This window comes from Crotalus tigris, unplaced genomic scaffold (assembly GCF_016545835.1).
Source record: "Crotalus tigris isolate CLP2741 ecotype Arizona unplaced genomic scaffold, ASM1654583v1 scf7180000024453.458620722:586385, whole genome shotgun sequence".
Taxonomy (NCBI): Eukaryota; Metazoa; Chordata; class Lepidosauria; order Squamata; family Viperidae; genus Crotalus; species Crotalus tigris.
The window spans coordinates 456,162-586,462 of NW_024100622.1; the positions used below are offsets into that span (position 1 = coordinate 456,162).

Below are 130,301 nucleotides of genomic sequence, written 5' to 3' on the forward strand. Positions count from 1 at the left end.
CGTGTGCAGCAAAAATCCCCCTCAGTACCTGAATAGTCTTTGCAGTGGTGGTGGATGAGACAGGCACAACCTCAAGCCATTTTGAATGGCTGTCAACAAGGACCAAGAAGAACTGGCCCTGAAAGGGCCCAGCGTAGTCAATGTGCACCCTAGACCATGGGGACTGTGTTTCCTCCCATCTATGCACAGGAGCTTGGGGCATCTCTGGGCGAGATCGTTGGCACAGGTGGCATGCGTGTACCTTAGCCTCAATATCTTTATCTAAAGCAGGCCACCACAAGTGGCTGCGTGCAAGAGCCTTCATACGAACAATGCCAGGATGACCCTCGTGGAGGGATTCTAAGACCCTAGTCCTCATTGAGGTGGGAATGACAACTCTGTTTCCCCAAAGCAACAACCCTGAGAAAGGGACAGTTCGTTCCTTTTGGACCAGAAACTCTGAAACTCAGGACTAGGGCAGTGCTCAGGCCAACCCGGACAGGACCCAGGAGCGGACACTGAAAGTGTGTGATCTGTACCTGTTTTCAGCGGTAACATCCCTGGCACTAAGAGGGAGCTCGTGCAAGGCTTGGATTGATAGAATGTTGACAGCTGGCGCGGGGTCAGCTTCTACTACTGGCAGAGGCAACCTACTGAGGCCATCATCATGGCCCATTTCTTTCCCAGGCTTGTGGAGTAATGAAAAATCATATGCAGACAAGAAAATAGACCACCTAAGCATTCTAGGGGAAATGATGTGGGGAGTCTGCTTACGTGTGGTAAACAGTCCCAGCAGAGGCTTATGGTCAGTGAAGACCGTGAAATGCCTGCCATATAGAAAATCGTGGAATTTTTTAATTCCAGCAACAACAGCCAGAGCCTCCCTGTCTATCTGAGCGTAGTTGCGCTCGGCAGAAGACACTGTTCTGGAGTAGTATGCAATAGGAACCTGAGTTCCATCAGACCTGAGGTGACTCAGGACAGCTCCAACCCCGTAGGGGGATGCATCACAAGCGATGCACACAGGGAGAGACTCGTTGAAATGTGCAAGAACACTGTTAGAAGTGAGCAAGGCCTTGACTTCTTTTAAGCAAGCCTCATGCGCTTGTGACCACAGCCACACAGCCTGTTTGTCTAGTAGCCTGTGAAGAGGCTCAGCTACACTAGCTTTATGTGGAAGAAAAGAATTGTAGAAATTCAGGAGGCCTAAGAAGGCCTGAAGTTTGGCCTTAGACTTTGGCCTGGGTGCTTCTAAAATAGCAGTTAGTTTGGATTCAGCAGGATGAATCCCAGCAGCATCCATTTTGAATCCCAGAAATTCAGTAGAAGGCACCCCAATCTTGCATTTGTCTTTTCTGAGCTTAAGGCCTGATTTCCTGAATCTTAACAGGACAGCCCTAAGCCTTTCAGCTAGAATGTGTGTGGAGTCTCCTGCAATCAAGACATCGTCAACGTAGGGGCAGACCCCTGGTATACCTCGTAGTGTGTTTTCCATAACGCTTTGGAAAATCCCAGGAGCGACATTCACTCCAAACTGTAGCCTTTTTACCTTAAAGGCTCCCTGTGGGTCACAATAGTCTGAGCTATAGCAGCAGCAGCATCAACAGGCAGCTGTTGATACACTTGAGCTAGGTCAAGCTTTGCAAAAACGCGCCCCCCCCGTGAGGGAGGCCAGTATGTGCTGAACCACAGGAACAGTATAGTCATGTTTCTGCCAGCCTTATTGAGTGTGCATTTGTAATCAGCACAATGCGATGTCCACCGATTTGCCTTTAGAGTCGTGACAATGGGGGTCTCCCTGGCTGGAATCAACAGTCTAGGATTCCTTGTTGGTTAGTTGTCTTAATTCAGTGTCAATCTTACTTTTTTAAAGCAAGGGACCCTCCAGCGTCTTGGCTTTTAATCTAATGGGAGTGAAGGTGGGGTCTAGCTTTAAGGACACAGGTGTCCTTGAATGTGCCCACTGGGGCTGAAAAAATCTGCAATTCCTTGCAGACTTCCTGTAGTCGAGTGTTTGTAAGCTGTTTGAGTCGCTGTACGTGTATCCCCGGCTCACCAATCAGTCCTATGAGACTCGTTCTTTCACCCCCTACTACTAACAAGTCTAGTGGACCTTCAAAACTCTTGTATTGCACGTTAAGGGTGGCCTCCCCCTAAACACACACTCTTGAGTTCTGAAAATCAGTTAATACAATATCAGAAGGCCTTAACTTGGCCTTAGTCCCACTACTGGAACAAATCTTCCTAAATGTATGCAATGAAATGATGGAAAGGGCAGACCCTGTGTCTAGTTCCATAGATAATGGAACCCCTTGTAGCTTCACGTTGAGTGACCGCTTTTTCTTCATGGGCTTGTGTGTGCCTGTCCTACAAATGTTTCTACGCGAAGCGCAAAAACCTACCCTATTCTGGCTGGGGACTCTGGTACCCTTCAGGCGTTCTTCTTGAGGTTGTGCCTTTCGTCGGCCCAGACACACAGCCTGCAATGTGCCCTTGTTTACCGCATGCCCGGCAGGTAGCGGAGCGGAACTTGCAGTCGGTTCTCTGTGGCGACCTCCACAGCCGATGCACTTGAGCGGAGCCGAAGAGCTTCCCTTCTGGTTCTCTTCCTTCGCGGGGTGTAGACGGTCGACTTCCTCGTCCGGATCCTCCTCGGAGTTTCGTCGGACGTCTTCCTGTGCACGGACGCACCCTCTGCACTTTTCTGATCGCCGCATGTTTTTGACGGCGCCGCTGCTGCTTCTTCTGCGGTGATTCCCTTAAGCGTCTGGAAGGATAATTCTTCCTTTGCGAAAAAGTCTCTGTTGTAGCTCGCGATGCCTTAACCCGCACACGAATCGGTCCAGTCAGTCGTTCCTCGAGGTCCTTGAACTCGCAGGGCTTGGCGGCCTTCCGTAACGCGGCGATGTATTCCTTGGCTGACTCACCGGACCGTTGATCCCTTTGTTCGAAGGTGTGGCGCCATGAGATAACGGACACCTTGGGGTGGAAGTGCTCCTTCAGCAGCTTCTTCAGGTCTGCGTAGCTTACAGACTCTACTGGGACAGGTGCTGCAAGGTTTTCTGCGATTTCGAAGGCGTCTTGGCCGCAAACGCAAAGCAGGGTGGCCGCCTTCAAGCTATCTTCCCCTCACTTGGTTTGCCTTGAAGTAGTTCTCCATTCTGGATACGTAGGACTCCACCGCTCTGGATGTGGTCGAATTCCGAAAGCCTTCCAATTTTCGCCATCTTCGGATCTTCAGGAGACGGGTCTATCAGCCAGCCTACCCCTGAATGCGCACCGGATTGGCGGGCAGCTGCCGAGTCGACGCCGTTCCTCTTCCGCCGCTCAGGACTCCTTGGGTAAGCTTACACTTCTTCCTTTCCAGGTAGTGCAAGGCATCCCACCTTCGTCGCCAGTGTTGAGTCCGTGGCGGAAAACAGACACGAGAAGCAGCTGGAGTTCTCAGTTTCTTTTATTCAGCGTTCAGCTTACAGAAGATGGCTTCAGCCTCAGCCCACACGCCTCGCAGCCTCCTATATAGGCAACTCCCAGGTAAAAGGGTTACTTTTTCCCGCGCCAGCACCCGCGCATGCGCACGGCGCTGGCGACAGCCTGTCTGGTCCCGGGCAGCTTTGCACCTGCCCGGGACTGCCTGCAAACGCCCGAGCCGTTTGCAAGGCTCGGGACATAACATATAGGAAAATCAAAACAAGTTAATTACAGTACTCAAAAAATTTAATTTTAGACTACTGTAATTAAAATTGAATTAATGGGGTATAATTAATGATGAGCACCTATCCAATGTATTTGACAATTTATTCTTCTATTACTATAAAAGTTAATCAAGTGACAACTTTTGGAGAATCTCTGCTCACTGCACACAACACTTTCAGATGGTACTTGGCTCTGCAATTTCTGTCCCCTTGTAGTGGTCCCTTAAAAAACAACCAATCAAACAAAATAAACAAATACTGGACAAGTCCCTGCAGTTGTCTTGACAAGATTTTCAGAAGTGACTTGCATTGCCTTTTTCCTAGGACTGAGAGTAAGTGATTAGCCAAAGGTCACCCAGCTGGCTTTGCGCTTAAGGTGGACCTAGAACTCACAGTCTCCCAGCCAGCCTGACTAATACTTAAATTTCATTTTTACATTTTATGCTAGAGAGAGATTATTTTTTACCTATTCATTAAGTAAATCTTTATTGTTGTTCATTTTTTTTTCTGTTTATAACAAAATGAAATTAGGTTTTATTTTAAAATGTAATTAAAATGTTGGCTTTTGCAGATGATTATACAGTTTGTGGATCCTGAAAATGGCAATTATGCCCTTAAAAAACAACACTTTTGATGAAAAAAATCTTGGAATCTTACATAAAGTATGAAATAAGAGCTGGAGGCCACATCCAATCTGCATATTGCCCACCTCTCTCCTACAATCCCAAGAGCAGGGCTTTTTTTTTGTCATAGAACACACGGAACGGTGTCCCAGCACCTTTTTTCAATGGAATTTGTGGAACTAAAAAAAGTTCCCTTGAGTCAAGCTACACTCAAAATAACTGCACAGAAACATCTATGTGGTTTTCATAGGAATAGGGTGGACATGGCTTGGCATTGCCTCATTCTGGGATTTATACCAAAGAATCAAGGTAGGGCAATCTTGAGTTTCTTTCTCATAGTTTCTTATTTTGGGGGGCTAAACTCAGGAGAGTATTCCTTTTCCTATTCCTAGATTGCCCAAATAATAAGACTAGAGTGCCATTCACCATTGGCAATGCCTTAAATGCTCAAAAGATGTGTGCATTGCTTTCAACCAAAGGCAATATAGACTCATCTATTTAACTAAAATGCTGCTCAGTTCCAATCTTCCACACCTCAGTTCTATCAACAGACACATAGACTTACAATCAGCCTACAAACCCCTCAGAATCCAAATCCACTTCACAGCCAACCAGAAACAGCACTGACCCTCATTCAATCCACACAAGCCCTCCTCTCCTCACCAGCAGTTCACCTCCCAATGACCCTGACCTGATATAACTTCCCTTCACAAGACCCATCACAAGTGTCTCACTGATTACTTACATCTGATCTATCACAAGACCCTCACTTGACACATCCACACCTGAAGCCCTTATAAACAGAACACTGATATCCTCCAAACTCAGTGGTGGGATTCAGCCGGTTCGCACCACTTTGGGAGAACCGGTAGCTAATTTTTTGTTGCCCAGGCCCAGAATGGACTTCCAGAAGCGGCATCCACACCGAGAACTGGTTGTTCACATATTTGAATCCTACCACTGCCTAAACTCCACTGAAGATGCTACGTAGCCTGGTAACGAAACATTCAGAAACCAACCCACAAGCTCGGAGAATGAACCTTCACCCTCATTCGACACCCAAGCTACAGATATTCACCACTATTGCAAATCTCTCAAATAGTCAGGGGGAGAAGGTAGTATACTAGCATTGGAATGGAGAAAAGGTCACTATTTGCTTTACAGTGATCAGTTCACTTTCATGATGCCTCAGGGCAAATGATAAATGAGAGAAGTAAAGAAAACTGGCACTACACAATTGCCCCATTCATACATTGACTATGTCAGGAATAATGAACATTCAGACAACAAGCAGCCCAGTTCAGTCCTTCCAGAATTGTCTGCAAAAGGTGTTTATTATGGCCTGTTGCTTCAGGCCCCAAATGAAAGGATTAGACTGTACAATTTTAGGGTAGAAGGAAATCTGTCTGTCTGTCTACCTACCTATCTATCACTGAATATGGAACACTGGCCTGCTTTTCTGTTGAAATCATTAATATATCCTGTGTACTCTTTAGGGCTAAGATGAGACTCATAGTTCTTAGATCTCTGCAATTACTCACTTATGAAGAAAACATCTTCACAGTTAATAATTGGTTGCAATGTTTAGTGCACATTTAGTAAAACAACAGGGATGGAAAAAAACATATATTTTCACTTCATAAACTGGCTAAGAGAGCATGAGATATTTCAGTCTAAAGGAATGTTTTCCTAAGGAATGTTTTCCCAAGAAGCTGGAAGCTTTCAAAGACCATGGCTGAGTATGAAAATATTTAAAAAAAAACACAGTGTAGTTATTGCTACTCTGATTCAAGTGTGGGCGTGGGTGTTAGAGCTTCAGTAATTTCCTAAAAACTGTAGCCTCTAGAACATTATGCAATAGCAGAAGGTCAGATTTCTGATTTTGAATTGTTATAATATGCACATCTGACTTTAGAGAACATTGAATTTTTCATGCATAATTTACCCATATAGATAATTCCAATATTATTGGTTTGATTAAAGGGACAGGTAGAATTGTCTAAAGAATAAAGATGGGAAGACTTGAATTGAACACTAGTAACTCTTTTAGGATTATCCAACTGTCATTGTGCTGATATTATAATAGCTGAGAATAGGCTTTAAAGTATCTTTGTATCAGCTCAACGGTGGGTACTTTATGTTGTAAGTCTATGATGGACAAACAGCTCTTAGCTTGCTTTTCAAAAGAAAGACTCAAAACATAATTGCTAAGATGAATTTGCCAGGAATGAATCTTGATATGCAAAGATATCTTGATCATCAAGCTGTAAAAATCTTTCTATTTTAAATCTTGCTTGTGTAGTAGCACAATTTCCTTTGCTCTTTTCAGCTTGTGCATAAGTCTGATCACCACAGCAAAGTATTACAAGTGATGAAATTTAGACCCTGCACTTCTTCACATTCTTTGACCCATTTCCAGTCCTTGAATCTTACAGTCATTATATTAGCATGATATTTGCTGTCCTTGATGCAAATTTCTAGTCTTCCCTAGCTGGAAAAAAATAGTTATATGAGTCTCATTAAAGTAAGTTGGGAATCTTTTACTAAAGAAATCCCATCATTATGAACTACATACACTTTAAAGCTGCCCTTCAACAGTGTCAGACTAAGTAGAGAACAGGACTTCCCTACTTTCTTATATTCTCCTAAGAAAGGTCTACATTCAATTCCTGAAGTTCCTTGGATTAATTATTTTCAATATCTGTTATACAAACATATTTTATAAGGTTATGATGAACTTAAGATGGCCATAAGTTATTTTTGATAATAGTAGTAGGAAAAGGCAAGAGTAATTATATATATTTATAGTGAATGGTAGGTGGGGATGTAAATGATGTCTTGAAATCTAATAAGGTGGCCAAAGATAAATGCAATGTTTAATTCAAAGAATTCTATTAGTTTTATTATTAAACTTTAGTTTAAAGATTATCTAATAAAAAAAAAAGATCCATATATACAGTAATTATTTGGTATGTAGAAGACTTAAAGATGCTGACTTGCTTCAGGACAAAATTTTGCCAATATAAAGAGCAAAATGCTCTTTACACTTTTTTAAGCATGAACATCTGTTTACTAAAATAATAATCTGGTATTTGTTAAAAAATAATCTGTGACTTCTCTGTTCTCTGTCCCAGTGACAATCTGTGATATATTTCATTTATATAGCAGATATACACATTTTTCTCCTAATTCAGCATTACATAATTTGATTTAATTTCCAACATGTTAGTTAATGTGCTTTAATCAGATCTCCATTACCTCAATTGCTCCCAATTTCCAATATTCATGCTTAACATAATGTGTGCTTTGGTCTTAAACTGCCAGAATCTGCTATTCAGGATCTTTAGCTAGATAGCTGTTTTATCCTTGTTTAAGTATACAGATATGCATGCATGAACATGCTCCCACACAGACACACATATACTAACCCATATTTGCAATCCCAGAATAACCTCAAAATATATTACTGAAATGCAGCAGGACCATGGGTGATTTTCAGTAGTGTGATTTGAAGAGATTGGGAGGAGGGGCAGATAAGAGTGAAAACAGAAACGCTGAGCATCATGAACCAAATAAAAGCATGTATTTGTACCCCAAAATGTGAAAAAAAATGTTCTACCCTCCCCATCCAAGACTTGCATTCCCCTCAGCATTTAGTTACCAGAACATTTTCCCCATATGTTCAGGCAATAAATTTTCTGACTCCCATATTTATCTGTTTTTCTGACTTTCCATCCATCCATTTCAGGGGTTAACAATCTTTTCTTTGGTTTCTGTGAATGGCTGCTCATTATTTATGAATCTGAATTTATCAGCCATATACATTTTCAGTTCAGTGAGTCTGAAATTGCATATGTCAGGGATTTCCCTCCATGCTGTAGATCTTTCCATTTTACTGATTTGACAAAAGAGCTAAACTTCTTAGAAAAGTAAAAAAAAATTCAGCTTCATCTCATATTGCCATAAAAAACTAATTTAAATGGCTCTCCAGATAGTGGAAGACCCAGAGAATAAATTTTCTGTACTGTATATCCTGCTGTTTAGAGTCTCCATACAATTGTGGTAGTATATTAATGAGATATATAAAATAAAGAAACTGGTTATATACATATAAAATTATAAACCACAATAATGGAATGGGGGAGGGGGAGAGGGAGGAATGTCAATCATGACATTTACATGATTGATTCTGATAGGAAAAATGCAACATATTATTTATACCTAATCCAAGTCCATGATTTCCTTGACCTGAAAAGGAAAAAAGTAGAGATTATCATAGTATTAGTTTTGTCTAGACAACCCAAAGCTGTGGTGTCAACATGACACCACCCCATTGGAATTTTTAAGCCCTGCATAGTGAGTCACTGAGATCTAGTCATTTCTGTCCTGAAATTTGATCACATTATAAATTGTTAATTGTTCACATTTGCCATATGCTGTTACTTAGTATGAAAGTTCACTCAGAATGATATTTATAGTTTAATCCTACCTCAAAAATCAATTCAGAAAAGCTGCCAGTTTGCTGACAGATTAAAGTAGAACAAAGAGCTGTTATTAGCACCACCACATAATGCAGGTTCAAAATCAAATGAGTTTGGAATTCATTTCAATGAGAATTTTGTTTTTAAATTTGCCTCCTGAATTCAGTTTCAAACAAATGTGGGCAACTGAACTGTCTGAATTTCTTCTTAGGAAGTGGAAATTCTCCAGAAAGGCTAGGGGTGATATGATAGCAGTCTTCCAATATTTTCAGGGCTGCCACAAAGAAGAACGGGCCAATCTGTTCTCCAAAGCACCCAAGGGCAGGGCAACAAGCAATGAATGGAAACTAATCAAGGAGAGAACTAGCCTGGAATTAAGGAGAAATTTCCTGATAGAACATTTAATCATTGGAACAACTTCCTCCAGAAGTTGTGGGTGTGCCAATGGTGGAGATATTTAAGAATATCTTAAATATTGGACCACCATTTGTTGGAAATGGTATAGAGCAGTGAGGGCAAATCTTTTAGAGACCGAGTGCCCAAAAACTGGCCCCACCCCCAGTCCACCCCCTGATCTGCCCCTACCCTGTCCCCTACCCTACCTGCCCACAGGGCCACTCACCGCCTCCAGGGCCTGCCGCAGATCGCCCAGGCAGCCCAGCAGTGCCATGATGGCCACACCCTCTGCCCACACCCCGCAGCATCAACTGTGCGGGATGGAGTGTGAGGGCAAAGTCTTGTCTACACTGCCTGGCTGCCATGTCCTTGGCTGCACTGCTCTGTGTAGGCCACGCTTGGGGGGCGACTCTCCTCCAGGGGGGCTGCTGGTGAGGAAGGGGTCACGGGGCGAGGCAAGGCTGGGGCAACAGCATGTGTCCCCACAGAGAGGGCTCCGAGTGCCACCTCCGGCATGCGTGCCATAGGTTCGCCACCACTGGTATAGAGTTTCCTGTTTGAGCAGGACTTAGACTAGAAGATCTCCAAGATCCCTTCCAACTGTTATTCTGTTATTCCAAGGGCAGGACTTTCCCTTAGAAGGAAAAGTAGTGCTACTACTTCCCTCCGGATTCTTTCCTGGATATCTCACTGAAGCCAGGAACAGTAAGACTGAGGGATACAAGACTCTTCAGTTAAAGACAGGGCATTCACACAAATCCTTTGGCTACTTCATAACTCAATAAGGATAGAAACTTGATACTCCAGTTATGAAAAATTCTCATAAATTATTTTTCATCAAATTTAATGAACATGCTGATTCTACAGCAGAGTTCCTAATACAGGCTTCAAGCAAAGTTTTGTCTAGTTTGAAGAGAATCTGAAGTATAGTAGTTCACTGAGTCTGAACACAACACCATTGTAATGGTGAGTTGTTAGTTATTAATCTCCAGTTCAGTAAATCTTTTAAAAACCCTTAGGGTAAATCAAAAACCACAAACAGACAAGAATATTTTGGCTAGTATTAGGAATCAGCAAGTGTAATTAATAGAAAGCCAGGATTTTATCCACTGACAATTACAATTACATAAAATTACATAAAAGAGGCTGAGATGTTGTTGGCAAATCAAATACATTAAAGGTACTGGAAGCTTTTTAGAAGGTAAAACTAATCTTATCACATCCCCACATAAATCCAGCCTGGGTGACTTTATAGTCAGGACATGCTAAAAGGGCCAGTGGCACATACTGTAGGTAGGAAAATTTAGGGGGGGAAATGCTTTTCCTGTTTCCTTTGCCCTCCCTCCCACCCCTGTGTTAGGTATGCTACTTGCAACACTGAAGCAAAAAAATAAATAAAAGGAGGGAGGGGTAAAATAAAAAAGATATTGCTCTAATCCCTTATTATCAGAGGGGTGTCCAAAAACATGAAGGGAGAACTTTTAAGCTAGAGGACAATATTGGGGATTAGTAGAGCCTGTCTCCTCACATTTAGGCAAGCATTGCAATCTTGCTGAATACAGTTTTGGAATCAAAGGAGCTCAGATGAATTTGGTATCATCACTTATGTGGATCAGAATGTTCCTGATTCAAACTCTCTTAATACAAATGATGCATGTCGGACAAACTTAGGAAGCTACCTTACTAGCAAAATTGCAGTCCAGATATTTGCCATGTCATTCCATGGATGGATTCATACATTTTGCTACATTAAAATGTAATATGTTTGATATAGGATATGAACACAATCATTTAATTAATGGTCATTTTAAAGCCATATCCATACTATTTTAAAGAAATGAGTAAAATAGTGATAGAAATACAATATTGGGGGGGGGGAATCTTGCACAAAAACATATTAATTGTGAATAAATTATTGTGTGGTGGTCCATATTTGTTCAACCATTTTGATTCAACTAGATGGAAAGGAAATTGGTGGAAAGGGTAGGAAGATGTAAATCTGAAAACTCCTCCCAGGTGGCTTTTTTAAATCAGGTAGCAGAGCCAAGTAGGAAGGTTCTGAATGCTGGAGGGATGAAAAAAGCTATCTTCTCCAAACCACATTAACTCCAAAAGAAATTACAAAAACACCCTTTTTTATACCTTGGGCAACTGGGCAAAATTATTCCTTTGAAGGGCTGCCTGTATAAAGAAATTCATAGCTGTATTATGAAAACTGCTTTTGTGCTTTACATTTTATAGCACCTTAATATTTTACCTCATGTTTTAAAGAATCTGTGCCACATCATATAACTACAATACTATAACAATGAAGACAAGTAAGAAGCAGCTTCTCCCACTAAGTTGTCACCTGGTGATTGGATTATGTTTTCAATCCTCCCCAGCTAGCAAGCAATTTGTTGGAAAAGGCTAAAAAGTACTCAATGTATTTTATGGATCTCAGATTTGGATTAATTTGAATTTTTCAGGAAAAAGCCACAGGGAAAAAATATACTTTCTTTTTGCCAGCAGATTTTCCCATGAAGTAGAATAATGGCAAAGCACAGATAGCTACCTCATTTTTAAACTTAAAAGAATCAGATGTCTGAATCTCCTTCCTTCAATGTCCAAAGTGAAAACAGAATCCCACCATGGGAAAAAAAAACATGGAAAAAGAGACCAAAGAAATATGAGAGAGCGAAGGAGAGAAAAAACAGGACAAGACATAGCTCAAATTAATTTATCTGGCGGGTTGTAAAAATGATAAAATGCTTCCAGGTTTTCTACTAGGCAAAAAGCCCTTGTGTCTACTCAACTGTGATGCAGTTCAGTAACAGCAGACCGAGCTGGATTGGTCTGTAACTGTGGTCAGACAATTTCCCATTGTGAAATTGTATGATGCAAGCTGCTGATTCAGAGCTGCGTGTAACCACAGCCAAGAAACTTTGCTCTTTTTTTGCCTTGGTTGTCCTAGCAAGACCAAAGAGTAAATATCTTAAGAAACTAATCAGGAAAGAGGAGGAGTTTTGTTGTTACAAAGAAATAACAATCGGGGGATGCATAAAAAGGAATTCTCTTGACTCTGAACATTATTACAAAACTGATCAGATCGCCTCTAGAGAGCATTGTGACATAGATACCATTTATACATTGAAGAAGACGTGGTCACATATATGTTTAAAACAAAAGTGGCAATCCTTGGGTTATAGGATTGTCCCTGCCAATCAGAATACCTATCTGAGTATTTGAGCCAAACTCTTTTGCAGGGAATGGGTTAAGTTTAAGGCATCACATCATCTCCTTCCAAAGGGCCAATTTTTACCATTCAGGAGGAGCTGGACAATTCAGTCTTAAGACCTGCAAAACCTTTTTTTTCCTTCATGACATTGCTGATCATGCCGCAGTAATTGATGGAGTCCAATAAAATTGCCCTCTTTAAAAAAGAATGCATTGCCAGTAACAAAAATTTTGTCCAACTCTGACATGTGATACACATATGTATAAATTTCTTAAAATAAGATTCGGATTGATAAGATAAGGTCCATGTAGAGTAGCATACCAGATGAAATTAGAAAGTGATCAAACTGGAAGCTGATAAACAGGACTGAAGGACAATAGGCATTTTCTACTTTTGTTCCTGAGAGGAATTGGAATTAGAATGGGGAACCCTACAGTTAGTGCAGAAATAGATCGTCTAAAACAGTGGTTCTCAGCCTTTTTAATGCCGCGACCCCCAACCGGTCGTAAGTCGAGGACTACTCAACCGGTCGTAAGTCGAGGACTAGTCAACTGGTGCAGCACCGTTTACAGAATGGGACTTTTGGCGGGCTCAGCAGGGCAGAGACAGCCTGGAACAATTCCTATTGGCTTTTGAAAGCCAATAGAATTAGACTCTATTCAAGAGTCCCTTGGACTACAAGGCGTTCAAACCGGTCAGTCCTAGAAGAGATCAACCCCGACTGCTCTTTAGAAGGCCAGATCCTGAAGTTGAAATTCAAATACTTTGGCCACCTAATGAGAAGGAAGGACTCACTGGAGAAGGGCCTAATGCTGGGAAAGATTGAGGGCAATGGAAGAAGGGGACGACAGAGAATGAGATGGCTTGATGGAGTCACTGAAGCAGTAGGTATGAACTTAAATGGACTCCAGAAGATGGTAGAGGACAGGAAGACCTGGAGGAACGTTGTCCATGGGGTCGCGATGGGTCGGACACGACTTCGCAATTAACAACAACAACAACAACATTCTATTGGCTTTCAAAAGCCAATAGAATAAAAGGGAGTAGCACAGCTAAGGAAAAGGGGGAAAAATGGCGGACTGTGTTGTTTGGTGACCCCCGTGAAATGGTTGTTCGACCCCAAATGGGGTCCCGACCCACAGGTTGAGAACCACTGATCTAAAACCTGTGTGAATATTCCTGAATAATTCTAGACCCAGAAACCCTTTTCTGTATACTGTTTTGCTAAAAAGTGTGGTTTCTTGCTATTTTGAGGAAGGAAATAAATCATAGTAATGCTGTCAGACCTAAACTAGATTTAGCACAAGCCTTAAATAACAAACAATATTTTTTCAATATTCAGCCATACCCATTTGCATGACCCAAACTTTCTATTAGACTTAACATGGCTTCTTGGAAAAAAAATTAAGAGCAGTCCCTGGACACCAAAACATTTCTCAAGGCTACATAAACAAGAAGATGACTTTGTGCTTTCTTGAAATGATTAAGTTGGAATATTGCTATTTTGAAATAAGCAAATTCAGAAAAGAAATTTCAGGGTTTCTTTCCTTTTTATATCTATATCTCTGTGGAAAAAAATAAATCCTATGCCCTGATTTTGCCATGCAAAATCAGTTGAAGTTGAATAGATTAGAAGCACTTTCCTGGACCTTCTTCTGATACAGTTTTGCAGTTTGCCAACTGTGGTCCCAGAGGAGGCACTAGAGATGAGGTGGGTGGGGCACATGCTATCCCATATTGAGCATGTACTGTTTTTAAAGCATATCAGGGAATATTTTTATATAAAATACATTTCTAAATTGAACTTTCTCCTCCACTGGGAACTGAAATTCAGTAGATAAACAACTTCTACTGAAGTTTTCTATACATTAGGGATGATGGCATAGGAGCTCTGGCAAGTATGCACGTGTCTAGTGGTGGTGTGTTTTTATTTTATGCAGGTTTTTTTGTTTTTAATGATGTTCTCTGTGTTTATGTTGTTTACTGCCCAGAGTTTCTTGAAGAGGTGGTTGCCACATACAGGTAATCCTCCATTTACAATCACATGGTATTAAGGTGACCAACTTTTTTACAATGAAAAGGAGGACACAAATAAATTGAAGAAAAAAATATCGTAAATAAAAGAAACATTTTATTCATTGCAACAATAATACAGAATACACTATATTATAAATGCATAATAAAAACATTTGTAACAATAACATTTTATATTGTAATTATGCTTACATGCCGTGCCCCCGCCTGCAGCTGCCCTGCCAGCACTGCTGCCCCACCGTGTAGAGTGGGTCCCATGGCTCCCATAGCATGGGGGACAGCTGGCCACCACCACCCCTCACACCCCCGCCCGCAGCAGCCCCGCTGCCCCTGCCTCTTGCACCCGCAGCCATTATTGCCCTGGCAGGGCCAAAGATCAAGAGAAAGTTACCGTGGTGTTTCCGCTCCAGTCTCCTCCAGGCATCTTTGGACTAACTAGGAGATGGTGTAGTTGGGTAGCAGGGAGGGGTGCAAAGTTCCTGCCAATTCGCTGCAGACAACTTACATGTGCAAACTTTGCCGGCTGGGTGTTTTGGCGCGCTCAGCAGCAATTCCTATTGGCTTTTGAAAGCCAATAGGGGGAGTAGCACAGCTCATGCAAAAGTTGACAAAAAACCATCAAAAAAGGTGCTGGAACGCCGTTCTGAGTGTTCTATGAGGAAAAAAAAAGCCCTGCAGATTAGTCTTCAAATATCGAAAAGGAGGACATGTAGGAGGAAACTTTTTGAGCGAGGACAGAACTCACAAAAGGAGGACTGTCCTCCCTAAAGGAGGACGGTTGGTCACCTTAATGCAGTGGTTCTCAACCTTTTTAATGCCGTGACCCCCAACTGGTCGTAAGTTGAGGACTATTCAATCGGTCATAAGCTGAGGACTACTCAACTGATGCAGCACCGTTTGCAGAATGGGACTTTTGGCAGGTTCAGCAGGGCAGAGACAGCCTGGACAATTCCTATTGGCTTTTGAAAGCCAATAGAATTAGACTCTATTCAAGAGATTCTATTCTATTGGCTTTCAAAAGCCAATAGAATAAAAGGGAGTAGCACAGCTAAGGAAAAGGGGGGGAAAATGGCGGACTGCGTTGTTTGATGACCCCTGTGAAATGGTCGTTCGACCCCAAATGGGGTCCCGACCCACAGGTTGAGAACCACTGTCTTAATGGTATTGGAATTTCCATTGCTCAGCAAGACAGTTGTTAAATGAGTTGTGCCCGGTTTTGCAATCCTTTTGATCTTGGTTGTTAAATGAATCACTGCAGTTGTTTAGTCGACTACACAGACCTTAAGATGGCTTCCTCTGGGACTTTGCTCGTTGGAAGCTGCCTGGAAGGGTCACAAATGGTAATCACACCAGCCCAGGATGCTGCAACTATCATAAATACATGCCAATTGTCAATCACCTGAACTTTGATCATGGGACTATGGGAATGCTGTGATGGTCATAAGTGCAAGGGCCATTCCTAAGTCACTTTTTCAGTGCTATTTTAACTTATAACGGTTGCTAAACAAGTAGTTGCAAGCCAAAGACTACCTGCTATAGATTATATTAATAAATGTATACATTTGTAATGACAGATTAAGTGGGTTCAGATGAAGGGTGTATTTTATAACAGAACAGCTTGGCAGCTAAGAGAGAATACAGAGAACACTTCCTTTTAATAAGTGGCTGGAAATTTGTTTGTTTGTTTGTATCCCTTTATTATTTTTACAAATAACTCAAGGCAGCTGGCATATCCAGCATACTTTCCTTCTCCTATTTTACCCATACCAACAGCCCTGTGAAGTGGTTTGGACTGAGAGGGAGTGACTGGCCCAAAGTCACCCAGATGGCTTTCATGGCTAAGGCAGGACTTGAACTCAAAGTCTCCTACTTTTTAGCCTGATGCCTTAACCTCTACACACCAAACTGGTTCTTTTTAATATTTTATTAAATCTTTGTGCCAATTTATAATAAGGCATGATTTATCATTTTTGTCTGTAACTTTTTTCCCCTACAAAGAAATTGTGATGTAATTTGTTTGGAACAGTATAGAAATGATTTAAATGATTTATCATTTCTTTCTTCAGTCCTGGGATTTCGTATCTCGATAATAATCACCAGCTGATTGTTTTAAAAAAAATGATTGCCTATAAAGCACTCCTCAGTTTAATGCATTAGCTTTAAACAGACAAGGATTTAATAAACTGAATTATGTCTGAAATTTAGTAACTGAACTTTTGTTGCTATTTCCTTAAAACTCATCTGACACCAATATGACCTGCTGATTAGTAGTCAGAATATATAGTAATAATTCTTCTACATTTCCACATAGAAGCCTGACTATACATCACTAGGAAGTAACACACTTCCTAGTGAGTGAGTGAGTGAGTGAGTGTGTGTGTGTGTGTGTGTGTGTGTGTGAGAGAGAGAGAGAGAGAGAGAGAGAGAGAGAGAGAGAAAGAGAGAGAGAGAGAGACTGTATATGCTTCTATCACTCTTTTTATTGTTGTTGTTAAAACAATCTCCAGATTGAAGCACTGAATCTGTTCTCCGGTCACTCTGCTTCATGACTGGGATTTGAACATTATCTTCAGCATAGTGCCATGGATTGCTTCTTAATCCAAGTAAGTCTTGAGTGAGGCATAAATGCATTTCATAATCTTAGACTTAAATGAACCCCTTTTTAGATGGAATCTAGTACTCCATGAGACGAAATACAGAATTGCTGGCTGCAACTTCTGGCATAGCCATAGTGCTGAAACATTTTCATACCAATTTGTGACCATTATTGCCCTAACACAGGGTAGTTTCCTAATATAGGTTATGGATTTTTGAGATAATTTATTTAGATGTATTCCAATATTACTGCTGCATTGACTCACTTCCTGAAAATGAAATGAACTGGTTTTATTTGATGTGCTACATGAAGAGACACTGAGGTTTTTATTATGCATTACAAAATGAATAAGTAAAGGGCATACCTTAGTGGTGGAATACATCCATTGCAAGCAGAGGGTTCCAGATAAAATCTTGTATTTCTCTTTGTAAGACAGAAAATATATTGCCTCCAATTTAGGAGAGTCACTGCTAGCTGAATTCAAACACTCAATAAACTGCTGCTAAAATAACCAGAAGTTAACACTGTTCCATAGATTTATAAAATTATTAATTTGGAAGGAGCCATTTAAATTACTGAGTCAAATCCCCTGCTCACTGAGAAATGCAAATTAAAATATCACGGACAGCCTCTTCTTAATAAAGGGAAGCTCATCGACTCTCTGGTCAATCAATTCTACCATTGAACTGCACTTACAAGTACCCCCCAACTTACTATCATAATTGAACCTGGAATTTTGGTCATCAATCATTGCGGTCATTAAGTGAGATACCCACATGATTGACTGACTCAATGATCATAATCCCAGCTCTCCTACCGGTAGTTGTAGTTGTTAAGTGACTGTACAAGAGGTTAACCAGATGAAGCAAGAGAGCTGTTGCCAAGATTGGGGGGGGGGGAGAGTGGCAGGCATTTCCCATCCATGCACAGAAAGGAACTGTAGCACTGGGCTGGAGAAAAAAAGCTTGGATATTCATGATGAAGGATGAAATCAATTTGACAGGCAGCCCTTCCACTCCAAAGACATTGGTTGAAAATATCATTTTTTGCATCTCAAGCACAAAGTCCAGAAGCAGTTTCCAAATAGAAACAAAGTACTTATGTTTTTTTTCTTTTACCAAAGCAATCAATTTAGCCATCGCTGCTAACTCCATCAACTTTTGCAGCCATTCGTCCATTGTGGGATCAAAGTGTCCTTCCATTTTTATGCATAGAGTGATCTTGCTGCCATCAACATATATAACATCAAAGTTCCAATTTTTCAAAGAAAAGTTTCTGGTTGTATCTTTATATTCACTTTAAGAATCTTCTGTATTAGAATATGAATCCTACTCCAATATTTCTTTGCTTTATCACATGTCCACCATAAATGATAAAAGGTCACTTTTTTACATTTGCATTTCCAACATTCATTTGAAAAACCTTTGTACATACTTGATAACTTATCTGGTATTAAATACCAACAATACATCATCTTATAAAAGTTTTCTTTTAAATTGTAATTTAAATTTAAATTTTAAAACTTTCATCCATATTCTCCCATTGCTCAAGCTTTACATTATATCCAAAGTTCCTTGCCCACTGAATCATACAATGCTTTACAAATTCACTTTCCAAATTCAATTTCAATAACATTTTATAGACCTTAGCAATGATATGTTCATCACTACCATACATTTTTAATAAAGTCAAAACCATAGCTGTTTTTTGTTAATTTAAATCTTTATTTCAGTTGTAAATATATAAACCTGATATGTCCTTCTGATTCTAGCTCTTTTTCAGACTTAAGGTTAGGATCATCAAAATTAAAAGATAATATTTTACTATAAGTCCAGCAGTCCAGCATCGTCACTATTTCTTCTCTTAAAAAAGCTTTCTGGGGAACACCCAAAGAGGCATACAAAGAGTAGTGAGGACAGCCAAGATTATAGGAAGCCCACTTCCCATTATTCAGGACACTGCTTATAAGCACTATGTGCTTAGAGCTCAATGCATTGTCAGAGACCCCACACACCCACTTTACGGTCTGTTTCTGTTGCTCCCATTGGGAAGGAGGTTTCGAAGTATTTCCAGCAGGACTACCAGATTCTGTAACAGGAATCTTCAAGGAAAAACAAAAAAAGTCTAGTTGCCTTTTGAAAAAGTACTTTTGGGATGCCAATTTTATACTTTTGGTCTGATTTATGTTAAAGAAAATCATTAAAAACTATTTTAATAAGTTTAGTTAACTCCAACCTCACAATTCCATTGCCACTGCAGTAAATATTCAAGTACTTGAAAAAATGTTGATGAGATTGAGCAATATATCATTACAGATGTCATTGTAATTCTGTTTCTTGTTTCTTGCAACAGCCATCTGAAATTCTTTGGTAGGTCCCTTCCTAAGAGTTCTGGGTTTCTTGGATTTTGCTTCTCTTTTCTTCTTGGCAATTTCTGTAGTTTGCTTTGATATCTCGTTTATTTCCCTCTGTTTATTTTTGGCAGTCTTTTTTTACATTCATCCTTAAGAGCTTCTTTTATTCCACAGTTCTTCTTTGGGTATGTGCTCATGATCTTAATGCAGAAATTAGCTTTCCATGTTAGTTTGACTTAAAATTTGCACAGGAATACTTCATGACCTGTTCTACAGCCAGCCCTGGCCACTATACTTTGTACTTTTATTACTGACTCTTCCACCTCTTTCTACAAATAATTCACCTCCTTCTATAAATGATTTGATTCTTCATTTGGCAATTACTATATACACAGGCATATTTTGGTTGATTGAAGAAGGAGTTAGCATTGAAAAGATCACTGGGTTAATCGTTTGCTGTCTGCTTTTATTTTGATTTCCTGAAACACACAATTCAATTATGCTTTTCTCCTTAATATTTTCAACTTTGGCATTCCAGTCCCCAACCAAAAGCAGTACATTCTTATTGTATATATGATTGATTTAAAATTTAGCTGGACCATACAACTCACCAACCTTCTCTTCTGCATCAGTGGATGGAGCATAAACATGGCTAATTGTCATATTAAATGGTTGTTCACTAAGCCTATACACTCAATACTATTGAATTATTTGTTGCATTGTAACCAAGCATTGTTATTATATCCTTCCTAACTATGAAACATCATTCCTTCTTTATTTTTTATATCCTGGGTAAGAAACAATTGTTGTTAATTGCGAAGTCGTGTCCAACCCATCGCGACCCCATGGACAACGTTCCTCCAGGTCTTCCTGTCCTCTACCATCTTCTGGAGTCCATTTAACTTCACACCTACTGCTTCAGTGACTCCATCCAGCCATCTCATTCTCTGTCGTCCCCTTCTTCTATTGCCCTCAATCTTTCCCAGCATTAGGCTCTTCTTCAGTGAATCCTTCCTTCTCATTAGGTGGCCAAAGTACTTGAGTTTCAACTTCAGGATCTGGCCTTCTAAAGAGCAGTCGGGGTTGATCTCTTCTAGGACTGACCGGTTTGAACGCCTTGCAGTCCAAGGGACTCGCAGGAGTCTTCTCCAGCACCATAGTGCAAAGGCCTCAATTCTTTGGCGCTCAGCCTTTCTTATGGTCCAACTTTCACAGCCATACATTGCAACTGGGAAAACCGTGGCCTGGACTATACGCACTTTTGTTGGCAGGGTGATGTCTCTGCTTTTTAGTATGCTGTCTAGATTTGCCATAGCTTTCCTCCCCAGGAGCAAGCGTCTTTTAATTTCTTGGCTGCAGTCCCCTAGAACCTTCTAACTGAACATGTTCCTTTGAGCCTTTTCCAATTTATTGATGCCTAAGATGGCAATAGGCAATTAGTTCATTTCAATTTTCACTTTGTTGAGCTTTTCCCATATTCTTTTTCCATGTTCCTATTGTAATATGTGATGGGTGCATATAAATAATAATAACAATAATACAATAATAAAGTTGGAAGGGACCTTGGAGATCATCTAGTCCAACCCCCTGCTCAGCCAGGAAACCCTATACCATTTCAGACAAATGGCTGTCCAATCTCTTCTTAAAAACTCCCACAGCTTCTGGAGGCAGGTTGTTCCACTGGTTAATTGTTCTGTCAGGAAGTTTCTCCTTAGTTCTAGGTTGCTTCTCTCCTAGAACTAAGGAGAAATTTCCTGACAGTTAGAACAATTAATCAGTGGAATAACAGTGGAATATCAGTGAAACAGATTTTGATTCAATATTAGAAAATAAATAAATAAATAAATAAATAAAGGTTTGTTTAAACTTCAGCTTTTCTTTTCTTGTATGGCAACATCAGCAAGTAGACATCCTGAAAGTTTTAATCTAGTCATGTCACTAATACCTTCAGCATTCTGAAATATCTTTAGTTCTTGGTAGCATGTCGAGTATCATTTGACCAGGAAGGCCCAGGATCTGGCACTAGATCATCAATTGCTTTATATTTTCTATCTATATGGGTAAAATGCAAGAGTGGTTTGCCATTGCCTTCTCCTGCGGAATATGAAATTATAATATTTTGTCACTAAAGTGATCACTCACTTCCACATTGTCAGGTGCGAATAACCAGAACCACACATGTGAACTTCAACTAGCTACTTTATTGTTCTATGCCTGTTTCACAGAAATCTCCCCAGACTGCCAGCATTCAGTCTTTCGACTGGGACATTTACTCTCCGACAAGTATCTTCCTATATCTCTTCTGCCCAGTGTAGAAGCTTGTTTGCTTTAGCTGTGCAGCTAGGAAGACTTTCACATCTGGAGTGTTGCTGTTGGCAGTATATTCTGAGTACAATTCCAATAGTAATCTCACCACAATGATGAGGCAGATAGATAGATAGATAGATAGATAGATAGATAGATAGATAGATAGATAGATAGATAGATAGATAAGAACTTTATCCAAGTTATTAATAAAAATAACCAATACTGATTCTTGTGGCATCCTACTTGATACTTCTCTCCCATTTCATGGAAACTACTGTATGATTTTTGAGCTAGGTATACACCTATTATAAGGACTAAAGGATTATAAAAAGGAAAATTTTTTTTTTAAAACCCACCTAATTATTTGTCATGGCACATAGTCATTAATGAACTAGGTAGCTAGTCAACATGTCATGGATTATATTGACCAATTTTTCCCCGGAAGTTATAGTATGTTATGTCTACACTATTCTCACAATCTATTAAAGTTATACAGTCTAAAATTGTGGTAAAATTAATCTAACAAGATTTGTTCTGACATACTAATGCTGACTTCCAATTCCAGAGTGATATGATCAACTCTAAAATAATCCAAAATGTCAGACTATGTAGTTTGTGGTTTCCTGGATTTTCTTTTCTTAGCATTTGAAAATTCAGACATTTAGTCTCCTCCTTTCATGTGGCACCTTACCAGTTTTCTGGCATTTTTGACAGATAATACACAAGGGATTCAACCAGACCACCAGATACTATAGTTCTGTGGGACTCTAATAATTAACTGATGATAGATATTTAAATTTATTGAAAGTAAAAACACTTTCCTGACAAGTTTCTATGAGTTTCTCAGTCCTACAATTTCATCCTGCTCTTCACAATTTCTTATGGAAACACACAATTTCAGCAGTGGAGAATCTCTTATGTTTTTTTTTAACTTTCCTCAAAGCACAGCTGCTATATTGATTCTCTTATTTTCCTTTTAGTCTGAAACTAAACTATTTTTGTTATTCTTATAATCTTTGATAACCATTCTGAGTTTTTGTTTTCCTGACACTAGCCAACAGGCTGGACTAACTCTTCTTTTATGAGCCAGTACTACTTCCATTTCTGATATGATCATCTTTTTTTTTTCAGATCTTCCCCCAGGGTTTTATTTAGCCTTTCTGGCTTCCATTGCCATCTCCTAATTTTTTCACCCTCATTGGAATTACTTGCATATCTGTTTTATGTCTCTTTGTTTAAGAACTCCCATTTATTGGGAATCTAGCTAGGATCAACCTGCTGTATATTGATCTAGAACAGGGGTTGGCTCAGGCTCAGGAATTCTGGGAGTTGAAGTCCATGAGTCATAAAAGAGCCAAGGTTGCCTATCCCTGGTCTAGAAGAATCAGTGCTATGACTCAGTATGAGGTTTCTTTTTATATTCCAATTAATGGAAAGATGCAAACAAGTACACATATCATTTAGACTAATTTATGAGTTTATATGCACACCATAATGAATAATGTCTATTAAACAAAATATTGTAAACTATTATCACCTAGATCAAACATTTATTACAGATGATAAGTTCTAAAACAAATGGTCAGAAATTAATCTGAACCTTTTAGGAAGATCAATTGATTAGTCAAGTTCAAAAGTTTACTTAAAGCTTTCCTTAGCCGTTAATAGCCAATAATAAATTATGTTAAAGGCTATAACACATTAATGAGATTTACTCATGTTATAGTTGAAAGCTAAGTTTTGAGTTAGTTTGTGCTACAAATACTTGAAGATAGATTTGTTAATGTAAATGAGAAACAGGTATTACCTGGCTTACGCACAGGCTTGAAAAAATGCTTATTAACCATGCAAGATTTTTGCTGTAAGTTAACTGTTGGGCTTCATACCAGACAAACCTATAAATCTTGGCTTTCCAGATATTTAAAATCTTATTCAAGAATTAGCTTGAATAAGAGATTAAGTATTAAGTTGTTCAGAGATGACTGTGCAAGATTTACTGTATCTCTTTATTGTAGATATGAAGCCATTCACATACAATTGTCTAACTGCAGAATACAGAGTAAAACATATATTTATTCTTTCCTGTACAACTCTGTTCCAGAGTTTAAATTGAAGGCTTCTTCCTCCTGTCTTTCCAAATTAGTTGTTTTCATTCTCTTGAAAAGCTCATACAACACCTACAGTATTCTATATTGATCTATCCGTTCTCAAAACCCTAGGAATGCTGGTTCTTAGCACAACATGTTGATTCAAAGATTAGCAGCATTTCTGGGCAATTCCCTATTTTTAGCAAAAGCCAACCAAATTTTTACAATTAAGAATCCTGCAAGCTTTTGGTGCTCTTAGCTTTTATATAGGATCCCAACATTCATAATTGAAATCTCCTAGGATTTCACATAAGGAAACTCAAATCACCTCAAATTTGATAATTGTGAAAAATTTATGATGCTTTTATATGTAACAAATATATTTTAATATATAAATACTGTGTGTATATAGAGATTGTTATACATTGAAATATTCATATGAATATTGAATTTTGGTGAATTTTATGCTAGGTATGTTGTATGTTTTTTAGTTCTTTAGTCAAGACAGAAACTAACAGCTTATTTGGTTGGTAGTGAAAAAAGAAGGATATGATGGTGAAGGTATTATAGTTGTTCTTTTTAGCAGGGACGGCAGAAAGCAGAAAAGTAAATATTTCATTCACATTTTAATTCTGGAGTTTAGAGGTGGTGTGAGATAAACAGTTCAGGAATGCCTGTAATATACAAAAGAACAACCCAATCTAAGAACTTTCCTCCCTATAAAGTTAAAGTGGTTTCCATTGCCTTTGACCCCATACAATACAGTGCTGACATAAAATCTACCATATGCCTTGTCAATTCCCATATTAGTGCTATGGCCTCTGCTATGGCATTCTGAGTCACTGCTTAAGGATATCTTGATTATGCCATTTGTGCCATTCATTTAACTTCTTCTTGTTGTTGTGCCATATCCATTATCAGACATTGGCGATCATGTTGGCGATCCTGTTTTTATCAGCAGCCGCACGAAAAAGTGCTGCTGAGTTTTGTCCAAACCAATACCTTAGATTTTGAAGCCACAATGTTCTTCTTCTCCCTGGACCTCGTTTGCCTTCAGTCTTTCCCTGCAGGATTAAATGGAGTGTGCCGTATTTTTCTGGGTGTCGTATCAGATGTCCGAAATACTCTAATTTTCGTTTTTTAATTGTTTTGATGATTTCCCTTGGCTTTCCTAGGCGGCTTATCACCTCCTCATTTCTGATCTTGTCAACCCAGCTTATATGTAACAGCCACCTGTAAATCCACATTTCATTTGTTTAACACAAAGGATTAAGGTACTGGTCTGGGTTTGCTGCCGTCAAAAACAGCTATACATATATCCATAGTGTCTTGCCTTTAAATTTTAAGTCATTTCCAGAATAGTTGTGATAGTGTTGTACCATTAGAATCTCACAATACTTTAAGAGTAACAAATCTGTAATGTAAACTTTTTGTATTTTGTATAACAAATTTATAATGTAAATTTGTAATGTAAACAATGCATGCATTCTTGCATTGGCAAGCTGATTAACTTTATATGTTATATGTTCATTCAATAGTAAAGCCATGGGAGATAATACCGGGATTTTCAGTATAACGTATTTCACTTCTGCAGTGTTATATTTTGTTCTTGAGGTGCCTATTATCCTAGGTAACCCTCTTAGAGGAAAAAGTGGTTGGGAGACTAAAACATTAAAATATCAATATTTTTTTGTGTTCGTATTTCTTATCAGAGATTTGTTTCCATCTAGACTTTTGACTGAGATGGCTTGTTCATCCCTACCGGAATAGTAAAGTAAGATTTAAAATTTAAATTTATTATGACTAAAGATCAACCAGAGATGACAAAATAAAATAAACCCTTGATTTAATGGACCTTGGTTTAATGAATATCAGATCTAATATTCCAAATCTGTTCACTTTATATTTTGTATGCCCATAAAATGGCCATTATCATTTTAGTATAAAATCCCATTTGAATTTAACACCATTCCACTTTAACAAATAGTTCCTCCTTATATTATTCCCTTAAATAAAGATTTTCCAATTTATCAACTGCTGATATTGTGAAATCTGTTATTTCATGTTGCAGTGTTGCCAGTAGAGGCAGAGTTGGTATCTGTTCTGCCTCAGATTTGAGCCCAAAACCTCAGCAGATGTCAACTATTGACATATATATACAAATATTTTCAGTAGAGATACTTTTGTACTTTGTGTGTGGTGTATGGAAGGACTAGATAAATTTTGAGCAACTTTTCCAAATAACAGGTGTGCGAAATAATCATAGGAATGTTATGAAAAATACTCTATTCTATACAATTAACAAATCTTCAAGAAAACTTGCCATTTTTGACCACAAGATGGAGAGGTAGCATATTCCAGTAAATATGAATAGCCTCACTGGAAAAAACAAACATTTAATTTGAATTAGAAACAGATTGTATCTTCTCCTGTTTCTAGATAAATTCAATAAACAACTTTCTCATCACAGCCTATTATGCACATTGATATACTCTTATGACTTAATTCATATTTCCCACGTAATTACATATCATGTACAGATTATTGTTTATTTCTTTAAAATATTTCTATCCTCTATAATTCTATCCATATTTAAAAAAAAATTCCCTGCTAAAACAACTATATATACTTTTTGTAAAAAACTACTCGTGTTTATTTGTTAATCTAAACTCATTACTGGTTTATTTAACTGTCATTATACTAGATGTTAAAACAATAGTGATTCCAACATTTCAATTTTGCTTTTATAATAATTATGGGAAAAAACCAATCCCAGAATTTGCTGTTTGGTGGAACACAACCATGAACACCTTTGGGAAATTTGGCTAACATTTATGTATTATATTTATCCTATGTGGACATACCAATAATTTTGTGTGTTCTCCTATTTGCACTTCTCATCAGCCAATAAAATGATTATCTGTGTTTTAGAAAAATAATAATCCAAAGTGAATCATTTCATGATATGTAATAATATTTTAAATCTTTATCACAGTTATATAGCTGCCCACCTCACAAACAAGTGACACTAGGTGGCCTACAACAAAACTAAAACAATAAATAACTAAGACAATTATCATTATTTTTTAAAATTTAACAACTATAAGAACAGAGCTAAAACAAAGAATTATAGATGAAGGGATGTTAATAATTAATGGAGCCACATCACTAGTTTCTCATCCCCCGGGTTCCTCACGCCTACTGGAATAACCAGGTCTTGAGGGATCTTTGGAAGCTCAGAAAAGATGAAGCCATCCTCACCTCAGGGGTGAGAAGAATCCACTATGCAGGCACGTCAGAGATGGCCCATTGCTAGCACCTGTCAGGTGCAACTCCCTAGATGATTCAACCAGTAGCATGCCCACATTGTTGGTTCTGGTGGGAAGAACAGATGAAATCAGGGAAGGTGGTCCCTCAAATAACCTGGTCCTATACCATGTAGGGCTTTAAAGGCAAACACCAACACCTTGAATTGGTTACAGAAAAAACTGGCAGCAGAGGCATAACATGTGTTCTGCCAGAAACACACATAAATGCTCATGACACTGCATTTTGCACCATCTGAATTTTCAAAATATCCTATTAATACTTTCAAAGTTTATTAAAATCTACCATATTTTCTGGTGTATAAGACGACTTTCTAAAGCCTGAAAATCTTTTCAAAAGTCAGGGGTCGTCTTATACGGGTAGCTGTTCTCTGAATTTAAAACCAATCTGCCCCCTAGTGGCCAGCCCTATTTTTTTTACAGAAATAAGCACTAACAGGACAAAGCTTTCTAGCAGCAAAGGAGCTCCTATTGTGCTCATCTATAAACAGAAATTCAATATTGTACTGTATTTTCTGGCGTATAAGATGACTTTCTAAAGCCTGAAAATCTTCTCAAAAGTTGGGGGTCGTCTTATACACCCAGTCGTCTTATACGTCGGAATATACGGTATACCAAAATGTCAGAGGTAAGTTTAAGAAGAAACCAGTGAAACTGGTGGAATTCCATTAGATTATTAGCAAATACCAATATTCTTTTGATGATTCTGTACAGTATTTAAATGAAGCATTTTTAAAAATGCATTAGCATGAATGAAATACCTTTCTTCAAACTGTCAAAGTAGCACTGGCTTTTCCAAGTTTCTCCAGCTGTTTTGAATGTTTTCCCTTTTCTTGCACATTTATCTGAAGCACACCGAATACTTCTCTGGGAAGCAGGAAAGTTGAGGCTTTACCTGTACATGGACCGGAAAACGTGAGGCTACTTCATTCATGCCAATGTGTTTTTGAAACTCCTTTTAAAAACATTTTGCAAGCTCTAATATTTTTTATCAATGTTCTATCAAAGTAGCAGCTGTCGCTCCTCTTTATCGGCCTGCTATCTCGTAGCTCCACAAAACTTAATAAAATATGCATTTCTTATCAAGCAATAAGCTTCCTAGGAGATAGTAGGCATCAAAACGTCACATACTGTACATTCCATTTTTTTCTGCTCTGGAAAACCAATTATTCTGGCTGGCCTTTTCTCAATATATTTCATGTTCTATACTGTGTGACTGAGCCACTGATGTTGGTAAAGCCTCTGAAATATTAGAACTTTCCATTTATATGAAATATAACAAACACAAAACACTGGTATCAAGTCTGAATGCCTAACTCAATGCCATACTGAGAAAAGATGCTAAACTACAATTTATCACAAATCAAGTCTGCAGAGTAGTTCCACATCCATATGCAGCTACAAGTTCCAAATGTTCGTTTTTCTTGTTCAAGTCTTATGTGGAGATTCATGTTAACTTTACTTCAACAAGCCAGCTCTGCCCAGTTTGTATTAGCATTTTAAGCAAGCTATAGTCTTAGACTTAGCTATGGTCCTTCCTGGGGGAGGAACAGAGGAAAGGACACTAATTTGGATTCTAATCTTGCTACTCTAAATTCTGGTTTCTGATGGTATTAAAATAAAGCCATTATTTAATAGTACCTTGTAAGTAAAGGTATTCTTAAACAAATACACTTGTTCCCTGAGGAGAAAAAAACATATTTCCTTGGTTCAGGGATAGGTGTTTAATTTGAGCAGATACATTGCTAATGGTGGACAAGATTTCTTTAGCATTTGGAGTTTACTATTTATAATTTAAATACTGTGTTTTTTTAAAGACTGCTGCTTAATTCATTTTCAGTCAATCAACAGCAGCAGGTTAAGGACACTGTCATAAATGTATTAGATGATCAAATGCAAGGCCTTGTTACAAAGAGTTGAAGCACCAGTTGACATAGGAAAATTGCCCACAACATGCTATTTAGATATCCATTCCACAACAGAAACTCTGATATTGCTGATAGTCTGGGAACAGTTTTCCATCAGTCATTTAAGGGAAAATCAGGCATCCCATTGAAAAAAAATGTTGAAGAAAGAATGAATTTACTAGTTTCCAATCCTCTCGTTCCTTGATATGCCCATAGAAACAGATGAACACTAGGCTGGCATAAAGAATTTACTCCCATAATCGGCAATGGGAGGAAAGAAGAAAAATCTTCCTCATTTCTTGTCTTGGCCAGCAGCTCTCTTCTACTCTGTCCACAGCTGCAGTTTCTATTCCTACCTCTGGATGATCTTTATTTATGTTTTATTTAGGTCATTTATAAGCAACTTGTCATTTTATATATAGCGCATATAGCTCATGCAGCATACAGGATATAATGGTATTTTTAGGACAGGCTAAAACTAATTCCTCTTTCTACATTAATCATCAGATATTCACTTACTCCAAAATCTTACACTCAGGTCAGGACATACTAGGCAAAACTCCAAAAGTCTTCTGCTTTGCTTCCAAGATGCTATGGGACACTGTTTCAGTTCCTTGGCAACAAGCTAAAGTTTTTTTCTTCCTCTTTTTTTGAAATAACTCTGCTGCTAGTTTCAGGCAAGAACAAAAGATGTTATTATGCCCTGAGGCAGCTAAGCCTGTAACTTTGGAGCATCCTGTCTTATATCATGTCCCAAACGTCCCTTTTGCTTTCTCATCATTGTGGACCAACTAAATAGCACCCATACTGTTAAAGCACAGTGCAACCTGAAGTTCATTTAGACTGCTGTAGCATTTTGCATTGATAATGATAAACATTTTTTTATTCTTCCTCTTTCATAAAGCTCTTTGGAGCTAAACTCATCATGGTTGAGGAGCAGAGACTTCATACTGAAAATTACAGTTGTAAATAAATATTGGAACAGCACTTTTGAGACATTCTTCAAATTATGTTTTCATTGACAGCAGGAAAATGGGAGACATGCTGCATACTAATTGGCTACAATGGCAGGGGAAACAACCACAGTCTACTTAAATTAATTTCTAAAATTACTCTAAGCATTTTCCTTTCTATGCAGTTATTTCCTCTGGGATAAACAAACTGAAATATCTCAATATAACTTCTGTTATATTAAATTCATACAAAAACAGTTCATTCCATCTGTAGAAATGTTGTTGGCTTAGAATGATTTTTTTTTTGTGACAAATATATTATCCCAGCTATTTAGCAATCTGTCAATATTGTAGAAGGAGAGACACAGCCTGAGGCCAGAGTCAAGAGAGGAATCAGCCTGAAATTATTAAGTTCCCCCAAGTGGTTCAAGTCCAGCCTCCCTTGAGTTCTTTTAACTTTTACCTAGAACCAATTTAATGCTGACCATTAGTTGACTAGATTCTTGTGTATAGGCATGAGCAATAAATTAGCTTAACTGGAACTGAACTTGTGGTCCTGATTCTTTGCATCTGACATTATTTTATTAAACTGCTAGAGAAGGTTAAGGCTGAAATTCAAAAAATTAAGAGCCTGGAGAACTAAAGCCCCCATTCACCAGATTTGCATTAGATTCTAAAATTTGGAATAGATCATAGATTGGCAGATCTAGGCCTAAATTGTACAAGATAGCTTTCCATGTTCCTTCTAAATATTTAATCATACAAACATGATTGCTTCTATATGGAGGTAATATGAACTGATTGAGGTAATAGACAGTTCATTATTTATAAGGTCACAATTCATACTAAGAGCAGTGTGAATGGGACTATGACAGGGATCTTCAAACTTGGCCTTTTTATGACTTGTGGACTTCAACTGAGGAATTCTGGGAGTTGAAGACCACAAGTCATAAAAGGGCCAAGTTTGAAGACTCCTGGACTATGACATATAGACCAAATATGGGACTATGACACATAGCAAGATGTGGAAGCACAAGGTTACCTATCCTAACATATGCCTCCCTTTCACTAGTCTAACATTTCATCATCAGAACTTTAAAATTAGTAAGAATAATAGGAGATTATATAAAATAGCCTTTCATGATTCAGCTAGGATGATTTTTTTTTTAATCTATGCAGGCCATCACAAGTCTATACATCTCTCTCATTTAGTTGGCATGGTTAGTGCCAACTCTTCAGAATAATGAATTATCTATGCAGGTTTATCTCTAACTGAAGCAAATATAAAGCCATTCTGGAAGAACTGAGATGGAATAGATTTTCAGGAAAGCAGATTTAGTTGGCAACATTTGGGAGAAGTAACTTAGGAAATATTCACATTATCAAAACAGTGATCAATTTCTCCATGGAATTCCTACTAGCTATATCTATGGAAACCGTTTAGCATACAAGGTGGATCAGGTTTAAAAAATAAACTGCTGGTTGAATATATAGTAACCATCTCTGATATTGGTTTTTAAATGAACTGCTTCAGAGGTGAAGATATCACTTGCCTCCAGAAGATGTGGGTGCTCCAACACCAGAGATTTTTAGGAAGAAATTGGACTATCATTTACCTGAAATGATATAGGGTTTCCTGCCTGAACAGAGGGTTAAACTAGAGGTTCTCCAAGGTCCCTTCCCACTCTGTTATTCTGATTTGTTTGCAACTGATTTTTATGTAGTAGCTTTGCTGACTTCCATGTACATTTTTAATCCTTCACTTTTGAACCTGTACAAAAATAAAGTTCAGGCAAATGCCTTTCTCACCTGGTTCAGCCCTGGATCCTTTTCAAAGCAGGACAATTTTAAAAAGCAACTATATTGCATTATTAATTTTGTTTAGCTAAAATAATGCATTCAAAAATCAGCTTGTGAGAACAGTTAAGAACCTACTTATTGGGATTAAGATGTTTTAAAATAAAATTGTTCGAGATTTCTTACTTGATGAAGGCCTCCCTCCCTCTCCTTCCTTCCTTCCCTTCCTTCCTTCCTTCCTTCCTCCCTTCCCTTCCCTTCCCTTCCCTTCCCTCCCTCCTTTCATAAGTTGATGAGATTTGTTTCTTATTTTATAGTAACAATTTCATTAGAGAGAATAATGGCCAAAGGCAGTGAATTTCATGATAAAATGGAAATTTGAACCTGGATATTAAAAGCAAAATATTGAAACAATTTGGGGTTGTTTTATTTCGGGTATGACCTGAAATACAGTTCTTTGATGGGCAGAAGTGTTTAGTGTGAAGTATGTGCATCAGCAAGAAATAGGAAGGAAATCTGTAGTGATGTCTGACAGGAGACAGGGAGAAGCAGCTGAGCCAGAAATGCATTGGGAGACTCCTGCAATGAGGTTCACAAGCCAATCCTTTGGTGGTAGGAGTTGAGGGGAGGGAGAGGATGGAAGATTGGGAAGGAGGGCCAGTGAGATACGCCATGATGGGATATCAGTAACAGCCAAGGGGAAGCAGTGGGGGTGGGTGGAAGAAAGGTTATTGGAAATGAAGTTTCATTGGACACTTAAGAAGATGGGAGGGTGGGACATAAAAACATCTGCATTTCTATAACATGAAGGTTTGTCTCAGGTTTGAAACAAAAGTTTTGTTCATCCTGTTTGTAAGCATAGTGAAGCACTCTATAGTGAGTTAGTCATTTCAACTGAGAAAGGAAGGGAAGCTGCAACTGGAGATATGACTATACCTTCTCTTGATTCTGCTTCAAAATATTGTTGTATGTAGCTTCAAATGCCTTCTCAGACTGGCTGCACCTCTTCTAGCTATCTGCTTCTCTGGTCTTGCTATTTGCACTTTGCTAAAAAAAAAAAAAAACCCATCCATTTCCAAACATTTTCTTGAGTGCAACCAGTAAGGCTCAATTCTAAAATAATTCTAAAATAATATTAATTTCATTTCATTTATACTATAAACATAATTAAAATGACTTAATATGCTTATTTTCTGATATTCTCAGGTATTCACTTTAATTTCTGTCGCACAATAGTTACAACCATAATTCCTGCATCTGCATTCAATGAAAATATTGAAGTGGTGAATAGTTTTTGCCTTTTACAGAATCAACTTTCTACTAAAAAAGGACAAGTAATTAAAAATATAGTTCAGACCAGTGGTCCCCAATCTTTCTGGAACCAGGGAATGGTTTCCTGGAATGGGGGTGGTGGTGGTTTTGCACATACCCTAGATCCCACGCATGCACAGATGAAGCTTCACTCGCTCACCTGTCATTTGCATGGCACCTAACAGACCACAGACCAATACTGGTCCATGGCCCAGGGGTTGGGAACCCAGGGTTCAGAGTAGCACTTGGTACAGCAGCCACAAAGACCTTAGAAAAGGTATTCAAGTGCTGGGATGTGTTTAGATCAGACCTGTATAATTTGTAGAGGGGAAAGGGTCACACTGAACAATTAAAAATCATTGTGGGCTGCAAAACAATACTTGACATGTTAATTAGATCCCCCCTTCTGATTGACTTGATAGCATTTAATCTATCAGCTTCTGTCATATTCAACTTTTTATTTGATAATATCTTTGGAGATACCTGGGGCACCCAAGGCTTTTCGGTGTCACATATGATTTGAGAGCCTCAGACCTTCCACCTCTGCCTAGCAGTAGAAAAAAAATATTTCTAATGACAATCAATACATTGATAGTGCAATATTACTTTAGATAATAAGATAATAGATAGATAACAATTCGTTATTGGCAAGTTTAACTCATCTGTTAAAGCAAATGCACAAAGTCACACCTATATTTGCCATAGTTCTTATAAATAGTTATTTATCATTCTGAATATAGCTCAGCCTTCTGATCATATATCTAAGTTCTCTGATACACAGATTGAGAAATGAATATGGTGTAACAAACTCAGTGTTTGTTTCCTGTTCTCTAGAACTCATTATCAAGTATCAGTTAGACATAAGTAGCCCATAGTTTAAGAAATATTAATACAGTAGTCACAACAGTAGCACTACATTTTCCATCAAGGTGCAAAAACTGAGCTCCAGAATGAGCTTTGATATATTCTCCAGAGCAATCTGGAAAAATTGCTACTAGGTTTCAATATGAATGTAATGAAAATAAATGAACAATAGAATAATCAGTTTATCTTAAATAAGTTGACTTATATTTAAATTATGCTCAATGAAATGTAGTATTTATCCTGGCCTTAGACATATTGTCTAATCTTGCCCATTCTAAGAAGTGTAGCATTTGGATTGACATTCAGAAGCCAGATTTATGAGTGCCCCTCTGCTTTATAAGTTGCATTTTTAACAATGGAAAGCCATTAGTCCCCAAGACCCAAAGTTGCATTTTCATACTTCTGACATCAAGATGTAGTACAGGAAGCATGGGAAAATGAGGATAGATTTAGCATAGTAATGATGACAAAATGAAAATGGTTATTTGGTTTTCTATATCTTTAAACTCATTTCTATGGTATGGGAAAAGTTAAACTTGAACCTTCATGATTTCATAAATGTGTCCATGTATTTTCTTGGTGGCAATATTTTGCCATTGCTTTCTTCTAGGATATTTCATGGAGGCCCTACCCAAGAACTAACAAGCTTCTCATATGAGTCAGATAAGTTAAGATTAAACAAAGCACTGTTTTCATCATCCCAACTTGACGTCTCCCAAATTTCTTTTAGCTTTCCTAGATTTCAGTTTTTCTCCTAGATTTTTAGTGAATTTCTGTAAGTTTATGTGGTGCATTAAAATGAGTGGCTTCTTCCAATCTATTGAGCAATGTTCTCCAGTACGTGAAATTTCTATTGCAAAATTCTTCCTCTTCTTTTTCCCCAAGTTCTAACTTTAATCCATAAACATTTTTTGCTCTTTTGGCAACAGCTTTTGTAAACCTTTCTTTGTCGTGCTAATATAAAAAGGTAGCATACACTGCCAGATTATTTATACAGAAGCATAGATCAATTGTACTTTCTGATATTCCAAAAATAAGGCAGTAAAAGACACATGGAAGTTTCAAATCATATAAAAAACTCTTCCTCATCTTTCTCATTCCCATCACTTGCTCCTGATGTGCTCAGCTGAAAATGATTAAATCCTGATCTTTTATTCAGTTCAGCAATATGTAAAGACAATAGAGAGTTCCTGTCCTCAGAACCCAAACCTGTTTCCATAAATGAACTGCTTGGTGCCTGGGACTGAAGAAGTTCTTTTTGTAAGTCCTTTGAAAATCTGTTTAGGGGAGAGTTGTTAGCACATGTGAAAGGTACTACTCTCTTGCCTGTGTCAACATTAGTCTCTTCCTCCTCCTCTGCTTTGTTCTGGGATAGCCACAGCTCATGGCTGGAATGTCTCAATTTAGTGCCCAGGTTCATTGGGGAAGGGCCTAGATCTTGCAAAGAAGAATGTACTATATTATACAAACTGGAGGAAGAATTAAAGCTGCTTTGTGAAGGACTGAAAAGACTTGTAGGAGTTTGCACCATCCTCCTTGCAGATTTGTTTTTATTTTTCATGGCTCGAAGAGTCCGGTTTTTCTGCTGAACAGCAGTTCTGGGAGTCATTACACTGGAACATAAATCACAGCGGTAACGGAGAGACACTTTCTCATCAGTGCTGTTGCGCAAATTGGGAGGTAGAGACTGAGTTCCATTGTGCTCTGAGCCTGTGCTTTGAACCTGTAGACAAAAACATAAATTAACTGCACCTTGACAATAGTAATAAAGTCAGATCTACACCTGATCCTATAAAACCATCAACCACAAATCAATAATTAAAAAGTTCTACTAAGGACATAGGTAAGGAAAACACATTCCTAGCTTTGAATGGAATTGGGCAGAGGAAGTGGGACAGCAGTGGGAATAATTAAGCAAACACTGGAAAGATGTAACATCCCTTATACCAAATCAAAGGATAAATTGTTACCCTAATGTTCTATTGACCAATTCTATTTTTATTGGTCTACTTGTTTATAATGCTAATGATAATTTTTTTACAAGGCCTGTAATTCCAGGCATTCACTTTACATGTCATTGGATTAACCATAAGCCTGCTGAAGTCCAGATGTTTTTTGAAGGATTTTGTCTGTCTTTTAATAACTGCAAAATAAGACAGAATTTTAAAAGATTTAATTCATATATAATTTCAAAGAACATTAATATTTTGTGATTGCAAATCAGCTGCAACCTTCAGAAAGTTTGGCTTTGAATGCTTTCCAAACTCATAACCACATGCAATTTAAATGGACACACCATCTGTAAGTCTTCAGAGGAATCACACCAGGTTTTCTGGAAGACATTCTTGCTTCAACACTTCAAATATGATTAATCAATCAATAATCAATCAATGGGACAAAGTGGTTTCTTATTCCAATGAATGCCTCTACAATTACTTTGTACAGCCATACCAAATATCAAATAAAATATATCTGAAGAATAATCTTATATGTGAAAATAGCAGTATCAGCTATTGCATAGTGTCCATGCTAAGGACAATACAAAAGTTCTACCATCATGTCTTTTGGTATCTATTGCAGTGACAACAAGTACCTGCAGCAGGATCTTATTTCCTTCATAGTCTTCCGTTTGCCACCTAGTATTGCTTATTGGGACACAGGGATTGGGCAAAAGTGGAACCAGCTGTCCAATTTCATGCACTTTGAACTGTAATACTGAAGATTCCTTCAGGTCAACACTCATCCCCAAAGGCAGCTGCTTCAAGCAGAGCTGAACCACGAGGCTCTGTGTTGTGTACAGTAGGAAAGCACAGAAGCTGCTTTTTTGGACAGATGCTTCTTTCTGCAGGATTGTCTCATAAAGTCTTACTGCATCCTCATAATTATCAAAGCTACAATAGAGAGTGACACGCAGGATTTCCATGCCATAGTGAACTTGTCTCAGGCCCCATACCGGCATATGCTCATCCAGTCCATAGAAGTCCTGATGATCAAGAGCATGGAGGGATAGCTTCCTGCTGGGATACTCAATGTGGATAGGTTGCCAAGGTGGATGTTGAAAGAAGTCATGTACCTGGAAAAACCGTTCTTCTCCAAAGTCCTCATGCAAAAAAAGGAGAACAGAAGTACTAGGAAACCTGGAACTCTTTTGGCGATATGTCTCATAATACTTAATGGGAGAAGGGCATTCTGAGACAAGAAAGAGGCGAACATCCAGGCAGATCCATTCTTGAAGTTGATCAAGAACTTGTTGCAAGTGTATTGCATGTCCAGTGTTGGCAAGCAGGTGCACAGTCATCCTCATGGAATCTCCTCTCATATCCATTGCACTGTGACCTTCAGATACAAGTAGTAACATAATCAGTGCTTTATCGATTATAAGATCGTACTTGTACAACAGCCATGTTAAAAAGAATAAAACCCACTCTTCCCAGCTAATTCTCATTTAAGCAATTCTCTAAGCTTTACAAATGTCTGTACAATGCAGACCCACGATTTCATCTTGATTTATTATTCGTATATTAGATCTGAAGTTCAAGTAGTGGAAAGAGGGAAAATACAGTAAAGTCTCTTATCCTTTAAATCAAGCAAGAGCTCAATATACTATACAATTTCATGCTTTCAAATGCCCTGCATCCTTCTTCAAATTCTTTCAGGTTGTGCATTTACATCTGGAAAAATGTTGGGGTAAATTATCAGAATTTTAGGGAGGGTAAAAAAGATATCTCTGCCTATATTATATAAATAATCAAGTGAAATCTTGTCGTTTCAGAAAAGTAATTGACTTGCCTGGATCCTGCCATCATCTTATGTAAATACAAGATGACGTTTGCATTTTAAAGGTTCAGATTTTTTCCTCCATCTGTGTGTGCATGACCATTTTATAAAGGCAGCAATTTTCCTGTGACAACACCCTTCCTGGGCTTGTGCTGATAAACCATTCCTTTAATAAAAGAAAGGAAATTGGACAATTGCAGAGAGTCAAAGTGAATACCAAAGATAACAGGAAGAATGTCAGTCAGGAAAGACAAGACGTGAAGGAAACAGATTCTAAATGCCAGTTTGATAACTGCTGCTCCTTACAATGCCAGTTGGCTCTGTTCCAGTTATTCCAGAGGCTTATTTTCTCACACTAAAGAGTTGAACGTATCTGGCTTCTGAAGAAGTTTGTGACCTAGTTACCAGCTCATGGATTTGGGATCAACCTTGAAAATGCCAAACACTCTGATATGATATTTCAGAACAGATAGCTGCTTTTGAGCAGCTGAAACAAAACTACCTATGGACTAGGTAGTTCCAAATCATGGGAAGTAGTCATCAACCATATGAGCAAGTATTTAAATAATACAGAATAACACAATTCATGGGGATCTTGGATGTCTATGGAGATTCTCAGTCATCCAATTCATGATTGTCCCCAAGATGCTTTTCAAAAGACCTTGGAGGTCTTCCAGTCCAATCCCCTGCTCAAGCAGGAAACTCTATACCATTTCAGACAAATGGTTTCCCAATCTCTTCTTTAAAATCTCCAGTGTTGGAGCACCCACAACTTCTGGACAAAAACACACTGATCATAGCTTGTCCACAGTAAAGTTTAAATAAGAGCTCAATTTCCATAACATTAATACTGTTTTAATAGTATTAATGTTAATACCTACCAGTAATAGTCATCTCTCATTCAGAATTTCTCCTCTATTCTTTTCCTAAACTATAGTTTCCTTGCTAAACTATAGTTTCAGAAGTCATATCACAAAGTCATTTGCAAAGTCATTTTTTCTGTTCTTAAATAATCAAATGCTTTCCTTGCATTGTATTATTAGAATCACTTGGAAAAAATAAACATGACACATGGATAGCAAATCCAGTTTGATTTTAAAGGACCATATCTGGCTTTTAAAATGAAAAATTCCTGGATATTACAGCAAACATGAATGAAGATGTAAATCAAATAATATATGCACATGATCCAGGACTGTATTTTAGTTAAATTATCTATAATTGATCCTTATCCAAGATGGGATAATCTAAAGGATTTTTTTAATGATATCACCCAATTCTAGAGTCATATAGCTTAATAGGTTTTTATAATCACCAAGAAATCTCAGTGGCACATAAAATCAGTGGTTTAAGTATCTGTTAAACCAACAATGGGTAATCCATAGAGGTTCTACGTTATGATTGTTGGAGCTTAAGCAAACAGTGGACAAGTTTTGTTTCTGTCTTTTTCTATCTCGTTTCCATTATGCTGCAGGGTAAGTAAGTTGGTCTTGTCAGAGGTAGAAACTGTTTCCTTCTAGAGGACTTTAAAAATTTAGCTGAGGACAATACTCTGTGTTAAGTTAATGAATTAAAAATAATAATAGATAAGAAATTTGGGTTCTCTCAAACATTCTGCATGTCCTGCAGTAATTTCGAAATGACTTTTCTCTCAAAAAATTATATTCTCCACTTGTAAATTAAATAGAGCAAAAGGGATTATTTCAATATCCCTCTTCTCAAAATTAGAATTGTAATTTTATATGTTGTATTTTGTTTTACTATAACAAGAATCATCAGTGGCATAGACCCAATCTTCCAAATTTTTTAGAAGCAAGTAAATTATATTATTGTATCAAATTCTCTTTCTAAGCTGCAAAGGACATACAAAGAGTTGTTTTGCTCATAATTCTGCTTTGATAATGTATTTTACTATGTATTTTCCAGACCAGTCTGGAGAGCTTTGAAACAGAAAGAGAAATCATGCTATATAACAATTATTTTATTACCCTTAATTATCACCTGCTTTCTGTTTTCCTGAATAGCTTTCTCATGTGGGTGTATGCTAATGCTCTATCTAACTGAAAACTCTAATTTTCCCATGAATATATATTGCATGGAGTTTCCTTTATTTTACTAGCAATTATTCAGGTGGATTCATTAATGTTATGTCCAAATTTAATTCTCCTAATGTCTTCATGCTTCGTATAACAAAAAACAAAAACAAAAACCCACATCCCTATTTGGCTGAGAATGATGAAAATAGTAGTTTACTTTTTTTTTTTTTTTAAAGAGAAGAATATCCTAGGTGGGGAGAAGCTGCTGTGGCTTTTAGTGAAGTGTATTTTTTCACTTGTCACAATTTCTATTGCCAGGCAGTTCTTAAAAGCGTTAAATATGCTTTGTGTGTTTTTTCAATATTCAATTTTATTTAGAGGAAAGTACATACATAAAACAGTACAAGTTACTTTGATTTCTCACATTATTTACACATGTTATCTTTGCTATCAGATTACTTAGCTAGTTGCTTCAAAAAATATCTTGTTCAAAGAACTGCAGTACTTGCAGACTATTAGATAATTAAGAAGTGAAATACAAGACACCAAAAGGAATACCTTTTTTTAAAATTAAATTTTAAAATATTTTAAAAAGAATTATTGTACCTTTTGAACAGTACTATTTAAGTTCAATCTTTTATTCATGCTCTTATTTATGGTCTTATTTGTGCAGAAACTGAAAAAGCTGGAATATTCTCTTCCCTTTTACTCATCATACATCACATTGCTGCAATCTATAGTTTATGCAAAATAATTTAATTGGATATTTTGAAAACTTGCATTTCAAAGTAGAATTAAATGTTTCATTAACATTCATATTAGTTCAAATCCTATAACGACTTTAGCAGTCAATAGTCTAAGAAGAGCTGTGCACAGTACCAGCTCCATATTGGTACTCCAGCAGTCAGAGAATTGCTAAAATCACAGCTGTACCAATATACAGCTTTTGTATTTTAAAGTCAATCAGGAAATGGTGAAAAAAAAAACCAGGATTAGATTTCCCAAATATTTTTTTTAAGGATGTAATCTCTATAGTTTTGTTTTCAAAGTATTCTTTATGCCCCAGAACTTACTTTCTCAGAGGTTTTACCAGTGTATAAGGAGCCAAAATGGAAAAGGCCAGCGCATAGCACAATTTAATATGTGGCTAAAGGAGTGGTGTAAAAGGAAAGGCTTTGGATATATTAGTCACGATGTCTGCAGCTGGTCCAATGAAAAGATGTACAAAAGAGATGATTTGCATCCATCAAAGAAAGGGACTGAGTTACTTGGCTATAAATTCACAGATTTTCTGGAGGAATATTTAAACTAAACAGTAGGGACAGTGAGTTAATTGATACAGAACATCCCTGTCCCCAACAATCTAAAAATTATAGGGCTATCAGTGCATGTAACATAGATGTGTGTGTGGACAAGAATACCAACCTTGCTGTCAAGCAAAATCAAGCTTCTAATAGTGAGTGTAACACAAAGTGCACTAACCAAATAGGTGGTAAGACAATAGGGGAACTCAGGCACCACACAGGTTATGTAGAAAGTAAACACAGGGCCAGTCATAAAGGACTCAAATGTCTATACACCAATGCACAGAGTATGAACAGCAAACAGGGTGAACTAGAAATTCAGGTTAATGAAGGCAGATATGATATTGTTGCCATTACGGAAACATGGTGGGATGAAACCCACACATGGAACACACAGCTAGAGGGATTTAAATTATTTACAAGAAACAGACCAAATAAAAGAGGAGGTGGAGTTGCTCTCTATATAAGAAATAACTACATCTCTACAGAAATAGAGCACAACAATGATAAAAACTGTCTTGAATGCATTTGGGTCAATGTAAAAGGGGGAAAAAATGACATTGCCATGGGTGTATACTACAGGCCACCCAACCAAACAGAGGAAATAGATGAACTTTTTGCTAGTCAGCTAACTATGTAGGAAGCACATCACAATAGTAATGGGGGACTTTAACTATCCTGACATCAATTGGGAGACAAACTCTGTACCAAGTGGAAGATCAAACAGGTTCCTGGCAAACCTAGCAGACAACTTTGTCTCCCAAAAAGTAGAGAAGGGAACTAGGAGATTAGCCATTTTGGATCTAATTCTCACTAACAGAGATGAAATGATAGAAGGTATTGAAGCCATAGGAACCCTAGGAGGAAGTTATCATGCAATATTGGAATTCAACATTATGGAAGCACAAGCAATAGAACACAGTCAAACTAGAGTCTTGGACTTCAAGAGAGCTAATTTCAATAAACTTAGAGAGGGCTTGGGAAGGATTCCATGGATGAGAATCCTCAAGGGGAAAACAACTCAAGAAGCTTGGGGAATTTTGAAAAATGAGATAATAAAAGCCCAGTCTAGCACAATACCAACAAAGAGGAAAAATAACAGCTCTCAAAAGAAACCAGCATGGTTGCATAAAGAACTCTCTGACAAATTGAAAGATAAAAAGGACAAGTATAGAAAGTAGAAAGAGGGGCACATAACTAAGTCAGAATATCAGCAAATAGCCTGAGCTTCCAAAGATGAAGTGAGAAAAGCCAAGGCTCAAAATGAACTAAGGCTTGCGACCAAAGTCAAAAAATAACAACAAAAAAAGCTTCTTTCAACATGTAAAGAACAACAAAAAAGTGAAGGAAACAATTGGTCCATTAGTGGGTGAAAATGGCAAGAAGGTGACAAGCAACAGGGAGAAAGCAGAACTATTTAACTCATTTTTTTGCATCTGTCTTTACACAAAGGGAAAAAATAGACCAGCCTACCAAAAATAGTGCCATAAAAAACAGAATAGAAACACAAGTTAAGATAGACAAGAAAATGGCAAGTGAGCACCTGTCCAGCCTAGACAAGTTCAAATCACCAGGACCAGATGGATTACACCCCAGAGTTCTCAAGGAACTGGCAGATGTGATATCGGAGCCACTGAACTATATTTTTCAAAGATCCTGGAGCACAGGAGAACTACCAAAGGACTGGAAAAGAGCTGATGTAGTTTCCATCTACAAAAAAGAAGAAAAAATGGACCCAGGAAATTACAGACCTATCAGCCTGACCTCAATACCTGGGAAGATCCTGGAAAAGATAATCAAACAACGAATCAGCGAACACCTAGAGGCAAACAAAGTCATTACTAAAAGCCAACATGGGTTTGTCAAAAATAGATCATACCAGACAAATCTTATTGCATTCTTTGATCAAGTGACAAAATTAGTGGATCAGAGGAATGCTGTGGACATAATTTACTTGCACTTAGTAAGGCATTGGATAAGGTAGACCACAACCTACTACTTGATAAGATAGAAAAATGTGGGGTAAACAGCACCACCACCAGATGGATCCGTAGCTGGCTGACCGGCCGTATTCAGCGTGTGCTTCTCAATGGAACTGCATCTACATGGAGGGAAGTGTGTAGTGTGGTGCCTGTTCTGGACCCAGTGCTCTCTTCTCGACCCAGTGCTCTTCAACATCTTTATCAACGATTTGGATGAGGGGATATATGGGGAACTCATCAAATTTGCAGACGACACCAAGCTGGCAGGAATAGCCTACACTACAGAAGATAGGCTTAAGATACAGAAGGATCTGGACAGACTTGAACCCTGGGCGCTATCTAACAAAATAAAATTCAATGGTGAAAAATGTAAGGTTCTACATTTAGGCAAGAAAAAACAAATGCACAGATATAGTATAGGGGGTACCTTGCTCAATAGTAATAACTGTGAGAGGGACCTCGGAGTCCTAGTGGACAATCACCTAAATATGAGCCAACAGTGTGCTGCAGCTGCCAAAAAAGCCAACACAGTGCTAGGCTGCATTAACAGAGGGATAGAATCAAGATCACGTGAAGTGTTAATACCACTTTACAATGCCTTGGTAAGGCCACACTTGGAATACTGCATCCAGTTTTGTCACCATGATGTAAAAAAGATGTTGAGACTCTAGAAAGAGTACAGAGAAGAGCAACAAAGATGATTAGGGGACTGGAGGCTACAGCATATAAGGAACGGCTGCTGGAATAGTTTAATGAAGAGAAGGACGAGGGGGGACATGATAGCAGTATTCCAATACCCCAGGGCTGCCACAAAGAAGAGCGTGTCAAGCTATTTTCCAAGGCACCTGAAGGCAGGACAAGAAGCAACGGATGGAAACTAATCAAGGAGAGAAGCAACCTAGAATTAAGGAGAAACTTTCTGACAGTTAGAACAATTAACCAGTGGAACAACCTGCCTCCAGAAGCGGTGAATACTCCAACACTGGAAGTTTTTAAGAAGAGACTGGACAGCCATTTGTCCGAAATGGTATAGAGTTTCCTGCCTGAGCAGGGAGTTGGACTAGATGACCTCCAAGGTCCCTTCCAACTTTATTACTACTACTACTAATACTACTACCGTTAAGTATCAACACATTTGAACTTTGTTATTGCAGACGACTTTTAAAGATATCACAGAAAGCAATGAAAACCACCAAATAGAACAAACAATGCAGAACTTTCAGCTGAGGCACAAATAACTGGACTCAAAATATCATATTTTAGTACATTATTTGAAGACTCTTGAGGGGTCTATAATGTTGGAAAAGAGGAAAAGGAAAGAGAAAAAGGAAAGGAAAAAGAAGGATCAATCAATCAAAATGGAAGGAACCTTAGAGGTCTTCTAATCCAACCCCCTGCTCATGCAGGAGACCCTATACCATTTCAGACAAGTGGCTGTCCAATCTTAAACCTCCAGTAATGAAGCACCTACAACTTCTGAAAACAGGAAGCTTCTCCTTAATTCCAGGTTGCTTCTCTCCTTGATTAGTTTCCATCTATTGTTTCTTGTCTAGCCTTCTGGTGCTTTGGAAAATAAATTGACCCTCCTCTTCTTTGTGGCAGCCCCTCAAATCCTGGAATACGGCTATCATGTCCCCTCTAGTCCTTCTTTTCTCTAGAGAGGTCGTACCCAATTCCTGCAACCTTTCTTCGTGTTTTTGTCTCCAGTTCTTTAATCATCTTAGAATGGACTCTATTAGAACAGCAATGAATGCTGTTGAGGAAACTAATCCTAGACAGGATCTATGTCTATGGTTATTAAAAAGTGTCACAATCTAATGACTCTTAATCCAGTTTCAATTTGAGCATATTCACTGAAGAAGCTCATGGGAAGCACTCTATTAATTCACTGCCACAGTTGCTCTTTAGTAGTTTTCCTAAATTTCAGTTGGCCTCTGCCTTCTCATATGTTAAGACTATTCTTCTATGATCTGAAACTGAGCAAGCAAGAATATGTATTGATCTGTCTTTATATGATTTCTTTTTAAATCTTTAAACAGTCATTTTTTCCTCAAAGTTAAAACATTTACCGCAATCTCTCCACATAATATTTAGCCCCCAGATCATCTTCACTGTTCTTTTCTGCATTTGTTTTTTTAACATATCATATCCAGATTGGAGTTTGTATGATCAATGCAAAATAGAGTAGAACTATTTATACAGCAGTACAAAATTGTATTATTAATTTTACACACGGTCCCCAACCCTCCATATTGTTTAATTTTTTATTTCTATTTTCTCACTCAATTTTGTATCTGAAGATTTGATAAGCATTTACTCATCTAAGTCATTAATAAAAATCTTCAAGTGTAAAGGACTCAAATTTGGCAAAGATCAAATTGTTACTCCCAGTTTGATGAAGAGCTATTAATGCATTTTGGTTATTATTATAGTTTGTTGCAGTCAACCAAATGTTTAAACTGTCTCTGGCACTTTTATTCACCTATGGAGTCCTTCCGGAGGACCTGGAAGAGGCAGATATTGTTGTCTATTGGTGCTAAAGGTATTGCCGTAGGATGTAAGCTATTCCAAGTAAAGCTGCCTTTTGCAGTTGGCTGATGGTGATTTTGTTAATGCCAGTGTGTAAAAGTGGTGTTCCAGAAGTTTTGGGACTGCACCGAAGACACTTATTATTGGTACTATTTTACTTTCTCTTGCCAGTCATTCTAATTCTATTTGCAGGTTTTTGAATTTTAACTGCTTTATTAGCTAAGAAGATAATTGTAATCATTATATGCAGAATATCCAAATTCAATGGAATCAGAAACATTTCTACTAAACAACAATAGAGAAGCTCCAGTGAACCAGTCAACAACTGACAACAAATGCAGTTCTGGATGCAACTATGGGACAATCCAAAGAGATACAACAAGAACGCAGTTTGGATAAAAATAGTGGATAAAAATTAAAAAAGTGAAATGAAATAATGTGTAATAACCAAATGAAATGGAGAAAAAGGCAAATATGAAGAATTGATCAGCACCAGGTGAAGATAAACTACATGTTTTTTTGGCTGAAACATCTGACTGTCTAATCCATTGTTGCCAAGCAGTTTAACAACATACTACCAAGAGGTGAAATTGGAAGATTGGTTAACATCTGGTAAAACCTACACGATAATGAAAGTTCCAGCAAAAGGGGTAGCAAAGGCAATTAGATACCAATTATCTGTTTACCTACAACTTTCAAATTGCTAATTAGTGTGTAGCTGATACAGTTCAACATCTAGCTGAAAACAAGTCATTTGTACCAACACAGCAGAGAAACAAATGATCAACTCCTAACTGACAAAATGATTTTGGAAAACTGCAAGGAAGACCATCTTGAATATAGTTTGGATTGATTACAAGAAACATTCAATTTGCTGATACACGATTGGAAATCAAATGCCTAGAAACCTGACATTTAATAGGCAGGAAGTAGACTATCATTCATAGTGCAAAACAGCACAATCTTGAAAGCACAATCTTACAGATATATATTCTGAAAGTCCATTGTATTTAATGAGTTATGCTTTCAGCTAAATGTGATAAGAACACAACTACATGAAACAATACATGTTTCTCTAACTTGGGCCAAGGATTAATTTACATTTTTTGAGAATTTCTTTGACTGTAAGCTAACAGTACTACATTTCAATTTAATTGTTTTTCACTAACTAGTTCACTGTCTCTTCACCTCCCCTTATTTCCACAGGTGCTCTTTCACATAATCATTCTTAATAAATTGTGAACATGGAAACAAACCAAAACAGAGTTAAATGGATGGCATTTCTCTAATACCATTAGATAAAATACAGGTAATCCTCAATTTAGCCCAAAATTTCTGTTGCTAAGGAAGACAGTTGAGTTGCACCCTATTTTATGACCTTTTTTCACAATTGTTAAATGAATTACTCCAGTTGTTAGGTGAATCATACAGTTGTTAAGCGAATCTGGCTTTTTCCATTGACTTGGCTTGTCAGAAGCCATCTGGGAAGATTACAAATGGTGATCACGACCCCAGAACAGTGCAACTGTCATAAATACATGCCATTTGCCAAGTGCCTGAATTTTGATCATGTGACCATGGAAATGCTGCAACAGTCGTAACTGTGAAAACCCATCATAAATTGCTTTTTTTTCAGTGCCATTGTAACTTCAGTCAATGGTTGCAAATTGAGCACTACCTGTAAGCACAAACATAGTATCCCCTTCATGGTTTGGTTTTTTTTTTTAGCAAAAAAGCTGGCTAGCAATTATAACAGGTTCCTTACATTAACTTTTGCATGTTTCTCATTCTGTATTTCTTTTAAGCCATCCAGACTTGTCAGGAGTCAAATGGCCTCTAAACTGTCAAATTATTACTGAAATTATCTCAAATGCAAACCTTGATTGGTTTTCTCTCCAGCAAATTGATTTTCCACATCTATAAATTGGAAAAGAAAAAAAAGAAATATGTATAAATTGATGAAAAGAAAACAGATATACGTAAATAGTTTCTCCAGGAGAGGATGATAGCTTAGACAAGCCTTTCATCTGCTCATACAATATTTCTTTACAACTAGACAGACTGATAACTGTAGTCTAAAGCACTGTCCTTACTGCTTTTCAACTTCATTTAAAACTTATTGATTACTTTATGTTACTCTTCTTCAGCCTGGTATTCTGTAAGAACGTTGGACTCCAACTTTTATCACACCAAACCAAAAGAGCTGTCGGATGCGGCTCACTGGGAATTATGGGCTTTTGTAACCCAAGGCATCGGGAAGGCCGCATTTCGGAGAAAAGCTGACTTTCGTAACTGAAAAGTTATTGAAAGTTGTTGGGCCGGAGGGTGGGAAAATTGGGAAAACAAAGGAAGCGGCTGCCAGCCTAACGCCACTCGCGGACACCTCGTCTCGTCGGTCCTGCTCCGGCCGGTTCTGCCCAGCTAAGGGCAGCGTTACAAAGCGGACGGCGACGGGGAGAATTAAAAAAAAAAAAGCGGCGCTGTTGGTGCTGCCTAGACTACCAAACAACAAGATGCCCCCGCGAATACCGTCCTACCTTCGCCAGCAGCCCCTCGCTCGCTCCACGCAACCTCTACGGGGAAAGCATCTCGGAGCCTCTTTTGAGGCTCGCTCGACCCCTCAGCCAACAAGTGAAGGGAGACGCTGCCCTCGCGCGCCCATCCGCTCTGCCGGCCCGCCTCTTCTGGGCGTCACGCAGGGGTGGTCCACGCTGGAGCCTTTTTCCCGCGAGGCTGCTTGTCAAGGTAACGTCCGAGAGGGGCAAAGGGAAGGCCGGGTGCTGGGCACGGAAAGCGCCGGGACAGACTCAGGGCTTTGGCATCTCGAGGGGAAGTTGGGAGAGGGCAGTTGCCCGGCGCTTGGCGTTGCTTTGGCGTGCTATGCGAAACCGGGCGTTTCGATTGGTGGTTTTAGCAAGTTGAAAGTAGCCAGCCAATTGTGGTTTATTCCCCGGTTAAGCATGATGTGGGAACACAGCCTTTCCGTGTTATGGGTGTGAAACCACTTCTGGTGGCCCGGTCCCAAACATTAGGCTGAAATTAGGTTTTGATAAACAGCTTTTTCTGTTGCCTTTTGTCTGGTCTGACTTTCAGTTTAAAGTGAAATACTAATTGGGAAGATTAATCGGTTTTATTTATAGCTCTTCTCAGAAGAAGCATATGAACTCTATAAAACAATAGACTCTCTCAGTTATAAAATGTCTACATAAAATGATTTCTGCAGTCACTAAAAGGTAATTCAGCTGAGGGAAAAATAAAAACTAAAGATGGTGTGAGTAAAGTCATGCCTGCCATCTGAGGAACTCTTAATGATGAAAGGTTCTGGCAAAAGGTTCTTTTGCCTGTCTCACTACAAGAAGCAGACACTGGGAGTAGCATAGCACAGCATAGCAAAACGGAAGATGGACATTCTCTGAGTAGAGTCTAAGTCAGGCCTGCACAACCTGCAGCCTTGAGCTGCCCTCCCTCATTTTGTAAAGTCAATAAATTCACTGCTGCCACTGCTGTGTTTCTGATCCTCCCCTTGTCACCCATCAAACAGCTGATACCAAGATATTCCTTTAAGTCCACCATGGTTTTTAATTTTTCAACATGGCTCTTTCCCCTTTAACTAGTTGAACAGCCTGGTCTAAACTTTCCAAACCAAGGATTGCATTTAGCTTTTGAATGGTATGCAAGTAGTCCTATTAGTGGATAGGCCAACAAATTTCATTTAAGTCTAAGAACTTGGGAGGTCTCTCACACCATGCCCGAAACTTTCAGGGGTTGTGTATGATCTTCTACCTCAGATTAGGCAACCTGCCCTAGAACAATCCATTTGAAAACTAAGCTTTCTTATTTGTAAGAGCTTCATTACACTTGTCATATATACTGCAGAGTCCTTCTCACATTTTATTGTTCATTTACAGTTTTTTTATCCATATAATTTTCACCAATGTCTTTGAAATATATTTTATGAAAGTTCTGTTTGTGCTATTTCAGATATGGCAACCAACTGATATTATCAAGCCTTGAGTAATGACCATGCACATGTAGATTTCTCCAAAAAGAATTAAGTCTCTGCTTTCAGTATTTAGTTTATATTAAGTTGTAAAAGTGTTTACATTTAATGGACATTTAATGTTACATGACCCTACTTTATCATAATGTTGGATTACATGGAAATTAAAGGCCAAAGTTTCATAAAGATTTAGAATGGTAGAGATATGTGCCATCATTAGAAAAGTAACAACTTTATACCTTGTTCCTAGAATTTCTGGATTTACTTAGCTGGCCCTGGCTAAATCCACATCATTTGCTTTCTTATGGTTAAAGAGCCGTTTGTATGTAGGTCTTTGGTTGTTCGGATTTTCTCCCGCGTAAAATTGGAAGTGTCTTGGCGACGTTTCGACGAAGTCCCATTCGTCATCTTCAGGCTGGTGCTTTCAGCTTCGTGCTTCGAGGAGCAATGTATGGTCTTAGCTGTTTCTTCCTTTTAACTGCCAGTGGGGGTATGAACTGATTGGGTGGGAGCTTGGCTGTGTTCTGATTGGGTGGAGGTGTGTTCTGATTGGCTGGGGGCTTGGCTGTGCTCTGATTGGCTGGGGGCTTGGCTGTGCTCTGATTGGCTGGGGGGTTGGCTGTGCTCTGATTGGCTGGGGGAGTGTTCGTTTGGTTGTGCTCAGGTTAGTCTGAGTTGCAGGGGGGTTTAAGATTTTGGGCTGCCTTGCTATTTTTTGGCTTCACGTTCGTGGTCGTGCCTCATCTTCATGGAGGGTGTCAGTTTGCTTCATATATGGATTGGAGGGGTTTAAAGTGGCTAATGATACAGCTGTGGTCTGTCTTCTGGTTTGTGGTCGTACCTCATCATCGGTGTGGCTTTGGGTTTGCTTTTTGCGTGGATGTGTGGTGGTGACATCACAAACAGAAAAATATCCACCATCCTTAGAAACCCCAAAGATAAAATTGACTTAGAAAATGAAGGAGTATATGAAATCCCATGCACTGTTTGTCCCAACACATACATCGGACAAACCAACAGAAGAATAAGTGCACGCATTGAAGAACATAAGAACTCAGTCAAAAAAGAGGAACCAACATCTTCCCTGGTCCAACACCTTAAAGCCACAGGACATGAAATTGACTTTAAAAATACCAGAACCATTGCCAAAAGTGAACATTTTAATAACAGAATAATCAGAGAAGCCATAGAGATAGAAAAACGCCCACACAGCATGAACAAGCGAGATGATACCTCCCGCCTACCAGCCATTTGGAAACCAGCCCTTATTGACAAACGACTCCCTAATACAAAAAATGATACCAGACCCACACTCACAAAAACCACACAGGATGTCACCACCACACATCCACGCAAAAAGCAAACCCAAAGCCACACCGATGATGAAGCATGACCACAAACCAGAAGACAGACCACAGCTGCATCATTAGCCACTTTAAACCCCTCCAATCCATACATGAAGCAAACTGACACCCTCCATGAAGAGGAGGCACGACCACGAACGCGAAGCCAAAAAATAGCAAGGCAGCCCAAAATCTTAAACCCCTCTGCAACTCAGACTAACCTGAGCACAACCAAACAGAACACTCCCCCAGCCAATCAGAGCACAACCAACCCCCCAGCCAATCAGAGCACAGCCAACCCCCCAGCCAATCAGAGCACAGCCACGCCCCTAACCAATCAGAACACACCTCCACCCAATCAGAACACAGCCAAGCTCCCACCCAATCAGTTCATACCCCCACTGGCAGTTAAAAGGAAGAAACAGCTAAGACCACACATTGCTCCTCGAAGCACGACGCTGAAAGCACCAGCCTGAAGATGACGAATGGGACTTCGTCAAAACGTCGCCAAGACACTTCCAATTTTACGCGGGAGAAAACCCGAACAACCATACACACATTGCTTACTGGTGTACACCGCTTAGAGAGTGCTTGCACTTAAAGCGGTATATAAGTCTCATAAATAAATAAATAAATAAATAAATAAATAAATAAATAAATAATGGATTTAGTGAAGTATCCCACTTTTCTACATACAAATCATCTGTAAGTTAATCAAACTGGCTGGATTCATATTACATTTGCCTCCAACACTGGAAGTTTTTAAGAAGAGACTGCACAACCATTTGTCTGAAATGATATAGTGTTTCCTGCTTGAGCAGGGAGATGGACTAGAAGATCTCCAAGGTGCCTTCAACTTTATTATTATTGTTGTTGTTATTGTTGTTACATGCAAGACTAAAATGTGGCTAGCTGTGGTGTGGGAGACAGAATATTGGGTTATTAGTGGTTTAAATCTTTCATATCCTAAATCATACCAATTTATTTATTACTTATTTTTATCCTGTCTTTATTCAACCAGAATAAACAAACTTTTTCTGAGTATGCATTTTTGTTATCAGTTATATTCAGCTTTAAGAACAATGCAATATGTTTTTACTATTACAACTTAAAATGAAAGCAAATTAGGACTGAAATACTAATTGCTATTATTGGATCAATTTACATTTAAACCCAAATAATCTTTCTCGTACATACAAACACCAATATGCAAAAACAAATAATTAAAATTAAGCAGTTCAAGTGTTTTATTTTGCCTCCCAAATCCAAAACTTTTAGAGTGTATTCCTGTCTTAGACTACAGAAAACTCAATATTCAGTTTATAACTCTTGAAATATCCTAAAATTGATGTGCTTTGCCCTCTTATAAGATCCTTGGGGGAGGAAGAGTTACATTCTACCTATATTACTTTTGCACACTAACTATGGTATACATACTACTTTTCCTTTTATAGTGTGCTATTGATTAAAAACAATTGATACACAGTTTGGTCTTTTACAAATCTCCATAGTTTTATCAGCAAAGTACTAGACTAGAGGAAATTGTGAGAAGGCATATTTTTGCCAATTTTTATCATCACGTTGTAGTCAACTCCTGCATGGAAGGACGGACTTTCTGATGATCTGTCCCTAACATGGTCTTTGGTCTTCCAGTGGTGCACTTATTGCCACTGCAACTGAGTCAATACACCTTGCTGCTGGGCATCTTCTTCTTCTCTTTCCACCTTTCATACCATTAGAACATTCTCCAGAGAGCTTGGTATTTGTGTAATAGGATAAGCAAAAGTGCATCCAGTGAGAACTTTGGGTTGATTTGATCAATTTTCAGTTTGGTTTCTTAATTGTCCAAGGTATTCTCTTCAACATCAAAGTTCAAAAACATTCATACTCTTCCTTATCCTGCTTCTTCAAAGTTCAACTTGTCCTCCTGGTTGATTCATTCTTCTCCAGATGAACTATTCGATAAAATTAAGGATCTCTATAATATGACATGTATATGTGGCATTGGAAAATGAAAACGAGAATAAAACCCTTCATTCCAGTTTTCCTCTGGAATCAATCATGATTCCCTTCATTAATGGAGGGAAGCCTTCATCTTCACAAAGTACTATGCCTAGATCCAGGACAAGGATTTTCAGTTATCTGTTAAGACGATTTCTTTCTCAAATAGTTGTTTCTCACATTCATAATCATGTGTTGAGTGCTTTACAAAACAAAGTTAAAAATAACTGTTCCATAGGCTGTTTTCCTGTCTTCCGTGGAAAAATATTTTATTTTCAGCTATAAAATTTTAATTTATTTACTCTCCAGAAGGTGAAATTCTTGGGATTTCATAATTAGAGATCATAGTGGTGTAATATTCTGGGAATTAATGTACCAACAGGTATCAATGGCATCAGTTGGCAAAATTGAGAATAAGATTTTGAAAATGGTTGGGAAAACAGACTTTGTGCAAACATGACATTATTTCTTAAAACATTTTCCCCAAGTGTTTGAATAAATTTATGAATGTTGAGTTGCTGAATCAACTTATTAAATGTAGAAAAATCCTTTTTCAGATTTAGAAGTTTGGGGGATAAACTAAAAATTCCAGTACCACTTCTTTTAATGAATAGCAGAAAAATAGTTGCTTTGACATAAGGCCCAAAGCACTTCTTTCAAATTATTTTTAAAACGTGGAGCCCCTTATAGAATAAATATTCAAATCCAATGTCCCCTTTTTTGGAACATATTAATGCATTAGAACTTACTTTTGTATAGAGCCGCACTGTTTAAATAGTTAATTAAAATGCAGATTAAATTAAAATATGAAAATTGCAGTATATTTTTAAAAAACTGTAAGAAACTATTATTTCACCTCTAATTGGAAAAGGTAGACTCATAAGGGTCTATCAATTACTTGGTTTAATTTTCCCTTTCAGAACAATGTTATATAAATGCATTTGGGGGTGTATGTGTCCAAATTAATAGGCCACTGGAAGAGTTAAGATTGGGGAATGTTGCTTAAAGGCAGGTAGAAAGTGCCAACTGTTAAGTTAAAAATCTCATTTGTTTTATTAATAGATAGTAAACAATTGTTTGCTAGGAGTTCCTAGTGGCTTCCCCGTTGAGTTTCTTTGTGGAAAGCTGCCAGGAATAGCTTCCTTACCTCCCTCTAAATTTCTCCTGCAAGTTTTCCATAAAGTAACTGGGGAAGCGGATAGGAATTCAGGAGAGAATGATGGCTCTCAGATTCTGTAAGTTAGCCTATTTGAGGTACCTTGGTTTAAAAATTATTGTCCAATGATGCACTGTTTCACCCAGTTAAAGATCATGATGGGAGTTTTAGTAGTAAATACTAAATACTAATACTGTGCAAAAGTGTTACGGAGTTGTGCAAAAATGCTATAAATTAAGAATGCTTTCAGAAATAAAAGTGTTAATAGTTTATTTTTATCAATTAACAAAATGGAAAGAGAACAGAAGAGAAATCCAAATCAAATCAATATTTGGTTTGACTACCCTTTGCCTTCAAAATAGCATCAATTATTTCACTTGCACGCTAGTACAAAGTCAGGGATTTTGTAGGATTAGTCAGGTGTATGATAAACCATTTATACCAAACACATGTTAATAATCATCAGTTTCATATATAGGTTGCAACGCAGTCATTAACTGAAACAGAAACAGATATATAGGAGGCTTAACACTGGGTGAGGAACAACCAAAGTTTGTTACTAAGGTTAGATTGTGGAAGACAGTTTCATGTCACAGGTCATACAGCATGGCAAAACTGAGCACAGAAACAAGACAAAAGGTAGTTTATATCCTGCATGAGCAAGGTCTCTCCCAGGCAAAGATTTCAAAGCAGACTCGGGTTTCATGATGTTTGTTCAAGCTCTTTCAAAGAAGCACAAAGGAACAAGCAACGTTGAGGACCGTAGACAGTGGTTGGCCAAGGAAACTTAATGCAACAGATGAAAGACACATCATGCTTACTTTTCTTCGACATCAGATGTCTAGCAGTGCCATCAGCACAGAACTGGTGGAAACCAGTGGGACCCAGGTACCCTTATCTGCTTTCTGGAGAAGTCTAGCCAGAAGTCATCTTCATGGAATAACTATGGCCAAAAAGCCCTACCTCCAATGAGGAAACAAAGCTAAGCAACTCAAGTATGCATGAAAACATAGGAACTGGGTTGCAGAAAAATGGCATCAAGTGCTCTGGATTCATGAGTCAAAATTTGAAATATTTGGCTGTAGCAGGAGGCAGTTTGTTCAACAAAGAGATGGAGAGCAGTATGAATGTCTGCAGGCAACAGTAATGCATGGTAGAGATTCCTTGCAAGTTTGGGGCTTCATTTTTGCCAATGGAGTTGGAGATTAATTAAAATCAATGTCCTCAATGCTAAGAAATACAGGCAGATACTTATTCATCATACCATACTATCAGGGAGGCATATGATTGGCCCCAAATTTATTCTACAGCAGGACAGCACTTCTAAACATATAGTCAATGTCATTAAGATCTTCAGCGTAAAAAAGAACAAGAAGTCCTGAAATAATTTGGCCCCCACAAAGCCGATCTCAACATCACTGATGTTGAGATCAGGATTAAATGAAGAAACCAAAGGATATGAGGCAGCCTACACCCACAGAAGATCTGTGGTTAGTTCTTCTAGATGTTTGGAACAACCCTGAAAGAACCTTGCCAAGTTCCTTCAAAAACTGTGTGCAAGTGTACCTAGAACAACTGATAGTGTTTTGAAGGCAAAGGGTTGTCACACCAAATATTGATTCAATTTGGATTTCTCTTCTGTTCATTTATTTTCCACTTTAATTGATAAAAATAAACTATTAACACTTCTATTTCTGAAAGCATTCTTAATTTACAGCATTTTTGCACAACTTCCTAAAACTTTTGCACAGTATGTAGATAATAGTCCACACGTCTTCAGAGACATGTATATGAACTGTGTGACAAAGGGGGAAGTCTATATAGTTTTATATAAAGTTCTGATGTTTTTCATGTGATGATGAAAATGCAGCATTGGCCACCACTTTGAGGTCAGCTGTAAGTCTCCTTGTTTAGTATCCTCATAACTTCAAATGGTCACTGAATGAATGGTCATTAACCAACAATTACCTACACATATACTTTTTAAAAAATAATATTCTCAATAAAAACAATCACACAATATCAAAAAAACAATTAAGTACACATTAACTGGTCTAATCAACGTTCTTAACATTAGCAACCCCAACTGCAAGAATGTTGCCTATAGTTCTGTTACAGTATTTCATATTGCAGACAATAACTCAAAATGATCCCCATAGCAGGGAAAAAAAAGGAAAAACAAATCTTTTACATAGTCAGGGAAAAACATTAATTACTAATAGCAACCCTACAATGCAGGACTAGGCTTACCACCTTTTATCTGCCTAAGCAGACTGTAAATATTCAATACTGAAAAAAAACCTATCTCTTATACAAATGTACAAATAAAATACAGCAATAAAGCATAAAAGCTCAATGAGAATTCAATTTTACAGGTTGAAACAGAATTCAACCAGTTCCCTTTCCTGTACATTCTGTACATTTATTTTTTTTTAAAAAATGTTATTCTGTTACATCTGAATACTATTTATGAACTTAAGCTAAAATTAAATTGATCACCAGCACTTCACAATTTGTGCACAAAAAGAATCTTTGTAAACTCATTGCTGTAAAACAAAATTCATTTGGTATCAGATTACACAGTAAAATGCTACTGAAATTTTTTAAAAAGTCAAATCTTAAAAGCTTTAGTAGTAGTCAAAACTTCATCCTTACCCACCTTGAGAAGGAGAAAGTACTTGTTGCAAGAACTGGAGATTTAATAAGATGAAAGTAACAATATTTATTGCATTTTAAGATTGCATTTTAAAACAGTAAAATTAATAGTGCACAGTGGCTTCACTTGAACTTCCTAAAAAATGAGAAATTAAAAAGCCGTAAAATCCCCTTCTACCTCATGAACAGAGCATAGGTTAATGTGCTTCTCCAAAGGGCAGTATTTGGTTTAATAAATTGCCATCCCTGTGCTCTAATATATTTGAATTAGTGCTCTGTGTATACTAAATCCATTTATTTTAAATTTGTTTTGTCTACATTGAGTGAAATAAAAACATAGCTCTGTACAATCCACTATGAGCAGTGAATACAACAGCAAAATATATCATACAGTTTATACAGACGAATGTTTTCCCATTTCTCCTATAAAGGAATCAGAACAAATTCAAATTAGTATGCAACTTAATTTGGAAGATCTCAAAGGACAAAAGGGAAGGCCAAATATTACAGCCCATAATTGTGCCGAAAAAAGGGTTCTTGCTCGTATTAACTTCAATATCAATGAGTGCAGGTGGAAAGGAAAACCATGCCAAAATGGGGTTTTATAAATTTACCAAACAGTAAATTAAACATGGTTCATTAAAGAAATGTCCAAAACAGAGTAGTATTTTTGGAAATTCAATCTTACCATCGTGTGTTTTTCTTGTAACCCAACGTATACAATGCACAAAGTGCTAAGCACACTATAAAAAACACATTTACATCAACACTGAAGATTCAGGGAAATGAAATTCCAACAATTTTATTTTTTTTAATGAGCTGTATTTTCTAAATTTGTTTTTATTTTTTTTTCCTGTTTTCATACAGTATTGAAAACAAAAACGCGGCACATTCACATTTTCCCGAGGAAACTGTAAGGATGATCTCTACAGGGATAAATGCTGAGAAGCTTGAAGCTCAATCATTTTGATGTTGAAAAACTTTCTGAAGAAGTAAAGGCTTGATCTGACTGGTCTAGAACATGTAATTTAATAGAAGATATGGTCGTCTTAATATTTAATGATTTTTAAAAGAACTTCTCAGTTCATGCGAAGAATATAGTCCAAGAATAAATCATAGTTGTGGAACACGTTTTATGCTACGTAAGTGTATACTTTGCGGTCCTCAGGTGTTCGTGCCAAATATTCTCGCTCAATAAGTCCTTCAATACGCTTTTTAATAACAACTGGACTTGGGAGGAATCGTGCCTTCAGTTGTTGAGTTACCTGGAACAGAAGGTAAAGTATTTTAATATCATTTATACTAGCAAGTAAGCAGACCAGGATATGATTTTGTGTGAAAAGCAAGACATGTAGGATGCATTTTCGATTATTGATACTTTCACAAATTTCATAAACTGAAAAACTAATTCTGTATTTTCGGGGTCCTTTGTAAACATCACTGAATATAAATAAATACATGGCAGCTGAAGGTAGGACTATTTCTAAGCAGGTGGAAACACTGGGTTTGGAAGGTAATCAGAGAAGAACATGCTAGTATTTGAATAACAGGGCAATAAATTAAAGTCAAAAACATCCCAAAATATGGCGAGTCCAAAAAATTGCAAGACGGTATCCACACAGTGAAATTTATATGAGACATATTAACTTTTTTCCTCTCCATGTCGGCTGTAACTCTATCTAGAAAAGGCAAGCCTGCTTTCTTTATACATGCTATGTTACATCAAAATCAGGCTAACTATATACCATATGGAAGCTAATGTTCAGGGGGCTGGTTTTGAGACTGAAGTGGCCTGGGTCTAGATTATTTCCTTCCAGAAAAAAGGTGTCCGTGTAAGTTTTTTAAAACAAGGATCACTAGCTTTGGTAGGATGAACTACTTTTATGGTTATTATTAAGATTATAAACTGGGGCTAGAACTAGAGCACCATCCAATCTTACAGAAGTCCTTCCTCAGGGATATGTGCCTAACTCCATTTGTGAAAACAAAACTCACTTTAATTGGAATTTTCATGATTCTTGCAACTGTGAAACTTTAATTTCAAATTGTTTAGAAACTTAAAACGTATTTTAATTTTAATGTTTCATTGATTAATTAAATTACCTCTGCTACTAGCACATTATGTTGCATCTTCTTTCTAGATTTCATTATCCGCACTATAGCAGCCTCTATCTCATGCTTTCTGTCATCATCTACTTTCTGTCTTGTTTCTTTTCTTTCGGGGTCTGATTCTCCTTGTTTGGCAGCAACTGAAAGAATAGAATAGATGACCACAATTAAAATAAAGGTAGCATTTTTAAAAATAGTAATCAGTCTTGAAAATAAAGCCAAGTCAAAGTGATCCGTTAGTGTAATAATGAAACTTGCTTGATTTTCATTCCTTAAACAAAGTGAGGTTCTTATGTTCTTCCCAGATAAAATTCCCAGCATCTTTAATTGATTATGTAACCTTTAATTGATTATGTACTATCTTTTAGCAGTATCTGGAAAGCATGAGAATACCTTTAAAAGAAGACTGATGCTTGTCATGAAGTTTCAATATATAATCAAATACTTTAAAAAGAAACATTTTGTTTAAGTCTCCTGGCTCAATATATTAACAGACAAAAATAGACAAAAGACTAAGCCTTAGGAGAAATCCTCCTGAGGAATTTGAAAGAATGATTGGACAGAGAAGTATCTGAGTATAAAATCATAGAGATCTAATTGATAAATAACAAAGTGAATCAAACGTGACTAGATCCAGAAATATGAGAATGAAAACCTTTAGATTTGGCGATTTCAGTAGAATGTCTAAGAGATACTATCAATTCAAAAAAGGAGCATGATGTTAGAATGAAAAATAAACTAAGAATCCCACCCCCTGCTTTTTTTGGGACAAGACAGTGTTTGAAATCAATGGAGAAGCCAGAGAAGAGGAGCTATGATGGAGTGAGAGAGAGCAATCAGGAATCAATAAATAGTGAAATTGACATCTAAGTGAAAGTGAACATACCTGTTTGAATCTTGACTCTGTGCAGTTTGGATGTGAATTGATCATTCACTGTAAATATATGTCCATTTTCTATTTCTTTTGATTTTGGCTCCTTTGTAAGAACCCGTTGTGTTGGTTTTCCACATGCGAGGGATTGCAGCGCTCGTACAAGCTCTCTTTCAGGAATATCTGTCTCTTGTTGTATCTCCTATATCAAATTGAATAAAGATTTTGTACACAGCAAGGCAAATTTTTAAAAAGAGTCATTGGGGGACTATAGTTCAATCTCCTGACCAAACAAAGGTCACAAAAGAGAATCTGTGTTATGATGTCACCAAAAAAGCATTATGGAAACGTCAGCCTGTGTTTGGCATTTTTAAGGGACTTAATACTGGGAGAGAAGCTGAAGGTGAAGAGTGAAAATTGAAAAATAAAATCTCTTTAGAGGTTTAAGATTCCCATTCCCACTGTTATTAAAAAAAACTAACATCCACTCAAAATTGGGCACTTAGTGGTTGAATTTATGTGGTGTGAACTTTATAGGGTGACCAATTAAGGTATTGGGGAGTTGTACAGGCAGTCCTCAACTTACAACAGTTTGTTTAGTGACCGTTCAAAGTTATAATGGCACTGAAAGAAGTGACTTATGACCATTGCAGCATCCCCATTGTCACATTATTTACATTTGGATGCTTGACAACTGATTCGTATTTATGACGGTTGCAGTGTCCTGGGGTCATGTGATCACCTTTTGCGACTTTCTCACAAGCGAAGTCAATGGGGAAGCCACATTCACTTAACAACCGTGTTATTAATTTAACAACTGCTGTGATTCACTTAACAAGTGTAGCAAGAAAAGTCATAAAACGGGGCAAAACTCACTTAACAAGTTTTTCAATTAGCAACATAAATTCTGGGCACAATTGTAGTCATAAGTGGAGGACTATCTGCATGCAGTCTGTAGGTTGTCCATTCCGTACAAAGGCAGGGTATATTCTCTAACACAGAGAGTAATACCAATTCTTAGTAAGATTAATCAGTATTCTAGGTATTACATGTGGGAATTCACATGATATGTGAAAATAAAAGCATTTTCAAAAGACAGCTGAAAGCGTACTACTAACAAAGAATTATAGTTCATACCTCAAAAGTGTATTTTTCTCTGTTGTTAAAAAGCATGAGTATTGTCATCTGGAAAGTAGAGACTTGCAATATATGCTTCCGTGTATTAGAGCCAGTTACTTGAGCACCTCCTACACCAACCTCTGAACCATCTTCCTGTTTTAAAAAAAAAATCAAGTCATTCTAGGAACATTTTCGTTTACTTAGTGATTAAGTATTTAGTGTACTTAGTAAAAAGTTTAAGTTGTTAGATACTTTTCATTTAAAGATATTTATCTTTGTTTTCTTGTCACAGGACTTAAATTATTTTGTGCATTTAATGATTTGCTTATTTTTTTAACAAGCTCTTGGAAGATCGTAGTATATCTTTTCAAAAACTTTTCAAACTATAACTGGAAGCATGAAATGCAAAAACATCTGTCTATTAAACCAAACCATAGGTCATTGACAAAGAATGTAATCTGTGGAATGACCATAGCAAAAAACACTTTATTTCTTTTTTGTTTTAGCTAATGATGTCTTGCGTGTCTTTCGATGATTTTGAGAAAAGAGCAGAAACAAAGCACAAATAAGCCAGAGAGTCACAAATAAACCATATGTCATCACAGTGCTGCTATCAGTAAGTTTCCAATAGATCATACAGTTAGGCTGTGCCTTGTTACTCTGAATCAAACTAGAAATATACAATTTACAGCCATGACCATTAAAACGCTATTTGTGGATCCTGCAATGCTGTAAAATCCTGGAATGCTGTAAAATCACACTGTGAAAATTATGAAATTGTGGGTACTCTTTAAGAAGAGAATGGACAACCATTTGTCTGAAATGGTATAGGGTTTCCTGCTTGAGCAGGGGATTGAACTGGAAGACCTTCAACGCCCCTTCCAACTCTGTTAAAATTATTTTAAAATAAAGTCAAACAAGATGGGCAGGTCAAGCCTGGAAAAAATAACATATCTGAGTATGAAACCATCATATGGCCTCTAATGGCCATACAGTATATGCAACTTTACCTAATATACATTTAAAAATATATTTCATATATGCATTTTTATTATTTTAATGAGTATGTTCATGTTTATGTCAATTATTTCTTAATGATGCATTTTTGTATCCATTTTTTGCTTAAAGCACATATAAAATTTGTACAGTGGCTATTCTGAAAGATAATTGAATGCCAAAATAAACATTTTTTTGAAAAGTACAAATACAGTAAACTGTCATTAAAATATGACTTAGACCAGCCTGTTTAATAAGCAAGGGCACTTACTTTTTTTACAGGACCATAGAAGGTGGCATTAAGATCTGCAGAACCCATGTGATGTTGGAGTGTTAGCTGCCGTCCACTATGTTTGGCTAAATAAAATCTACAAAATTCAAGAGAATCAACCAACAGTTGCCTAATTGTATTGTGAATTTCCAACAAAAAGATTTTTGATGTCCATATAAAATTTTTATTAAACAATATTTATTTATTTATTATTTATTACAAAACTTCGATGATGTCAAAAAACAGATATAAGCAGAATTCCTTCAAAAATATAGTTCAAAAATTATGTTATCTTAAATGTTTCATACTAATTATAATCTTATAATTGTGAACCAATCAGAGTCCGCATATGTAAGATAGGCAGATACACAAATCTAATAAAGAAGAACCTATTAAAACAACTACGTGTAATCCAAGAATGTTTCTAAGTCTTAAATGCCTACACGTTGTTTTTTCCCCCCAAAAAAATCTTGCAATAATCCAATACTGTTGGAACAGTAACTTTTGGAATACCTAGTATGGATGCAGAATAATTTCACACATAAATGCACACCAAAATTTCGGCATTAGCTACATTTTAAAACAAGTAAATACATTACTTACCTCCTAAATATTTCAAAAGCATGCCTGGGGGCTGGGGGAATGTTGCACTTTGGTGTGGCTGACTGAGTGGGCCAGTAACCCGTTGTGAGAACCCGCACTGTCAGATCAACACCGCCTAGTGAGACCTATAAAAATAAAGGCAAACGATGCATTATATTCTCTTATAATTCCACCCTTTCAATATTCAATTTATTTTATATATCTTTAAGGATTTATATTCCTACTTTTTATTATACTGGACCATTAGTTATCAAATTTATATAGCCACCCATCTGATCAGAAATAACTGTATTTTACATCATAATTTAAAATATGAAGTGATGCTGAAAGAAACATTCTATTAAAGATAGGGAACTGAAAAATCAATTTAATCAGATTAATATACCCCAAACATTGGGACTGTAATTGTAAAAGTTTAAATCTAAGATCCCATTGAAGGTTTCAGAACTAATAGCCATTCTTAAAGAGTTTCCCATACAGGTAATCCTTGATTTATGATCACAATTAAGCCCGGAATTTTAGTTGAAAGTCAATGAGGTTGAATCACTATGTGGCTGGATTTGATTTTATCATAGTTGTTAAGTTAATCACAGCATTTTTTTTTTTGCTGGAAAACAACAAAAAAAGTTGCAATCCATGATCACATGATGCTGCAACCAATTGTAAATATGAGCCAGTTGCCAATGTCTGAAATGTGATCATGTTGAGTGTGGGAGTAGTGCATTTGTCATAATTTTGAGGACAGGTTGTTAAGTAACTTTTGTTTCAACTTTTTCATCATAACTTCACATGGTCATTAAGCATCTAGTCATAAACTGAGGACTACCTGTATATTGTTCTTAACTTTCCATGCAATTTTGTCCAGAGTTTACCACCAGTAATAACCACTGACCATTAGCTAGATCCCATCTGTTCATAATACTGAGGATAACTATTATCTATGAAAGCTAGACTTTCCAAGTTCACAAATAGCATACTTTAAAAGCTGATAGAAACAATAGAAGAAATTGAACATAAGAATGTGCAAAACATTATGCATATGATCTATTTTGTGAAAGGAACAACTGATTTTGAGTGGTCCATCTTCAAAATGTACCGTATAAGACGACTTCTGGAAGCGCTAAACTCGGCGCCAAAGACGGGGGTCATCTTATACGCCGAGTCGTCTTATACGCCGGAAATACTGGTAGTTTCCGGCGTATAAGACGATGTTCTAGGAATGCGGCTCAGCAACAAAGACGGGGGTCGTCTTATACGCCGGGTCGCCTAATACGCCGGCATATACGGTACATATTGGGTATTTTGTCCATATGTGAAACAAAATAGAGTTGCTCTGTCCCAGAAGTAGTTTGAGCCAGAAGGAATAGGGAGAAATGTAAATAGCTGATGGGAAGGAGGGAAAGTTCAGGGTAACTGGGCCAGTGGGAAATGACACACACAAATAACTGCTAAAAAGAGAAAGGGAGCAATATACAAATAGTCCTCAACTTACGACCACAATCGAGACCAAAACTTCTGTTTCTAAGTGAGATGTTTTGCTCCATTTATGACCTTTTTTGGCACAACTGATAAGTGAATCACTGCAATTGTTAAGTTAGTAACACAGTTGTTACATGAATCTGGCTTCCCCAATACCTTTGCTGGTCAGGTCGCAAATAGATGATCATATGATTCTGGGACATTGCAATCGTCACAGATGAGTCATTTGCCAAATATCTGGATTTTGATCACATGATCATGGAGATATTGCAGTGGTCGTTAGTGTGAAAAACAACCATGAATCCCTTTTTGCAGTGCCATTGTAACTTTTAACGATCACTAAATGAACTGTTGTAAGTCAAGTACTACCTGTATATTAACCTTGCCCTCTTCATGGTGCCTAGATTCTGTTTCATCCCAAACCCAAAACAAGATGAGAAGGTCCTTATATCTCAGCTAGGTAGCTCTCAAGTTATTATAATCTACAAGGGATTTTATTATATTTTTTAAAATATATGAATTACAAAAAACTTTCAATGCAGCACAGTCCTGCCTTAAGTCCTATCAGATCTCAAACTATTCAATTAGTTTTCATTACAAAAATCAAAATCTGCCATCTGCTGGTGAAGCAATTCAGTTAGATTTTTAAAATATATCTAAGTTTATATTTATAATTTTAACATGTAAGGAAGGAATGAGCAATTATATAATTACTATACAGGTTGTTATTAAAATAAGATTCAGCAATTTAACAAATTAAAAGATTATATGATAAAGTGCAGAATCTAAACAAAAAAACTGATATGCAACAAGAGGAATATCCATGGAAGACTAATATAAATTTTACCATGAATATCAGAGAGTGCAAAATGTTTCACCTTTGGAAACTATTCCAATGCTAATTGCCAAATTAGTTTACTTCATTTTTAAAAAACTGTTGGAAAGTAATAATTAGATCAGATTCTTTTTTATATTGATGGCATTAAGTTCAAGAATCCTGGAATATGATTATTGTATAATAGAATAAATATTAAAATAATTGTCTTTTCTGTCAGCTGTGGGAAGTATGCATCAATGCAAACAATACATCTGTACTTGAAAAATAGGTCTGATATCAAATTTAATTCAACCTGGAAATGATTCATGAACTGTTAAGATTATATATGGACTTTTACCACATCTGAAGCATATGAAGTCTGGGCTTCTCTAAACATTTTAGTATATGAGAATATAACTTTCTAATGAGATAGAAATTTTGGATAATGGTTAAATCTGACATAATTTTACTATTCATTTTTTTATTAATTATTGAATATTATTTTTAAATTCTTTTATTTGCAATACTAGCCTAATGTTACTCTGACATTTTTATTTAGTTTTACACAGTTTTTAATTTATATACTTTCCTTTTGTCTTATTTCTTTTTAAATAAACATTTTGATTTTGCTATATAAATGATGCACTTTTCATATTTAGTAGTTGCAGGAATTTCTTTGTAAGATTTCTTAAGAGGATTTTTTTCAATAAATTATTTGCTCTGCCTTGATAGGGGGGCACCTGACAAAGGCTCACACACCCTCTTCCCAAAATTCCAAATGTGACCACCAGGTCAAAAAAATCTGGGAATCCTTGAAGTTAAATAAAAAAATTGCATCTTACCCCTGTGGCCTGTAGATGTTGCCTAAATTCATCCATTGTTGTGTTTGAAATGCTCATGTCCCTGAACATTCCTTCCAATTTTGATGTGAATTGACATCCACATTCAGTCTGCAAAAGAAAGAGTTATTTTTAGCATGATTTAAACAGAGAAAAATCTCTTAGGCTAGCTATTTAGAATTTTAATACAAACATTTAAGTAAATGAAAGAAAGTTAGGAAAAAATAACACATTCTACCTGGTTCTAGGCATTAATTAATCAACAGTAAATATCAACAGGCAATTATGCTAATTTATATCTGGATTATCAGACATCTAATTATTCTAATAAATTTTACTGAAAATAAGAATTTACTATTCCAATCTTTTAAAATTCAACATGGAATAGAGATTGGCAATATTCCCATTAAATATCTCTAAATTAATGTAGTAAATATTCCCGTAGCCCTTTCAAAGCATAAATTATTCTTAAAATATCATTGCAGGTGCACATTAATTCAAGCACATGCTAAAAGTAGGAATGTTAAATTTTATGGTTGGGTGATGGGGCGGGAATTTTACCTTTTAAGAGGATTATTTTTAGGAACCATTAGCCCAAAGAATCCAACTGCTGTTCCAAGCAATGAGGGAAAAGCACGGTCTGTGGATATGGAGATTACTTGCAACTTAAAGAAAAATACTTCCCTATCCACTAGGACTTCCTCAATAGGCTATAATGACAACTCTTGCATCATTTCCCATCTTTTTAGTGTAAATGCATACTCAACGTTCATAGGAAGCAAGTATCTTAATTATATAAGATTCAGATTTTAAATATAATATTGATATTTGATTTATATTCTGCATTTTTACTGGAGCGCACGTTGGCTTATGTAAAGAAACCCACAACAATAGCCTTATGAGGTAAGCTGAGCTGACAGAGTGTGACTAGTACATACAACACGTTGAGATTCCATGGCTGAAAATGATTTGAACTTGGATTCTCAGTCTTAGTATAACTTCTTAGTCACTCCACCAAAATGGCTTAATAATTCTTTGCTGACAAAAACAAAATGTTTGAACCAAATATAGCTTGCTTAATATCGTATAACATTTACAATCAGCTGAAACAACCAATTACAGTGCGATTTATCCCACTGAATAAATGTTGTCATAAAATTAAAGCTAAGTGGAAAAGTCACTAAGAAATCATTATACTGCTTACCTTTAGCTTAGATATCATATTTTTCTCTGAGTCATCTGAAACACTCTTGTTTGTCAGAAGCCTCCTTGCTAAGTGCTGTTTATAATATCGTTCAAATACATCTTTTTCTTGCATAAATCTAAACAAAACCATTGCCTTGTCCAATATAGTCTCCACCTCTTGCTCAGTTAGCTATAAAGATAAAAACAACAGGCAATATACTATCAGAATGGTCAAAACTATGACTTTTATAGAAAATACTTCTCAAAACTAAATTATCTTGCTGTTAATTTATGCAGGGATTAAAAAACTAGTAATAGATTATCTGATCCATTCTACTTATGAACAAAACAAAAATCAAAACTCTATAAATATATGAGTGCAACATTTATATAAGGTTCATTTTAATGAAATAAAGTAATGTTTTAGTTTTGAATCTTTAAATGTGACAGCTTAAACAACTATGTTGCCATAAGTAATCTAGTTTTGTTTTCATGAAAGGCTTTATAGGTAAGAACCAGCACCTTGAGTTTTACCTAGAATCAAATTGATTATCAGTGCTGCTCACAATTAAAAGTTCATGTAAGTGAGGTATGCCAATAAGTATTCATGTTACTGCATTCTAGACCAGCTTGAACTTACAAGGGCAGCTTCATATAGAGTGAATTGTATTCATCCAATCATGATTTAAGTAAGGCAAAAGTGACTGTAAGCAGGGCCTCACGATTCAGGAGTGGGTATAACTGGCGCATATGGCAAAGCTGCAGAAAAGGCCTGTAGGGTCACAGATGCCATCTGCTCTTCAAATAGAAGCCATGAAATTGCGCACTGGGTCTGTTTGCAGCAGTATTACCCCACCAAGGACCAAAGATAAAAAAATCTCCATACCCTCGGGGTTCCATAATCCACAACCACTCATTCATACAAGAGGTGAATCTGAGCCTCTTTTCTCCATCTAAATCCCTACAGAACTTCATCAGCATTGGAGGCTCTGGATCTAAGCTGCACAACAGAGAATCATCAGCATATTGATGATATCTAGCTCTGTGCCAATGAACATAATTGTTAACTCAGAGCAGGGAGAGAACCAAACCCTGAGGCATTCTGCAAAGCAATGGTAGTTCTCTGTTCCTTTTTTCCCAAATCAATAGTGACCTGAACCAGCCCGGGAGGAAGGCAGAGAATCACCATGCCTCCCATTCCTAACCCATGGAAAAAGCATGATCAATGCTGCTTTCTTAAAATATTACAAATCTGAAAACTAACTGAAAGTGATCCAACTAATGTAATTCCTTCAAAATGTGATAGCAAAGAGAAAGATATAACAGATGGAGTAACTGAAAGGCAAGTGAGTTACATCTGCCTTCAAATCCTGATTCTCCCCACAACTAAGACCTCATAACCAACCTCTCCAGGCCTAGTTGAATATCTATGTATGGTTTTGATATGAACATATTATCTTATTAGTAATTTCCTATATACATACCTAATTCTAACAAAAAAATATGTCTATGGAGGCTTATATTCACTATTTCAACATGGTTTAACTATATATACAGTATTTTGCAGAGTTTTACGTTCCTAAAAAGAATTTATTCAGTCTATATTTTTAAAAAATCCATATATATAATTTTTTTATATTCACATTAATTTGCAGTATTTATTATTGCACTATGGAAATAAATTAGCACACAGAAATATATATTTTTGTAGCTGTTTTGTCACAAAAACTGAATAGTTGTAATAGAAAGTTACTTACTCCCTTGACTCCTTTTTTTAGCTTATCATCAATAAATAATGAGAGATACTCTGGAGATCTAGAGTTGAGGTTAAGGAAATATTCAAAATCACCCGCAATTGTTTGTTTGAAGAGCCTGTCATTATTAAAAGATTCTTGAAGGAAGCGGTCAAACCTACTCTTCAAATCCAGTAAGCCCTTAGAACAACAAAGCATATTATTTTTTTAGATTTCTACTATATTCTATATGAAAATCATAGTCACTATTATTTTGGAACTTATGGGACTGGTAACTTTTATTGTTGCTAAAAATCCTTTAACTTGGATGTTGAAGTTTCCTTGCCTGTTATATTCTCATAGATATATTGCCCTTGCAGTACTATAATAAAACAAATTAAGGCTAGATGAGTATCTTTAAGACAATTTATGTTCTTTTCAGACTCTTCTGGGGATAAGGACTTGGGGTTCATTCTCATGATTGAGTCTCCTCTGCACTCCACTCCACGCCATTTTTACAACCACAAATATTCAAGCTGAGTTCTTGGGAATGGGAATCCCTTCACTCCAATTAAACCATTATTAATTTATTGTGTAGAATTTATTAGGTGACTGATGTTTGCAGAAAATAATGCAAAACCTTGTTTAGAAGATCCTACATTGTTTGGCATGTTTCTGAAGAAGGAACAATTGTCTCTAAAAATCTAAAAAGCTTTCAAGGAAAGCCTTCTTAGGAAGAAAAACATTTCCTAATGATTCAAACTCTGGAAATCATGAAAGCCACCCGAAATTGAATATCAGGAGATTCTGATGTTATACTATATTTCTGAATGATATATGCTGTATTGCTGGGCTCCGATTACTATCTAAATATTAAGCTTTGGTTATTGATTAAGGCTGCTTTTTGTTTTGGCCCTTTTCTTGTTCTTCATTCCCTAACATTATATTTAAAATATCCCCAAAATTATACCTTCTGGAGAAGATGAGGTGAATCATATTTACTTTTGATTTAGAATTTACCCCAATACTGGAAAGTGCAGTAACCTGCCTCTCTTCCTGTAAAAAGAGGTCTCTTGAAAAGCTTTGTTTGTTTCTCTAGTAAAAAAGCATTTCACTGAATCAGACAGTTGTCAAAAGTTGCCTTAATCCACTTGACAAATTAGTCAGAAATTCAGGCTAGGAAAGCAGTTACATCCCACGTACTTTTAACTACCCCTGGAGAAACAAACACAGATTTTCTGTGGACTCAATTATAATAAAGTATCCTCATTTACCATCAGTTTAGAGAATCTAGTCAAATATCTTCTTCAAAGTGAGACTTTCACAAATTAGTTTAGAGAAAGGTTCCAGAGGAAGAAAAATGGGAGCTATGTAGGATTTTTGACTGAAGCATTTTGTGCACCTAGTATGAACCACATTAGAAAGCTGTCTAGAAAAGAAAAACTTGCACTTCAAGACAATTATTTTCTGCCTTTCAGATAAGCTGGCCTGTGTGCCAGATGGAATGATCTATGAAAGAGCTGTCTGTCTATACTGTTTACTGAAAGTAAAAATGTTTTTATTTTTGTCTCAAAGGTGCTTTTCCAAAAACTGGACTTTCTTAGTTTTTTTATTTGAAAACATTTCACTTCTCATCCAAGAAACTTCTTCAGTTCTAACTGACTGGTGGGGAATGGAAGCATTTATATTCTTTGCAGGCATCTGGTTGTTGCCCTGAGGGTGCTTTAGATAATTTGACATCTATGTCAAAATTGAAAGCCCTCCCTCAACAGAGGGGAAGGGATACAACACAGTCCTTTCGGCAGTCCCAAGAAGTTCCTCACCCATTTACGCTCTGATTCAGGGAACACAGAGGATACAGATAAACCCCAAGTGGCCCCAATGACTCTCAAAGAGCTAACAAGCAGATGACTGCAAAGAATATAAATCCTTCCATTCCCCACCGGTCAGTTAGAACTGAAGAGAAGCAAAATTTCAAAGAAAAAAATCAAGAGAGTTCACTTGCCTTTTGAAAAAAAAAAAAAAAAACTTTTGGGACAACCGTGACCTGGATGATTGAGAATCTCCTCTTGTAAATTGAAAGTTTATTCATTATGCTTCTTTGGGATTAAAATTATAAACTTTCTAGAAATAGAGAGGAAAATCAGAAATTTTCTGTTTACAGCCATGAAAAAATCTAGTTTATCTCATATGAAAAAAATTTGCTAATTTGAGAAGCCAATGAAGAATACTAAAATGTAAATACATTTTTAAATTTTAGGAAAAATGATTCTTAATAATTTATCTTTACTTATCTCTACAATGAAACATTGCTGAAGCAGTACTTGAATTATATAAGTACATTTCTGCTAAAGGAAACATTTTCATCGTAAGAAAAAATGAGTATTTAAAGGCTTTGATTACCTGAATATAATCCACTGGGTTCTTTCCTTCACCTTCTTCAGATACAAGTGCTTTACCTTGTTCCCTCAAGTAGGTACTCATACATTCACACATTGTCTTTAAACCATTTGGAACACGACTAAATAATTTGTACATACACGCAAGATCTGCAGTAGATATACATAAATTTTATATTGTTATCTACTAATAATATGTTTGTAACATTACACAGCAAATAATCAAAATGTGGTATTTCTGATGTTTCATTAAATTCTCCAATTTTCCAGAAGCAGGTTTTCTTAATCAGAGCCCTCTCCATGTGAACTCAGTTTGCCTTACTCCTTTTTTGTTATCATTTTGAAATCACTTGGAATGTGAAGCCACGAGGCTTCACTATTGTTGCAGATAGCACTGCACAGACTTACCTTCTGTTTTTCCATTTTTCAACATGTGAACTAGACCAGAATTTTCCATTTCCACTATGGTCTTCATATGCTTGGAAATCAGCTCCCTCTCAACAACTTTGACAATTGGCTCTTCAGTTGACTTATCAAGGCAGTGCATCACACGTTCTATTTCTTCATTAATTCTAGCTTCTACTTTTTTTATATAAACTGAAGCACTATTTTCTGCTAAAAATTTCTGACTTTCCATCTGTAATAAAATAAAGCAAAAGAAAATAGAATTCTACAGAAACTGTGAAGAACTACAGAAAGTAAGTCAAACCCATTCAGTTTCTCTTAGCAGTAATTGTTCAATTACTACTGTGTTAACTCTTATATTTGCCATGCATTAATATCCACCAAAATCCATTATCACCAGAGGTCAAGGCTGAACGAACACAGCCTCATGTTCCGAGCAAAGGGATAATCTGAAGTAGGAACCACTCTACATTAGGGGCCAATAACAATCCTCCAGATTGATATTTATTAATCTAGAATTAAATAACAGGGATTAGGGAGGGATCCATTTTATTACTATCTGTAAATAGTGAAAAGCAGCATTGTACCTGAAAGAATTCTGCTGACATCTCCAGAAATGGAGCTTCAAAATCTTCTTCATAGACCGATCTTCCTTCAAGGCCTAGAATCATTAACATCTGGCAAGCATTTCTTATTGCTCCTCTGTCAAAACAGTGGAATTTGTAGATTAGATTAATTTTAGTGAAATTAGTATTTGCAAACTATTCAATAAGTGTTTTGTGTAATATTTCCATATGTATTCTATGTTTCACACAAAAGTAAATGTTATACGTATCACAGTTCTCAATAAACGAAGGAGCTAGAACAGTACTGAGAAAGGTCTTTTTATTATCACCCAAAGGTAATAGCATACAATCATTACCAAAGCCAAAAAAGAAAGAAAGAAAGAAAGAAAGAAAGAAAGAAAGAAAGAAAGAAAGAAAGAAAGAAAGAAAGAAAGAAGAAATCAGTGTCAGTTTTCAGAAAATTGTTTATCCCCAATATCTATTGGTGTGCATTTTGGAAATAACTTCATTTTATTCCCAAATAATAAATTGACATGAAGTTTCTGGGTGCAATTCAGGGCACTGGTCTTCATCTTTAAAGCCCTACATGACATTAGGCCAGATTATTTGTAGGACGGTTATCCCTAATGGTTTCTGCGCATCCCACCAGTTCTAGCAGAGTGGGCAAACTCTGAGTTCACTCAATGAAGCAGTGTCACCTGGTACATCCTTAGAACATGCCTTCTCTTTCATGGCATCTGCCTTATGGAACAGCCTCCTTTCAGGGATACCAACAGCCCTGACTGTTGGCTTTTTGTAAAGGCATGAAGCCCTGACTGGGGATTAATTTAATGGAATAATGAGATAGATGCATGCAAATTGTTTGAAAAGAGATTTCTATGGGCGCCTCAAGTTGTTGTTTCTTTTCAACAGATTGGACATTATTTTATTCTTTTGCTGTCAAGAATTTCACTAGTTTGATAGCCATATAAGATAAGATAGAGCTGTGATTATATATTCAACTGTGAATTACGAAGCACCTCAACTCAGTTGCTGTAGGTACTGTGAATTGTGTAGATCAGGGGTGCCAAACTCGCAACGTCACGTGATGTGTCGTGACGTATCGTGCCTTTTTCTCCATTGCCAGCAATGGGGTAGGTGTGGTTGATCTCCCTCATACTAGGCCAAAACAACTAAAATTTCAGAGTTGAAAAATGTAAAATGACATATGAAATTGAATTAAAAAAAACCCCATAAAATCTATTAGCAAGAAAAGTGATTGAGAAGTAAAACAAAAAACCCCCAAACCAATAGTTTCATCCAAAACAATATCAAATGTAATTTATTTGCAGAGACGTACCTGTCTACCACTTCTCCTTTCCGTTCCCTTGCAATCATGTCTAATAAAGTCTGTCGGAGATGATCTCTAATGCACCCATACCGTACAACTTGATCTCGAAAAATTATTAATCCCAAATTGTAGACATTTTCCACATTGTTTTGTTGTACATACACGCGGTCCTAAAATCAAAGTACAAATATAAATGCAAAGCATCTATACAACAGAAGTTTATCTATAGTGGAATAACTTAAATCTGCTTCAACATATCTCTACAATATGCTTTTATTACGTTTCTTACCCAAATATTGCATTCAATAATATCAAAATTAATGTTACATTTATAGAAAAATGTACGCTGGATAAATGTATTAGTCATTAATGGTTGGATCTAAACCTAGTCCTACTTGGAGTAGGTCTATTGAAATAAATTGGACTTAGATTAGGAATGAGTTCAATGATAACAAAACATATAATCTAGATTAAACTGGGCTCCAATTCATTGTTTACAATACATACAACAAATACATACAACAAATTATGTTAACACACCCATTTCAAATTATATATACTTTAAGTTCTTTCAGACAGAACATAGTATACATGTGTGACTTCACATGTATGAAACAATATCTGCTTAAAATGCAATAAAAGTGTTAAATTTTTTCATACGCTGTGATTAGAACTGCAAAAAGAATGACTACTTGAAATATTTCAGAGTGACCATTTGAGTCCTTTAGAGGAAGGCTAACATCTTTTTAAGTACTGCATGTACTAAACAAAAGGGACTATGTACAAAACATCATTAAAAAATAATGCTACAAGCTATTTGCATTCACATTTAATAACCTAATTAGAACATAAAAATGGTAAAATAGTTCAAATAAATTAGTGTTTTACATTTTCAAAGCCATGAACAATTAAACTGGATAGTGCATGTTTGCGTATTAATCAGATAAACGACAAATTTATTTATTTATTCCAAGCTTATATGGGAAGGTAATAATGTTAGCTACTAGGATTGTACAATGATCTGAATTTGAAAAAGTGTTCTAGACTATGCATGAATGCAAAGATTATTATCTAGCAGAATATTCTTAGGTTAAAGGCATCTTTTTCCTAGAATCATTATAAGATGCAGCTTTTTTAAAATATTAACAAGTGCAATATGGCTTTTCCCATACAATCCAAATTACTATTTCACTGTCAAATCTGCATTTCTGCCAAGCCTTATTAGTTGTAATCCCAACCTCAATAAAGGAAAAAGAAATACTTCCTTGTATTTTACTCTATGTGAAACTACTACTGCAATAATTCCTCCACATTTGTACTGGCTAGGCTACGAATAATAAAAACTTAACAGTGAATATATAAACCAGGTTTAGCAAATTTCCTTGTTTTTTGCAATCTCCTAATCCTTAAAGTAGTACTCTTCTAGATGAAAACAAAAGAGAGGGGCAAGACATAACCCAGGATGATTAAAACTGAACAGATAGCAAATTAAGTGAGCCAACCCCATTTTAGTTTTGGAGTTATATGAACTTATGATTTTTCATTGTTATATCCTATCTTTAGGGTCGGCATACACAAAAATAGATTAAAGATATAAATTCAGGAAACTCAAACAATATGTAATAATGAGGAAGAATATAAAAGCAAGTGCCAAATAATGTATTTTTTAAAGTTAGAGGTAAAAACAAAAGTTTCTTTCCTCTGTGTATCAGTTAATTATGTAAGTTTAAATCAATTTTTCCAACATGGAATAGAAAATTTTTGCATTTTAATTGACCATTTTTGTAACCAGAATTTCAGATTTTACTTACCATATACATCAGAATATCTCTAATCATTACCATTGCTGTCTGGTGATCATTCCATGCTTGGTTCAATGTTTGAAGAAAATTGTTATTTAATGAGTTTAATACATCTTCTCGCACCTGCAACAAAATATTTAATTGAATAAATTGTTTAATATAGATCAGAAATGAGCAATTATATCCTGCATTATCAGGAATGAATGAAGTCAAACATTGATTTTTGGGAAGGGGGGGCTTAAGGAACAAAATGTCAAAATAGTGAATATTTTTACTACACTGAATTCATTAACTAGTTGCATAGAGAGAGCAAACAATCGTATCCCTTTTGATATCTGAAGCAGGAAAACGCTAATGACTTGAAGGACTCTGCTTTCCTGACAAATAGACAAATGAATGCAGTTCACAACTACTATACTACTGTTCCACAGCCATTTCATTTTTCCTATTACTATCCCTCTGAATATGAACAGACGAAGGGAAATTTCAAAATTCACCGAGATGTGATTATTTTGTGAGAATACCACATACCAACCATTTGAAAAGGATTAGTAACTTTTCACTATAGTTTTACAATGCCTGAAACAAATTATCTATATTGTCACTCAGTGCCCATTATTATCTGTCAAAGATGCTGGAATGTAAACTGGCTTTTTTCCCATTCTGTTATAACATCAATTTCTGATTATAGCACAAACATGTATTTGCCATAGTGAAGTCTCATGATTAGGTTAAATATCTGATATGCCCTTAGCAGAACAACCTGTTAATGCAAATATTACAATATTTAACTCAACCTAGAGCTGAAATGCTCTAAACCACGGGTGTCAAACTTGATCACATCACATGACATAGCGCGATGTCACATTTTTTGCCCTTACGGAGCTGGGATGGGCGTGCCCTGGCGTGACACATCCAGCTCACAGGCCTCCAATTTGACACCCTGCTCTAAAAACACTCAATAGTTACCAATAAATATTAGTAGCTTAATTATTTGCCAGAATCCCTTATCACCTCTCTTGGTGTTTAATAATATCAGGTTGCTATATAGGTTTATGCTTTCTAGACAATCACCAATAATTTAGCTGATTTTTATCTTGCCCGTATGACTTGATAAGTAACTCAAAGTGGCAAATATACATAATACTTCCTCCTCCTTTTTTCCACACAATAAACCTGTGAGGTGGATTAGGCTGAGAAACAGGCCCAAAGCCACGCAGCTGGTTTTCATGCCTAAAGAAGGACTCTCTTAATACTTAGGCCAGCACTTTGACCACTTAAAACCAAACATGTGCATTGAAGCCCATCTACACTATACTTGATCTTAGCCAAAAGGCGGAGAAGCCTTTTACGAACATGTGCATTGAAGCCCATCAATGATTTTGTTAACAAGCACAAAAAGATGTAAATTCTTTGACTTTTTATTAGACATAATTACACACTTTAATTTTTTGTTTTACAGCAAATCATTTACTATTTCATATAAACTTGGCAAAGTGTTTTCTTCTGGATACAGTTAATTTTAAAAAATGGTTTGCTGAAAACCAGAAGTAGAAATTTCAAACCTCGATATAAACCAAAGAAAAAAGACTGCAAGCCTGACAATAGACTTCTGCTTATAAAGCAAAAACTGTTTTGGCTTTTTTCTCTTATCATAAACAATATCTCCGCTATGTTAACCTTCTGTACATGGATGACTTACCTAAATTAATTGATTTCAATTAATTTAAATTAATTAAATTAATTGATTTTAACTGTAATAAAATCTTTATGTAAAAATGTAATGTACTCTGACATTTAGATACTATATATAAATGGCTTATGCTAATAATATTCATTTGGTCAATAATTAACAAGAATTTACATTACTTGTTATATAATATATGAAGATCCTAGAAATTACAGCTATTTTTGTCCCAAAGATGCTTTTTTCAAAAAGCAACTGGACTTTCTTGGGTTTTTCTTTGAAAACATTTCCTTTCTCATCCAAGAAGCTTCTTCATTTCTAAGTGACTGATGGGGAATGAAAGGATTTATATACTTTGCAATCTTCTGCTCATTAGTACTCTGACAGTCATTGGGAACATTTGGAAGTTTATCTGTATCCTCAGAGTCATATAAACAGGTGTGAAACCTTCTTGGAACAGCTGAAAGGGCAAGTTGCAGTCTCAAGAAGGTTCCACACTTGTTTACACTCCAATTCAGGTGACTCTGAGGATATACCGAGTATATAAACTCCCAGGTGGCCCCAATGACTCTCAAGAGAGTTAACAAACAAATGACTGCAAAGAATATAAATCCTTGCATTCCCTACCAGTCAATTAGAACTGAAGAAACTTCTTGGATGGCAGGTGAAATGTTTTCAAAGAAAAAAACCAAGAAAGTCCAGTTGCCTTTTGGAAAAAGCACCTTTGGGACAACCATGATTTATATGATTGAGAATCTCCATAGACACACTATTATTTTTCTCTTTCATCAGCTACCATCACCAATCTTCTTTCAATCTCTATATCACCAACAAGACATCTCACTGGCAATATAAAACTTACTCAATCCAACATCCCATCCTGAGGTCCCTAGTGCCCCACTGGATTGCATTGTACCCCAAAATCAAACTTTCTGTTGCATTTTAGGGTATAAAAAGGATAAAACAGACAAGTTAAATGTTGCATAAGTTTAAATCTGCATAGAAGCTCTTTAAAAATTCTAAGCCTCATAAACTGGGCCATTTTTTTGCATTTTAAGGAGCTTAATGTATCAATTTTATCTGCTAAATTTCCTCCAAAGCAAAATAAAACATTAATAAAAAGCCATATCCCCAAATTTGAGTTCCTTAATCCAACAACATTCTCCAGGTAGGTGAGAAATATAGCCAAGCCAAAGTATACCGGTCTCTAAAGACAGCCAAATGTTCAAACAAGATATCGCTTTCTGTTTTCAGTAAATTATTGTGTTCAGATACCTTATTTATAAGATGCTCTGTAACCACTTCTCGTAATCCAGTGTATAATTTTTCTCCATGTTTATGTAATACCATAGTATATGCATTTCTATACAGTTCCTCAAAGCTGAGACCACTGTTGTTCTTCCGTTGAATTTCTTGGATAGCATTTTTCAATAGATCCCAAATGCTGTTAACGTATTTTTCATCCATGGTCATCTGTATGCGGACATACAAAAGTACAGTTAAGAGTTTATTGATGTCAGGTTTTCAAAACATATTTCCTCTAAAACAGATTAAGGACCAAATTTACCTAAAAGATAGATGATGCATTTAAGAGAAATTCCCAAAGAAAGAGAGAATGTGTGTGTATGTGTGTAAGTAAGAACAGACAAAATTCCTACAAAACTGCTCAGCTTCCCTGACTTTTCAGTTATGGTTCTCAAAGCCACTGAACCCAAGCTTGCAAAATAATATATGCTGCTTTCTTGCATGAGCATATGTACGGTATATAAGAAAGAGCACGATCAGGGCAAAATATTAACATAAACTGAATTAATGTCTATTGTATAAAATTGTCTATAAAGTAATTCATTTCATTTTCATACCCAGACATTCCATTCTCTCAACATATAACTATGCATCCTTACAGAGGAAAGATATTGCAGAAATATGGATTTAGCTAGCACAAACCTAGAAATGTCTTGTGTGTCATAAATTCCAATGGGTTCAATTATTTTTTCTCCATGATATATAAGCATGGACACCTTAACTGGGCATTGATCTCCTTAACTGGGATTGGTCTTAGAAAATAACAGGATAAACATACCTGAACTCAGAACCTTATAAAGCCAGTCCTAGCTAATACATGGATTGTGAACAAACAGCAGATCTGTTGGCTAGACAGATAATTTGAAAAATCATCCTAGAAACAAAATGGCAAACAATGTCCATATAGGTAGAAAATTATGTTGTTAGTATATTCATGAAGTTCCCGGGGATCAAGCTTAACTTGAAGGAGGTTTTATATTTTCAATTGAGAAAGAACGTGGTACTGACCCATTTTTTCCCCTTCTTTTGGCAACAGACGAATGGTTTGAATAAAGGGGCTCTATAGGCCATCTGCTGGAAAACTAGTGGGTTTCCTTGTACAGTTGGTTGATCATTATGAGAACAAACTGCTAATCCCCTCCCCCCCACATCTATCTTTCTGCCTCTGTCTTTTTGGCTGTTCTGCCCTCTGCAGTCCCTCTCTGTCCAGCTGACCGTCACCGTCTTCTTCCTCCCGCTGGTGATGAAGTGTGCCTGGGCGAGGCAGCTGCTGACAGTGGTACCTGAGTTCTTGGAAAGATCACACACAGCGAGTAGCTGCCTCATGAAGGATGGGGGGGGGAAGTATCATCAAGAACAGAAGGAAGATGGCAGCAACTGTCAGCTGGGGGTAGCAGAAGGCAAGTTGATAAGAGAGGAGGAATGTAAGCTGGCACAAACAGCACAGCTAGCAGGGGAGATAGGCGGATGGGGTAGCTGAAGTGGAGGTGAGCACAGCAGGGCAGAAGTGTGAGGTCCTTACCTAACAACGGTGGAGTCCTGTCCTAATGAGCACAACAGGGACTCCTGCTAGTAGACTGGCAGAACTGCTGTTACTAAGTGGTGAGGTTATGTGATGTCTCTGGGCACCACTAGCAACTGCTTTGCATAGTGATGGAAATTCCAGTCCCAATTAGAATTGTTCAGCGAGGACTACCTATATTCTTCAAATCAGCATATTAGGATGATTAACTCTCTTCCATGGTTGCTCTTTAACAACTGTAATTTATAGGATTTTGCCCGTGATTCCAGAGCTCACAAACAGATATCCAAATTAGCCAGTCATTCCCCGATCTTCCAAAAATTTGTTTTATGCTTTTAAAATTATTTAAATCAAGCCCAATACATTTCATACCAGTGAATCCCAGCTTAAATATGCATTGTGTAAATGCATATTTCTTTTACTGGTCATGAATCTCCCTAATTCAATTTCAGTGGAGGATCCCTGGTTGCAACACAGAAAAAAAATCTCAGTACCTACTTTATCCAGTTTGTGGTTTTATACACATATTTTATCCTTATCTTTTCACTTTTCTGAGAAACAGCTGTTCTAGCCTCTTAATTACTTTAGCTGCCTTCCTTTTTTTTGAAAGGTGATTGCAACACTTACCCATTGTATTCCAAATACATGTAGTCCCTAACTTACAACATTTAATGACTGTTCGAAGTTACAAAGGCACTGAAAAAAATGACTTATGACCATTTTTAACACTTACAACAGTTCTAGCATCCCCAGGATCACATGATCAAATTCAGAATGCTTGGCAATTGACTCACATTTATCAGAGTTGTGGTGTCCCAGAATCGTATGATCACCCTTTGTGACCTTCTGACAAGCAGTGAATGGGGAAGTCAGATTCACTTAACAATCACATTACTAGCTTAACAACTGCAGTGATTCATTTAACTGTGTCAAGAAAATTCATAAAATGGGGCAAAACTCACTTAACAACTGTCTTGCTTAGCAACAGAGCTTTTGGGCTCAATTATGGTCATAGGTCAAGAATTATCTGTATACTATCATAATACATAAATGAATATAGTGGCTGTTTTATTTTCAGTTCCCTATCTAATGATCTCAAAAGTGTAATTGCCTTTTTATGTATTTTTTACTACAGTCAGACAGATACAATCCATGTATGGATGATTTTTTTATTTTTTATTTTTGCTTCTTCTACAAGCATACAATCTCTTCTTCACTTCAGCTTTTCTGTAAACTGAGATTAAATAAATAATATCTGTACATTTCCCTTAGTTCAATTTCAATCGAAAACAGGAAAGTCTGGTTCCCAACATTAAAACAGAAGAGCATCTAATCAACTTTTGAAAAGGTTGAAAACCTGTTTTGAAACTGACAAATAGTTCCAATTGAACTGACAGGGAATTTAGCAATAGTACAAAGAGAGAAACAAAAGGCTATGTTCTTTTTTTAAAAGAGGGGGAGTTCACATCGACAAAGCCATGCTATAGAATCAATGTTAAATAAACTGTTGTTAAGGGTGCATTTATTCTTCTTAAATCTCCTACTATTCAAATAGATTTACATTTCAAAACAAAGAGAAATTCTGTGCTGAATACAAAAACCCACAGCAGTACCCTATGCTGGCATTGAAAGGTTATTGGAATAACTTCCTAAAGATTCGAAAAAGATAAAGTAGTTGTTTTGATGGTACTAGATAAATAGTTAACGTCTACATAAGTCAAGAAGGAGCAGGTTGTCAATGCTTAAAGTCAACAGACACATAAACCCTCACTAGAAAGACTGAAGTCAGAGTTCGATTTCGATATCTATCTTTGTGTAAAATGGCTTAAGGAAAATCAGAACTATTTTTACCATGATTTTCTGAAGAATCCATAGCAATTGGTTCTTCCAGTATATTAAGTCACAATGAGCAGGTTCAAACACCAGAGTGAATTAAAATAAACAAAACACATGATGATCAGAACTAATTTCAAATGCATGCATGCACGCACATACAAACACACATTACTTATATATATTTAAATGTCAAAAGGAAAATACAACATATTCCATGCATATTCCATTAATATGCAAACATCAGTGATAACAGTGATCAAGGAATCAAATGCTTTTAATGTTAACAAACTAAACAATGCAAAAGATAGTATTCATTTTAAGAGTCAAGTACATGAATAATACTGAGTAGTGACAGAAAACTAAATTATAGTTTAGAATCAGTTGCTAGTGTGTCCCTATCGCCTAGCAGAGCTATAGGGCAGGCATGTCAAACTGCCGGCCTCTGGGCCGGATGCATCACGCCAAAACCGCACCCACCCCATTGCCAGCAATGGGGGGAAAGTCACAATACGTCACGCGACATCACATGACATCGCGAGTTTGACATGCCTGCGATAGGGTGTCAAAAACATTTCCTCTTCCTTTTTTTACTCAAACATACAGTACTTTATTTATAACCAAATTGGGACAAAATGGTATATAATATGTGTCTGAGAATGAAAATTTCAAATCAGTTTTGTAACCTTAGCCTGGTTTCATAATTAAATTAAAGCTAAATGCAGCTTCTTTTTTCAGACAGTATGTTAGGGATAGCTGAAAATGGAATAAAATATGTGTTATTCTCTTAGGATCATGCCAGTGGAGGAAATGGATGGAGGATCAGGATCAAGGAAATAACAGCAAACCCTGGTTTACTGTTCTTTTCCAAATACTCCTATAATTTACTGAAGAGAATTTACTAATCAGATTCAAGATAATACTGTACTTCAGGAAGCCATTATATAAAACAGCTGACATTACAGCATGGAACAATCTTAACAAACATATTATTATACCAAAGATTAGAAAGAATAAATCTACATGTGATGTATATGCCTGTGTTTGTTTTAGAATTATACTACTTAAAAAAATACTTGTGGAAAACACTGCAACAATTCACTGTATAAACATGAAACCACTTCTCTTTTAGCAACAGAAGTTAACAATAACATTACAAAATGTAAGTTTCATTTCACTATTTTTTTCTACGTAATTTCTCACAATCTGAATCAACTTCATATCTAACATAATAGAGAAATTCAGAATTAAATCCAAGATTTTGTTCTAACTGAAAATATGCATGCTTTCTCTGTAAGTTAGGAAACAAGGTATCTTAATATAGCTTTATATATCCTAATCGTTTAGTAATGTTAAGTTCTCCAGCACTGGAGACGTAGAATCCACCAATGGGTTAACTCTGCCTTCCTACCCATTAGACCGGGTCAGCTAATTTGTCACGCCCGTCCTGGGGTAGCTCCTCCCAACCTTGACTCGGTCTTCAGCCCAGGTGGACGTGATAGATTGGCTCCTGGTTTAAGGAAGGTAAATAGAATTAAATATTGGTGGATTCTTGTCTCACGCCACAACTACTCCAGCAGAGCTGAGTCCAGCTCAGCTCTGTGAGAGTCAGTCTGCAGACAGGCCTGGGGTTTCTTCCCTCTCCAGTCCTGGGTGTTCAGCTGGTTAATCACTTTTAGGAAAATCCTCCGAGGTTCAGCGTTGGGACCAACGCTGAGTTCCACTCTAAGCTAAACTCCCTCCAGAGGGGAAATCCAGACAGCTGCTCAGCGTTATGTGCAACGCTGCAACCAGATTCCCCCACGTTCCGGAGGGGGGTGGGGATTCCCCATCGGCTCTCATAAGGAGTCAGCTAAGCAGCGGCCATGGTTTCTTCCGGGAACCGAGTTCAAACTGCAGCCGGATTTCCCCACGCTCCGGAGGGGGGGGGTGGGGATTCCCCGTCGGCTCCTTTCACAGGAAAGCCAGCTGATTGGCGGCTGCGGCTTCGGGGAACATTCAGGCTGAGGCAAAATGATCTAGCCGCTCTCCCTGATAGCCCTGCCGCAGCATAGATTGCCAGGGTGTCCCGATCGCCATTTTGAGCAATGGGACACGTGGAGGACGGGAGGAGTTTCCGCCTTCTCCCTCTCTCTAATTTCCTGCCAGCAGACAGGAAGCCCTTTTGCGTCCAATCACGGGGACGCAGAAGTGCTTCAGCTTCCCCCTTCAGAGACTCAGAATCATCCCGGCAGCCATTTTAGGGCCAAGCAAGACCCTAAAATCAGGTGGTGGCTTGGTTTCTGAGGGAACGAATATCTACTCCTTCATCTCTCCCCGGGTTTGCCGTTCTCTCCCTGGATAGTCACCTTTTAATAGCAATCCCTTTAAACTGCAGCCTAACTCCCCCCCCTCTATTTTTCCACCCCTTTGTTTGTCATTCGCTTCCTCAGTTCACAGAATAAAATAAAATTAAACAGAATACAAATAAATAATTAAATTTAAATAAATTAACTAAATAACTAAATTTTTTTAATAGCAATAATAGTAATAAAAGGAATTTCAAACAGCCTTTGCCCAACCCTGGTTCAACTACCCTGACCACACTTCCCTATTATTTCAGTTCCGTCCGCTGCAGCCAAGTGAACGTAAGAAAGGTGGACCCCAAAAGGGTGGGACGGCAGCAGTTTCTTTACCGGCCAGGCGCTCAGGAGAGCGGGAGAACCATTCCCTGCTATCCCTGCTTGCCAATCTCACCAACTGATCCCCTGCCAGAGCTCCCTCTCTGATAGCTCACATCAGGATGAAGGAGTCCACGGTGTCTCAGCCCCTGAGCATCACCTCCCCTCCCACCAGCCGCAAAAGACAAAAATCCTCCAAACAGGAGGTGGCAGGCAGGATCAAAGCAAAGGCTAAGTCCATTTCTGGAAGAAAACCTTCCAAGTTGGCGGAGAAACAGGCTAACAGAAGGCACCAGGCCCTGGAGAGGGAATTCTCCAAGCCACAAAAACAGGCTAAGGCAAAAGCAGAACAGATAAAGGATACATCCTTCGACCTTCCCTTGGGACCTTCCACCCAAGGAGTATGGTTCCGAGGGGTCCCCCCAGTGATTTGTGGTGGGACCACAGGCCCCACAGGTGGCACACACCATCCCTGAGGCCACTTTCACACCTACAGCGGCAGGTCTCAGGGAGGCGGAACCCGAGTCCCAAGCTCTAATTGAGCAGACGCTAAACAGGATGATGGCTGCTAGGACTAACCACAGACCAAGAACCGAATCCGTGATGGACATGCCCCCATCCAAGCCCCAATCAGGGGAGGCCACGTATCAGGTCTCCTCCTCTCCGTCACGGCCCTTCCACAGCAGGGAATCCTCCCCTATGGAGGACAACCAACTCGACATGTCATGCTGGGAGGAGGAGGACCCTCCTCCAGATCCTCCTCCATTTGGAGGGGTCTTCAACCCTGCCTTTTTCCTGCCCCTGCTCCACAAAGCCAGTTCAATGGCCAACATTGGGCCGGACCATATCCCGCAACCAGAACCACCACCCGGTTCAGATCCGTTGTTCTTAGAACCAGTGGTAACTCAACACCACGTACCCTATCCGACACTATTCCAGAGTACCATTAAGAAACAATGGGCATCACCGGGCACCTTCCCCACACCATGGGAATTTGACAAGAAGTTGTTCAGTACAACACCAGAACAGTCAGAGGACCTCGAGGTACCAAAGGTAGACGAACCCTTTGGCTTCCTTTTCTCCCTGTCAGCAGTGTCAGGGGACATGGCAGAAGTACTAAAGTCCGATGACAAGAGATGGGAGCTCACATTCCACAGGACCCATCAGGCGGTGGCATGGGCGGTAAGAGCCACCACCTGTGCATCGTTTTTTGCAAGAACCTCCCTACTCTGGATTTGGCAACTCCAAGCTAGACTTCCTCAGGAGGAGGTAAGGACACAACAGGACCTAAGCAAGCTTACTGCAGCATCAGAGTTCGTCTCTGGTGCCACAATGCATGAGGCCAGGTTCTCATTTAGAGTGATAGCATCCAACGTCTCAGCATGCAGGATGCTATGGCTCAGACATTGGCTAAGTGGCACCTAGCCACGCCCCCCTACCAGGGCGGGAAACTATTCAGGGAAGTGCTGAACCCTTACCTGACTAAAAACAAGGATAAGTGGAAGGTCCTGGCCCACTCCAGCAGGCGGGCTGACAGGCGCTCAACCCCATACGCCCGCAGGCAGTCCTTTCGATGAGGAACAGGCTCAGGCTTCCCCCAACCTTCCCAGCCATCCCGGCCTTACACTCCTTTCACTCCCAGGCAAGACCGGATAGGGCCAGACCCAAATCGGATAGGGCCAGACCCAAACCCAGACACCAAACTCCAAGCAAGCGGTCCTTTCGGGGAGGAGGCCGCCCCTACAGAAGGTTCAAATGACTCCCGAACAACCTTCTCCATAGGTGGCAGACTGGCAAATTTCACCCACCAGTGGGAAGCCACCACTATGGACGCCTGGGTTCAGCAAACCATACGTCTCGGTTTGTTCCTGGAGTTCGTATCCAACCCCCAGAACAATTCGTCCCTTGCCCTCAACCAAGAAACCCCACCAAAACCCCTCAACCAAGAAACCCCACCAAAAGCAACCTCATGCGAAAGGCCGTTTGACACCTCCTAGAAATAAAAGCCATAGAGCAAATGCCAGTGGGAAACCGGGACAGGGATTCTACTCCATCCTATTCGTGGTCCCCAAGTCCTCGGGGGGGGGGGAATGGAGGGCAATCCTAGACCTCAAGGGCCTGAACCATCATATTGCCCATCGAAAGTTCAAAATGCAAACCCTGCACTCCAACTTGGGCAGCATACGACATGGCGACTTCCTGTCGTCCATAGATCTCACGGAAGCATACCTTCACATCCCCATTGCTCACAGTCACCAACGGTTCCTCAGGTTCTGCTACAAGGGACACCACTTCCAGTACAGGGCACTGCCATTCGGCCTCTTGTGAGGCCCACAAGTCTTTACCAAGATCCTGGCAGTTCTGGCCACACACCTACGAACGATACTGGTGTGCATCCAGTGCTACCTAGACAACATTCTCATCCAATCACCATCCCCACAGGTCGCGCAATCGGACCTAGCATTGACAATCAGAGTCCTACAGGAGCACGGGTTCTCAGTCAACTTCAAAAAGAGTCAGACCAGCCCAGCCACCCACCTATTACACCTAGGCGTAATCATAGATACACTCAGGTGGCAGGTCTACCTGTCACAGGAGCGTCACAACAGCATACGTTCCTTAGTCTCCAGGGTATGCAGAGAACGAACAGTTCCCCTGGTCGTACTATCCCAGCTGCTGGGAAAGATGGTATCATGTATAGCAATAGTGCCCTGGGCGAGATTACATTACAGGAACCTCCAATGGTTCCTCCTTCCATTCCAGAGGCTGAAAATCAGCTCCTCCAACAGAAGGGTATGGGTCCCTCCAGAAACACTATGGTCCCTCAAGTGGTGGTCATCGCCAACGCTAGCCAGAGGGTCACACTTCAAGGAACCCGGCCGTCACACACTTACGATGGACGCCAGCCTATTTGGCTGGGGGGCGCACCTGCAGTCTATGTGGGTGCAGGGCCAGTGGTCCCAAAGGGATCTGGAACACAACATCAATTGGTTGGCACTAAGGGCCATACACCTGGCTCTGTGACACTTACACAACAGGGTAGCGGGACAACACATACTAGTCCTCACAGACGTGTCCGCAAAGGCACACGTGAATAGGCAGGGGGCAACCCAATCCAGGTCTCTCATGACAGAGGCCCAAGCACTGAGAGACTGGGCGGAGGAAAACCTCGCCTCCATCAGGGCCGAGCATATCTTGGGGGAGGCAAACAGACAAGCGGACTTTCTAAGCAGGTTGATCGTGGATCACGCCGAATGGAGTCTGCACCCGGACCTATTCACGGAGATAACACAGAGGTTCGGGTGACCAGTGGTGGACCTGTTTGTATCCCCGGCGAACGCCCAACTCCCAAGGTTCTTCTCAAGGCTCCCATCATCGGGGGCGGCCAAGGGGACTACTTTACGCATTTCCTCCTCTTCCGCTGATTCTGGCAACCATCCGCAAGGCATTGCAGGAACGGGCAGAGCTCATACTCGTAGCCCCACACTTGCCACAAAGACCGTGGTTCGCGGACCTGGGGAATCTCTCCAGGTCCCCTCCATGGGGGATACTCCCGGATCAAGTGTCACTCAGCCAGGGGGATCTACAATACCCAGAACCCCAATGGCTTCAGTTAGCCGCCTGGCACGTGAACACCAAATTTTGAGCAGAGAATCGTACCTGCCAAGAGTAATTTCCATGATCCAAGCATCCCGCCGACCGGCAACCAATCGCATTTATGACTCCACATGGAGAAATTTCTGCAATTGGTGTGAGAAGCGAATGCTCGATGTCTCGGGTCTAACAGTTCTAAACATACTGGAATACTTGCTCGATGGCCTGGATAGGGGCCTAGCTCCGAACACCATTCGCAGACAGGTCGCGGCGTTGTCCACTTTACTCACTTGCGCCAACTCAGTTCCCTTGGCACAGTCTCCCAGAGTTCGCGCTTTTGCCTCTCAGGCAAAACCATCCATGGTTCATAGGTACCCCTCATGGGAACCGCCACGTGTTCTTCGGGCCCTCACCAAGGCACCATTCAAACCCATTAAGACTTGCACTCTGAAGGCCCTATCCCTCAAAGTAACCTTTCTGGTTGCCATAACCTCGGCCAGATGCATCTCCGAGCTCGTGGCTCTGTTGGTCAGGGAGGACCTTTGCATCTTCCATCGGGACCGGGTGGTCCTCCGATTGGACCCAACCTTTATCCCCAAGGTTAACACCATGTTCCATAGGGCCCAGGAAATTGTCCTACCGAATTTCTGTGCCAACCCGTCTCATGCCCTGGAATGGCAGTGGCACACACTGGATGTCCGGAGGGCACTACAACACTGTATCAGGCGGACGGCACCCTTAAGCAAATCAGAAGCTCTTTTCGTTTTGCTCCACCACACCTCTAATGGACAGAAGGTGTCCGCCTCAACCATAGGCAGGTGGATCAGACTTTGCATTGCAGAAGCGTATCAGTCGCTTTCTCTACCAACACCAGGGCAAATCCAGCGCATTCCACTAGCAGCGCTGTGACCTCCGAGGCATGGGCCACACAGGCCTCTATTGAGGTTTGCAGAGCGGCGACGTAGTCCTCGCCTTCCCCATTCATCCGACATTATAAGAAAGACCGTTTTGCCTCTGCAGACGCTTCCTTCGGAAGGAGGGTCCTACAACAGGTAATCTCTACAAACACAACTTCGACCTCTTCTGATTCCTATCCATTGGGACAGTGAGGCTTTGGTATGTCCCATTGGTGGATTCTACGTCTCCAGTGCTGGAGAAAGGGCGTTGTCTTACCTGAACGCCTTTTCTCAGCACGGAGACGTAGAATCCACTCCCACCCTTAAAATCATTAAGATCATATTAGAGAACCGGAAGCCATCACATCAAAATTGTGGTCAGCTGCTTCACCTTCATCAAGAACGGGAGGAGCTACCCCAGGATGGGCGTGACATATTAGCTGACCCAGTCTAATGGGCAGGAAGGCAGAGTTAACCCATTGGTGGATTCTACGTCTCTGTGCTGAGAAAAGGCGTTCAGGTAAGACAATGCCCCTATTCATGTATTGCTGTTTGTGCAATGAGATATATTACAATAGATTTCTCTGTATATGTTCAGAAATAGTTCAAGTACTGTATATCAAGGATTTACTGATGTTTAGATATATCAACACAGAATGAATAGAAACTTACTCAGCAATTTAAAAGTCTAATCAGTTACCAAAATTTCAATACAGATAAACTGATGTCCAATTCTGTCCATAACCATGAATTATACCTTCAAGAATCCAGCAGTTACATATAGAATGACCTATCACCATTGGTGAGACATAAACAAGGGGCTGGGTGAAACAAGTCAAGCATAAAATTGAACTTCAAAGACTGCTGGATTCCAATACAAGCAACTGGAAAATTAAGATACAGCAATTAAAATAACTAAGGATCATGCCAAATAATGGATCATCTAAGATTACAGGTAATGTGTATAAGTTTTCAGGTAATATGCATACTGAATAGATTTTTCCCCCAAATCAAGCATCTGCAATAATGTATTACCTCTGAAGTGTTTTCTTTACAATCATTTTCTAAGAATCCTTTAAAAGGATTGCTTTCAAGTATTTCAGATAGTTTTATAAAAACCGTCTTCATTAAACAAGTATACACCATTCATACAGAAACTCAAAGTTCTAATTTGGTTACTAAGAGGCATAGGACAGTCTGTGACATCATTAGAATGTTGAGGTAGCTTTTAATGAAGTGTGTTAGACTATAAGAGGCTACTTGTCACAATAACACTGCAGCAGAAGACTTTATTAAATTCTGAATATTTCAATGTAAGATGAAGAAAGTTTCAGATATATTTGGTATGTCAACTTATCCATCTGAAGAAATAAAGAATATTAAAGATAAAAAAGCTCAAGGTACAGATAACTCTATGACTACTCTCTGTCTCTAGCCATCCAACAAGAGTGGAGAGACAAGGTTTACTAAAAAACACACTACCAGGGGAACATTGTCTTCAGGGACCTGGTCTCCTCCCACAAATATATGGATCATCCTCATATATCCGCATTTTCAGACCACTGTAAAATCATAGATATATAGAATAGATAGAACAGTGGTGGCGAACCTATGGCACGCGTGCCAGTGGCGGCACTCGGAGCCCTCTCTGTGGGCACACGTGCCATTGCCCCAGCCTCGCCTCCCCCCATGACCCCCTCACCCTGGAGAAGTCGCCCCTGAGCGTGGCCCATGTGGAGCAGCGCAGCCAAGGACATGGCAGCCAGGCAGTGTAGACAAGACTCTGCCCTCACACCCCATCATGCACAGTTGATGCTGTGGGGCACGGGCAGAGGGCGTGGCCGCCATGGCGCTGCCTGGGCGATCTGTGGCGGGCCCTGGAGGTGGTGAGTGGCCCTGCAGGTAGGCGGGGTGGGGGACAGTGTGGGGGCGGAGCAGGGACAGGGGGTGGAGCAGGGGCAGGGCCAGTTTTTGGGCACTTGGTCTCTAAAAGGTTTGCCATCACAGATATAGAACAAAGAAAGCTGTCCTACCCATATACCTTTATAGTGATCAAAAAGACAGATTCAAAAATACAGACACTTTATCTTCCCTAGATCTTTATTAATGACACAATTTATACAGTTTTTTTTAAAAAAGAAATAAATTACTTAAAGTTTTTAGGCTACTCTAAAGCTTTTAGCTCTTTTATGAAGTTCAAAATATTATTTCAGGATCTTTTATAATTTTCACAAAACTGATTATTTTGAGATCAGAAAAATAATGCATACAAATCCTTTAATTTATTTACTGATACAGTATAATGCCTAATTTATTTCTAAATAGTTAACAGTAAAACATAAAATAACAATCCATAAAAAAATTCAATCTCTTAACCCACATAAAGAGATAGAAATGGTGCTCATTTACCACAAGTTTAGATCAAAAGCTCACTTTGAACATACCCAGAAAGCCCAAAGCAAAGCAACCTTTATTTCTGGTGGCAACATGTTGCACAATGTTAGAGCATTGATGGAGGACCACTTTTTGGTGGATGTCTTTTTACTTCTCAGAATGACAGTCTATTTTTTGATGATGTTGCAAACAGAACGATTTGGAGCAAGGCAGTCCCTAATGTTACCCTATACCACATAGGACTTTACAGGTAAAAAAAAAATCAACATCTTGGACTCAAAACTTTACTGGCAATCAGTGTAGTAACTATAAAATAAGAGTTATTCTGCAATAGTAGGTATAATCCCCTGGCCATCTGAGCATTGAATTCTGTACCAGTGATAGTTTTCAAGGCCTTTTCAAAGGTCACTCCACATTCAGCATGTGGTAGTAGTCAGTAATAGAAGTATGATTTATGATCAGCTAGGCTTTCTAGTCAGGAACAGCTTTAACTAGTTACCAAAATCATGGGATCATCTTAATAAGTTGTTTGCCCTCACATAGGTTAAGATAATCTCCTGCTTGACCAGAAATCATCTATCTGTGACAAAGGACAGGTATTAATTGTATGATTCAAATTATAACCACCCTACTCCAAAATAAAGACCAGATCTAGTTTGTGCCTGCCTATGTTGATGGACACTGAAATTTCCTGGGACTAAATCATGGTCATTATGGGGGCTATAAATACCCTAGCCATTTAAGACCCTCAAAGGCATTCAAGACCCTACAGCGTCAAAACCCGAGAGATCCCAAAACCCATTCTCAGAATAGTCCAGGTTGTTCTCAAGCAGAACTGCACTCGTAGAGGTCCTGTTTTGTCTTGACAACACACCAAGACATAATTTTTTATCATTCATATATGGATCAATATCGGTTTCTGCCAAAGGGCTGAACCTATCTCCCTTTCCTATTCTTGGCATAGCAGCCATTGCTATAAAACTTGAACTTAAAGGTGGACAGTCCTTTAACAGAGCAACATCACCATCATTGTACAACCAAGTCTCATAATGTATGTCAAGCCTACATCTGAATCCACCTCTACACTGTGAATAGATATAGTCTGGTTTCATATAGACTTGGCATTTACCAAGGAAGCCTAAGGTATCTAATGATTCAATCACCCAGGTGGAACTACTAAGTTAGAAGAAGGGGCCTGTATCACAGTATGAGACTCTCTTCTGCAATTGCCATTCAGTGTTTCTCATCATATTGTCCTGTGCTTGTCATTGTCTCACTGACTATACTCACAACACACATACTCACATACTCAAAGTGAAAATTATGCTTTCACTTTGTCATTATGGGTACTGAGTGTAGATTAATTAGAAAAAAATGAAATTTCAACAACTGTAGAATTACGCTACAGCATAATAAGATTGATAAAAGTGAAAGTGGTTTGAATGCACTGTAACTCCTCCTCCTCTCTTCGTGGAGCTGCAACTTTGACCCTACTGAGAAGCTACAGAGTACATTACATAAGCACAGTAAACTTTTATACTACCCTTCTCCACTATTTATTAAATTTATGTGCTATACTTCTCACTGTTAGTGACTCTGGGCAGTTTGCAGCATAATAAGATAAAAATATAATACAAAACATTTAACAATTAGTAATATTAATCTTTCTTCTGATTATTCCATCCCGGCATCCTTCCATTCTCACTACAGCCTAAGGAAAGGAATAACTTGCCCCTCTATGTTCTCACTGACCTTACCCCTCCCTCCTCTTTTCTTCAAAGCAGAGCTTTCACCCAGGATGCAAGCACAATCCTCTATTCTACAGATCAACACTGAATCTTTCTTCCTGTTATTAGATACTTCTTTCTTTTCTCACCTTCAAATTTAATGGACAATTTGATTTAACAGAATCCTAAATAGTCTGTTAAATTCAGGTTTGACAGTAATGCTCTTCCATATTCCTTTTTTCACAGTTCTTTTTTTCCATTTGACCCTTGCCAGGCATATAATCATATACTTTACTATGGGTTTTAGTACTGTGAGTTAACAATCAATTTATAATCTGATCCCATTACATTATAAATTGATAATAAGTCTGACAACTTGTCAGATTTCATTCAACTATTTTTCTATTTGATATATGTACATAATTGAGTATCAAATATTATAAAAGCTCAAGTACTCAAAAGCCATTTGGCAGTTGGCAATATGGCAAGGATGAAAACATCCTGAATTATGGTCTTCAATTTCCAGGAATTTTTTAACAATCATAGTCAATAGCTAAGTGGGCTTATATAGATGAAGTATTACATTCTTTACTAAAATACATATGATCAATTATTTCATTTTACATATGGCACATTTCATTCATTAAAGTACTACATGGCACTGGCTCTTGATATTTTTTATTCTGTTAACATATACTGTATGTCCAACCTAATCACTAAGTAGAAAAATTATTGACTTTTTCTATCTTTTATAATTCTAGCAGGTTTCTTTAAATTATACAAAACCTTTCATACTATTTATACTAATGAAGAATCAATTCCTATGTGATAAAATATTGGGTTGACTCAGAGAAGAAGGAAGAAAATGCCAAGTTGTTAGAAGAAAGATATCTGAGTCTTTGAAAAAAAAAAAGAGAGAGAAACTTATCTCTGCCATGACTGGGATAGCTAAAAACAGAAGTAGAGAGCGGTTTTGACAGGTTTTCAATATTCTGTTACTATACCCTAACCATATTAAAGTATATTCCAAGACTTTTAGTGGCGCCTATTTCTTGACTTTCCCATCACAAAAGGCTGATACCCTGCTCTTTATAATCTGATGTTGGCATATTTTATTAATTATCCATATATTGTATGCATAATAATTTGAACAAATATAAAAAAAAATCTTATATTTATATGCAAAATTCTGTAATGCCTATATTTATCTGATCTGTGGTACTAATCAAATCAATTAATAATTTCTATATAAATAAAAACTATACCAATTTCAAGTCATAATTCAGTTTTTATTTGAAAATATATTCACTGAGGTATTTTGTTTTGTTTTTGCTCTAACATTTTTATAAACATAGACAAATTCATATGTTTTTCTTTTTGCATTTACATTTCATTATTTCATGACTCAGAAATACTATATTTAGTGAATGGTTTACATTTAGCTGTCAGATAATGTCAGTTTGAATGTTTTTACACTATCCAAAAATTCTCACACAAATTCTCTTGCTCTGGAACTGTTTCCTTCTCCATAAGTAATAGGCAACCTACGGTATATCTATTACTGCTAAAATTCAGCAGCACTGTTTGCCTAAAGCATTGTATTTATAAGTATACAGTTCGATACCCTGAAGAATGAAACAGAATTATCAACAAGGATAATTTCAGATCAAACCTAAATTCTTGTATTGTTTCCAAACTGTCACTTACAAACTAATTTTAAAAAACAGCAAAAGAAATACTTTCAGGAAGCAAAGTCCATGTTTTGCTTTTGCAAGTCTTTTTTTTTTTAACAAAAAGTACAAAGCCTTTCCTTTTCTCATACAAAAAAGCAATTAGTCAAGTGAATGTAACAAATAAGTCCGCAATAAAAATGTAAAACAACTAAACTTCCATATAAGAAGTTAAGAAAGTGTTTGGATATTTAGTCTTATATAGGCAACTTTCACATTATAGTTTGTAAGCCTGGTAACAACCTCCTTCATTCCAAAAGTATAGTTCTGGTTTTGCTAATTTTTGCTATTTTAACTATACCGATAATGGAATACTAATGGTAAAAACAAACCGTATTTGGGGAAAATATCTCCAAGTCTCTGCTCATCGCATCCAATGAGAATGACAAGACCCAACAATCCTTCTAACCACATATCAAGGGGGGGGGGGGAAGGAGGCTATGGCTTTAAACATTTTAAGAAATAACTGCAGAACCCAGATTATAAGAGTAGCTGAAAAACTGAAACCTTGAATGCTGGATAAATATGTTGAGAATATCTTGGACCATCAGAATAAAGAATTCAGTACTAAATCAAGTAAACAATTGGAAACACTATTCAATGAAGTTAAAGCCTTAATATTTTGGAAATACAATGCAAGGCAATAGACACTAGAGAAAACCAGATATTTGATAAAATGTAAGTTATTTATTTATTTATTTAGTGTGTGGTATATCATACAGACTAGCAATATATATTAACATTTCACTTAGATTAATAAAACACAATAAAATATAAATGTTTAAAAGGTTACGTTCAAATACCAATATCTATGTCAGAGGTCCCCAACCTTTTGGGCACCAAGGGACTGCTTCCGTGGAGAGTTTTTTTTCTGCGGACCACAGGGGCATGGTTTCATGTACTGCCTGCATTCTGCAGATGGGGCTTTGCTTGTTTGCGTGGCCCGGTTTCTGGCATGCCGCGGCCCAGTGCCGGTCCACAGATCGGGGGTTGGGGACTCTTGGTCTAGGTCATCTAACCACTGAAGTGCAGCATTCTTTACATTAAAACAAACAGATAAGTCGAGGTGGTCCTCGACTTACAACCACAACTGAGCCCAAAATTTCTGTTGTCAAGTGAGAAATTTGTTAAGTGAGTTTTGCTCTATTTTATAACCTTTCTTGCCACAATTGTTAAGTGAATCACTGCAGTGCATAAGTTAGTAACCCAGTTGTTAAGTGAATCAGTCTTCCCCATTGACTTTGCTTGTGAGAAGGTTGCAAAAGTTGATCACATAACCCTGGGACACTGCAACGGTCATAAATATGAACCAGTTGCCAAGCATCTGAATTTTGGTCATATGATCATGAGGATGCTGCAAAGGTCATAACTGGGAAAGATGCTCATAAGTCACATTTTTCAGTGCTGTTGTAACTTTGAACAATCACTAAACAAATAGTTAAAAGTCAAGGACTACCTGTACTGGACCAGTATATGCCCTGAGGTTATACTTGGTCATGATGTTTGACATCATGGGACCTCGCATCACACTGAAGGGAGAAGTCTATGCCCCACATATAGAGTCCTGGCAGACGCTGTGTGAGGTGCAAATCCTATTCAGGATTGTCCACTTCTGATATGGTAATTCAATGCCTGGAATCCTGTTTGTGGAGTCATTTATGTCTACCTATTTCTGGGAGTTCAGCAATCCATGTGGCTTTCCATTGGGAACTGATGTTAAAGTTGCTGGGCAGATGTTGCGCCAGTACCAGTGGGGCTTCCTGGATTTGAGGCTTCCAGCTGATGAATGAGAAAGATTGGCATGCATCAATAGGAGTGAATTGTTCATAATTTTTCTGTATTCTCTCACTAATGCATCTTGCCTTTGTACAGATGGTGGTGCTACATGGCTCAGGACAGAAAGCCAGCAAGTCAGAGTGCTTTTAATACTTCCACTTATAATCCTCATGGTGTCGTTGAGTCTGGTTAACTTACTAGTAATGGCAGTTGTTAAGCCAGGGACCCAGTCTTCTGCTGCAGAGTAGACCAACCCTAGTGTTGATGACCCGAGGGTGGCAGCTGAAGCTCCCCGTTTAGTTATAGAAGAGAGTCTGGTCCAATGTTACTCCAAGATACTTTAGGTATTATAAGACAGTAAGTTGTTGTTTAAGATGACCTTGGGGGCTTCATATGCTAGCTTGTTGTGAATGTGGAAGCACAAAGTTACTGTTTTGCTGGTGCAAGGAGTGAGCCTCCAGTCAATGAAGAATTTTTCCAAGATTTTAAGATCTTTGGACAGAAGAATATCTACCATGTCTATGTGTTTTTCTTGTACTGCTCTGCCAAATCATCAGCATATCCAGATTTGCATCTCCTTGTCGCTGGCATATCTGACACAATTTGTATAACAACCCATCCTCCCAAACTGTTGATATGCTGCAGTTAGGTGTATGAACACAGCTGTGGTTTTGAGGCCTTGTTGAAATTCTGTTTCAATATAGCCTGTGTGAAGGGGTCTGAAGCTAGTTTGCCTCCTCATGGTGCACTCTGGATAGTGCTACAGCATGAACTAAACAAACTAGCAATTGCTGGCAGCCAGACTACTCAGTAGACTTTCCTGTCTCTCAAAATGCATGGCAACAAAGACAATTGAAAAAGAGGCTAACAGAAAACAAGAGGGCTAGATATCACTAATATCACACCATTACCTTACAATAACTCATTGTAGTAGTTACTGACAGACAATCCAAGCAAACTAATATCTATCAGAGCTTGATAAGTCTGAATGAATGAATGACAAATATAGGCAATCCTTATTTAGCAACCACAACTGAAAAGGCAATTTTGTTGTTAAGTGAACTGGTTGATAAGCGACACTGCGACTATGCTTATAGTCTTACTTCAACTTTCTTTGCTTTGCAGACTTGTGAAGGTCATAAATGTGAGCACTGATCACAAGTCACTGTTGTAACACCATTGTAACTTTGACAGTCATTGTACAATGCAATCAGTAAACAAGAACTATTAATACTATGCTTGCACTATATTTTTCAGAAGTAACATAAATCATTAAATACAATATAGAAAACATCCTCAATCTTTTCTTGAGTTTGTCAGCAGTTGGTTTATATTTTAATAGTTCTTAACTCATTTCCTGAATAAAAACTAAAAATCAGGATGAGTACTTTCAACAAATCACCAAGAGGATTTTTTTTATTTTAATACTTTCTAGGAGAAAACAAATTATATTGATCTTTTGCAAAAAAAATACAAAATAATCTGATGGAAGTATGAGTCAAACAAACGTTAATATATAACAACCCGATTATTTTTCAGGTATTACAAGACTCTTTGCCTTATATATGAGAATGACTGTTTTTATTCCAGGCCAAACATGAGCAGTGGCAATCATGGTGAGGGCTAAAGGATGTATGGGTGTGTGACAGAACAAGCAAAATGTCAGCTGACATAGTACCATCAAAGCCTTACCATTTTGTGTAGGCAGGGATTAATTGGTCGTAAAAAGAGAGTTTTATTGACATCATATACATATACAAACAGGCAAGGCTTTAACAACATTGCTGTAACCACCATCGTGCCTATTTTGACACCCCCCCAATGCAGATATTACCAAATATGGGATTAGCAGAGTGAATCAGAATTTATGGATCCATGTAAAGGCTGGGAACAAGAAACAATTATGTTTCTTCTCAACCGCCCAATTACTTTAAATCGGTGATAAGTTTTATAAGTGATAATTATATAAAAAAGTAGATCAAAGATTGAACCATCCTTTCTCTAATATCTTGTCTTGGATGTAATTACTTCAGATGTTTTTTCACAAACCTGCAAGTAATACCAGAGGCAAAATACTTTGAAGTAGCAAAGTATAAGATTCCTTATCACTCACATCACATTTTGGGTAGCATTTGAACAATTAACAATGATTGGTTGGATTTTATAGTCTTAGTCCAAAAAAACAGAAAGCAGTTTAAGGACCTTTAAAATATACAAATATGAATCTAAAGAGTAACTGTTTTCTGAAGGACGTCAACATGAATTTGTATAAAGTATTGAAACTTGAACTTAATTTTGAATATACTGTTCATACATTATATAATTGATACTTTATATAACTTAATGAGTAAAATAGAGTTGTTACCTTAAATTGTTCATACTTCAAAACAACTGGTATGTTCTCAATGTAATGTAAGAATGCTACTGCTGGTTGCTTTAATTAAGCCACAAACCATAGTTTGTAACCACAATAGCTTTCATTTTGATTAAGAAAAATTTGCACACCAAAAATATTTCTCTTATTTTCTCTATATAAATATGGTAATGACTAGATTTTCATTGGGTGCCACATTCTTAAAACCTAAAAATTAGGATAAGAACACTTTAGGCCAAAAATGGCAAATCAATGAATGAAACAAAGCAGCATAGAATATTACAATTCAAACTACTATACTCTGTTTCTGCCTCCATTATGGTAAGAAAAATAATATAACTAATCTGGGATCCTACTGAAATTCTTTATATTTATATCTAGAAACACTATGCAAAACATTTGCAAAAAAAAATTGGTGTAAACATCTCAACTATTAATGCAATCATCTCCAGAAGATGGCTGCTCCAAAGGCTTTCCAAGCAAAATACTCACATGTGCAGAGCTATAAACAACATTACTGTTGTGATTATTAATGAAGCAGCTATGTATGCATGTATACCAAGTTTCATAGAGGATGAAGATGCTTTAATACTTAAAGAACAGGTGTTTTTTTTGGGGGGGGGGTAACTTGCTTCATGAAGCAACTTTAATGAACGCTTTGTGCTGCATTATCTAGTCGTCATAAATAGAATTATCCAGCAAATATTTATTGGCATTTTATTTAGGCACTAATGAGGCTATCCCTGGCCTGATTTCCTCTGAGGGAGTCAAACTGAAAGTCTCACAATGAAATTCAATGCTGTATATTTGAGAATTTCTGGAAGTGCACTAAAAATAAGCTAAATGTATTGATCACAGAGAATGGAAAAATATTATCTGTGAATATAGTCTTTATCAACAATCCTTATGTCAATCTACATGATTTTATGGTACAAATTACAAATTATTTAAGACAGAATGATGTAATGGATGAAGTATTCTCATGAAACATTTTACAATTTAAAGTCCAAGCCAGAATAAAGAACTTTTTCATAAATGATTACCAATCATAAATGCAAATTTTTAAGTTATCACAAGAACCTCTGTAATCTTTTTTGATACAATCTAATTGCCAGACTGAAATCACTTTGAATACTTCAAAAAATGGTTGATCATCTTTTCTTCTATTATTCATATTATATTTCTAAGACTTTTTCAAAGAGGGACAGAATAACTCAAATACATTAATCTATATATTTTTGTGTTTTATCTACATCAGAGGTTGCTTACAATTTCTAAACTACAGAAGTCTAAAGTGAGTCTTCCACAGGCTTTCAAAAGATGTTAATAAACTGTATTTTTTAAACTGATTTCAAGGGAAAATTATAAAATGGATGGTAAACTACAATACAATTTAACAGTAATCATATTAACTATATCTAATTAAATATGAAAAAAATGTTCTATATTCAATACAATTATATTTTGCAGTGCTAAGACCATGAAACTCTCAATCCTGAATATAAAGAAAATTGACACATAATGAATTACAGACTGACTCCACGTATTAAATATGAAGTAATTACAATGTGAATAAAAAGCAAAGCTACAGAAATATGAATCAAAGAATGTTGAAAATATATCACTATAACTGGGAGTAGATACTCAAAGAATACACATTATATATTTTTCAATGGCATATAGTTAGGGCAATGTGACATTTCCACTTTTGTTCACATTACATTTTTGAAATGCATGCCCACTCATAATCACCCCAGAGTGATTTCTCTTTGCAGAGAAATTATGTTCTTAAGAACTTATCACTGACATTTATTTGGGGTGAGGGGTGGCAGATGGAAGATAGCTCACAGGCTAACAAGGCTTTGCACAAAACATACAACATATGCTCTTTTTGCAAAGAAAACAGGTTTAAAGATAACACAGACATGGACCAAGGAGTAGCTAACAGACTTTTAGGAAAGCAGCAGTTTAATCTCATCAGAATAACATATTAAGAATCTCTTCAAATAATTGGTAATAAGATCATACCTCATGAATTAATTCAGTACCTAATCATATGTTCATACTAATAAGTGACCAATATAAATAATTTGCTATCAAGTCCTATGCACATCAACTCATCATAATACAGGGTTGTCAATTTGCATATGTAATTAAATAACTGATACTGATATTATACCCAAATTGCACAATTTACAGTTACTGTATTATTCCATACAAAACCAGAAAAATTAGAACTATTTCAAAAATTTCAATGCTACTGTACAAAAAATCCATGTTTGTCCACTCAATACATTAAACTTGAGTCAATACTTTTTAAAATTAAGATGTCAGAACTTAGTACACATTCTAGTAATGTGACATTAATGATGAAGCCAGTTAAAATGCACATTGCACTAAGCCATAATGAGATTTAGTTTTAGTTTAACATAATCTGCAGACCTGTATATGATTCTTTATTAATATTTGGAGGGGAGGGTTGGTGCAGTGATCTGTATATTGCCTAAGCAAAACATAACCTGCTGAGGTTCAGTGCTATGTATGCATCAGAAAAAAAATAACTGATAATTACTTAAATATTCTCTATTATCAGAAATATAAAATCTGATTCATATTCAATACATTAATTTTTATACATATACTTTGCACGCAGAATCACTAACTTTTATATGGGGCTATCCACCTACTCTCTCTATGCATGTTGTAAAAGTTCTATGCCAGTTACTATCAGAAAACTTTTAAACATTCATTAATATCAAACAATTTCATGGAAGGAACAGTAATACTCTGTGAACAATATTCACCCACCAACATTTTATAGGCTCATCTGTAAAAAACCAAGCAGAATGAAGAATATTTATCCTGACTACAAACTCTGCTTCTCTTAGTCAAGTTAACTTTTGTGTACATTAAGCATTTGTTGCATAGATCTCATTTACCAAACTTATCAGGCAAGTGGAACATGCAGTGAACACTTTCCTGATAATATATTCAAATACTAAGTGTTCTCAATATGATTACACATATTGATTACAGTCAAAAATAACAAAACTTCCTTAAAAAGTTTAATACTTTATCCCTGAAAGAATCCCACTGGTTGTGCAGTCACTTCAAAATCAACTAAACAGAAAAATACTGCAATATTTCATTGGTTCTTAAGAAGCTTCTACTCAAATAGTTATTAATGCAAGAAGATTTAAAGAGCATTTTGAGCGCAAATCTAGTGAAATAGGCAGAAGATAAATATATTTTTTAAAAGCTGACATGTAAAATTTGTGAATTACATGAACTCAGGTGAAACTATAGAAAACCACTAAATTTCTATGTAATCTGGAATGGATACTAAGATTTTATTTTTAATCGAAGTACTGCTTCAAAACATATTTTCAATAAGTAATTGTAGAATGTACTGCTGTCAATGACAGCTGCCAAATAATTTGTTAAATGGGCATAATTTCTATCTTTCTATCTTTACAAAGGCCAACTATTATTTGCCATTATATTCCTTAACCAATAGTGAAACTTTTGCTTAGGTCAAAAAGAAAAGCCATTGCTTTTCAAATTTATAGATATGTGTACATCAACAGATTCAACAAACAGATTCAAAGACTGAAAATCCCCAAGCCTTCATGTTACAAAAATCCTTGATGAGAGAATGCCCTTATGTTTGTGTTTCCAACCTTCAGTTGAAGCAAATGTCAACCGAAATCATCACAAGGTATGAAGCAATTATGGAAGAAAATCATCCCAAAAAATTCTTCCCAAATGACAACTGTGCCCTACTTCAGAACTAGGATGTTTTGCCTTCTGATTTCAAACTCTGTACTGTGTGCAGTTTCGTTTATCGATACTGGCTCCAAAAGCAACTTTGCAAACATCCCAGGTGGCCCCGCCGTCAGAGGCGCGACAGGTACGTGGCCGAATCCCGTTGAGTTAATTTATTCTTCTGTGTAAAAAGGCTCGCACCCGTATCAGCGAAATTAAAAGAAACAACAGATCCCTTACAAAGGCCTGGGAGAAGCGTCCTTCCCTGGGGCAAATGACGGCCCCTCCAACCTCCCTCTTCGTTTCCTGTGACGGAAACTTGGGCTCTCCATTGCTCGCCAAACCGCGGCACCGGAGCTTGCTGGATCCCTTAGCTGCAGGGCCGACTTCCTTCCCCCCTCCCTCCACACACACCCCAGCCTTAAGAGTCACTGACAGTCCGGGTCGAGGAAGCGAGAGAAAGAGCGCAACGAGGCTCCCAGGCAAATTAGCCAGGAGAGGCCGGCGTCTCGTCCCTTCGCCAGGCCGAACCAAGCCAGGCCCTGCGCAGCGACGCAGCCTCAGTTCACTCACCGGGAATGCTCGGATCCGCATTTTGGTGTCTCTCCGGCTTCCCGTCCCCTTGCTCAGGTTCGACATTTTGGGGCTCGGCGAGAGCGGAGCCCCTTCCTGGGGACCAGGAGGAAGCGGCGAGGGAAAGGGATCGGGGAAAAAGCTCCCTCCGGCAACAACAACAGAGGCGCCGGCGACCTTTACTCAGACAGTAGACAGTAAAAACCCAAGCCGTGGCAGGCCCAGGCCGTCTATTTTCACTCAGCGGCGACTCTCTCAGCCTCCTGCACCTCCTCTTCCTCCGCCGCGATGGCGGCCAAACATCGCTCAGTGCGCAGGGCCGAGAAGGCCCCCCTCCCCTCTCCCCGAGGCACAGACACAGACGGATCAGGCGGGGGCGGCGGCGCAAGAGAGAGGGGGGGAGGGAGGAGAAAGGGGAGGAGCACAGCCGGCGGGGAGGAGGGATAAGGGGGAGTGGCGTGGAAACCCAGCGAGAAGGGAGAAGATTCGGTAAATCTCGCGAGATCTCCAAACGGCTGCCGCGGTAAACGAAAAGTGGGGTGGGGGAGGAGTATTGTCTTTCTCCTCGACCGCCGCTGGGGGCGCGCGAGCGAACGGGGCTGATAATTGGATGACGGCGGCGCGGTGGCGATAGGATTTCGTTGTCACGCGGTAAAAGCTCAGAAAGAGGAGGGCTAATTCATACGTATCGTTGCTCGACTAATTTCCCCCCATCCCCTCGCTTCTTGTTTGCCTGACACGTTGTATGGATACCTAGTTCTGGCAATCCACACATCTTTTGTGATCTGTTTAGTTTCTTGACTGTCAAGAAACAAAAATGACAAGAGATTTTAATGGAGTTAAAACTATGGAAATTGGTGGCTTTCACAAATTTAATTGAAAATGTCACACGCATATGTATCGCATCGCAAAACCAGTTTCAGAACCAATTCAGGCTTCTAATAAATTAATTTACAGCAAATCAAAACTCAGGTTGATTTTAGACAGATCCATATGAAAATGGTTGTAAACTGCCATCTAACTCAAAACCTTATGTGTTTTGAGAGAACTCTATGAAATAACAAAAAGCAGATTATATATACAGGTTGTCCTGAGCTTATGACCACAAATAAGCCCAAAATTTCTGTTGCTAAGCGAGACATTTGTTAAGTGAGTTTTGCCCCATTTTATGACTTTGCTTGCCATAGTTGTTAAATGAATCGCTGCAGTTGATTAGTAACCCCATTGTTAAGTGAATCTGTCTTTGTCAGAAGGTCGCAACGGGTTCACATGACCTTGGGACACAGCAACAATCATAAACATGAACCAGTTGCCAAGCATCTGAATTTTGATCACATGATCATGGGACTGCTGAAAAAGTGGTAGTTGAAAAAGGGTCATATTTTTCAGAGCTGTTGTAATTTTGAACGGTCACTAAATGAACTGTTGTAAGTCGAGGACTACCTGTATTAAGGCAAAATGCGTGTTGTCAACCAACAGGCATTTTAGATTGCTTTCTGCCTAAACACACCTGAATTCAAGTCTCCAATTTAAGACCAAATTCCTCCCCCCCCCACTGTGAAACTAAATTAGGATATGCATATATCTTATTCCTCTCGCTACTGTTTAAGCAACTATGTGTTTGTAAACTCTACATGTGCCCAGAATTCTGTGCTTCTCTGTCCTACAAGATAACAGGAGACTAATCCTTAGTATTTGCAAAGACAATATAAATCCAGAAAGAGATGTGTTAAACCAGGGGTCTTCAAACTTGGCCCTTTTATGACTTGTGGACTTCAACTCCCAGAATTCCTCAGCCAGTGTGAGCTGAAGTCCACAAGTCATAAAAGGGCCAAGTTTGAAGACCCCTGTGTTAAACAGTGCATACTATTATTTACTAGAGTAGAATCATGTCTTTAAGATGGACCATAATGGTAGCTAATAAACAGCTACAAATAAATTAGATATGTTTGGGAAACCTGTAAACGTGCCCTGATGTAATGGCTATATATAGAAAGAAGTATTTTGTTTAAATGAACTGAACACATTTCCCCCATGTAAAAAGAAATGTACAAAATCATAACAGAAATTTATTTTGTTTACTTTTTTGTGAGCAGAGCTTAATATCTTCATTTCCAAGTGTTTCAGACTAGCAAATAATATAATCCTGTGCCCACTTTTGAGTAGAAATGTATAAGATTGGTTTGCATATCTCAATTGAGATCTCAAGCTACTTTTGGAATTTATTCCAGTGAGGTAAAATGATTATTTAACTATATCTAAGATATAATATTTGCTTGGTCAAAAACAGGCCTGGATAATAGACTTAAATCATTACTGGCTGGGTAGAAATAGACTTTCAAGTAGCCAATATGAGGGACAATAGTACATTGGGCTGTACATCTTATTCACATTTTCAGGGGCCATTTGAGGGACATAAATGTGTATTTTGCTTCTTCAGAGATTCATGGAACAAGCTCTGAGGGGTGGGTTTTTTTTCCTTAAAACTTTCAAATTGGCTAAAAAACATGCTGGAGAAATGAAATACTGCTTCACAGTAAAAAGTTAAAATACAAATCATAAACATAAGGTTGTCATAACAGTAAGGAAAGATATTTCGTGAAAACAACATTTAACAAACCATTGATAGGTGTGTCCATTCATTATGCAAGTTTCCTATTAAAGGTTTAAGACTGAATGACATGCCAGGAAATGAATTGCTTAGGTCAAAATAAAACAACAGCATATATTTCTTGTTACATTTTTACTAGCTATCAGTATTCTTTTAACAGGAAACAAAAGTATCTTTTATAAATAAGTAATGCTGGAATATATTGAATTTAACTATGCCATTGTAAATATATTGCATTTATACCTATAATCTGGATTAGATAACTAAGAAAGCCAGTATTTTTATTATCGGATTCAATTAGAATTCTAAAATTTAATTGGTGGATAAATTAATTTTATAGGACCATCTATATAGGTATTATTTTTTAGAATGCAAAACAAGCAAAAAAGAAAATGACTTAATTCCTTTTGAGACATATATTTTTATTTCTTGATAAAATGGTAATAACTATACTTCCCCCACTAATTACATGAATTACTCTATTTGAAATGCAAAGAATGGCATAATATGAATGTGAATCTGTCATTCTGCATATCTGCTTTTTCATAAAATTGAATATTTTCTGGAAATGTCATTCTGAAGCTAATAGAACTGAATAGGCTTCTTGTTCATGAGCATCTTCCTTCATCCATCTCCCCGCTTAAGAGAAGTTAAGAATTTAATTTTTAAAAAACTTTGATTTGATTCTGTTAGGTGCAAAGTATCAGGACTACACTTTAAGTTCCAGTTAACAAGATTTATTACTCAAGCCTGTATATAAGAATCTAGGCAACTAATTGTTCAGCACTAAATTGGCACTATATAAGAATCATTGGAATTCAAGGGGGGGCTGGACTTGGATCATTTGTGGACACATAATCATTCTGAGTCATCTCTTGACTCTGTCCCCAGGCACTCTTCTTTTATAGGTTCTCTGGAATTTGCCATACACACACACACACACACACACACACACATATACACACACGTATGTCTGTATATATGTGTGTGTGTGTGTGTGTATATATGTGTGTGTGTGTATACACATTATATATGTATACATACATTATATATATATATACACACACACACACATACATACATATGTGTATACATAATATGTGTATATATGTATATGTGTGTGTGTGTGTGTGTATGAAAATATGTCCTGTTTGTTATTTACTTCTAGCTATAGTTAAAAAAAGAGGAATTCGTAAAGATGAGATCAAATGCTGCTATTTTTAGGTGAATTCCTATGGCATGTCTGTACCAACTTTGAGCTGTTTGTTGTTTGACAGATTTGTCACATGGACTTCTTAAACCAAGAACCACAGAATGGGATGTTGAAATGATGCAAGAACAGTCCTACACCATTATGCACATCCCCCAAATAAATACAGAATACAAATACAAAAATTAAACATGCTAGAAAATAGCAAAATAAGAAAGCTTCCAGTTAGCAACTGATAATCTGGAATGTGAAGTAGAAACATAACTTCCATATTTAAATTATAGATATTTTGTTTCCATAATAATAAAAAAGAAATATGTCCAGCATTTCAACAACTATCAAAGAACTTAAATGGATAAAGAAAAAGGTATGTTTTAATTAAGAATTACCATGAAGTTATTCAGAAAGTTTGATTCCGTTTTCATTCAAATCTTTTTTTTTATTTTCAAGTCTTTATTTTTTCAAAGGCCTTCCTTTGTATTGCCTGACATAAACTACATAATTTAATGCATGTATATAACATAATATGAAAGAATTAAACATGCTTTCATAATGGCAGACTGAAAAAAATTAAATATAATTTGCAGTTTGGCAAAATTAATTCATACAATATGCAAAGCTTAAAATGACCTGCATCATTTCAGACTAATATTTTTTTCTTCTAGGTACAGTATTTTTATTGTGGGTGCATCTTCAACCACATGTGTAGAGACAAAACTTAGCTTGCTTATATCCAAGCCTTATTTAGGAATTAAATTAATCAGATGTTTAAAAGTAATCCATTTTGGTATAATGGTTAAAGTCATGAGGCTAGAAAGTGGGAGACAGAGTTCTAATCCTGCTTTAGGCTTAAAGGCAGCTGGATGACCTGAGGCCAGTCACTCTCTCTCAACTCTAGAAAGGAAGCATATTCTCTCTCTTTCTTTCTCTCTCTCTTTCTCTCTCTCACGTGTGTGTTGTTGACTTCATTTTACATCTATGACACATATTTAAGAACTTACCTTTGAAGTGTACTTAGAAGTCCTAATTACTGATTTCCTGCTTGTTATTTTTAATATAGATTAGACTTTCCTCATCCCTTATGAATGTGGAAAGCAGACATTCAATTCCACCTTTTTACTATCCTGTAATGTATAAGTGATGAATATTTTTCCACTCTGAAGGCCACCTTTCCCCCCCTCTATTTCCCTACCATGAAGACATATGCTAACTGTGCAACAAAAACCCACAATAGGTGGTTCTCAAGCCACATATAGGCTATTGGTATACTATTCCTCTCTGGCATGTATGTATGTAAGTATGTGTGTATGCATGTATTTATTTATTTATTTGATTTCTATAGCTGTCCATCTCAACAAACGACTTGTGGGTGGCTCATAATTCAGAAACATATATTACAATTAAAATCTTTAAAATAATAAACAGTAACAGCCATTAAGACACTAAAACATTAAAATGTCTAATTAAAGTACATACAAAGCAAGACATATGGCTTGTTAACAGTATAGCCAGGAGATGGGGCCCTTGGTGCATGTAGCGCCCTAGGCGGGATGGGGGGTGGGAGATAGTCAGGTCTTTAAAGCTTTAGGAAGACTAACAGGATTGGGGCCATTCTAATCTCCGAAAGGGAGGATATCCCACAGGGGCTGCTGAAGAAAAAACTCATCTTCTAGTCCCCATCAGCCAGCATTTTCTCTCCCTGCCTCTTTCTCAAAGATACCCATCCCCCATGTTTCTGTTTTAAACAAAGCTGGTCTGAGGTCGATGGTATTACAAAATTATTTACAAATAATATTTGAAATATTGAGTCCATGGTTTTTGTTAAATTTGTAGAGTTATGTTTCCAGGATGATGAATGCAAAGTACATTGGCTGCTTGCAATGATCTTTAGGATATTGGTCTTGTATCATGGCTTCTTCCATCTGATCTCAAGGGATAAGAAACAATGATTCAAAGTGATTCATCATGTTATCAAACAATAAGATTTTAAATGTACATCAATACTTACTCAAGCAGTAATAGAAAAACAAAAGGTACTCAATGGAATTCCTCTTCCAGTTTTTGCCATCCAGGTGGTCCTTGACATGCGACTGTTTAGTGACTGTTCAAAGTTTCAACGGTGCCCCAAAACGAACTAATGACCCAGTTTCAAAGTTCTGACAGCCAGGACCGTTGCTGTGGTAACATGGCTGCATTCTGGACACTTGATACTTGACTTGCTTTTATTTTTATTTGCAGTGTCCCATGGTCACATGACTCCAATTTATGATGCTTTTGCCAAAAACGGCCATTCCTGTCTGGTATTCAGCAAAACACCCCACAGTGAACAGTGGGTTTGCTTAATGACCACAGGGTCCACTTAATGACCATGGATTTGCCAAATAATTTGTAAACCATTGCAAAAAGGTTTGTAAAATTGAGTCAGTCACTGGGTGACCCACTTTATGACCATCATGACTCACAACAATAATGGAAGGCTCTATTACAGTTATAAGTTGAGGATGACTTATATCAACAACCCTGAAAATCACTCAGTATACTTACATTGTTGAGAGTGAAACTGAACTTGGATCTCCCTAGTCCAAGTCTGATATCTTAACCACTATACTGGAATTGTAGAGTTGTGGAGCAATGGTAGATATTATGATTCTGTTCATTTGTTGATATACTACAGATATCAAATATAGATATACTGCTCTATCAGATAGGTAATATGCCAGAACAGCCATTTTCCAGTCTCCTATTGACTTTAGTGAGAAGGAAGACAAAAGAAAAAAATTATGTAAATATCTTTTTTCAAGAGGATTTTAATTTTAACAAACATTTTTGTTTTAGGGTTTTTTGGGTGCATTTTAATGTACATTGCTGCCTATGCCTACATGGGAATTAAACCTAAGATTATATTGAAATTTAATTTTACAATTTTTACAGTTTTGCACTTGCATGTTAAGAATTGCAATTAAATAACTTAGCTTTGGAAGCTGAGGATTTTCCATTATATGACATATTACCTGTTATTTATAGGAGGTTTCAAAAATTTCAGGAAAAAACCGTTGGATCCCATGGGCAAGGATGGCACCTCTCTGCTATTCAATAAACCATGCACTTCTTTTTTCAAGCTTTTGTGTGTGCTTAAAAAAAGTACAGTTTTAATGAATGAAATCTTTAAGAGCTTCATATTATTTTCCTGCAAAATGACATGCATGCTTTAATGAATAGCCCAGAGATGTGGTATTCATTCAAAATGCAAAGCTTGCTTATCTTTATATTTATTTAACAGTATAGGGTCATTTTACAAAGTAATGGATACATATAGCTAGTAATTGATCTATTGTAGCCTGAAAATTTGATTAGAAATTGGGAGACAGTAAATCTTAAACTCACCTTTTAGAGCTACAGTAAGTAATCTCTCTCAGTCCTAGGAAGTAGGTAATGGCAAAACATTTTTCAAATTCTTGCCAAGTCAAGTACATTGATAAGCCAAGGCAGTCAACACAACCCAATACTAATTTGGAGGCACAAAATAAAAAAAACACAGCAAAACCAAAATAAATAAATGAAAAATACCAGAAAGATGAGGTGCATCAGGAGATTGCTTGCACTGATCTATTTGTGTATTGAAAGGAAATATCAGGTAGACAAAATAGTTGGAAGTCTTTCACAATGAGCCTATGTTATGCTCCCTGAGTAAAGCTTGTCCCATTTATTCCACTCTTCATAGCTTCCTTATTGAATTAGTAGATTTGAAAAAGCATTCTAAGGATATGCAGCTAAATACAGTTTAGACTCCTTTAAATTTCGACATGCTTTGAATTCCACTTTGCTTTTCCCAGTTCAGAAAAGTAGAAATCGTGAACATGTACAATAAATCAAATTGGTGGGTTGTTCCATGAACCCCTGCGCTTCAATGTAGTTTTATTCATTTGCTATGTTCTTTTAGCATTTGAATAGGACCTGTGTATAATGTGTGTGATTTTACACCGTCTCATATTGTATTTTATACTGTGTAACTAGTGCATTTACATTATTTTAAGTATTTTATTTCAATCCCAGTTTCATGTTTTTATTGTTTGATGATATAGAGATCAGTAAAAATAATTAAGAGAAATATTCTTAAAATAGTATTTCTGACTTCCATATCATTTTAAAATCTTCTTAATAGGGATTATTAAGGGGGCATGCAGCTGGACTGACAAAATTGGTTCCTGATTATTGTTCTTTGTGTGACTTATTTTTTTCCCCAAAGAAATATACGTAGGGCAATTCATTTTGGAAAAGTCATATTGAAATTTTAGCATCTTCTGCAATCACATATTTCCATTTACTTCTATAGTTTCAAAATATGACTTTTAGAATTGATCTGTACAGCTTTTTGAAATGGAATCTTTTTGTAGACTTTCCAGCCAGTTCAGCCAATTAAATCCAATATTTTAATGCAAATAAACATTCCTGGGAAGAGACTATATAAAACTGATTACCTACTCTTTATCATAATGTAGATTCATCATAAAACAATATATAGGATGAAAAAGGAAATACCGAAAGTAAAGTTTGAGACAATTAAGAGTTTGGTCCTTCAAAGATTTGGAAATCTTACATTCAGCTTAATACTGTAAGTCTTCCTTCCAAATACAGGTGCTTAGGAATATACTGCTATCATAGATCCAATTAGATTTTCATACACATATCTTTGGCTGGTTTATGTTTAACACTTATATTTATATGTTTTGTTTCCTCCCTCTATCCTCCCCCCTCCTTCCTTAATTTCATAGGTCAGTCAAAGCAGGAAAATTCAGCTTTCATATTATTCTACCAGACTATGTCTACATTATTCTGAGCAATTTCTGGTGCCCAACTTCCTTGAAGTCTTAACTCATAAAGGTATTCTAATTACTGCATCATGCCATGACACATTTTCAAAACAAGTTAAGCAAGAGAAAATATGCAACACAGAAATATATAGGTGGAGTTTACTTCTTGCTTTTTGGTGTCAGTATGCCATCCCCCAAAACTTCCTCATGTAATAGACTCTGCTTCCCTATTTCTCTCATGCATGAGATTTATTTATTTATTTATTTATTTGTTTATTTATTGTTAATTTTATTTGCCACCCATCTCGCTATGTGTCTACAACAATAAAATAGGAAAAATGTAAAAATAACAATAGTAAAGGAATGAAAAAGTAAAACAAACAGTGGAAGTACAGTAATATGAAATTAAAAAAGATGAACTGGGGGGGCAGGAAGCACAAGGGAAGGTGGAGTCAGCAAGTTAGTCTAGTGACCCTCTCCAATGATGTACTCCACGATTAGGTCCCCAGGCAAACTGGCAAAGCCAGGCCTTCAGGGTACAAACCTTACCCTGGGGACAGGGGTGTTCCAGAGGACTAGTGCTACGGCAAAGAAGGCTCTTCTGGACCCCGTCAATCAGAGTTCCTTAACCAATTGGATCTTTGGCAGCCTCTTCTGTCGACATGAGTAGGAATCTAGATTTATTTAGAACTAAATATTTAAGCTGCAAAAACAAGATGGCTTACAGTCTTCAGACCATTGATTTAATGTATCTGTTTAGTATCATTTAGTAATTGTCTAGATCCCAGATATTTTAACCGTAACTCAACACCTCTGATTGTTTCAAAAGTGCAAGGTAAAGAGATTCTGGGAAAAGAAAGAATGATACAATTAAAACACTGACAGCTAACACTTTAGGAGTATATAGGATTTGAAACAAGTAGCTACATCCTGGTTTCATCGGGCTAAGATAGCTAAGGATATAGCTTCCCCAATCATGGCCATTTGGTGTGTGAGTGTAAATATCAACATGTACACAATCATTTAGTCACACAAATGCCATGGCTTACATACTTGCATTAGCGATCATGGCAAAAGTACATAATTTCTGTGTATCATTCTGCCACTATGGCTGTTTACTGCAGATACCACTGGCCCCAATATAAACATTGTGAATATGGAAATAATTGTTCTGATTATAGTAACAAATTTTTTGACACAAATCAGGCAATATTCATTGTTAGCTGGTGTATAAACTTTCTAAGGTGGTCACAGAATATTGAAAATACCAGTCACGAATGCAAGGAGCTGCATGTAAACAAATACAAGATTAGAATATATTATTGCTACTGTTCAGTTTATCATTGATCCATCTTATTAGTTAATTAATAACATATTATATGATTGAAATCCTTTATGACACCCATTCATGAAGATGTGTTTATCAGAAGAATTATACCTTTGTTATTTATTTATGCATTTGTTTAATATGTTCTTATGCTATCTTTTCTTTACCATGGGCTTAATTAGAGGTTTGGATTAGCTGGAATTGTGTTGGCAAAGAAGTGCCTTAATCACATGGACAAATGATTTAAAATAATTATTTTACACTAAAATCTTATATACTTGAGTTGCCAATATGATATACTTGAGCTCCTAAAACATTGATTATGTGTTCAGAGTCTGTACTAAAGTAAAACTGGACTGCAATTTTTATAATTCAAAAGAGAATAATAGTTAAAACATGGAAAGTATCAAATACATTCAAATCAAATCTAAGTTTTGTTCTGAGACTGCTGATCTCCTAGCCCCTTTGTTGTTACTTGCAACAAAGATGAACCAGCGTCTTGGTATCAAAAGGAGAGTTGACAAGAAAAGTATATGATGCATATTGTTCTCCTTTCTGCTCTACCCTTAATCCATGGCACCATGGATTCTAATTTATAGTGAGCTTAATGAATCTATTGATCTTAGAGACACTTCCTAAGTATGCAATTAATACAGGGATAAATTGCACAATACTCATGAGCAGCCAAAGAGAATTGTCCTTGATACTCTTCAAGTGATAAAAGGCAGATCAGAGGTAAAGTCAGGAGCAGCAGATCTCAATTCAGACTGAACCTTCTTTCTAACAATGTACAAGTTTGAACCATTCCTCCTGATTTAAAAAAACCCACTCTTATTTGAACATTTGGACTCAAAGCAGAAGAAAGTGATGTAAGATTTGAATCTTGCATTTCCTCTATGCATATGGCACAAGTCTCAACCTTTTCTTTTTAATTATTGTAATTTTAAAAAAAATACACAGAAACTCTATAAAAATGAATGAACAAGAATAGCAATATCCAACAAGTTAATTCACAATTTCATTATCAAAACCAATAAAATTCAGTTCAATAAACAATAGAAAATTACACACTGAATTAAAATACATCACACACAATCACGCTTATATTCGTTTAATAAAAGTGTATCATGCTGTATATTTCATTTGTCTATTCTTGTAAAATATTTGAAATCTGCAAATAGAATCATGCTGTGTTATTTTTTTTATCAATTGGAAATATAATTTTACAAATTAACATTTTTTATCTATTATTTGATACCAGGTGTATCAGTATTTTTCTAGCCTTTCAGTATAATTCTTTTATCTTGATTATTTCCCATACCCAGTATAATCAATATTTTTTTAGAAATGGTCAGATTGTGCAATTTTGTAATATAATTCAAGATAACATTGGCATCTTTAACTTAAAAACAAATCTTTTTGTTTTAATATTCTTCCCAAAAAGAAAAAAAAACAGACACAAATGAATGACATGAATGAATGTACCTTGACATTTCTTGTAACATCACCAAGAAAACCTACACTGTGCTTTATGATGATTTTTTAAAAGAGTTCAATAGACTCAGAATAAAATCTTTTTTCCAGTCTTGTGACTTTTCTAATATCTTTAATAGAAATTATTTTAGCAAGAATATATCCTTCAATCTCTCCTTGCCAGTCTTCTAGATCAAATCTCAGCCTGGTAGAATCCTAAGAGTGGCTGTTGTGTCACTTAACTTCATAATAATTTTAAAATTAAGATATAAAAAGGAATAGTGGAAATTAGTGCATTAACCATTATATTTACTGAAAAAACTCTTTAGACCTTGTATGAGCCCTGTAAAGTCTATTCAGCTACAACCTATTGCTATATTTGTCCATATCCTAACTGCACAGAAAAAAGGGCAAAAAATAAATTGGCTAGTAATGAATACTATTTTAATAATTTTAATAGCTAATTTGTTTTAAACATTTAATAAAATTATTGGTGAAATGTAAGAAACTTTGACAGTAAAACCCAGCCATAATATAGAAACCGCTGTATATTATATAATGTAAAACACTAAACTCTAAATCAAGCATAAAAATAACTAACCATGATCAAAACAATATAAATTACAAAGTGAAATGGTGCAAAACTATAAATTTATCCATATCACTAAAACTCTGTGTTTATTTGAAACTCCTGAAAGGTTGGTGTATAAACTTTATACATCAATTTGAGAAATGCAAATACTATTTTGAAATTTTTGCAAGCTCAGCATGGCTGTTTCAGACATGCTCTTCCAATTGTAAATATATTCACAAACTCCCTAAAAGTAGACTATCTCTGAGAAATGAAATGTGTCCTAGGCTATCATGCGACATGGCCAGCTGTTTCTGAAAATGAAAGGAGTTTCAAAAATAGATCAATGAATGTTAGTAAGTTGCACTACATAGAAAAAAAAATAAAAATAACTTATTATCATTCATTTACAGATGCATATTTAATATTGTATATTGCATAATACTGATATTGAAAATAAGGTTAGGTGAAAGAGGAAAACAAAAACACACCTACTAAGCTATATTAAAACCAGCTGGGTGACAATATGCTTACTACTGGCCCATGTTGAAACTGGGTGGATGGTGTATAGTTGCTCACAAGTGTGCTAATTTAATTTAGAACTTCATGTTAATTAGCGATATACATCTATTGCCAAACCTGTAATTGCACTTTTGGAGCAGGCAGCCTGCTAAAAGGGCTTTCCTCATGATGAAGTGAAATCAAGGGAAGTTGCTTGTCAGTTTCTTTCTGAAATGATGAAGACTTCAAAATAGTATTACTATTTTAAATATCCCTTTGATTGTTTACAATTTCCTCTTTGGTATTATTTTAGCCAATCATTTAAGATTGTATTTTTATGTGTGGAGCTGGATAATTTTAAATGGCTTCATAGAGACCCTAGTATAGATTTACTTATTGTATTCTTCCATCATGTAGATTACTTCATTTATTTCATAATATGGCAAACCAGCCCTGATACATTAGGTAATATTTCCTGTTCATCCTGTTGAGTAGATTCCTGGACTTCTACTCCGAAGTTTGTTATTTTTATCCAGTGTAAATGAAGCATATTCTTGAAATCATCAGAATAGACTAGACTGTTGGTTTGGTTTCTTGTATCCTTCATAATAAGAATATGCAGGTTTTCATATAATGGTTTTTCATAACATAAAAATAAATTTCTATGACCATGTTTAACATGAAAGATTCCAAGGCCTACATGAAATCTGAAAATACAATCAATTTTGAAAAATTGGTGATAAGATAATACTAAGTAATGGAAAAAAAGTACACTAGTGAAGTAGTTAAACTTATTACTACAGTTTATTACAAGAACTAGCAATGCAACATAGCACCCACAACATTATGAGATGGAGTTGGTAGTGGCTGCTGTATTTAAGTTATTAGTTTAATCATGTGCTCATTGCAGGAATCCAAATTAAAGTCCCCTACAGCTGCCATTTGAACCCCATGTAAGAGATGCATTGGCTTTATTCTGTGTTCTACACTTTGTAACAAGAGAGGACAAGTCTTCTGTGTGACAACTGTTCATTTGAAATGTAGTAAAATATTTCCATCAGCTTTCTCATAGCAATAGTTATATGGCAATGTGTTTCTCTTCTCAGCAACACACACATTAGTTAGTAAGGAGTGCATAGAGATGGGAAAGGCAGTGGGGAGAAGAATGAATGGACCTTTCTAATATTCATCATTTTATCTTTATCTCTATCTGTCTCTGTCTCTCTATCTCTATCTCTCAATCTCTGTCTCTGTCTCTCTATCTCTCTCTGTAATATATATCTATATCCATGGGGCAGTGGTGGGATTCAAATATGTGAACAACTGGTTCTCTGTGTGGATGCTATTTCCAGAAGTACATTCTGGGCCTGGGCCACAAAAAAATTAGCTACCGGTTCTGCCGAAGTGGTGCAAACTGGCTGAATTCCACCACTGCTGCGGGGTCCTTGGTGCTCTCTGAGATCAATTGCAGACGTTTCACTACCAAACTAGAGGTAGTACTAGAAGAGAGTGGGGTTTGCTCTCATTTTATATACTAGTAGCTTGATTTGTTTTTGTTGATGGGAATGATCTTGGTAGTTCCTTGATTAGGAACACATCAAGTGATTAGGACACATCAAGTCATGTGTCACGACATATCACAACTTTTTTTGCATTGCCGGAGCTGGGGTGGGCATGGCCCCGGCATGATGCAACTGGCCTGCGGGCCGGCAGTTTGACACCCCTGCTGTACAGTCTTCTCCAACTCTAGGGGCCATTGTTCATCTTCATTTCCTAGCCGAGGGAAGCCAGTGTTGTCTGAAGATGCTTCCATGGACATGTGACTGGCATGACTATGCACTAAAGCACATGGAACGTGGTTGCCTTCCCACCAAAATAATACCTATTTATTTATTTGCATTTGCATGCTTTCAAACTGCTAGGTTGACAGGAACTGGGGTAAGAATGGAAGGTCACCCCATCACATGGTGCTTGGGTCTCAAACTGCTAGCCTTCCAGTTGACAAGCCCAGCATTTTAACCGCTAGGCCACCACACTCCCTACTCACTGAAGGACTTTGGGCCAGTTATTATTTTGTAGCCTAATTTTCTTCAAAGGGCTATTGTAAAAAACACAGAAGGCAGTGCTGTATATGCCTTTTTAAATTCTGGAGGAAATATAATATAATGTAAACAAATAATTTAACAATAACATTAACTTGGGTCAGACATCAACAATCTGATTTTAGTTTTGAAATGTAACAGGCAGAGTGTTTACTATATTCATAAGTAAATATTTTCTTATGAACATATAATTACTACCATATTTTACAATGTTGAAATGTTGTGTTATTAAAAGTATGATGCTTTTCTAATTTGCGATACATGTAAAGGCAAATTTTGGAAATTCTCCCTCTAGTGGGCAAATTGTAGCAGTTTTCCATGTTTTACCATGTCTGTAAAATTTTTGTATATATAACAACAAAAAAATCTGTAATCCATACAGTTGCTAGGACCACCCAGTTGCTGGGAGGTAGGTGACATATACATTTAATATATTGTTGTTGTTGTTGTTGATATTATTATTATTATTAATATTATTATTATTAACTGGTATAATCAAAGGAAAAGTGCGTAACTTTAGTCTATGTGATGTATGTCTTTTCATTCACTGCTTATTCACTTTAGGACATTCTCCTTCATAACCTAGAATGTTAAGGGATTGAGTTCTCCTGCTATGCATAGACAACTGTTAGCTTTGTTTAAAAAGATGCAAACTGAAATAACTTCTTGTGAGAAAATTTCTAAGAATAAGTAGCTTTGATAGAAAGGCAGGGAGGCCCATCATGTTGCCCATACTGCTTTTCATTGCACTTGCTGGCCATCGTTACATTTCCAATTCACTATATAAATCTTTTATCATCAGATAGATGATAGATACTCATTGACCATAGGTAATATGACAAGAGGAGAACTTCTTCTAATGCTGTTTCTCCAGAATCCACGTGTTACTGTTTAACTTGTAACTGAAATGGTAGACAGGGCAATTCCATTTTTGAAATTAAAGAAAAAATCTGGAGGCAAGTGATTTAAAATTATTAAAAATAAGTATGCTCAGCATGTGGACTTTGAATTAGAAGCAAGCCTTCTATGTTCATCAGAAATTAAGATCTGCACATTCCTGATTCAGGCTAAAATGTAATTTTCTGTCCCTTATTTTTCACCAACAATCTTAAGGAAAAAACAATCCAATTTTTACTTTTGGTTTATAATTGATTCTTTTGCAATTTGAGTTAAAATATTTCTGAAGTTGTATGATATATATAAATATTACTTTTATAGGGGAATGGGATTCAAGCAAAGGAAAGTGAATAGGTCCATCAGTTTGTTAAAAAATACAGCCATTTTTTCTTCATTTGTTTTGCTCTTGCTTGATGATAATAGCAGAGCATCATTAAGTAAAGCTGAAGGATTTTGGCCACATTTATATCATTTGAAGCCTGATTTTATTTTTATTTTTGGTTTAGAGTGATTTGTTATTCCATAAAAGATATGGTTTATGACTTGTGTTACAAAAGGATTGCAGAAGATTCAATGCTCTCTTAAGGTGTCTTATAAACAGAAATGTATATAATATATGGTAGGATGGAAGATGGTCTAAAAACAAATATGCATATCAAGGTTAAGAGGTGCAGAAGAAGAGGAAGACTATAAATAAGATGGATAAATGAAATCAAAGAATGGTGGAATATCATTAGAAATATAAAAGTTGTTGCTGGTGATCTGTCAAGATGGCTTCTACAATCACCAGGAGAGAAGCCTGGCTTGTTGGCATCTGATCAGCTAATTATATTTCTACAGTTCTACATGAAAAACCATTGTTTAGTTACTGTTTTTTGCAACAAAAACTCAGAGCTGACTCATAGATAACTTAGAAATTTTGTTTGCTTTCAAACAAAATTAGAATTATCTTACCAAAAAGATTCAGTTTGATGAAAAGGTTAAGTGGACCATGCAGTTGCTCCCCACCCCATTGAAGGCACTCTAGTACTGAAGTTCATCTGGATTTTTAATTGGAAAACATCCAGGCACCCTATACTTCAGTTCCCAACTTCAGCACCACAGACCCATGGACAGGGATGTCTATTTCTTGGCACGGTGCAGCTTAAATCAGAGAAAGTTGGGAGGAGGTGGTAGGAGCAGAAAGATCTTTCCATGCTGGCGTAACCCAGTTACTCCGATTAGTCTTTGCCTCGAGACAGGCCAATACAATCTTGTAGCGGATACCAGAACAGAGTCGTTATTAGATCGCTGCGGGATGCGTGAGCGCGTTGGGGTGGGGAAGAGCATGGGGAGCTGCGCCAGGTTTCTGACTCCCCGACTAGCTGCTGACTCCAACCTCCCAGTCTGCGGGAGAAGCTGGTTAAGGGGGATGTCTAGCTACCATCTGACATCTTTCGAGAAAAGAAAGGCTATATCCACCATATACAGAACAAGAATTCTAATCTTCGGGAATATAACAGTGTGGCACAATTCGTTCTTTTGAGTCATGCGTCACAATGGTAAGTAGCGATTGCTCTACGACCACCACTATCACTCCCCATGGGTTTATTTCTATTTGGAGAGGGACTCTGAGAGGAAGAGGAGATCCGTGGACTTTATGCCGATATATACCAGTTCCGTTCTGTTACCTTTCTAGGAGAGAAGGACGGATAGAAACTCGATCCTCACAGCTGTCACTCCAGAACAGCTCTATTAACTTTCAGAATTTAGAGGGAATGCTTTCGGATCAATTTCTTTGAACATCCTAAACTGATGCTGCGTTGTTAGTGGTATCTCCGATTAAATGGTTTGCGATCCCATTCAAGTGATTTCTGGAGGGGCCGATGCAGAGTTGTTCCTCCCACCGCACTTCAGCCCAATCTCCAATAAAGTCGGAGGAATGCTGCTGATGTCAAGAGAAGGCGTGGGTCAACCTTTTTAGATGTAGGAGAGAGCAAATATAAGTACTACGAGTAGTAGAAGCGTCTGCTCCCGCGAGTTAAAGTCAAAGAAATATTCCTCAATCTTCTTGGAGATGACATTTTGCTTTTTTTCCGTTCAAAGGTTGTGTTCGCTGTCCTTAGCTGCTCGCATCAAATTCCGTGTAGGCGAAATAGCTTATAGCAGGGAATTCTTTGTTCGGCGTTCTGCTGCTCCCGATGAAATACGTGTTAGCCTGGTTTGGGTGCTATATGGTTAACGTCTCTGAACGGTAGTAGCTGTGCCGTGGGACGTTGGATACTAAAGCTGAATTCCTAAACACAGCCTTACGTGAGCTCGCAGCTGGTTGAAATTCATGGCACTGAGCGTCGTCCCACCGAACGTTTAATATTTTTACCTTCTCGGGGCGATTGAGAAGCGCAAATAAGCAAGTGTGGTGGAAATAATCGTTTTCCTTCTTATTACGTGTCAAGGTTATAAAGTCTGAGAACGATTGGTGTTAACGTTTAAGACACTTAGCTATATCTAGAAGGCGTCCATGGTGTTAAAGAGCATATATACCTACCTATCTTTAAAACAGCAACAAAAGGAGGAGCTCATTTCGCAATAAAGTACTTGATTTGAATATCTGGTGTCCTTCAGACCTTTTAAATTACATTTCTCTCCAAAAAGCTTTCTTCAGATAAGAGATAGTAGTGTAATTCATCTAAATGGCTCCGTATCTCTGGGATATTGTGATCAGATATTTTTATATGAATCATATAAGATGTGGACAATTTAAATGATGAAAGCTGTGTTGATCTTGTATGTCTGAAACTTAGTGTTTTCTATTTTTTTAAGTAATACCTAGGAGCAGGTGATCTGTTACTAATAACAAAGGAGAAGATTTGTAGCTCAGGGTTGACATGAGGGGTCCTTGGTGCTCTCTGAGCTTGCTTGTTTTCTTGCAGACGTTTCATTACCCTACCTAGGTAACATCATCAGTGCTGCACTAATCTGTTACTAAACCATGAAGAATGAATAGCAAGAGGACAGGTTGAAAACCTACTGAGGAATCAAAATTGTAGCATGAACCTACACGGATTCATTCAAATAGTGGAAAGAATCTAAGCCTAAAATCAAGTAATATTCTCTAAATTGTGCTACCAATAATATAAATCTTTATATTTTCGATGATGACTTCTTATAAGGTGAATTTTGTTTCCAAACCAAATAAACCTGCCAGTCAACAGATCAAAATATAATTAGGACAAGTATTTCAAATATTCCCATTGGATCAATGCAACAAAAGCATTGTTTTTTTTATTTATTTAATTAGATTTACTGATCTCCCATCTTACCTCAGGGTAACTCTTTTATTACCAAAGTCTGTATGTACTGTATATCTTTTTGCAGAACTTGCATATGCAGAATATATGCAAACAATACGTTTAAAATACAGTGGCCTACAAATGCCCTTTTAAGGGTTTTTCTTTATATCTCTCTGATTATTTTTGATATCAAAATTGTAGAAATACTACAGTTAGAAATCTCTATTAAACAAAAAAAGGATTGCAGTTTTAAAAAGATGAAAGTGTGAAATAGATAGGGATTTATGTGTAAATATGTACTGGTTTCTATTATTAAGATTTAAAATGGCAGTTTATTTTTCAACTGCTACTTGCTTACATTCTATATGCTAGATAATTTAAGACTTTGAACCTAATAGTCTTTCTTTAATGCTCTTCCTCTCTCTGTCCCATTGTGCTTTTAAATGAGAATATATAGCATTATTTTCTCTCCAAAGTACAGAAGTCTAGCCCAGCCCTACCATTCAAATACTTGCAATACCAGCTGCAAAGTAAAGCTTGTTTAAAAGGAGTTCTTGAACTAATAAGTGACAGAGCTCTATATGGAATTTAGTGTAAATGCAATTATACTAGTTTGCTCTAAGAAACAAAGAACTGTAATTAATGGTATAATTGCCATGATGAGGTCTTGAAGCTAAGAAGCACAGATGCTGTAATGATCCTAATTTAAAACTGATTTTCCCATTGTTTTAAAAATCAAATGCTACATGCCTTCAGCTAAATATGCTCACGTAAAATAGAAAAAAAATGAAAGTTATTTGGTATTATCAATACCAAATATCAAAAAAGCAAAATATGTACTTTTCTCTATTTCAGAAGTTATTGTCAGGACCAAAATGGAACTAGAATTAATTATATCAACAGATATTAATATTATTAATTATTAATATTAATAATTAATATTCTAAAACAAAATAAGGTTATTATTATTTGACTAATTCCTTTTCTTTTTTATAGTAATTTTATTAAAAATTACAATTACAAAGATAAAATTAATACAAACAAAAAATAGGAAGTGCAGAAAAGAAAAATGGAAAAGAAAAAAATAATATAAGCAACAAAAAAGAAATGCACAGACTTTCTCCTTCATCAAAACAATTTTTTGACCAACTCCTTTTCAGTTATACACGTATTCAATATTTTGTTTTGAGAAATGTAATGAAATTATTTGCAATGAGTTTACCAGTTCATAATCTATCTATGTTTAGTATTACTTTTCAAGTTCTAAATAGTTCAGTACTTGAAGGATGGTCATCTTTGGATTAATGTGAGTTTTTATAAGATCTACTGAAAATGTTCTTCCATGTGCTGTGCCTGTACTGAGTCATGGCTAGGAAAAATAAGCAGAGGAATTAAAACAATAAACAAACCCAAACCTAGCCAAGTTCAGAACCATGGGAAACTGTTCTTTCAGATAATGTGGTTCCAATCTAGACTTTTAAAATTAAAACTATTGAAATGATATAGTCACATAAACTGACTTCACGTTTAGCTCCTAATCTGGCACTAATGACATCACTGCATAGAGTGCTTTATTATAATTCAGCCTGTAATAGAAATTCTTGTCATTCTCCAGTGAAGTGTTAAATTGAAGACATTTCCTAGTTTACAGTAAACACATCCATGCAAGATATGACGCCTTTATTGGTAGGCATTCTTCATAATCCCACTTAACACTGTGTTTCTACTGTCAACAATGTTTGTGCAGTATATAATTTGCCTCTAAACAAAAATATGCCTTGAGATTATCACAGTATCAAACCACACCTGATACTCTCAATGAATTCTTGAAGATAGCCTCAGCCTAATCAGTTTATTATTTTTCTTTGTAAACTTTTGATTTCTAAGATCTTGTGTTCTTGTTCAGATGATTGATGATTATTCCAGTGTCTGTGAGCCATTCTCTTCCAATACAGCCTTCTATACATGCAGTACATCCACTTTCACCCCAAACAGCAGCAGACAATACTATCTTGGTGAAACCACGTGACAAAATACTGATAAAACATTTAAGTAGTAGTACTACTTAATAATTGAATTCATTAAATTCATATACTGTCCAAGTCCTAGCAACTTTGTGTAGTCTATAATTGCTAAAAGATTTAAAAACAAAGAACAATAAAAATAAACGCACAAAAACGGCAGAACACCAAAGACCAACATTGGCAAAGAAAACAAACTCAGAGGAGGAAAAAAAAAGGAAGAAAGGGCAGTCAGTTGTCCTTTCAAAATCCTGGGTGAAAAAACAGGTTTTTAAGGCCCTTAGAAATACTAATGGAGTGGGAGCCATTCAAATTTCAGGGGGAACCTGATTCCAGAAGGCAGATGCTGCTACAGAGAAGGTGTACTTTAATGCTAGAGAAAGATAGCATTATTTAGTTGAAGAAATCCAGTATTGCCAGATTGAGCCAGCTTGGATGGTACTATGGAAGATAAGAGATCCATCAAGTGCCATGCAGAGTTTTGTAGGAAGTAATTAGCATCTTGACTTGCTTCTGAAGCAAAGTAGCAATTGTGCAGCTTGTAAAGCAGAGGTGTTATACTAGTCTATTGAGACATGCCCACTGTTTGTACTGCTGCATTATGGACCTGTTGAAACTTTTGGGTGGCCTTCAAAGGCAGCCCCATGTAGAATAGCATTGGAATAGCAAAGCTGTGAAGTATACATATGTTTTTACATGTGTTTACTTAAGAAAAATGTTTACAGCTGGTTAGAAAAATGTAAAGAGGCTTCAGTTTACTGTTACCTGGAAGCCAGCCAAGTGGGCAAGACATGTTTCAAAAAATAAATGGACCCTTTGCCAAGCAGGTAAAAAAAATGTAATATAAAAGCAAGAATGATCAAGAATATGCCATGCTAATTCTCTTTGTCTATGTTTCTTACTTCTGTTTCTACAGTATGGATTTATAAACACCTGTCTAAAGTCTATGGTGGTTGAAAAATATGGTGAAGAAATATGGGAAAATTTAAGGTAAGTTACCCCTGCAAAAAATATTCAGAAAGTTCAAATGTTAGAAATTGCTTAAAGCCATTGCTATAGGGTGTCTCAAATCCTTTGGCAAAGTCTAAGGAATGGCCTTATCTTAAAGACTGAAAGATTTATTAGACTCATGAAGTTATACAATGAGACTTGACAGATTATGCAGTAATTAATCTATTATTAATATGGCGGTGCCAAACTTAGATGGGGTACTTTGATAAAATTTTGAATGAAGTACTCTTCTGAAGGGAAATGCTGAACTTTGTTGCCCTTTGAAGCACTAGATTGGACCTCTCATCCTGCTTTAATTCAGAAGCAAAAAAGAGCTTTTTTTCAACCCAGTGAAAAGTTATAGCTAAATCTAGTCCACCTGCCTTGTTGCTTTGATTCAAACCACCCGAGGCAGAGCAGTTCAGTTTTGCAAACTAAAGCAAGACTCACCATGACAGTATGATCTGAGGCAAGGCCTTGATGCAGAACAGAGTCACTTCCAAAAGAGCTACTTGGGTCTCATGGCCAATCTTCAAATGGCAAACCCTGCTGTTCTATGGTAATTGATGGTAGATAAGAGAAAGGGAAGAGTTATCTCACATGGCTGCCACTACTACAGCAGCAATAGGACTGACACCAATGAGGGTCTCCTCTTACTGTCTTGATCACCCTAAATATTTTTTCTTCTTCTGCTTGACCATTGTGCAAGGAAAATCTGTTCTTCCTCTCCCACCCGGAATACAAGGCGTATATTCCTCAATCCCACCTGACTTCAGACTACTTAAAAAATATCAGTGCTATATTTTGACTATGGGGATTTTCTGTATCTCTTTGCAATCGTTTAGTGCAGTGGTTCTCAACCTGTGGGTAGGGACCCCATTTGGGGTTGAATGACCATTTCACGGGGGTCGCCAAACCATGCTGTCTGCCATTTTTTCCCTTCTCCCTAGCTGTCCTAATCCCTCTTATTGGTGGTCACACCCACTTGGGGGGTCACCACAACATGGGGAACTGTATTATGGGGTCACGGCATTAGAAAGGTTGAGAATCACTGTCCTAAAGCAAAATGGACATCGCCAACGAACTCGGAGTGCTTGGGTATGGTTAGGAGGGCACTGACTTTTCTAGGCTGCCCTATCTATGTTTCCTGGTAAAATACATGGGAAAATCCCATTGGAGGAAAATTCCACTTAGGGTTAGGTACGTCACCATGAACTCATAGAGCAAAATGGACATCGCCAACAAACTCGGAGTGCTTGGGTATGGTTAGGAGGGCACTGACTTTTCTAGGCTGCCCTATCTATGTTTCCTGGTAAAATACATGGGAAAATCCCATTGGAGGAAAATTCCACTGAGGGTTAGGGTTACGTCACCTTGAACTCCTAGAGCAAAATGGACATCGCCAATGAACTCGGAGTGCTTGGGTATGGTTAGGAGGGCACTGACTTTTCTAGGCTGCCCTATGTATGTTTCCTGGTAAAATACATGGGAAAATCCCATTGGAGGAAAATTCCACTTAGGGTTAGGGTTACGTCACCATGAACTCCTAGAGCAAAATGGACATCGCCAACGAACTCGGAGTGCTTGGGTATGGTTAGGAGGGCACTGACTTTTCTAGGCTGCCCTATCTATGTTTCCTGGTAAAATACATGGGAAAATCCCATTGGAGGAAAATTCCACTTAGGGTTAGGGTTACGTCACCATGAACTCCTAGAGCAAAATGGACATCGCCAACAAACTCGGAGTGCTTGGGTATGGTTAGGAGGGCACTGACTTTTCTAGGCTGCCCTATCTATGTTTCCTGGTAAAATACATGGGAAAATCCCATTGGAGGAAAATTCCACTTAGGGTTAGGGTTACGTCACCGTGAACTCCTAGAGCAAAAATGGACATCAACGAACTCGGAGTGCTTGGGTATGGTTCTGGGCACTGAAAATACATGGAGCCAAGGCGTGGAGTGCATCGCCAACGTACTCAGGATGGTTAGGAGGGCACTGACTTTTCTAGGCTGCCCTATCTATGTTTCCTGGTAAAATACATGGGAAAATCCCATTGGAGGAAAATTCCACTTAGGGTTAGGGTTACTTCACCATGAACTCCTAGAGCGAAATGGACATCGCCAACGAACTCAGAGTGCTTTGGTATGTTTAGGAAGGCAGTGACTTTTCTAGGCTGCCCTATCTTTGTTTCCTGGTAAAATACAGAGGAAAATCCCATTGGAGGAAAATTCCACTTAGCGTTAGGGTTACATCACCATGAACGCCTAGAGCAAAATGGACATCGCCCACGGATTTGGAGTGCTTGGGTATGGTTAGGAGGGCAGTGGCTTTTCTAGGCTGCCCTATCTATGTTTCCTGGTAAAATCATGGGAAAATCCCATTGAGAAAATTCCAGTTAGGGTTAGGGTTACGTCACCGTGAACTCCTAGAGCAAAATGGACATCGCCAACAAACTCGGAGTGCTTGGGTATGGTTAGGAGTGTACTGACCTTTCTAGGCTGCTCTATGTATGTTTCCTGGTAAAATACATGGGAAAATCCCATTGGAGGAAAATTCCACTTAGGATTAGGGTTAGGTTAGTTCACTATGAACTCAGAGAGAAAAATGGACACTGCCACCAAACTCGGAGTACTTGGGTATGGTTAGTAGGGCACTGACTTTTATAGTCTATCCTATCTTTCCTGGTAAAATACATGGGAAAATCCCATTGGAGGAAAATTCCACTGAGCGTTAGGGTTACGTCACCTTGAACTCCTAGAGCAAAATGGACATCGCCAACGAACTCGGAGTGCTTGGGTATGGTTAGGAGGGCACTGACTTTTCTAGGCTGCCTTATGTATGTTTCCTGGTAAAATACATGGGAAAATCCCATTGGAGGAAAATTCCACTTAGGGTTAGGTTTACATCACCGTGAACTCCTAGAGCAAAATGGACATCGCCAACGAATTCGGAGTGCTTGGGTATGGTTAGGAGGGCACTGACTTTTCTAGGCTGCCCTTTCTGTTTCCTGGTAAAATACATGGGAAAATCCCATTGGAGGAAAATTGCACTTAGGGTTAGGGTTACGTCACCATGAACTCCTAGAGCAAAATGGACATCGCCAACGAACTCGGAGTGCTAGGGGATGGTTAGGAGGGCACTGACTTTTCTAGGCTGCCCTATCTATGTTTCCTGGTAAAATACATGGGAAAATCCCATTGGAGGAAAATTCCACTTAGGGTTAGGGTTACGTCACCATGAACTCCTAGAGCAAAATGGACATCGCCCACGAACTCGGAGTGCTTGGGTATGGTTAGGAGGGCACTGACTTTTCTAGGCTGCCCTATCTATGTTTCCTGGTAAAATACGTGGTAAAAATCACCATTGGAGGAAAAATTCCACTTAGGGTTAGGGTTTACGTCACCATGAACTCCTAGAGCAAACTGGACATCGCCAACGAACTCAGAGTGCTTTGGAATGGTTAGGAGAGCACTGACCTTTCTAGGCTGCCCTATCTATGTTTCCTGGTAAAATACATGGGAAAATCCCATTGGAGGAAAATTCCACTTAGGGTTAGGGTTACATCACCATGAACTCCTAGAGCAAAATGGACATCGCCCACGAATTCGGAGTGCTTGGGTATGGTTAGGAGGGCACTGACTTTTCTAGGCTGCCCTTTCTGTTTCCTGGTAAAATACATGGGAAAATCCCATTGGAGGAAAATTCCACTTAGGGTTAGGGTTACGTCACCATGAACTCCTAGAGCAAAATGGACATCGCCAACAAACTCAGAGTGCTTGGGTATGGTTAGGCAGGCACTGACTTTTCTAGGCTGCCCGATCTATGTTTCCTGGTAAAATACATGGGAAAATCCCATTGGAGGAAAATTCCAGTTAGGGTTTAGGTTTCCGCACCGTGGACACCTAGGCAAAATGGACATCGTCCCCCAACGAAAACTCAGGAGTGCTTTGGTATGGTTAGGAGGGCACTGACTTTTCTATGCTGGCCCCTATCGTATGTTTTCCTGGTAAATACATGGGAAAATCCCATTGGAGGAAAATTCCACTGAGCGTAGGGTTACGTCACCATTAATCTCCTAGAGCAAAATGCATCGCCAACGAACTCGTAGTGCTTGTCTGGTTAGGAGTGCACTGACCTTTTCTAGCTGTCCTTATGTATGTTTCCGTGGTAAATACATGGGAAAAATCCCATTGGAGGAAAATTCCACTTCGGGTTTGTAGTTTTAACATCACCGTGAACTCTAGAACAAATGGACATGCCAAAGAATTCGAGTGCTTGGGGTATGGTTAGATGGCACTGACTTTCTAGCTGCCTTTCTGTTTTCCTGGTAAGTCATGGGAAATCCCCATTGAGGAAAATTCCAACTTGGGTTAGGGATACGTCACCATGAACTCCGAGAGCAAAATGGACATCGCCGACGAACTCCGAGTGCTTGGGTATGGTTAGGAGGGCACTGACTTTTCTAGGCTGCCCTATGTATGTTTCCTGGTAAAATACATGGGAAAATCCCATTGGAGGAAAATTCCACTTAGGGTTAGGGTTACTTCACCATGAACTCCTAGAGCAAAATGGACATCGCCAACGAATTCGGAGTGCTTGGGTATGGTTAGGAGGGCACTGACTTTTCTAGGCTGCCCTTTCTGTTTCCGTAAAATACATGGGAAAATCCCAGTGAGGAAAATTGCACTTAGGGTTAGGGTTAACGTCCCATGAATCTCCTAAGCAAAATGGACATCGCCACACGCACTCGGAGTGCTTTGTGGATGGTTATAGGAGGGCAACTGAACTTTTCTAGGCTGCCCTATTATGTTTCCTGGTAAAATCCCATGGGAAAATCCATTGAGGGAAAATTCCACTTAGGGTTAGGGTTACGTCACCATGAACTCCTAGAGCAAAATGGACATCGCCAACAAACTCGGAGTGCTTGGGTATGGTTAGGAGGGCACTGACTTGTCTAGGCTGCCCTTTCTATGTTTCCTGGTAAAATACATGGGAAAATCCCATTGTAGGAAAATTCCACTTAGGGTTAGGGTTACGTCACCGTGAACTCCTAGAGCAAAATGAACATCGACAAGAAACTCGGAGTGCCTGGGTATGGTTAGAAGGGCACTGACTTTTCTAGGCTGCACTATCTATGTTTCCTGGTAAAATACATGGGAAAATCCCATTGGAGGAAAATTCCACTGAGGGTTAGGGTTACGTCACCATGAACTCCTAGAGCAAAATGGACATCGCCAACGAACTCGGAGTGCTTGGGTATGGTTAGGAGGGCACTGACTTTTCTAGGCTGCCTTATGTATGTTTCCTGGTAAAATACATGGGAAAATCCCATTGGAGAAAAATTCCACTTAGGGTTAGGGTTACGTCACCATGAACTCCTAGAGCAAAATGGACATCGCCAATGAACTCGGAGTGCTTGGGTATGGTTAGGAGGGCATTGACTTTTC

At 37.5% G+C, this 130,301-nt stretch overlaps 2 protein-coding genes across 4 annotated transcripts; both read right to left on the minus strand.

Moving 5' to 3' along the window:
* Positions 1–24,909: 24,909 nt before the first annotated feature.
* On the minus strand, positions 24,910–48,417 carry FAM124B (family with sequence similarity 124 member B). Of its 3 annotated transcripts, XR_005555332.1 has the most exons (9): positions 48,092–48,417; positions 47,433–47,471; positions 37,716–37,869; positions 36,520–37,262; positions 34,469–35,649; positions 33,546–33,609; positions 32,688–32,798; positions 27,856–27,989; positions 24,910–27,143 (listed from the first exon to the last, which is right to left on the minus strand). XR_005555332.1 is itself a non-coding variant. In XM_039332182.1 (5 exons), the coding sequence occupies exons 4-5, from the start codon at positions 37,249–37,251 to the stop codon at positions 34,993–34,995; spliced, it is 1,389 nt and encodes a 462-aa protein (XP_039188116.1). In that variant the 5' UTR covers positions 37,252–37,262; positions 37,716–37,869; positions 47,433–47,471; positions 48,092–48,417; the 3' UTR covers positions 34,108–34,992. The 3 variants fall into 3 exon arrangements, 2 of the variants coding, with proteins under 2 accessions (XP_039188116.1, XP_039188117.1); XM_039332182.1 differs by lacking the exons at positions 24,910–27,143; positions 27,856–27,989; positions 32,688–32,798; positions 33,546–33,609 and having other exon boundaries at positions 34,108–35,649; XM_039332183.1 differs by lacking the exons at positions 24,910–27,143; positions 27,856–27,989; positions 32,688–32,798; positions 33,546–33,609; positions 37,716–37,869 and having other exon boundaries at positions 34,108–35,649; positions 48,092–48,416.
* Positions 48,418–56,756: 8,339 nt separating this feature from the next.
* CUL3 (cullin 3) lies at positions 56,757–103,461 on the minus strand. The gene is made up of 16 exons (XM_039332179.1): positions 103,070–103,461; positions 78,196–78,393; positions 75,243–75,356; positions 73,441–73,601; positions 72,123–72,237; positions 71,539–71,767; positions 71,135–71,280; positions 68,756–68,932; positions 67,018–67,188; positions 65,817–65,924; positions 62,679–62,803; positions 62,076–62,172; positions 60,827–60,961; positions 59,705–59,891; positions 58,813–58,958; positions 56,757–57,974 (listed from the first exon to the last, which is right to left on the minus strand). Exons 1-16 carry the CDS (start codon positions 103,133–103,135, stop codon positions 57,843–57,845), a joined length of 2,307 nt encoding a protein of 768 aa, XP_039188113.1. The 5' UTR covers positions 103,136–103,461; the 3' UTR covers positions 56,757–57,842.
* Between the last annotated feature and the right edge of the window lie 26,840 nt (positions 103,462–130,301).

Bases quoted from the DNA above. Each gene is read 5' to 3' on its own strand.
- FAM124B (XM_039332182.1), bottom strand. From the start codon at position 37,251: ATGGATATGAGAGGAGATTCCATGAGGATGACTGTGCACCTGCTTGCC. The intron at 35,650-36,519 runs GTACTTGTTGTC...TTTTGTCTACAG, and splicing joins GAAATAAGATCCTGCTGCAG to GTTCAAAGCACAGGCTCAGA.
- CUL3 (XM_039332179.1), bottom strand. From the start codon at position 103,135: ATGTCGAACCTGAGCAAGGGGACGGGAAGCCGGAGAGACACCAAAATG. The intron at 75,357-78,195 runs GTATCTGAACAC...ATTTTGTTGCAG, and splicing joins CAGAGCATCTTATAAATAAG to GTGCGAGAAGATGTATTAAA. The intron at 67,189-68,755 runs GTAAGTAACTTT...TTATCTTTATAG, and splicing joins TAAAAAAAGGAGTCAAGGGA to CTAACTGAGCAAGAGGTGGA.